Genomic DNA, 139,684 nt, shown 5'->3' with positions numbered 1-139,684 from the left:
CTAAACCTGTCTTATTATCTAATTGGTTTGCAGAGCTGATGACATTGTTCCATCTATCACATATCCCTGATTTTTAGTGCCCGTTGTTGGATAGATGCTGCAGATTCCAATTTTAAATCAGGAATTTCACTAATGTTTTTAATCTAAGATTTAGGATACACAACTACAAATTCAGTTTTTTAATAATAATAATAATAATATATTTTATTCGTACTCAGGTACAGTTAAATTATAAATACATACATAAATTACAAAAGATATAAATTAATATTATCATCATTTAATTTCAGTTTGTTGACAGACATCCACAGCCAAACATTTTTTTCTAATTTATGTATAGATTCTCAAGATGATTCGGTGTTAGAAATACCGAACGAATAAAATACAACTAAGTACCATCAGCTAAACCATGATTTTAAACATTTTGTCTTCGGTTAAGGGGTTCAAGTGGGAGCAGTTATAGCCAAAATAATAATGGGCCAAGAACTGATCCTTGGGGAACTCCAATGGACAATCAGACAGAGCTCGAGAGTGTTTCTCAGATTATTATTTGCTGACTCCTGTTTTGAAGGTAGGATTGAAGCCACAATAGCACATTTCTTGTTTCTAGTCTGTTTCTATTCATATTCTACACACTATCCAAAATTTACATATTTGACAACAAGTTAAGAAAGTTGTGGATAATTGAAATTTTGGCGTAATTGACGGATTCAAGATGACTGCACGCATTAAATAATGACTGCACGCATTAAATAATGACTGCAGATTTTATTTTGAAATAATCTACATTAGTATTTATTCAAACAGCCAATTGTGGCTATAATAATTACCGCATATATACTTAAACATGCATTATGCAAGAGCAAAATCTGCTTATTACAAGTCTTTCTTTAGGCCTGAAATGTTATCTAAAATACCAATTAGACATTAATTAACTTATCCAGACCATAATAAACTCTCGATGTCAAGACTGGCCTTCGATGTAGGCTGGATTAGATTCCTATATGCCGCTAACGGCCAAAGACAATTAAATCAGAAAAAAGTGGATAATCGAGACTATGCTGTTTATATTAATGATTTAAATAATGATAACCGAGACTATGCAAAAATTTCACCGGCTTCTTTCTCGGCTCATAGTGGATCAATTTGACTGAAATTTTCAGCAAATTACCTTTACACTATCTAGTTTTTAACTATTATAGCGAGAACTGTCATCTCTTTATCTTATCTCCCATAATGTATCTTTAACAGCCAAAAAAACAACCCCCCCCCCCCCAAAAAAAAAAAACAAAAAAAAAAAACAAACGTCAGTACGATTTCAAAATCAGAGAGGCACTTTAATCATATTATTCTAGAAAACGACTTACTATATGGATCAAACAGTTTGTTGACACATTAGTGATTAATACATCACAATTCCAAGACATTACAGTCTATACATCAGTATCTGGTGTGTCCACCGCGAGTGTCAATAACAGTAGCGCAGTGTCTGTACATGGAGTGGACCAGACGATTGGTGAACGCCATTGGCACCTGGAACCACACTCTCAGAAAAGCCTGGTGCAATTCATCGGCTGTGTTTGGTCTCGGTACGACTTTATTAAGTCTCCTCTGAATTTTATCTCAAAGATGTTCAATAAGTCCGGACTAAGGGTAGCCAGTGCATAACGTTGACACCTTTCTTCTGTAGAAAGTCCCGAGTAACTCTGGCGGTGTGAGCACGGGCGTTGTCATGCTGGAAAACGTTGTTTCGATGACGTCCGAAATGTGGTATGACGTGGGGTCTGAGAGCTTGATCGATGTAGCGCACTGCTGTGATGCCGCCTTCTCTCCGTGGACCAGGAATTTGGAAGACCACAAGACCCACTCTCTGGTTCAGGCCGATTCCCCCCCAAACCATTATGCTTGGACCTCCCCATGACACATTGGTCAAAATAACGCTGGCCACGTCGACGCTATATTCTGGTCCTGCCATCTGCAGTTGATACGCAATACCGACTCTCGTCTGTGAACAGAACAGTTCTCCATTGCCTGTGTCGCCAGTTCTGGTGTTGCCATGGGCAAACTGTAGACGTTCACGTCGATGCTGAGGGGTGAGGATCGGTCCACGGTAAAGGTCCACGGCTTCTCTCCGTATCGGTACTGATGTGTCTTCCGTTGTTCCCACTGTCCGACGTGCTGTCTCAGATGCCTGTGTGAAGGGATTCTGCACGTGTTGTCTTACAGCATTGCGGTCTTGTCGCCTTGTGGTAACCCTTGGTCTACCAGTTCGGGGGCGATCATCGGTGGTGTGGGTGGTCCGAAAGCGTTGCTGAAGCCTGTAAATGGTCCGAAAAGTGATTGGCAACGACTTGGGCAGTGTGGCCAGCGTCGAGTCTTCCAAGCGCCTGGTTGTAGTGTGAACAGTACGTTATAACGTTATAACGAATTAATATTTCGTTACAACGAATTAATATTTCGTTATAAAAAATTAATATTTCCTTATAACGAATTAATGTTTCGTTATAACGAATTAATATTTCCTTATAACGAATTAATAGCCTATCAATCATCAGCGATTTCTTGTTAATGTTAATGTTAGAGACATTGGTACCATAGAAGGACGGATCTGATCAATTTTCACTGCACTCACTACATCATCTGGAATGTGGGCCCATTTCAACCTGGCAACAGCTTGTTATACTACCACAAATTAGTGTGGGCGTTTATGTCGTCGCTCATGTCCACGATAGAGGCTATAGTTTGGTGTGAAGCATTGGGATTATTGTCGGACGAACCCTATCGATTTTCCTTTTCAGGAGATACGCCCCTATCCCCGAAAACCCTGTGAACGTGATAGAGAATTTCATTGAGGACCAAACCTATCTATTTTCAGTCCCCTCGTGGTTCCAAAAACCCTGTGAACGAGATAGACGATACGGTTTGATGCAGTTCTTTCCCAATTATGGTGATAAGAGAACGCGTGACCTGTCGTTTTCAGCATCCCACAACTTTGCTATACAGATTTACCTCCGCCCCCCCCCTTTCTTTCTTCCGTAGACCTTAACATATTTAATTTTAAAATTAGGTGTGAAGCATTTGGGCCATTTGCCGACGTATTAAATCGTTTTTCGTTTAAGCTAAATAATTAATTCGGTAATTAATTTGGGAAGAAACCAGGGGACCTGTCACGAGGTTAGACAGGCGATCATATTCCTTGTCACGGACATGCAGGGAATCGAACCCACGCCACTTGGCTCACTGACAGAAATAATGATCTAAAATGCACACGTTAGACCACCGAGACCCCCACCAACTTCCAAAAAAAGAACTATAAAACTAAATAAATACTGGTTTTTGTTAAATGGTGAAACACATAAACCGAGAACCTTAGGTGACTATTGGGGTATTTACCGTGACCGAACGCTATGCATTTCTACTTGATATATAAAAAAAATTTGCAAGACGAGGGATGTATCGAATCGCATGTTGTTTTATTTTGATCTCTAGTATATATGGCTGATTAAATCCTGAGTATCGATTACATTCGCTTTCGCTTTGTCGTCTCTGCTTTATTAAAATTCAAATACATCTATTGATGCGTAACATATCATGATATAAAGATATCATGTATTATTAATATTACAAAACATTGCTATCAATCAAGGGAAAGTTAACAAGTTTTATATACTTTATCATAAAATCTCAATAAGTTTCACAACCTTCAGCCTCATTAAACTTTAGCGACAAAAGATAACTGTGTACATGTCTGATAAAAAGGCAGTCATTTGATTGTAACTTGACAATTTCATGATATATTTTTACACATAGCCTTTGAAGCGGTTCGGTCGTACAATTTAATAATTTATATATTTTGCGTTCGTTTTATTGATATGTAAGATGATGCTGATTTCATATGATTTACGAATACACAAATACGTTGATATGAATATTTCATAACTTGTAACCCCGTGGGTTTTCTCCGGGTCCTCCCACTGCTAAAGACCCCTACGCGCAAGCGAATTATTGAAATAAACTTGAAATATATGTTAGTCTGTGTCGAGTGGACGTTAACCCCCCACCCCCTCCCTCTCTCTCTCTCTCACACATAACTTGTATATATTGTTGCGATGTATTATTTATTATCCCATGTCGACAAGTGAAGTAACTATATATCACAATTAACCATACAAGTCACTTAAGCAGAGAGAGAGAGAGAGAGAGAGAGAGAGGGGTTTAACGTCCACTCGACACAAACTAGGTTAATTCGGGACTAACACATGGTCCAATTTTCATTCCATAATTCGCTTGTGCGTATGGGTCTTTATCAGTGGGAGGGAACCGGAGGACCCGGAGAAAACCCACGAGGCTGGACAGGCGACCCTACTCCTTGTCACGTACAGCCGGGGATTTGAAACTTCGCTAGTTGACTCAATGACAGGCTTTATGATACAGCACGCACGTGCTAACCATTCGCCCCCCCCCCCCCGTGGAATAGAGAAGTATCACAACAACTAGTGTTGCCATAGTCCCAAAATTATGTAAAAATTATTTAACCAAAACATTTGCATGTCTGTATGTTTTGTACCGGCAACGGATAGTCCCTACCACTAATTTTGAGTGTCTGCTCGATTTTGTTGGATATCTTGGGGATAATTTAAAGGAAAATATATTGGTCGGTATAAACGCGAAGGCAATCAATTCAAGAAATCCTCTCTGCTGTGTCCAACATTATAGAATCAAACATTTTAAAGGAGCTAACTCGCTAATATTTGGGACCTAGAAATTGACACAAATGGGTCGCAACGCATATAATAATGTAATATGAGAGTATATAAACAGATTTACATTCAATCACTTCTGTTTTTAATGTAATTTCTAATCAGCTATGTTCGGCGAAATACGCCAGAAGTTTCAATCGAATGGCATTTTCTAGGGTCTGATCATTCCAGTCTGCACTCATAGTATTTATTGCGCATGCTCTCCAGAAAAGAATATGACGCCACCGTTTGACATGACTTGTGGAATATTTCTTGCTTCGTTCTTCGAGTCCCTTGTTACAAATGGAGCTGAAACGCATCATGGTACACGAATCGTGTACCAATGGTAAAATGTTTATTTTGTCTTAGATATTGGATATCAGAAGCCCATCTATTCCCGGTAAGATCACGACATCAATGTTGATTTAAATTGACAAATAATTCATGTTTTCACGACGATATTGAGTTAGAGACTTAGCTACTTTAAATGAAATTCGCAACAGTTCACCCTCACCTTTAATGTTTGATGAAACGACAGACTGCGTTATGCACAAGATGATGGTTTAGTCCAAGTTAGATTTTTGAAAATGATTGACTGTCTTCCTACATATGGAAATCAAGTTCGAGTAACACTTGACGCCACCCCTATTTCAAATTATGTGACCAATTATGTTATTGAAAACTATCTGGGATATAATAAACTAAGAGAGGACTTGGCACTGATGGGGCATCTTTAATGACTGGGTGAGACAATGGTGTCGCCAAAAAATTGTGATACATGCCCAATCAAACAATTCCCCAAAATGTGAAGCGATCGGAAGTCACTGCGTGGCACACAAACTAAATCGTGCCTCGGAACAGTTAGGCAGTTATATGACTTCTATGACAATAATGACGTAGTCTTTTACGTGCACGCCAATGTATACACGGGTCCCCGTTTTTTTGTCTCATCTAAACGACTAGACAGCTTTTCTTGTCAGGCCCTCCGTCCTGCATCACTGACAAGGGGGGGGGGGGGTGAGGGGAACAACGTCTGGAAATCCCGATAAACTTTCTCGGCCAATTCAGGGTCTTACCCACTGACGCACCGTGTCTCGCGGAAGACCACAGTGTTTGATAGAAGATAAATGAAATGAAATGAAATGGGGTTTAACGTTCTACTGTTCTGCTCCTATACTGGGCTAATGAAGAAGGGCATACGCCATACAGTATGCTATGAGGGAAATGTTCCCAGACATCGGCACTAAGGCCTACTCTTATATCGAAGTCCAACTGTCGAGAGATCTTTTACGTGCACGCCAATGTGTACACGGGACCTCGGTTGTTCGTCCCATCCGAACGACCAGACAGCTGTCCTTGTCAGGCCCTCCGTCCTGCATCACTGACAAAGGGAACCACGCCGGAAAATCTGGATGAACTTTCTCGGCCAATGCAGGGATGGAACACCCGACCTCCAGTCTTACCCACTTAGCCACCGTGATCCCCATTGCTAGCATATAAACCACATGAGCAAACTTATTATGTGTTCGTATTACACTATTTGCACATGGTGCTGATACGCACACGTGTAAATAACCATTTGCACACTACCTCCTAACATGATGTAAATTTACCCCCAGTGCAAATCTGCACACGTGTGTAATTCATTTCGCATGACACGATGTGCACACGTGTGTATTAGCACACCTATGTAAATTTGCATGATATGTATAAAGGTACAAACGAGCAGCAGAGACTCCATGAGTAACACCTGGCTTGCAAACTAGCAGGTCTTGGGTTCAATCCCAGTGTTGGCCGTGGACGTTCCCTGGGGATTTTCCGGCGTGATTTCTCATTGTTAGTAGTGCAAGACGAATGAACTGACCATGAACAGCGTTTGGATGGGACGATAACAGAGAGAGAGAGAGAGAGAGGGAGAGAGAGAGAGAGGTTAACGACCACTGGACACGAACTAGGTAATTTCGGGACTAACATATGGTTCAATTTTATTTCAATAATTTGCTTGCGCGTAGGGGTCTTTAGCAGTGGGAGGAAACCGGAGAACACGGAGAAAACCCACGAGATTGGACAGGCGACCCTACTCCTAGTCACGTACAACCGAGGAATCGAAACCACGCCATTTGACTCAATGACAGACCTAATGATACAACGCCCACGGGCTAACCATTCGGCCACCCACCCCAACCCACCACGATAACAGAGGTCTCGCGTGCAACTTGGCATGCAGTTAAAAAAATCCTTGACAGCTGGAATTCAATTGATGTCCGGATTCAGTTTTCCTCCTTGCACACTGTAGTGCATTTACACCTCTTCATTACCCCCTATGGTGCAAAATAGTAGGACGTTAAACCCCATTTCATTATCCCAGTTGGGGCAGAAAAATTAGACGTTTAAACTCATTTCATTCACTAGATACAACATGATTGACAAATATTGATTGGGAAAGATTATAGTTATATCACTGGCTGACTTATGAATATTAATTAGTATATTGGGCGTAGGTGATACTTTAAACTGGCTATAACAGATCAGTATTCTTAGATGAAGATATCTATTGAATCCAACATATAGTAGATATATAATTGGCTGAGTTATGAATATGAATTAGTATATTGATTATTTATTGGGCATCAATCGTAGTTTAACAGTCTTTTAAAGATCAGAATGCTTTTACAGGATATAAACTGCCAATAGTCGGGTCTCTCTCAACACGTTAACAGGTGTTCCTTAGAAACTTTGGATAATTTATTGAATAAGCTGAATTACTTGCAACATACTCAGGTAGGTAATATGAATGTATATGAAGTGATTTATATTCATTATTTTTTTTTTTAAAAAAATATTGTAATTTCTAATCAATTATGTTTAGTGAAATACGCGAAAAGTTCAAATTGGACGGCAGTGTTTTACGTCTACTAAGTCCATTCTACACGTTTTGTAATGATTATTTTCTTGTTTTTGAATTGACCATTACTAATTATGTCCGCATTGTCTTGTAGAATATACTTGTCGTCGTTCATTATAAATGGGGAGACGCGGTGCCTAAGTGAGTAAGACGCTGGCTTTTCGTTAAGTTTCGCTCTCTTGAGGCCCACGTGAAGTGACGTGATTCGAAGTTATTTGAAATAGATTTCTTATTTGGGGTTTAGAGCGAAGGCATTATACAGTATAGAATTATGCAGACCTAGTGATTTAAAATATATTAACTATATTATTACTTATCACAGGTAACTTTTAATGAAACCATAAATTGATATATTTGTATTAATATATCAACTGAAAAATATGCTTATATTTAAGATGTATGTAGACGAGTGTGTGGTAGTGTTTGTGTGTGTGTGTGTGTGTGTGTGTGGGGGGGGGGGGGGTATAGTTATATATTCAATTTTAAACTGTAAATATTCTGTGAAATTATTCTTATAGAATGAAAATAGAATTATGTATTTTGTATATTGTGTGAAAAAAAAAGAAAAAAAAAAGACGCTGGCTCGCTTGTCTAGAGATCGCGTGTTCGATCCCTGCATTGGCCGAGAAAGTTCATCGTGATTTTCCGGCATGGTTTCCTCTTGTCATTGGTGCAGGACCGAGGGTTGACAAGCACAGCTGTTAGTCGTTCGGATGGGATGGAAAACCGAGGTCCCGTGTATACATTGACATTGGCGTGAACGTAAAAGATCCCTTGGCAGTTTGAATTCCATGTAAGAGTCGGCCGTAGCGCTGCTGTCCGGGCAAAGTTTCTCTCATAACACACTGTATGTTGTGTGCCTACGTTCTTTAGCCCAGGCGGGTTGGATGGCCAATGGTTAGCACGTGCGTGCTGTATCATAAGGTCTGTCATTAAGTCAACTGGCATGTTTTCGAATCCCCAGTTGTACATGACAAGGAGTAGGGTCGCCTGTCCAGCCTCGTGGGTTTTCTCCGGGTCATCCGGTTTCCTCCCACTGCTAAAGACCCCTACGCGCAAGCGGATTATTGAAATAAAATTAAGCCATATGTTAGTCCCGAAATGACCTAGTGTGTGTCGAGTGGAGTTAAACCCCATTTCTCTCTCCCTCTTTCTTTAGCCCAGTCGGACGTTAAACCCCATTTTATTTCAGTTCATTTCTTCTTTTTTTTTAATATTGTGTATGTTTAATATGGTAACCAGTAGGTTTGACCGGTTACCATGGTAGTGTTGGATGCTACGGCTTCTGAAATACTAGTCCCAATAACCATTCAGCCAGGCAACAGTCAAGAAATGTTTACTTTTTCTAGAAATTCGATTCCGCTGTCCAATCAAACAGCATCGGATATTAATTAATTCACATATCTAACAATATCGCTCTACTATTCTAAAAAAATATCTTGGCTAGTTCTGGTTGCTACGGCCACTAAAATATAACTTTGGCAGTTGGAATTCGAAATAGAAGTAGACCATTATATTTGCCCGGGCAAATTTGCCCTCATATCACACCGTAAGGCATATGCCCGTCTTCATTAGACCAGTCGGAGCAGAACAGTAGGACGTTAAATCCCATTTCATTTCATTACAAATGGCGCCCGAAGCCATAGAGTACACGATTTGTGCACTGATTTTAAAGGGACAATAACACTCTTGCTGGCTTGACAGCTCCAGAAAATACAAAATAGCCTTATTCTAAGTACTAGATGTGTTAGTGTCCTACCTGTTGTGTAAATTATCCATTAAATCCTATTTTACTTGTCCAAAAGGTTCAAAAATATTTTTAAATCTAAGTCACATTTGAAAAGCTTTGCGTTAGGCTTTTCAAATCATTTAGTTGAATTTTTCCAATTTTTTATATTAGGTGTGTTAAGATGAAATTTTTATCATCAATTAATTGGAATATTGTAAAATAGTTCAATTTGTTGACCAGAATAAAGATTGGGACATATTATTCTGTTACAACAAGTGTGGTATTGAGCCTTTAAAATGGACCAATATTGAATTCCAATTATTATTTCGAATATTATAGACAGAGAGAGAGAGAGAGAGTTAGAGGATTTATCTCCTTTAATAATTCAGAAATGTTACCTCCACTATTAAATTTATAATTAAACATACATTATGACGTCACATTAATAATGACGTCATTGTATTAATCATATAGTCTGGTCGGGGTAGAAAATTTGTGGGAAGAAATTCCTACCCAAATGATTTCTTCATTTTCTGAAACAACTATGTCCCTAGTGATTCCAGAAAAATTTTCCCCGCCAATCGGAGTTGAGCAAATTTTTGTACAGCATTTTGAAATTTTGACCCCCTTGGTCAACATAATGAAACTGAAAACCATTTATAACTTCAAAAATATCAATTTTACAGCCTAGAAATATATTATCAACATAGGAAAGTGATACCAAGGAATCCAGAAATGACGTCAAAAGTAACGTACGATGTCACCGTGACGTCAGAATACAAAATGGCGGAACTATGACGTCACTGTGATGTCAAAATTCAAAATGGCGGAGACGTGTTGTGAATAAAGCAATAACAGCAAGCAAATAGACAAGAGGAATATTCTGGACACCATAAAATATTCATTCGGATCATTTGTTCTACCCCGTACCAAATTCATCTTCTAAATCAATGCTGATTTGTTCGCTATTGAGACAACCCTCCCCGTGGCATCCTCCACACGCTTCAACACATTTCAAACCATTCTGTGTACAAGAACATGACGAGCATTGGTGTTTCAACGATTTACATTTACACCAGATGAAATTCAGAACGTTGTCTGGTGCTGATGGAAGAACAGTCGCGATGGGAACGTATCTATTACCTATCACTTGCCAACCCCAATTCACAGGATCGACGCCATCGTCTAGTTCATCCCAAATTCTAACCTGAACATGAACGTGGTGAGCATGCTGCTCGGCCGCGGCAGCTGTTGGAGGAAGTCTATTGATTTGAATGGAAATTTTTTCAGCAATCATAGCTTTGTACCTTAGGTACCGGACTTTAGTCAGAGAAATCTCATTTTTGTGACCATACATTGACATTGCACAGAATAACCTTTCCCCAGCTTCAGATACTTCGGACTGGGAACTTCCAGGTGAAGCTATTGTCTTGCTAGCTTCCTGAAAGATGTCACTGTTCGTATGTTTAAGAAGTCCCAATTTACTGAATCCGAAACAACCAGATTTCCCTCGCCAAATTGTCGTATTTGGTTCATAGCCGTCGAACACGACGATTGGCGAGGGAAATCTTTTTTACAAATGACCGATAGTTTTCTAAGATGTTGGAGATATTCGTACCCTTATTCCACCTTACAAAAATTAGCAGACCTCCATCAATGACAGTTATTTCACTGGCGAGGGAAGTGTTCGAAACGGGTGAAACGTTCTTGAGCAAATGCTCAGCGAGATCGGACTTGGTTACATGTCGCATGAAAGCTCCTGCAAACAGTGAGGACGGGAAGGCACTCAACTCATATTTGAAGAACTGTTGAATATCTGTACCTGTGCGCTGTGCCACCGTAATACATCTTTGAAAAAGAACTTCTGGTTGCACTCGCACTGTCTTGCCTTGAACTTTAACACCTGGTACCTCGCCAATCGTCGTGTTCGACGTCTATGAACCAAATATTAAGGGTCATCAGCACGAGCGCCGAGCTGCTACGTCTAAGTATAGGAGCAGTGACATTTCTCTGAAATTGGACACCACAGTTATCTATAGTCAAGCCCAGTTTCTGGCCAACATTGAAAACAAAATCCGTCTAATCAATCAGGTAGTCAACGATCTTGAATTTTGACATCACAGTGACGTCATAGTTCCGCCATTTTTTGTTCTGACGTCACGGTGACGTCGTACGCAAAGCCGTGTATAGGGAAAGTTACGACAACTCATTTACAGGCGCCATTTTGGTGTCCCAACTATAACGCCATAAAAACTATGACGTCATGGCGTCATATAGCTTTACTTTACAAAACGTTTTATTTTTTTCTTGGTATAACGTTTTACGGGCTACAATTCATCCTAAACAATTTGCAAAAGAAACCAATGCAGTTTGGTTCAATGATAAATATGTCAGACGAAATCATACTCAAAATCGGCCAAAATGACATGATTAACAGAATTCAATTGGGTGTTCTTCAGGAATTTTCGGAGAGCGATATCTCGTAATCAGTGTATTTTAGTGGTGGGGGGGGGGGGGTGTAAATAATTTCTTTTTAAATTCTTCACACACAGAGTGGTTATGCAAGCGAAATGTGTGGAAAAATCGAATTTGACAAACATCAATAAAAAAAATGTATTTGTCATTTGGTGGCGGGCATTTCTTTCAATATGACTGCCAAATTTGGTAAAAGAATATCACTTTAAAAATTAAAAATAAAAATGAAAATAAAACAACATTAATTTGGTAATAAAAGGGCAGATATAATCTCAAAAATTTAATTTCGAGAAATCTTGATGGTAGAAATTCACAATGGCTGGCAAAATGAAATCCAAATTGGTGGAATTTTAATTAATCGTCATTTCTTTCCGCTGGGTATGACTTTATGTGGTATATTAATCCCGAAATGACATAGTTGCTCTTAAATGAATATATTGTTAACGCGCTTTAAACATCAAGATGCAATAGACTTGGTGTAGAAAATTTTAGGTACATTGAAATGTTGGCAGTAAAGATAATATCATAGTTTTTAGTTACACATTGTTAACCAACCGCCCATAGATCCTTTAATGATAATAAATCATATACTTTATTCAGCTCGACGCAATATTTAAAATGAATACATGCAGTTCGTTTAACTTGAATGTAGATATTATATCTATGTTGCATATATAGGACCTTTCCGTTGAATCATATCATAGAAGTATCTTATTTCATAGTTTTACGTATTTGTCGACATTATAAAGGTGTACTTGTTCTATTGTTCCATTTAGCCTATGCATTTTCTTGTTTCACTTGACTAAACAACTAAACAAAATTTTTTGTAGGAATGTATAGAGGCTTTTATAGATTGAACAAAAAGCTGATACATATTGAGATGTGTGGAACATGTTCGGGGCGATTTGTAACAAATCTCAGACACGATATATATTTGATACTAGTTGAGCATCAGAACAACATGATTATTTCATTGGAAATTGGGCGCAAATAGCCAAAAGAGTCGGATAAACTCTAAACCAACTGCGTCTCCTTCACTGGGCCCCTTCAATGTCTGTCTACCTGTGGAATAACATGTACATTATTTGTATCTGTTAAATTTGTGCGGTTTATATATTAGATTAATATTATTATTTACCCATGGGCGGGGAGTGATAACGTCTTACCCCAAACAAATTGCAAAAGAAACCAGAAAGTTTCGGAGAGCGATATCTCGTATATCAGTAATGTCACTGATGAAATATATGCCCGAGACACATGTCACGCTTTATTTAAATTTTACCGATTTTACACCGATTTTAAATTATTTATCCTTTAGTCAATTTAAAGAAATTTCTATTTTCGAAAAATTGATGATACAATTAATGATCGATGACAGAAAACTGACACACAATCCGGAATGACTCCAGACCAAAAATCATGGAATTTCAGGCATTTATTTTGCCGGCTAGAAGGCAAAAAGGTTGTATCTCCCAAATTACTATTTACATTTTCATTTTTCACTTTACCCGTCTGCACAAAAAATCTGATTTTTAAAAGCGTATGCAATTTAATAGCGCTTTTATTTGGTGTATCTTTTATTTCACTTTCTTACGAATTAGACTATTCTTATAACAATAATGTGCGCTTTCTGCATAATAATAATAATAATAATAGTTTGTTCAGCTATACTTTTCGTTTAAAAAATGTATTCTATGACATATATATATACATCCTTGTCGGGGGCAAAATAGATAGTGAGTAGGTACAAATACTTGGGACCCAAGATGGCGTCTTACTACACTTGAGGTCATATTTTCTTGACGTCATATAAAATTTCTGGCTTCACAGTTGTCGCAACTTTATCTATATACGGCTTTGGTCGTACGTTACTTTTGACGTCATTTCTGGATTCCTTGGTATCACTTTCCTATATGTTGATAATATATTTCTAGGCTGTAAAATTGGTATTTTTGAAGATATAAATGGTTTTCATTTTCATTATGTTGACCCAGGGGGTGAAAAGTTCAAAGTGCTGTAAAAAATTTTGCTCAACTCCGATCCGCGGGGAAAATTTTTCTGGAACACTAGGGACATAGTTGTTTCAGAAAGTGAAGAAATCATTTGGGTAGGAATTTCTTCCCACAAAGCTGGATTTGTCACCTTCTCCAACCAGCCTAATATTAAACATACATTATGCAAGAGCAAAATCTTCCTATTGCAGGTCTTTCTTTAGGCCTGAGATGTTATCTAAATTATTAATTAGACATTAATTAACCTATCCAGACCATAATCAACTCTCGATGTCAACGCTAGCCTGCGATAATTGTTGGATTATGATCTGATTTGCTGCATAACTTTCCTTCTCGATTTAACGATTAAATGGATAATCGAGACTATGATTTTTGTCGTACCGACTTTAGTAATGATGACCGAGGCTATGCGAAACTTTCGATCGCTTATTTCTCGGTTCATAGTGGATCAAATTGCCTTTACATTATCTAGTTGTTAACTATTATAGTGAGAACTGCCAGCTCTTTATCTAATCTCCCATAATGTATCTTTAAGCCTGAAATGTTATCTAAATTATTAATTAGACTTTTATTAACAAAACAAGACCATAATCGAATCTCGATGGCATCGGATACTCGAGATTTTAACTAGATTAAAACCGTTCGAAATTAAAAATTTAATTTAAAAATGGGAAAGTGAGGCTAAGTCTCGATTATGCCAGTGCCTTGGTTACCACTGTGCACACATCTTGTCAAAACTACAAACAAAGATAACTTGGCTGAGAATGAAGTAATTTGAATGAAATTTTCAATATTTTCTTTTTCTATCATCTATTTTTGAATTATTATAGCAAGAATGACCAACTCTTTATTGAACTCTTAACTAATGCAGTGGCGGCGCCAGCCGTCGGTGATTGGGGGGGGGGGGCAAAGCTGGGGCAAAATCCAAGGTTAAGGGGGGAAGATAAATAGATCTGCCCAGATACCGTTCGTCGCCTGATCACTAGTTTATCCGACTAGAGAACAAAATATCAAACGAACGGAATTGCGAACCTCAACGAATTCCTATTGTGAGCGCCAAAGTAGCGAGTCCATTGGGGATCTCACCAAGAACATTTTGAAAAATAGACTGTCGGAAATGCTCTACAACATGCAAGTTTATGACTGAGTGGGGATGTGGGATTTATTCACCGTAGAAGGTATTGATTACCGAAACGTATCACAAATACTTTTTTTTATTTTCTAAAATTATTGGTGGTGGGCAAACAGAGGGCAGAACTGATTAATCGGGGTGGGGGGGGGCAAATCCCCCCTCCCCCCTGGCGCCGCCACTGAACTAATGTATTATTAATCTTATTGCCAATTTTTTTAATTTATTTTCATAATCAGCTGATAACAGAGATGGAATTTTGGGTTAAATACACGGTGGCCATTGTCGTCCTATTATTTGTTTTACGGTGTCCTGTCTGTACTGCTATCTGTAAGTTTAAATATTTCTATATATTTAGTTTATACAGTGTATCCCGTGCTTTATCATCTTCAATAGTAGGCATGATCTCGCTTTAACTACGCACATCTTATCAAGGCCTTCTCGTAATAACCTGCATATTTCGGCATTAATTTGGACTGGGTATACGCCCAGCTTGTGAGCCTATCAGATTCCTGGATCGTCGCGAATACCAAGTCTCGCGCTTTCAAGCTAAAAATATATACCTGTGATAATCGAGTTGCAAAGTTCAAGGTTGGTTCAATGCCAAGGTTTTCGTGCAGGTCACTATGTCACAACCTCTAATTGGACGCTACTATACACGTGTCTGTAGATAACGTAGCTATAAGTTCGGGAATTGTGAAGTAATCTAGCAGTGTCCAGATGTTGTAAAACTCGCAGTCGTTGCTTCGGGAACATGGTGCTTTATATATGATGCACAGGAGTTTTATAGTTAGGGTTGAATCGCCAATCGATGTTAAGTTTACTGTGTCACCTAGCGTGGCACGGCTAGAGTTATGTCCATTTTTGTAACAAAATCATATGAAATGGGGTTTAACGTCCTACTTTGTGTGATGTTATACAAGCTTAAGCTTATGCTCGTCCTTATTAGACCAGTCGGTGCAGATGTGCAGAAAAGTAGGACTTCTTGTGGGGTATGCTCGTCTTAGCCCAGTCGGTCCATAAAAGTAGGACGTTATACCCTTATTTATCTCATTTCACGTCCTTTACCAATTTCTACTATCTCTACTAATACCAGTATCGTTATGAAAACTTACCTTGATGTCATGTGGGGTATGCCCAACTTCAGAAAACTAGGACGTGTATCCCTCTTTCATTTCATTTGTGGGCTAGGACACCGACACACAACCCAATAGTTGCGAGTTCGAACCAGACCCACACCTCCACAACAGGGATGTCGAGGGCGATAAGAATATACCCCAATTTCCCGGGTTCGAACCATCGACATTTGTTCAAATGAAACGAAAAATTGGGGTAGTAAAAGTATGGAAGGGTATCGCTGCCAATATTAAATGCTCTGCTACAATGTCTTTTCCATTGATTATATGTAAAACGTACACTGTACAAAGTCCTAATACCGGTAATGATAAAGTAACAATACCTCTAAGGCAAGTGTTAAATGTAAAACGTCAAATGACAAATGTTTTGTGGGAAAATGCTTTTTTTTTGACGAGTCTACATTTTACATTTCTCTCATTACATTTTACATTTGCTCTCTGCCACACTCCATTTGTCCTTCATGCATTCAACATAGCATGTTTCGTACAGCACCAACTTGCAAATGTAGGACATCACGTGACTTATTAACATATACGGAAACCTGGCACACTTTAGCTTCGTCTACACTAGGCTTGAAAAAGCCGGCTTTTTAAAAACCCGGTTTTTTCAAAACCCGGCTTTTTCAAGTGTAGCGTCTACACTGACTGAACGGAAAAAGACGATGAACACCGACCTTCGTTATTTGTGGAACTTCCGGTTTATTTATTACGCCATCGGCTTCAGTCAATTTTGCAGAGATAATAATATAATAATAATGATTACTTTGGTTACTTTGGTGCAATTATATATCCAGCTTATGGAATATAGCAGATCGCTGACAGACTTACGGAAGAGGGCGAGAAAACGACGTGCAAGACGATTGCGATTGTATATCCGTCGAAGACACTTTCGACTAACATCCTTCATGGCTATGATCGAGAGTTTACCTGATGGCAGAGCTGGGAGAATATGGAAATACCCTACTTCCTCGGATTTATGGGATAATTATATGAACAACTGGAAGCAATGCCAATGTTATGAATGTACGGAAGCTCGGGACGAATGACATCCGGGTACTTGAAAAAGCCGGCTTTTAGGAAAAAACCGGGATTTAAAAGGCTAGTGTAGACGGTGAATGCTGCTAGTGTAGACGTAGCTTATAAGAACAAGAATATTCACGACACTATATCAGGAAATCAGCCTAGCACACATTGTTGCAGAGCATTTAATATTGGCAGCGATACCCTTCCATATAAAAGATCCCCTGTCAAATTGGTAGTAACGGATACCCTTTCAAATGAAATGTGAAGACTACCATCGCTGAAAATATTTGATTTAATTATTTTATTTTTCAAAAAAAAAATGATTGCCGACTACAACCTTGCCTTGCACTAATGCTTTGAATTAGGGCTACAGTGATTATTTTTAAACATGCCTCCTTTTTATATTAGGGGCGCGCGTGCGCTTTGCCAAATGGCGTCGTCTCGATTCCCCGCTCGTATGTGCCAAGGCGAATGGTCGCCTGTCTAACCTCGTTGACTTTCTCCAGTTTCCTAGTTTGTTTTGAGTGGACGTTAAACCCTCACTCCTCTCCCTTTTGTCCGTGTAGCTCATCCAAATATAACTGGAAAGGTAACGTGTGACGACCTTTTGGAATTCTGGGCGGATGGTGTTCAATATATACATGCTAATGATAAGAAATGGGATGCTCTGTCGACCATCAACATACCTGGTGATACACAACTGATAGCAATCAAATGTGAGAATCCCTTTGACTGGGGTGGCATCAACGCTGTCTTTAGTAACGGGATTAAAACTGATACAAGCTGGAAATGTTCAGAAACAGAGGAAGACGATTGGAAAAGTATCGGGTAAGTCAAAATTATTTATCTCATTATTAACAAATTTTGCAGATATATATTTACATTAATTTGTTACAAAGGAATTTGGCATATGTATTCCTTATAGCCTAAGGGTGGAAACTATTTATTCTGGTGTATTTCGATCACGGATAATGACCAAGCACAACTAAAACCTAACGAACACAATAATTCGAGTTTTTTTGGTTTTTTAGCAATACTGTAAAGTCGTTTGAGCGTTCTGTACACCTGTTTTCGGTATCGCGTATCTGACATTGAAATGAGTCTAATCCAGTATTTTGTATTAAAATACAGTTTAGTTGGGATGGCCTGGTGGTCACATCTGGCTTGCGGTTGCGGTTTCGATCCCTGGTGTGAGCGTATGTGGCTTGGATATAGGGGCGCCTTCTCAACCTCGTGGGTTGACTCCGAGTACTCCGGTTTCCTGCTACAGGGGGATCACGGTGGCTAAGTGGGTAAGACGCTGGGTCGCTAGTCTGGAGGTAGGGTGTTCGATCCCTGCATTGGCCGAGGAAGATTTTCCGGCGTGGTTCACATATTCCTGAAGCAATAAGCCGAGAAACCCCTGTCTGGCCATTGCTGGATTGGCTTCTGATATCTGAGCTTTTGAGGGGTGTGTCTGTTCTTCCCGTTCAATCAAATCTATCCCAAGTACAGCAACATGACAACCCTTCGTGTAATCTGGGATCTTCCCTAAAACTTTAGACAGTGGTTAAAGGCATTAAAGTATTGTTCGTCTCCAAACAGTATTGTTTACATTGTATTCGTTTTGATAGCCTCGTTTGTCACACAACGTGAGTCATGACGTAATGTTATGTAAACATATTTGGTTCAATTTGGAGCCCTGTTTAAAGCGTAATGATATTGTTACGCAGTTAGCTATTGGTTGTTAATCGGACTATTTACCAGGCAGCTTCGCGTGAAGCCGTGTTTGCGTCATGTTCGCGCATTGTGCACGCATAAGTTATGAAATGGGCATTGAGACGCAATAGCACTACTTGTTTACGCATAGGCTAAATCCATGGTTTTTGCCAACGGCACACCTTGGAACACATGAACATAATAGCGGCACACCTGGCTAAATATATGAAAATTATTTGAATTTTGGAAAACAATCCCCCCCCCCAACCCCCAACAAAACCCAACCCAAAACACATTGCAAATCATAGACGGCATACATCCGTAGACAGTACACAGACTATAACCATAGATACATAGAATGGCTCAAACTAAATAAAGAAAAACACAGCTATTATGTCAGTAAATATTTAATTGGTTAAATTGGGATCACGTGGTTTTTCGAAATTTCTTAGTGTGCCGTTAAGAATTTCGCGCGGCACACTTGGGATGATCATGTGGTTGAGAATCCCAGGGCTAAATATTGTTCGCGCATTGTTCGCCGTAACGCATTCTCCTACAATGTCCCGCAGTGTCACGCACAACACGCATAGTTCCCACTGTCTTCCCGTATCGTCACGCATTGCCCTAACGACTTCGTGCATCGTGAATTGGTGGCCAGATCCATATCTCTCCCGCTCTCTTTTTTGCATATTTGTCTTATATCAATTACGATATTGCAGATTTAACGACACAACCTGGACAAATGCTTCAGTGCTACCATTTTGGATTTGGACGAATGAAAAATTAACTGGTGCGGGCACTATCTATTGTAGAAAGTCCTTCAATAGCACTAGAAGTATGTATACTTTGTGTACCATGTGAACTCCCCAAATAAGACGTGACACCAGGTGTTCCAGAAAGAAGAAGCACGCCATTTAAATATAAGCTAAACAGTACAGTACCTTGCTATATGACCCGGACACAGCCAGTCAAGTTGGTATAGATGTACTGACCTTTTTTGGAACACCTTATGTCACCAGGGATTTGATTTATTTATCGTATCGCCACAAATCTAGGTTTGAATTAGACACTATACCGTTTGAAACCCTTGGAAAGCAGTATTCAAATGGATCTGGTTTCTTAATTTGGCTCGTTTGTATTCAAATCGCCTGACTTTTGTATTGACTGCTAATGGTAAAGCCCAGTTCACACATAACGAAGACCTCGCTACACGCTTTAAAGGCGCACAGACATTCTATAGAGCGTAGCAAGGTCGTGGTGGAACGTGGAAAACCCCCTCAAGTGTAAAGGTGACTACGTTCTCTGAACGCGCAAAATCACAGACATTTTAATCTTTTTTTCGCGTTCCCATTACGCGTATACCACACCCAATTCATTCCCTTCTTCGCTCTTTCACGCTAACTCCACGGCTGGACGACGCACAGCCACGACCATACCGCGCTCAACTACGTTGCCGCTGAGATGGCGTTCCGATTACGTCCTTGTTATGTTGTTATAACGACCTCACCTAGACTGGCGGGTGTTTTGTATATAATGCCAGCGTCAGACCGGGATGGCGTCTTTACTGCGCTGCTGCGACCGTACAGTGACCAGAAAATGTACAAGGTCGCCGGCAAACGTGAACACAACGTGAGAAAATGTCCCAAAAAATGTCTTTAGGATCGTGTCCGAGAGTGGCAGGGACGAAAATCTGAGGTCACGCGTACACATTCGCGTGCGCGTAATAGATCCCTTGACAGTTGGAATTCGATATAAGAGTAGGCTGTAGTGCCGTTGTCCGGGCAAAATTTTCCTCATAGCACACTGTATGACGTATGCCCGTCTTCATTAGCCCAGTTCGGAGCAGAACAGTAGGACGTTAAACCCCATTTCATTTAAATTCTTTTGTATATAGTCTATATTTTATTTATGTAGCCCATCCAAACATAACTGGAAAGGCATACTGCTATGATGTAATGGAATTCTACGCGGATGGTGTTCCATATTCACATGTTAATGATAGCAAAAGGTATTACCCGTCAACCATCAACATATCAAGCAGTACTAAAGTTGTAGCCATCAAATGTAATAATATCAAAGAGGCGCATGGCCTTAACGTTGGCTTGAGTAACGGAGTTAGGACTGATACAAGCTGGAAATGTTCAGATGGCTATGAAGACGACTGGAACACTATCGGGTAAGTTGAAAAGTCGGCTAAAGTTCTATATAAAACAGGTCTCACGATATGGATAGCCACATCTTCAATAGAAGGCTTGATCTAGCTTTAACTGTGTACATCTCATCAAGCCCTTCAATAGAAGGCTTGATCTCGCTTTAACCCCGTACATCTCATCAAGCCCTTCAATAGAAGGCATGATCTCGTTTTAACTACGTACATCTTATCAAGCCCTTCACGTAATACCCTGCATATTTCGACACTAATTTCGATTTTGTAATGACCGAGCTTGAAGGCCTATCAAATTCCTCGATCATCGCAAATACCAAGTCCCGCGCTTTCCAGCTAAAATGTCTACCTGTGATAATCGAGTTCCAAAGTTCAAGGTTCGTCCAATGTCAAGGTTTCCTTCGTCATGAACCAGAGAGAGAGAGAAATGGGGTTTAACGTCCACTCGACACAACTAGGTCATTTCGGGACTAACGTATGGTTTAATTTTTTTTCAATAATTCGCTTGCGCATAGGGGTCTTTAGCAGTGGGAGAAACCCGTCTTCATTAACCAAGTTGGGGCAGAACAGTATGACATTAAACCCGGCCATTTGATTTCATTTTATTGAACGTATTTTTTAAAATATTTTATAGTTATCCTATCTCAATAACATTATTACAGTTTTAACGACACCCATTGGAATAACTCAAAACTTGTACAGCTTTCAACTATTGATTGGATTTGGGCGAATGAGAATGTAAGGCATAAGGGCACCATCTACTGTAGAAAATCAATATGTAAGTATATACTAGGGTGCCTCCCAAACCTCTAAGTAATATTCGATCTATATATATGGATATTGTTATACTTATTGTTCAACATAGTCCACCTTGACATCAATGCTCTTGTTTTATGTATTCTCCAGCATATTTATACCGTCCGACAACCCTTCAAACTCCTCCACAGCAGTGGTGACCTCCTCATCCTCCCTAAATCTGCGATCCCCGGGGACAGATTTGGGTTGTGGGAAGAGGGAGCTACATCTGGAGAATAGGCTGGGTGAGAGATGATCTGATTGTCTCTTCAAGCAAGGATCGATTTCCAAACATTGTCTTTTGCCTATCAATGTATGGATGGAAGTGCTCCGAAGTACCTGTGAGATTTCTTGAAAATGTCTGTCCCATTCTAGATTAGATAAAACTTTGTGTTCCACAGTAGAAATTAAAGTCGTTTTGGGGTCGAGCTTTTCAAGTCGCTGCATCTACAAAGAGGAATAAACCACCATTAAACCGCCACAGAAATCCATCACTCAGCCAATTTAAATCTGAATTCAAAACAAAACTATTTGGATTATATTGTCCGACACCATTGTATGATGCGCCATGGACACGTTTTATAGATTTAGCGTTAAATTAACATATTTTTTATTACTATTACAGTATCGGAAACAAGTACAGCAACCGCCACAGTAGTGGGACCAAGTTCCCCAACCGCCACAGTAGTAGAGCCATGTTCTCCAACCACCACAGTAGAGCTAAGTACTGCAACCACCACAGTAGTGGCGCCATGTTCTCCAACCACCACAGTAGAGCTAAGTACTGTAACCACCACAGTAGTGGAGCCATTGTCCCCAACCACCACAGTAGTGGAGCCATTGTCCCCAACCACCACAGTAGTAGAGCCATGTTCCCCAACCACCACAGTAGTGGAGCCATTGTCCCCAACCACCACAGTAGTAGAGCCATGTTCACCAACCACCACAGTAGTGATGCCATGTACAGAGACCGCTGACTTTCATCTTCAACCTTCGTCAACTGGGGTAGCTGTGTTAGGGTCTGACGGTGTTTTGAGATCGCGGGTATGTCGAGACGTTGTGGTGGTGACACCTGAATCTGAAATGAGGGAGGAAGTTGTCAGCAGCATCAACAAGGAATTAACCCTCGACAAAAGTAAAATGTCGTCTGTTATTAGAAAGAAAGCCAGTCAGAAAGATGAGAGGACCAGCTCAGCTGCTGTTGGTTATTTTGGGCTGATATTCGCTGTTCTGCCATTTGCCCTTATAATCATATCTGATATTCTAAAACTGGTACAACATTTGACAACACGCATGCGTGCACACTAGTGTCGGCTATAATTCGGAGACAATAAAATAAAAGGTCTCGAATATTTTGTGACGTTGATGCTCTTTTAGTTTTCAAGCACCTGTTTTATGGAATAATCTACCATTTAGTTTAAGATGTTGTACATCTCTATATTCTGTTAAAAAAACAACTTAAAACACATTTATTTAATTAGGCTTTTAACTGACTGTATACAATCGTTAACATGTCCATAACCTTGTAGTTTATGTATGATTTACATTGTCACTTTGTAAAGTGCCCCTGAACATGTTATATGAAAGGGCGCACTATAAATATGCCGTAATAATAATAATAATAATAATAATAATAGTGTCTCCAATGTTGGCACTGTGTTTTTAATTTCATAAATAGATAAATAGTTCATGGGATTTATCATTCATCCATTAATTGATTTAAATTAATGTTTACTGAGCATCGTTTATCTATCTATATAAATTGTTGTATCTGGCATTTACCAGATTTTGTTTTTATCTTATTATCTTAATGTATACAGTATATACCAGATTGTTTTACCACATGTTATACATTGTTCTTTTTCTTATTGTATCTAGTATTTACCACTTGTTATAAATTGTTTTTTTTTCTCATTGTATCTAGTATTTACCACGTGTTATAAATCGCATTTTTTTCTTATTGTATCTAGTATTTACCACGTGTTATAAATTGTTCTTATTTTATATTGTATCTAGTATTTACCACGTGTTAAAAATTATTCTTTTCGTATGATATTTAGTTTTTACCACATGTTATACATAGTTCTTTTTCTTATTATATGTAGTATTTACCACGTGTTATAAATGGTTCTTTTCTTATTGTATCTAGTATTTACCACGTGTTAAAAAAATATTCTTTTCGTATGATAGTTAGTATTTACCACATGTTATACATTGTTATTTTTCTTATTGTATGTAGTATTTACCACGTGTTATAAATTGTTTTTTTCCTTATTATATCTAGTATTTTACCATGTGTTATAAATTTCTTTAGTGACTGATATAAATGTATACAACCGGAATGACATTGGGGCCTGGGAAACATGACACAATATTATCTGTTTATGAGGCTAAATCTATTTGTTAAGGCCGGTTCAATTTTTGTCAAGGTAGCTGAGATGTAAATAAGGCTAGGGCACTTGATTGTTGGCGAGATTGTAGGATAATTTTAGGGTAAGCACAGGGGCTAGGTCAAGGGTTAGGGCTGGGATTAGCGCTATTCCTGTTTACATCTCGTGACTACCTATGACGAAGGGGTGGGTGGGGGTGGATGGCCGAATGGTTAGCACGTGCGCGATGTATCATAAGGCCTGTCATTGAGTCAACTGGCGTGGTTTCGAATTCCCGTGGGTTTTCTCTGGGTCCTCCGGTTTCCTGCCACTGCTAAAGACCCCTACGCGCAAGCAAATTATTGAAATAAAATTAAACCATATGTTAGTCCCGAAATGACCTAGTTTGTGTCGAGTGGACGTTAAACCCCATTTCTCTCTCTCTCTATCCTATGACGAAAAATTGAGCTGGCCTTGTCATTTAACACTAACCCTGTTTTTGATGACGAATCAAACAGTCTGATTATAATACAGATCTACATTTCGTTTCGTTTTTTTCCGTGATTACATAGGCGTGCACGTAAAAGATCCCTTGGAATTCGTTATAAGATTAAGCCGTAGTTCCGCTGTCCGGGCAAATTTCCCTCATAGCATAGCACACTGTATGTCGTATGCCTGTCTTCATTGACCCAGTCGGAAAAAAACAGTAAGACGTTAAACCCCATCTCATTTCATTGTCATTTTCAAAAGATCTTGGAAAAGTTTGATTTCGGTGCGCATCAAATTCGATGGGAAGCATTGGGACACTGAGCGGATCAGTCCTATTGATTTCCCCTATTTCTAGTACATATGGGCGTATCTTGCATGGTAACTGCTTGTTATCAGATGGGCTCTTTCTAGACATAACAATTAAGATCGTTGGAATGACATGCGGGGATAACTATTAGTCTGTGTCCTGGCACATGGATAAGCTAACCATTGACTTAGAATTAGTTTTATGTAATACATTTTAACCTGTCTGAATATATGGATTGGCTTGGGTCGATTCGGAGGATGATTTTAGAAAAAAGTTTTTTTTGTGAACTTTTAATTCTGTAGGCTACATTCTACAAGTTAACCATAGCTTTTAATGTCCTCAATCGGGAACCGTCTACACTCCTTTTACCTGAAATATTAAACATTCTGTACACACACATACATATATATATATCAAAGGATGTCTAAGGGAGAAAACCCCATTTGCAACATCGACTTGAGGTGGAAGTGCACGTAAAATACAACTAACACACATATATATCAAACACAAAGTTTGCTTGTTTGTTTGGAGACGAAATGGACAGAAATGTGTAAGGGGGATAACACCATTTGCAACATTGACTTGAGGAGGGAGTGAGTGGGTGTGGTGTGTTGAGGCGGGGTAGGGAGCATATCCAACTTTCGCAAGTTCTTTTTTAGGAATGTTAGAAAACTAGGGAAACACAAATTATGTGAAGGCGGACAAAAATTTAACGTTTTGTAAGGCGGGACTAAGCGGACTGGAGTCACCGTCACCACTACACGCAGGTTCCCTGTAGTAAAAATATCTGGCATGTTGAATAGTACAATTACTTAATTTAGTCACAGAATAAATCATTATGGTACTTCAAATTGTCGCCAAATCGAGGCGGGGTTAATCTATGAACACTGCCCTGTTAATTAGGAGATAAACACTTCCTGTTTGGCATTTAGAGGGGTGTTATTGTCCAATAGACATGTCCTGAGATTTTACATCAGAACGCGTCTTCTTGCAACGCTAATGCATCTTGGGTCCTAATGATCTCAGGACATGTCTATTGGACAATAACACCCCTCTAAAAGCCAAACAGGAAGTGTTTATCGACATTGTAACAAGCTATTTTAGGATTTTAAAAGAAATTACTAAAGCAGAGGGGGGTTATTGTCCAATAGACAGTGTCTAATTGACCAATCAAAACACAAGATTCACTCTTAAGCATGTTACAGTATAAATTAATTATATTAACGAAAATCGTTGTTGAGGACAATCACTTTCACATTGAAGGACGGACTACACATCCATGGCAAATAAAATATGAACCTATAAAATTGTATATGCTTTACTTGTTAACAGAATTGATTCATATTTGATATCATTTATCCCCGATGTTCAACTGTCCGAGGTGTGGTAGATAATGGATAGGGGTCGGTGGTGCGAGTTCAACAATTATGTTATAGGTTCCCACTGTTGTGCGATGCGTTACGATCTGATACGTTTGGATACGTTTGGATACGTTTAGATACAGTCAACACCATTGCTACAACTGACCTGGGGGGTTGGATGGCTGAATGGTTAGCGTGCGCGCGCTGTATCACAAAGTCTGTCATTGAGTCGACTGGCGTGGTTTCGAATCCCCGGTTGTACGTGACAAGGAGTAGGGTCGCCTGTCCAACCTCGTGGGTTTTCTCCGGGTCCTCCGGTTTCCTCCCACTGCTAAAGACCCCTATGCGCAAGCGAATTATTGGAATAAAATTAAACCATATGTTAGTCCCGAAATGACCTGGTGTGTGTCGAGTGGACGTTAAACCCCATTTCTCTCTCTCTACAACTGACCTCAATATGTGATAAGACCTTACACTGATAGGACCACCACGATCAAAACCACGATTTCAATCGTAGCACAAATCTAAAGTTTAACTGTCTGAGGTGTGGTATATAATGGATTGTTGGGGGGGGGGGGGGAGGTGTTTTACGACTTCAACAATTAGAAAAGAATATGATTCTATACACACCTGTGATCCTGTCAATAATTTCTTATCTGTAGTAATACCTGGTTCGTCTGACCCATCTGCATTAAAACCTGAGAATACAATATATCACAGAAAACCTCCAGCAATAAGAAATAAAAATAAACCAACATGTGTTGCACGCCAACATCGCATATGCCACAACTACGATACGCGTATCCAATGATTGCTTCAAATCCCCCCAAAAACATTTTAATCGCAAGAAACTACCCCACTTGTATATAACGTGACTTAAATGAGTGTGTGTTTGTGTGTGTGTGTGTGTGTGTGTGTGGGGGGGGTCCACATATGGCTTGTATTTCTCACTGTCCATTTGGAGAGAGAGAAATAGGGTTTAACGTCCACTCGACACAAACTAGGTCATTTCGGGACTAACATATAGTTCAATTTTTATTTCAATAATTCGCTTGCGCGTAGGGGTCTTTAGCAGTGGGAGGAAACCGAAGGACCCGGAGAAAACCAACACGGTTGGACAGTTGACCTTACTCTTTGTCACGTACAATGTTCATTTGGAATAACTAGCGAAGACAAATCACAGTGTCGTTTAAGTCTCTCACTATTCTCACAAACGCTAGCCATTCAATCAACTCACACGAAGCACTCCCTACGTCGCCCGAGCAGACAAAAAGCCGACAGATGTGTGTCTTAACTTTCCACATAAATTTGTCATACTATAATTGGAAATAAATCCTCTATAAATTATTTCGTGGGGATGCATCCTTTAAGACACATCTTGGTGGTGGCAAATTATCTAAGTGTATACCAGACTCGCCTTCGCTTCCCCTAAACCCGTGTAAACCAGTTCATATTTCAGTAAATAGAGAGGGTAGAATTATGAATTATGATTTTCTCAAGATATGAACTGTTGAAGGGAAAATAAACATAAATGTTTTACATATTTAATAAATAGTTATTCAGATGAAGTGTTAAACGTATAAAAAAAATTATTTTAAAATTTCTTTAATCATAAAAAGTCAACTGAGCGCAGGGTAGAATTATGATTTATGATATTATTACGTTTATCGATCAAATGGAGGGTTGAAGGGGAAATAAACATAGAAAGTCTACATAAAAGTTGACTTAATAAATAGTTATTCAGATATAGCGTTAAAAAATGGTCAACTGATCGGAGGCGCGGGGGGGGGGGGGTGCTAAAAATTGTCACTATTAAACTCAAAGAAACCAAAATAAGTTTTGAAAGTCGGCTTTTCCACCCCGTGTAAAGACGGCACATGTTTTGACCCATAAGAACTGTCGGTGAAAGCGGACAGGATACTTTCATTGCATTATATAAATATACATATACCACTAATTATTTTTAAAGTAGCTAAGTCTCTAACTCAATATCATCCAAAGTCTTCGACATTGAAAACACCAATTATTTGTCAATTTAAATCAACAATTTAAGACAAAATAAACATTTTAACATTAGTACACGAATCGTGTAAAGAGCCTTTCCACGCCATTTGTAACAAAAGAACTCGAAAAACGAGGCTAGACATATTCCACAAATCATGTCAAACGGTGACGCCATATTCTTATCTGGAGAGTATGCGCAATAAATACTATCGGTGTAGATTGACATTCGATTGAGACATATACATTCACATTACATTATTATATGCGTTGCGACCCATTTGTGTCGATTTCTAGGTTACAAATATTAGCGATTTAACTCCTTTAAATAATGTCATTACATACTCTGACTGATTTAAACTTATAAAATCGTAACTAATAATAATTAATCATAACTAACCTGGTTCCAATCTGAATACAGCATTGAAACATTTGTTTGCATAAAGTGCTTCAATGAATTTCTTATAACCCGTTTCACCACGGTTTAAAAGAATATCTAACATTTCCCTGGCGGCTGCTTTTTTACCATCTTGTCTCGTCGCTTCTCTCTGTATCTGTTCCACATCATCCTCATTGATGGCTTTATAATCAAGTAAACTACACATTACATTCCTATAATCTTTTTTAATTTCATCGGTAAGGAAAACATAATTGGCACGCATCTTGCTGTAAATGTCCTCGGGTGGTCTCCCCTTTTCCACGTTGACGTGTAGTGTTTCTGTAACCACCCCACTCTCCCAGAAACTATCAACGGGATTCCCATCCTTCGGTTCATGGACTTCTTTTAATTCTTTGTCTGTAATTAGACATAAATATTTGTTTTTACCTTTACAATGATTACTGTCACTATGATCGATGTCGTAATAATGTTATTAGTATGTGTCAAATTTCATCTGTAATATAATTTGTATAACAGAAGCAACAAGTCGCCATTTTTCATCTATGTACAGGGGCGGATCCAGGAATTTTTGCTGGTGAGCGGGTTTGTTAGGCTCATATTAAGGAAATTTGACAGTTGACAATGCATGATGTCATCATCGTCTTTAAATTATGTAGGCATACATACACATTAAACTTTTTAATGAGAGAAATCCAACACCCCGTTTGATGTCAACTTTTACAATGAATTAATAGGATCACGCTGTGATTCAATTTCATTGATGCAAAGCATTAATTGTGATATCACACATTTCTATATCATTATTTTGCGCTTTGAATGCGAATCCCATCTGACCATCTGATGATAAAGGGGAAAGCACACGACCGTTACACCTTTCCACATAAAGTGTTGTTTTACAATTTTTTGTATGTAGCTGAGCAGGGTGGGGTTTGGACCCCCCCCCCCCTTGACCCGCCCCTGGTGTATCTTGAAATTGTATGTAGATGACAAACTTGAACTGTAGGCTAATTATAAACTAATCCGATTCTAGCCTGAACAGTATTTGTTGTGAATTGGCATGTTATTTCTAAAAGGTAATTTTCTAATTCTAAAATCATTACTCACTTGATTTTAATCGTCTAACTGTTACGGAATATCTATGTTCCTCTAGTGCATCAATAAATTGTCCATAAGCTGCATCACCAGAATATAGAACAATATCCAACAGCTTAGCAGCAGCATCTGGTTTACTACCAGAAGCAGATCGTTCTTCTCTCTTTATTACTTCTACATCATCCTCATCGAAGACACACCTTTGAAACAGTGAATGAGCAAGACCAACAGGGTCATGTTTAATGTCGTCTATAAGATCGGTGTAATTAGCCACTATAGTGTTATATTGGTCACCAGGAAGTTTTCCAATTACACGTGGCATTTTGCTAGCGTTTTTCTAAAGTACTATATTGATCTGTCAACATCAATGTTAACTTCAGTTTTAAATATTTTCGTTTGACTCTTTCTTTTTCTTCGTTTCATTCTATACCTGACAAGTACAAAATACAACATGTAAAGATGACAAATATACGGTTAGATGAATATAAGATAGGGTGCCAGGCAACAAAACACATGCCTATAATATCTAAGTCGTCCGGAAATTCAATATAAATCTGTCGTATTGAATATTGAAGTAAACATAGAGTTGTTGTTTGTATTTATTGTGTAGTATCTTTGGCGAGCTCAAACCAGCCTATATATAAATAAGGGCAATAACTCTTTAAGTAAATTATTCTATATATAAACAAGGGCGATAACTCTTTAAGTAAATTATTCTATATATACATGTATAAACAAGTAATTGTTATTCATGCCAAAAATGGAAACAAAGAACATCAATTGAAAGGAGATCAGATGATGACTTTTGTTATTAAAGCATTCACACAATTTTATAGATGGAAATTAATAAAATTCGCCTGAGCACACAATATGTTCTAGTTCAACAGGTGCTGGTAAACATTTTCTGTACTCACCACATATAGATGAAATCAAATGAAATGGGGTTTAACGTCCTACTCCGACTGGGCTAGTGAAGGCGGGCATAAACCATACAATGTGCTATGAGGGAAATCTTGCCCGGACAGCGGCACTATGACCTATTCTTATATCGAATTCCAACTGCCAAGGGATTTTTACGTGCATGCCAATGTAATCAGGGAACCTCGGTTTTTCGTCCCACCCGAACGACTAGAGGCGGTCCTTGTCAGACCCCCCGTCCTGCATCACTGACATGTCATAGAACTGAATACAGGACACGTCAAACAAAACTTTACAGGCTTTTATTTCGCAGAAGATGACGCAAGTTCGGGGAATTTTACTATGAATTTATTACAGATACATCATTATTTACTTGTATAGTTGAATTTGACTACATATGCTTGCATTCGTATTTCTTGTGGCATATAGCAGATCATGACTCATGCTGCATTACACAATTGGTTCTTTGGGTTGTATTCCTAATTGTTTTCAAATTTGAGTGAAGTTTGTGTCACCTCAGACCCGGGACTGTGCAGCGCAGTGGACGCTTACGGCTAGCCCCCGGATCCATTCACTTTTTTGAATTGTCCGTCTGTTTGTGTTTTCCTGAGTATGATGTCCTGTCCGTGTATTTGTTTTTGTGTAAATCTTGTGTGGTGCAGTCCCCCTGCACTTACTATTAGAGAAAACAAATAATTAATCAACATTTCCCTATTATCTCTTTTATTTCTCATCAAACGACACAAATTCGGGGAATTTTACGATGAAAGTTCTCTTTAGATACATTATTTTGAGGAAGAAATTTATCAACATTCCCCCATTATCTCTTTTGTACGATCCTTAATTATATTTATCTATTCTGCTTCCTATGTGAAGTAATGTGTCCTACTGTAATGCTTACAACAGTGATTCTCAACCAGTGTGCCAGGGCACACGGGTGTGCCGCGAGATCTTCCTAAGTGTGCCGCGAAATTCAGAAAATGTGAAAAACCACGGTGATCCCAACTGAGTATTCACTGGTGTCTACTGATAAGTTCATAGCTATTAGTTTGAATCATTCTATGTGTCTATGACTAGTCGCTGTCTACGGCTGTATTCCGCCTGACTTACTATGTTTTTTTATTTTTCAAAATTCAAATATTTTTCATATATATTTAGCCAGGTGTGCCGCTATTTTTTTTATGTGTTCCAAGGTGTGCCTTTGACAAAACAGGTTGAGAACCACTGACTTACAACAGCAATCACGCGGCGATAATATCGCAAGTCTATTTTGTCGTATGACTGCGTTAATACTGTCGTGATGTCGTGTTGTCGTGTTATCCAAAGGACGAGATTTTACATGGTCACTATCAACCACCATAGTTTGTAGATGATCACGTGGCCGATCCATATAAGGCACATGTTCTACTTTGCGCACTGTCGGGTATGTAGGTCGATAATGTAATGAGTAAAATGTAAAGTAGCTTATTCAAAGTGGTTATTAGAATGTAAGAGCTTAATAATTGTACTGATTATTCTACCCATCTATGATTACTCGATATGATGTCAGCTTAGTCAATGGGCAAACTGGTGTCGTGCTCTAAAAGGTATGCATGCACAACCAGGATGCTATATGAGGCATTACCCAAATAGTACAAATTGCATCGGTTGAATGAGCTGATTCTCTGTACGAGACGAACCAACTGTTTGGCTCCCCTCGGAAATTTCCCAGGAAACACGGTTAAATATCTTTCACATGCACACCTGCGGATTTCGTCATAGGTCACGAGATGTAACAGGACTAGCGCTAACCCTGATCCTAACCCAAGACCCATCCTATCCCTTACCCTAACCTTACCCTAACCCACAATCCTCGGCAATAATCACGTGCTCTAACCCTGTTTACATCTCGTGACCTTGGGGTAATCAGCAGGTGTGCATGTGAAATATATCTAACGTAGGAAACACTTGTCTGAAATTCCTTTTCATAATGCGAACATTCATGCATACCAACTTGGTAAATCTGACAAACTCCCCTTTTCCTGACCCATTGAAATAAATCAACTTCAAACAAAGGACACATTTAATTATGTAACAGAAAAGGTCATTTATATGACGTACAAATTAAACAAAAAAGCAAAATATATTAGGACCGTTGAAGAGTTGAGTGTATCCTGGTAAAATGATCTAATAAACCAGGGAGCCACGGTGGCTAAGTGGGTAAGAGAGAGAGAGAGAGAGAGAGAGAGAGAAATGGGGTTTAACGTCCACTCGACACAAACTAGGTCATTTCGGGACTAACATAGGGTTTAATTTTATTTACATAATTCGCTTGCGCACAGGGGTCTTTAGCAGTGGGAGGAAACCGGAGGACCCGGAGAAAACCCACGAGGTTGGACAGGCGCCCCTACTCCTTGCCACGTACAACCGGGGATTCGAAACCACGCCAGTCGACTCAATGACAGACTGTATGATACAGCGCGCGCACGCTACCATTCAGCCATCCAACCCCCCAAGTGGGTAAGAAGCTTCTGGCTCGCTAGCCTGGAGGTCGCGGTTTCGCCCCCCGGTGTTGACCGAGAAAGTTCATTGGGATTGTCCCCTTGTCAGTGGTGCAGAACGGGGGGCCTGACAAGAACAGCTGTCTAGTGGTTCGGATGGTACGCAAAACCGAGGTCCCGTGTACGCATAAACGATCGATCCCCTGGCAGTTGGAATTTGATATAAGAGTAGGCCGTAGTGGCGCTGTCCAGGCAAAATTTCACTCATAGCACACTGTATGGCATATGCCCGTCTTCAATAGCCCAGTTCGGAGCAGAACAATACACGTTAAATCCCATTTCATTTCTAATAAACCAGGAAGTAAATCAATCAGATAAAACCCATATATATTATAGATCCAATATGCAGGTAATCGATACGAACTATAATTACATGTAGATTCAAAACGATCTCGATAAAAAATAGAGGAAGAGACGTAACCTAAATTAAAATAACTTACTGTGGCCTAAAATGTAAAACTACTATTCCACGTACTCATAAAATATGTCATTCTTTCTAAGAAATGACTGTGGTCATCGTTACTAAATATAAACACAATACGCGATGTGGGAACCACGGCAATCTATGGAAGACCAAATGGAACATTATTAATGAATTTTAAATCAATAGCCATTATTTTAAGCTAATGATTGTTGTTTCTACATTCTAATGTCAACAATCCAAGGACAAAATCAACATTTTGAACAAGAAACTGGGTTTCAATCTGTTCACAGAGTATTACAAAAGTCTTCTAATATCTCTGTAAAAGATTACTGCCTTCAACACATGACGTCATATCACGCAGCGGCAATCATTGGCTGAAAGGCGCGTGCATTGTTTAAATAAGACGTTACTGATTCGAGTAGAATGGCGCCTTTTACTCATTTTAATACCCATTTACAATATATAGGAAATAATACAAATACTTCAAACATAAAAAAATGTTTTAGAATTTAATTAGTCGGAGGACAAAAGTTAATATTCGAGACTCATTAAAGGGCCAATCCCGATAATATTTTGGGGTATAAAACTGCTTAAATTTGTGTTACAATTCCTTAAAATCCGTTACCTAAGGGCCGAGCAACTAACTCTATATTTGTGATACGTTTTTAAACAATTTAAACCCGCCAGTCTTCATCTGGAAATGGAGACCGGCGTCCCAAGCTGTATTATGCGATGTCTGGATAAAACCGGGCTTTTATTTTATAAAAATAATGTGTAGGTGAAATTTACGTTTCGTTATCATGTACGGCAGATGTGTCATTCACTGTATATACCTCAAAAGGAACGGGAATCGATTATCAGGTTAGTCAAAGAAAAAATTGACCCAAAATTTTAAAAAGGTTACGTGTCCGGATAAGGATTTTTGGCATTCACGTCCAAATGACTCAATATTTTGAGCTGAAATTTTGAGACAAGGTAAATACACCATTCCTCTATATTTTGGCACTTAAATTTCATACGTACTCAGACTTTTATTTTTGAGGCTCTGTTCAAATCGGGACATCCTTGGTGTCATCCTTATGAGTGATTGTCGCGGTCTAGCGAATATTCACTCCTGATCAGTGTGGCTGAGTTTATGTTTCATTTTCAGGAGTTTATAATTAGTAACATCACTTTATCATCAAATTTTAATATTGAAATTAAAAAATAATTACACGCCGAAGGAATTAAAGGTATTTTAAAACATTCCTAGAATATGAACTCTTATGAAAATATTTTCTACGTTTGAAAATATTTGAAATTAAAATCTTGAAATAAAAAGATCCAGAAAAATGCAATGTATTATGTCTTAAAATTATATTTATCAACTTTTTTCGTCTGCTTCATGTAGGGGGGGGGGGGGAGGGCGTGGGGAAACGTGACCGAATGGATACCGCGTTTGCGTTCCATCAAAAGGTCTGTCATTGCGTCAAGTGGCGTGGTTTCGATTCTCCGCTTGTACGTGACAAGGAGTAGGTCGCCTGTACAACCTCGTGGGTTTTCTCCGGGACCCCCAGTTTTTCTCTTACTGTTAAAGACCCTTAATTAATGAAATAAAATTAAACCATACATGTATGTTAGTCCCGAAATGACCTAGTTTGTGTCGAGTGGACGTTAAACCCCATCTCTCTCTGTCTTGATTTAGCACTGATTTAACTCCATATAATACTTTTATTCTTCTAAACATATAATGTTACAAGACTCCTTAGTTAATGACACCCTAGTTACCTTGTGTTGTCGGAGCCAGCCCTGGTCAGAGTTAGGCCCTCAGGCCTTAAAACTCGGGACCTGGTCCCAACTCGGTCTTTACTGACCCCCTGGTCATAACCAACCCCATGCTTCTCGCAGTGTTTCATTTGATTAGACCTAATACAATATAACACTGCTGTAATGGAAGCAAATTTCTGTTCCAAATTATGACTGGTCAATAGTCCGATTAACAACCAATAATTAACTGCGTACTTATATCATTCCTCTTTAAACGGAGCTCCAATATGTTTACATAACACCACGTCATGACTTACGAAATTTATAACGCCCAATTAACCAGTGCATAGCAGAATATTGCGGAAAAACTGCTACAATGTAAACAATACTTTCACCGTTTTTAATACCTTAAATCCAGGTCCAAAGTTTAAGGTTAAGACCCCAAATTAAACAAAGGGCTGTCATGTTACTGTACTTGGGATAGATTTGATTGAACGGGAAGAATATACACACTCCCTCAAAAGCTCAAATATCAGAAGCCATCCCAGCAATGGCCAGAGGGGGATTTCCCGGGCCATTGCTTCAGGAATATGAACTAACCCTCTCGTTGTTGTTGGTGTTGTTTATTACAGATTTAACGTTCAATAAAATAAAACCAAGTACGAACAATCCATGATATTATGGACAGGTTGATTTAATTAAATTATTTATACTTAAAGGACCTAAGTCCGTAACTCAAAATCCTCCAAAATCTTCGACATCGAAAACACGAATTATTGGTCAATTTAAATCAACATTGATGATGTAAACTTACCGGGAAAAGATGAGCTTCTGATATCCGATATTTAAGATAAAATAATTTTTTAACATTATTACACGAATCGTGTACCATAATGCGCTTCAGCCCCAGTTGTATTGAGAGACTCGAGGGACGAGGCTAGACACATTGCACCAAATCAAATGGAGTTATGTAGACTAGAATAACTAGACGCTAGAAATTTGCACTCGATTGAGATTGCTGACTTATTTCGCCGAACATAACTAATTTGAAATTGGAGTAAAAATGGAAACCATTAAATGTAAATCAGTTTATATACATTCATATTACAGTATTATATGCGTTGCGACCCACTTTTGTGAATTTCTAGGTCCCAAATGTTAGCGATTTAGCTCCTTTAAAGGATTGAATATGGGTAAAAATACCAAAAAAAAGTCCTTATATATATAAAAAAAAGTCACCTTAAACACACACTTATAAAATCGCTGTCGTGAGAAGAGAGGGTGGGTCATTTTCTTGTTAAAACAAGAGGTCCAGCTGACCCTCTCTATTAGAACTGGTCCCTTAACCTCTCGAGAACTGGTCAGATGTCCAACGCCAAAAGTAAATTAAAAATAGAATCGCCGAGTTTTAGCCAAGGTTTTTTGTAAAGTACAACGCGTAGAGAAGAAATATTTTCATGGCTACATTGATTGATGAATAAGTGAATGAATATTGTCACGTGAATGTCTGTTTTGGACGAATGTTTGCTGCCTACAGTGCACGAGCGATCCCGTGACTGAATTGTGTTCATTCACGTACTAGTGATTACAGATGCAAGAGGCTGACAAGCAGGTCAGTCTTTATTTTAAAGGCTCAATACCACTCTTGTTGTAACAGAATAATATGTCCCAATCTTTATTCTGGTCAACAACTTGTACTATTTTACAGTATTCCTATTAATTGATGATACAAATTTCATCTTAACACACCTAATTTAAAAAAATGGAAAAATTCAACTAAATGATTTGAAAAGCCTGACGTAAAGCTTTTCAAATGTGACTTGGATTTAAAAATATTTTTGAACCCTTTGGACAAGTAAAATATGATTTAATGGATAATTTACACAACAGATAGGACACTAACACATCTAGTACTTAGAATAAGGCTATTTTTTATTTTCTGGAGCTGTCAAGCCAGCAAGTGTGTTATTGTCCCTTTAATAAACACAAATATTTGAGGCTGTGGAGTGGACCACCCTACCATTTACCTAACATCCTTATTTAGACATTGTTTGTTTACTTCACGTGTTTATACTGTAAAGGACATGTGAAAATAAAGCTATACATCGATTCGCCATTCTTCTAACTTCGTATGGAACAGTTATGGTTCTTAATTGGAATTCTCTACCGCAAAGCAACAGATGATCAAGATCAATAATAATTTTCAAAAAAGGAATTAAAAACATTATTATTCAATGAAGCTTCCCCTTACCAGAACTGAAAACTTGTGTGAAAGCGCAATAGAAACTTTAACAGAGTGTTTTTGCGCTACATATATTCAGTGTTTATTTTTATTATTATTTTTATTATTATTATTGTCACGGGGTCGTTAGTTAAAACACGCCAAAAACATGTAGTTAATCACATAAATATTTGATCGTAAAGTGTTGTAATATTAGATAACTTCCATCATTTCTCTTTCTAATGTCGCTATCCTGTGTGTTCCATCTTCCATATCGGTCTCTACTTGTACAACCCTAGGAATCAAATAGAAAAACGTCTCTTCCAGAACATCAACAGATGACTTCAAGAAATAAAACTGACCAATATGTTCAGGTATAACCTACAAGAACAAGTAGATAAATCAGTTGTTTATACAGGATTGCTATTATAGTATATTTACTGGTGACGTAAGGCTATGAAACCAATAAGAACGTGTGCTCGAGAAAACCGTGCAGGAAGTGGTAAGGCTCAAGTTCGTGATTTCGTTCGTTTTTGTCTATGGGTTTATTAGTGCCGAAACATACGTATATAAAACGTTACACTGATTGATTCACCTAGAGCCACGATGGGTTAAATAACAAAACACAACCCTGTATTTTCACTTGCTTATTTATTACCAACTTTAATACTTAATAAATTGAAGCGAAAAGTCAACTTATTAAATTTTTGCGGTCATACAGTACACTCCCCGACAAATGTAACAATATTTGATTTAGTATAGGACCTTCTCGTCGCTCCATAATTATAGGACCCTCTCGTCGCTCCATAATTACAGGACCCTCTCATCGCTCCATTATTATAGGACCCTCTCGTCGCTCCATAATTATAGGACCCTCTCATCGCTCCATTATTATAGGACCCTCTCGTCGCTCCATTATTACAGGACCCTCTCATCGCTCCATAATTACAGGACCCTCTCATCGCTCCATTATTATAGGACCCTCTCGTCGCTCCATAATTATAGGACCCTCTCATCGCTCAATTATTATAGGACCCTCTCGTCGCTCCATAATTACAGGACCCTCTCATCGCTCCATTATTATAGGACCCTCTCATCGCTCCATTATTATAGGACCCTCTCGTCGCTCCATTATTATAGGACCCTCTCGTCGCTCCATAATTACAGGACCCTCTCATCGCTCCATTATTATAGGACCCTCTCGTCGCACCATAATTATAGGACCATATTTTCGCTCCATAATTACATGACCCTTTCGTCGCTCAATAATTATAGGACCCTCTCGTCGCTCCATCATTGCTGGAGACCACAACCTACCGTGTGTAAAATAACACACAATTTTTGCGGTGGTGAAGAGTGTTATGCCCGATAATGGTATATGCACACAATGGACTGCACAAATACATTTGATTAACGTTCAATTGGATTAGCCATGGTGCAAGCTGCAAACGGGTTAATGTGGTCCAATGTCACGGACGAAATTCATCTAAAATGAACCACCAGTGTCCAGCAGATTTTAAATAGGTTTGATTGCTTTTTGTTCAATAGGGAGTCAAGAAATTCGCATTCTGACGGCTTGGTTCGAACATTAATCCTTTCATGACCAATGGAAAAGCTCTAAATACGATAATACTTACACTGTCAGACCCCAATCTGTTAACAACGCGTTTGTACCCTGTGTCTGTTAAACAATCTTTGAATTTAAGGAATGCATCGGTACCGGAACTCCAGACTATCTCTAACATTAGTCGAGCGGCTTCGGCTCGATCTTTTTTTTCTGCGTCTCTTACTCTCTCAACATCATCTTTATCAAACACCCCGGCTTGCAATAAATGATCCAGCAAATATCTTGGTGTTAGTTCGTCAATAAGATAAACAAAATTACGCCTGATAATGTTCATATGTTCGTTGGGAATATTACCTCTCTGTTTCTGGTGAGCCATTGGTGAGTTATTTTTCAAACTTGTTACAATTTCTGGTTATTTGTCTTAAATCATATGCAGACGTTAGTAAGACGAAAATCAATTATCCGGTTCAATTTAGCACATTTCCAAATCAATTCAAACGTGTAAGGAGAAGTTCTACCCAGCAACTGCTCAATATCACCATGGGTATTTATGTTAGGCTTTTATCGATTGTCTGTCGTCTTCTGTAGCCCAGTCGGAAAAGAACAGTGGAACGCTAAACATAAAATACCCAACCAACACACTACGTAAATTTAACGTGATCATAACGTTGAGTCTAACACTTAGCAGCACCCTGAAATGACACTGCCAATCTTCATTGGCCCAGTTGGAGTAGAACAGTAGGATGTCAAACGCCATTTTTTTTTGTTTCATTCACTGATTATCGGCCGCTATTGTCTCAATTGAAATGATGATACTGTTTACAAAACGTATTTGGTAGTCGTGTTAACATTTAAGAAAGTATAGTGGACCTTGTAATCATACATACCATCTCTGACCTATATTAGCCCAACATGGTACCTGACATTATGTAGAGAGCCTCACTTGAACCCTATAGATTCACACAAATATCCGTATACACAACGACCGAATAACGCCACAGTACACCCCCCCCCCCGCAAAAAAAACAACAACTAAAAACAATAAAATAAATTTAATAAATAAAGAGAAGAAAAAAACCAAGCAAAACATGGACCCGCATCCGAATTACGTCACAGGATCTCCCCATCCCCAGCCGCTAAGATCCCTCGCCGAATTAAAACCAAGAAACCTCATCGACTCGCGCTGAAATACGCCACATTAAAACCAAGAAACGGCATGTAATCGCACCGAATAGCGTCACAGTAAAGCTAAACAAGAAGTTAACACGCGCCGAATAGCGCCACAGTAAAACCAAAAAACCGATGGATAACAAACCTTATAACCTAATGGGCACCGGTATACAACATAACTTTGCAATGTCATTAAAATGCCCCATGGAAGCGAAATGAAAAGTCTGTACCAACGGGGATAATAAAGACGGGCAAACGCCATGCCGTATGAAATGCAATCTGGTTAAAACACAGATCCTATTTCGTTTCGTTTTTATAGTTCAAAATTTCTGTTAACTTGTCTTCACTACACTTGGATCTGAAAGAGTTGTTATTTAACTCGTGTTCTGAATAGTGTCAGGGATAAGCCAATGAAACGGTCTGTTACGGCGATCTTTAGGCGTGTTTTTCACGGAACTGTGGGTAATCCACTAGTAACATCAATGCTGATTGGTTAATCGAATGTCTGACGTCATAGGTCGGTCTTTTGACCCCTGACGTGACCTATCGCTATAACTTGTCAGATCTTCATGTAGTGTAGGCCATCGAAAGTATAAAAAACGAAACGAAATATAGATCTGTATTTTAATCAGATTGTGTGAAATGAAGAACATTTTGCTTGAAAGCGGCACTAAATCGACAGCGAACCCGAGACTCCTTAGTTAACGAGCCAGGGAATTATGCACTGTGCTCCGGTGACTCACCGAATAATCAGTCACGTGAAATTAAACCCATAGACGTACCGAATAACCCGAGGGTGACACCATAATAACTCCATGGATCCAACAAATAACCTCATATACTTATAGTCACATCTTAATAACCGCACGTACCCAAAAGATAACCCAATAGTCACACCAAAATGACTCCATGAACCCAACAAATAATCCCATGGATAGTCACACCAAAATAACCCAATAGAAACACCAAATAAATGCATGGACACGTCCTAGAAATAGCTAAACGCTCTGAGATGTATTGCATATCCAATAAATGGTTTGTTTGTAAGAATTGTTATGCGCCAATATTTTCATGTAGACGTATATTGTCGTCGCCCTTGCGCGTCCGTCCGTCTACAATATGTTTGTGGACACTCTACAGGTCACAATTTTTTATCCGATTTGACGAAACTTGAAACCTACGTTTATGTCCCAAAGACCTCGTTTCCATTCGTTATTCGCGCATTTTTATCCGATTTATATAAACGTATTAATTTATCAAAGTTACACCATAATGACGGCTGAGTTCGAATGTCATGAACATTGGATAGAACATTGGATTGTACACCATGATATGTTTATATCTCAGAGATCTGGGGTCGTTACGGTACCGGGGGGGGGGGCGAATGGTTAGCACGTGCGCGCTGTATCATAAAGCCTGTCATTGAGTCAAACTGGCGTGGTTTCAAATTCCAGTTTCCTCCCACTGCCAAATAACCCTACGGGCAAGCGTATTATTGAAATAAAATTAAACCATATGTTAGTCCCGAAATGACCTAGTTTGTGCCGAATGGACGTTAAATCCCATTTCTCTCTCTCTCTCTCTGTTTCTATCTTTCTCTCTCTCTCTCTCTCTCTCCCTCTCTGTCTTTCTCGTATCGGTACCCGTGCGTATCGGATTGTAATTTCGCCCTTTGTTAGCTTGTTCTCTATCCATGTCTTGGAAACCATTCCCATTGTCATTGCATGGCAACATGCTGTGTATCTTAGACATCGTTGATTGCTAAGAATTCAAAGAAGGCTTGCTTTATTTATGTAGACTGGTAACGACAACAAACAAAAGTCATTTATTTGCTATGCATCACCGAGGGACATCTAACAACCCAGAAATAGTTGATCACTAACAATACAGTGACATAACGATCAATGGAAATGTTTACGGTGTATGCATGTTTTTTCGTTTGGGTGAGTAATACACTCCATTAACCTATAAAACAGTAAAAGTTGTATACAGGTTTATTAAATAATTTAATCTAACGAGATAAACAAAGACAATATTTTGACGAATACAGTTAGTCAATCAATACCCGTGGGGCATCCGAGCTACTTTCTAGTGGTGGTAGAGAAATGAAATGAAATGGGGTTTAACGTCCTACTGTTTTGCTCCGAACTGGGCTAATGAAGACGGACATACGCCATACAGTGTGCTATCGAATTCCAACTGTGCATTCCAATATATACACGGGACCTCGGTTTTTCGTCTCATCCGAATGACTAGACAGTTGTCCTTGTCAGGCCCTCCGTCCGCATCACTGACAAGGGGAAACCACGCCGGAAAATCTGGATGAACTTAGTGGTGGTAGAGGTTGTTTTTATATTTATTGTGGGGCATCCAAGTTACTTTAGAGTTAGAGGTGTACCCCCCCCCCACTCTTCTATCTTGTCTAAATTGTGGGTCAGTCGACACAAACTAGGTCATTTCGGGACTCACACATTGTTCAATTTTATTTCAATAGGAGTACTTAGCACTGGAAGGAAACTGAAGAACCCACAGAAAACCCACGAGGTTAGACAGGCGACCATACTTCATGTCACGTACAAGCGGGAGATCGAAATCACGCCACTTGATTCAAATCAATGATAGACATTGTGATCTAACCCGTACGCACTACGGCGATCATTGGCGACCATGGAGACCACAGCACGATATTTGGCATTTCCACCACGCTTATGGCGATCTTGACGCGCTCTGAGACCATTTTCCGTCGCCGTAGCAGCGCAATAAGGACGCCACCCAGGTCTGACGGGGGTATTAGCGAATGCATGAATGTAGTTTCATGGTTAATAACCATGGTAGATTATATACCAAACACAAGCCCATCCAAACGCTGAACTTTTTAATATTTTATTGCAATAAACAGATAATAAAATACAAATAGTACAAATAATAATTGTAAATGACATTGAGCAGATTATAAAAACTGGCAATATTTAAAACAAAATAACAAATTTAAAAAAATAAAAATTATATAGTGAAATATCGTGAAAATATCTAATTTGTTGGGATTTTCTTAAAATTCAAATTGAGTAATATTATTAAAATCTTCATAATAACCAATATTCAGTTTAAAAAGTGTAAATTTCTTTTCTTTTTTTTTTTTAAACCATATTTTTATTAAGGTTGACTGAATGGGATTGGGGAACAGGCTTAGCCTATGTAAAACCCCTCTCCCTAAATAATTTGTATATACATATATATTATTGATACAAAAAGGGTGTATATACATAGTTAAAAATGGCAAACACATACATATTATATAGATATAATAAAATAGATGAAAATGTACAGTAAGAATTTTTTAATAATAATCAGCGTTAGAGAGACTAGCCAAGATTATACATAAAAGAGAAGATAAAATATTATTTAATCGAGATAATATTAGAATCTGTTTGACATATCTATAAATTTATGGACCTGATTAAATATATTAGAATTAACATCAAGACTGTGGGCTGTAGAGCCGAATAAAAGACAGTTTATATTTTTAAAATCATGTTGTAATTTGTCTATGGTTTCTGTTCGTGCATTTGAATATAAGGAACATCGCAGGAGGTAATGATCGGGATCTTCAAATATATGATATACAATATTTAAAACAAACATTAACGTTTTAAATGCACGAGAAATGACTTCCTCATTAGAATTGAATTTACATTTAAATATAAAGCTCTTCTACTAATTTGTTATTTTTGATTGAAAATATTCAAAAGAAAAAATACACGTATTATACATGATTGATGTAGGTTTAAGGTATATCTTGGAATGTAATATATATATGGTGGACCGATTTTAATATATATGGTGGACGGATTGTAATATATATGGTGGACGGATTGTAAGGTATATGGTGGACCGATTGAAAGGTATATGGTGGACCGATTTTAATACATATGGTGGACGGATTGTAATATATATGGTGGACGGATTGTAAGGTATATGGTGGACCGATTGAAAGGTATATGGAGGACGGATTGTAAGGTATATGTCGAACGGAATGTAATATATATGGTGGACGGATTTTAATATATATGGTGGACGGATTGTAAGGTATATGGTGGACGGATTGTAAGGTATATGGTGGACGGATTGTAAGGTATATGGTGGACAGAATATAATATATATGTTTGACTGATTGGTCCAGCAATGCGATACATTAGACCCCACGTCATACCGCATTTCGCACGTCATCGAAACAACGTTTTCCGGCATGACAACGCCCGTGCCCACACCGCCAGAGTTACTCGGGACTTTCTACAGCAAAACGGTGTCAACGTTATGCACTGGCCAGCCCTTAGTCCGAACTTAAACCCGATTGAACATCTTTAGGATGAAATTCAGAGGAGACTTAATAACGTCATACCGAGACAAAACACAGCCGATGGATTGCGCCAGGCTTTTCCGAGAGTGTTCCAGGTGCCAAAGGCGTTCATCAATCATCTGGTCCACTTCATGTACAGACACCGCGCTGCAGTTATTGACACTTGCGGTGGACGCACCAGATACTGATGTATAGGCTGTGTACATTCTCTAAACCTTCTCTAATGTCTTGGAATTGTGATGAATTAATCACTAATGTGTCAACATACTGTTCACGAAAAATTGATTTGATCCATTTAGTTAGTCGTTTTCTAAAATGATATGATTAAAGTGCCTCTCTGATTTTGAAATCTTACTGACGTTTTTCTTTTGCTGTTTAATATATATATGGGAAGCGGAACGTAATATATATGGGAGACGGATTGCAAGGTATATGTTGAACGAAATGAAATATTGATGTATAGTGGGCGGATTATAAAGGCATACTGTGAACTTTTATAGTTGGGTTGGGGTTGTGCTTAATGCAACTAGAATAAGAGTCACATCAGTAGAACAGTGAATATTTATAACATTTGAAAACTATATTTAAAAATACATAATTAAGACCTAGCCGTTTTTGCTATACTAGTTCAAACATAGATAATGAAAAATAAATACATTAAAAATTTCATTCAAATTACTTTATTCTGTTCCAATATGTAGCGTAGGTAGTTTATTATCGTAGCAACGGCACTTGTCAACCGAAACTATGTATTCTCGATTACCAATTTTTCGTTAAATTAGGCGGATGTTTAAGTCCAATGTTCTAGAGAGTTAATTATAGGCTTGTAATGTGAGAAAGAGAGAGAGAAAGAGAGAGAGAGAGAGAGAGAGATGGGTTTAACGTCCACTAATTCATTTCGGGAATAACATGTGGTTTAATTTTATTTCAATAATTCGCTTTCAGTGGGAGGAAACCGGAGGACCCGGAGAACACCCAAGAGTTTGGACAGGCGACCCTACTCCTAGTCACGTACCACCGGGGATTCGAAATCACGCCAGTTGACTCAATGACAGGCCTTATGATACAGCACGCAAGTGCTAACCATTCGGCCAACCACCCTCCTACTTGTAATGTGACTGTCTAATCAATAATTTATATAAAATCTTAAGCGAAAATAAAAAAAAAACCTGTGATTGGCAGATTTAGCTCATATCTGTAATAACCATCTGGCTTGCTGCCTCTACTACCATACGTATCACACATATTAACCATAAAAATTGTAAACAAATATTAAAATAAATTGAGAAAATATAACATATTTAATATAAAAGATTCAACAGCTGATATTTTCGTTACTTAATAATAATTAAAAAAAATATTCAGCAGTTCATATTTTTCTATTACTTTCAGATCCGAATCCTAGAGTAACGGTATGTCTGAAATTATTATAGTAGGGTGAATTTGGACTCAATAGTAAATGTTTAATACGTCGTGCTAATCCGCACAGTATTCCTTAATTCAGTAAATTATATTTTAATGGATCTTAATCCACCTTAATTACCCACCATTTATATCTACTTCATATTGTCTTATATATTTCATTAATCACCTGTCTCCAGTATTCTTTGTTTTAAACTTTAAATTGAGCTTATAAATTATAATGAACGTCTACGGGCTATAGCGTTTAGTTACCAGGGTATATTGTTTGTAGATTTATAGGATTAATGCCCTAGGCGATGCATGGGGATATATAGACCCAAATGACAGAATTTGGAGGGAGGCTACACACGTGTCTTGGGAGATCAACTTAGATCACATACCTAAGGACAGACCTTATTTACCTGTATTTGGATATTTGGAGACATAAGTTGATGTCAATTTCAATATCCACATTGGAGCTTATTTACTATTAAGCATTGGACCAATAATTGTTATATTAATTGTCTGTTGTGATATTTGTTGATTACTGTTTACCAAAGAATATAGAGAACTATTAACAACCATCAACAATCTTGTCTTCATTTAATCAACAACGAAGATTCCAGAAAACACAAAAAGTGCACTTGTACATTATTTCACAGAAAATAAGTGAAACAATATTTGTGAATAAAAGAACGTGTAGTCTTTATTTAAAAGGGAGATATTTAAATCTTAAAAAGAAAAACGGGTCCTAAGTCGTAGGACAAATCCTGATTTTAAGGCGACTTAATTTCACATTAATTGACGGTACATGGTGTTGAAGGCCGTACGCCAAATTCCCTTTAATTTTTTGGATTTTTTTTTTGAATAAGCATGTTATTGCGTATGGTGCGGTCACCTTAAACGTTTATAGAACCCACGACATTTCCCTAGAATGAGGGTTCAGCTTTCTGGTTTACATCAAAACATACTTCCCCGTTTGCGATCTTGAATTCCGGCTGCTGTTGCTGTTCTTGCTTTTTCTTTAGACTGACCATATCACGTTGTAATGTTTTTACGTCAGCTTTCAGCATCTCGATATCACGGTGTCCTCGGCATAGCGGCGAAACCTAAAAAAAAATCACCAAAATAACAACCCAAAACCAAACGCAAATATACTATTCAAAAAAAGTAGGGGATATTTGATTTTGGGGGCATAATACTAAAATATGCAAATGACTACGAAAAAAGTCACTATAGAACCTAACAGAAGAAACATTTCCAGTTACATGTGACGCCCAAACGCACCAATAGCTACCGCATGGAATGCAGGTGATGCTTGGGATCATCATGGGGGTCCAACCCAAGATTTGCACGACTCTGACTTTGAATGTTACAGTCATTGTGGCATTGAATTCCAGGGTGGAAACATCAGTTTAATTGTTTTAGTGACCAGAAAACAAATTTTGATATGCGTCGGTTTACCCAAAATGAAAGGTTACGTGCCCTTGGCATGCTACAGATCGGCACAACACAGGCGGTTGTGGCGCGGACGATGAATGTTTCTCAGTCTGTCATAAGCAGGCTATGGTCCAGATACCGTGATACACAATCTGTACAGGACAGACCACGCTCAGGTCGACCAAGGGCGACAACTCAAGCCCAGGATCGATTTATCCGTACCTTGGCCTTGAGAAATCGTGTCATCACAGCAAATCAGATCAGCGCTGGTCTTCAAACAGACACTGGTGTGAGAGTGAGTGGCCAGACGATTCGGAATCGACTGCATAGGGGTCACCTTCGCGCCCGACGTCCTCGCGTGATCCCTTGTTTGAGAGATCATCACATTCAGGCAAGACGTCGTTGGTGTAGGGATCGTCAACACTGGGATAATCGACGCTGGAGCAATGTGATGTTTTCAGATGAGTCAAGGTTCACTGTTGATTTTTTGGACAGACGTAGGAGGGTGTGGCGTCGTCGAAACGAGCGCTTCCAAGACGTTAACGTCATCAGACATGATCGATTTGGGGGTGGTTCTGTTATGGTGTGGGGAGGCATCACTGTTGCTGGAAGAACGGCTTTACATGTTGTTGCAGGGCGTGTTACAGGCCAGTACTACCGGGACAACATCTTGGCAGTCCATGTTGTGCCGTTAGCACGACGTCACGGCCGCCGTTTCATCTTCCAGGATGACAACGCAAGATGTCACAGGGCCAGGATCGTTACAGGTTACCTCCAACAACAGAACATCACCACATTACCTTGGCCAGCACTGAGTCCCGACCTCTCCCCCATCGAGCATGTCTGGGACATGCTTGGACAGAGGTTACGTCAACGTCAACAACGTCCTGCCAATGTCCAAGAACTTTCTGCTGCTTTGCAACAGGAATGGGACAATCAGGACCAAAATGACCTTAGACGTCTCATTAGGAGTATGCCACGTCGGATCAATGCTTGTTTGGCAAACAGAGGAGGATTTACCCGTTACTGACTTGGTTGTGATGCTGTGGTAACTTTGCTGTTTGACCCCGGGTATCATTTTACCCTTATAATGGTCAGTCTGTGCCTTACTTAGTCTAACGATCATTTGGAATAAATCGATGAATGTGAACTTCATTTCATTTTGTCATTTGTTTCTTCGTCAGTTTCATTAGGTGACTTTAATAACACTTAAAAATCAAATATCCCCTACTTTTTTTGAATAGTATATATTAATAGTAAGTACAGAAGGACAAGACAAGTCTACGGACAACGGGGGGGGGGGGGGCAGTTTGTAAGAAGTTGGCTCGCTAACCGCGGTGGCTCAGTAAGTAAGGTGTTGGCATGCTAGCCTGCAGGTACCGTGTTCGATCCCGGCGTTAACAGAGAAAGTTCATTTGGATTTTCCGCCTTGGTTCGCATTTGTCAGTGGTGCAGGACAGAGGCTCGGGCAAGGAAAAACGTAAAGTCGTTTGGATGGGACTAAAAACCAAGGTCCAGTATACAGATTGGCGTGCAGGTAAAAGAACTTTTGATATAAGTATAAGCCGTAGTGCCACTGTCTGGGCAAAATTCCCCCATAGCACACTGCCTGGCGGAGGCGAATGATCGTCTAAATTGGTAATTTAAGGTAGTTATTTACACGTTCTTCCCAAAAAGAAAATGTCAACATTTCAATTTCGAACTTGAAATAGAATCATAACTAAGAATATTTATTTAATTATCCATTTAAAGAAATGCAGGTTATTTGTATTATTTATGTACATCATTATTATATATTATTATCATGGAGAAAACTAATAATATTCATTTACTATTTGTTCGATCGCTGCAATGGCCGAGAAAGTTCATCTGGATTTTCTGTCAAAAATGGTTTCTCCTTGTCAGTGGTGCAGGGCGGAGGGCCTGACAAGGACAGCTGTCTAATCGTTCGGATGGGACGAAAAACCGAGGTCTCGTGTACACATTGGCATGCACGTAAAAGATCCAATGGCAGTTGGAATTCGATATAAGAGTAGGCCTTAGTGCTGTTGTCCGGGCAAAGATTCCCTCATAGCACACTGTATGGCGTATGCCCGTTTTCATTAAACCCCATTTTATTTCATTTACTATTATTACTACTACTATTACTTACATTCGTCGATTGTAGTTTTGTTACAACGTTATCGTATTTACTTGACTTCAAACAATCCACAAACTTTATGTAGACATCATCTTCAGTTTTATTGTAAATAATTTCCATCATCTTCTCCATCCCCTCCCTTCTACTCTCCAACTTGTCAATCTCACCTTTTTCTTTATCAGTTAGAATCATATCTAACTTTTCATTAAACAGAATCTTTGGTGTTAATTCCCGAACCAAATAAGAATGATTCCTTCTCAGTATATCCAAATTATTCACTGGAAACTGTTCCTCATGCGAAGTAGACGCCATACTGAATATGCCACCACTTTTAACGATATTAAAGTGTATATACTTTATCACCCGTAATATCTTGTTTCACTTCACAAAAGCTTCTGATTCATTAGAATCAAAACAATAGTTTCAAATCAAGCTACCTGTTCCATTACTCAATTAATCATCATGGTGATGTCAATACGTCCCACAGCACATATGGTTCGTTTGCTTTCACCAGACAATTGTTGTTGTTAAATATACTATTCAAAAAAAGTAGGGGACATTTGATTTTTAAGTGTTATTAAAGTCACCTAATGAAACTGACGAAGAAACAAATGACAAAATGAAATGAAGTTCACATTCATCGATTTATTCCAAATGATCGTTAGACTAAGTAAAGCACAGACTGACCATTATAAGGGTAAAATGATACCCGGGGTCAAACAGCAAAGTTACCACAGCATCACAACCAAGTCAGTAACGGGTAAATCCTCCTCTGTTTGCCAAACAAGCATTGATCCGACGTGGCATACTCCTAATGAGACGTCTAAGGTCATTTTGGTCCAGATTGTCCCATTCCTGTTGCAACGCAGCAGCAAGTTCTTGGACATTGGCAGGACGTTGTTGACGTTGACGTAACCTCTGTCCAAGCATGTCCCAGACATGCTCGATGGGGGAGAGGTCGGGACTCAGTGCTGGCCAAGGTAATGTGGTGATGTTCTGTTGTTGGAGGTAACCTGTAACGATCCTGGCCCTGTGACATCTTGCGTTGTCATCCTGGAAGATGAAACGGCGGCCATGACGTCGTGCGAACGGCACAACATGGACTGCCAAGATGTTGTCCCGGTAGTACTGGCCTGTAACACGCCCTGCAACAACATGTAAAGCCGTTCTTCCAGCAACAGTGATGCCTCCCCACACCATAACAGAACCACCCCCAAATCGATCATGTCTGATGACGTTAACATCTTGGAAGCGCTCGTTTCGACGACGCCACACCCTCCTACGTCTGTCCAAAAAATCAACAGTGAACCTTGACTCATCTGAAAACATCACATTGCTCCAGCGTCGATTATCCCAGTGTTGACGATCCCTACACCAACGACGTCTTGCCTGAATGTGATGATCTCTCAAACAAGGGATCACGCGAGGACGTCGGGCGCGAAGGTGACCCCTATGCAGTCGATTCCGAATCGTCTGGCCACTCACTCTCACACCAGTGTCTGTTTGAAGACGAGCGCTGATCTGATTTGCTGTGATGACACGATTTCTCAAGGCCAAGGTACGGATAAATCGATCCTGGGCTTGAGTTGTCGCCCTTGGTCGACCTGAGCGTGGTCTGTCCTGTACAGATTGTGTATCACGGTATCTGGACCATAGCCTGCTTATGACAGACTGAGAAACATTCATCGTCCGCGCCACAACCGCCTGTGTTGTGCCGATCTGTAGCATGCCAAGGGCACGTAACCTTTCATTTTGGGTAAGCCGACGCATATCAAAATTTGTTTTCTGGTCACTAAAACAATTAAACTGATGTTTCCACCCTGGAATTCAATGCCACAATGACTGTAACATTCAAAGTCAGAGTCGTGCAAATCTTGGGTTGGACCCCCATGATGATCCCAAGCATCACCTGCATTCCATGCGGTAGCTATTGGTGCGTTTGGGCGTCACATGTAACTGGAAATGTTTCTTCTGTTAGGTTCTATAGTGACTTTTTTCGTAGTCATTTGCATATTTTAGTATTATGCCCCCAAAATCAAATATCCCCTACTTTTTTTGAATAGTATAGTTGTAGTTTACGTCCGCTTCCACCGAAGTGATATCGCAGACAATCACGCGTTATATATATATTTTTTTTAACTATTTAAAAAAAAACCGAATAGATTTCCGACATCGGTGTCGTGTGGGGTTGATGTTGAAGGATCGTAGCTGCACTCTGTGATATTGAAACTGCTTTCGTAGATCTTTAGTGATGGAATTCTAGGTTAAGTGAAATTCTTTTCATTTGATATTTCTAATGTTGTTGAGGATTTAGCTTCTCCCCCTCTTCTTCTTTTTGGAGCTTTAGGTTCAACTGGTGGAGTCTGGGTTACTGGTGGTTTACTTTCTGGGACTGTTGGCTTGCTGTCTTTGACGGTCTGTACTGTGGTTGGTGGGACTGTTGGAACTATTGGAGCTGTCTTTTTTTCCTTGTCTTTTCCATGGGCCCAGAGAGGGCACTCCCTTCGTGAATGGCCAAACTTCTCGCATCTAAAGCATGGAGAAGGTTGGCCTGGCGTGACTACTCGTACTCTTGCATCTCCGTAATGGGCTTTTAATATTATCAGTTGGGGTTTATCTTTAAATTTCTTATTCTGGATCTCTATTTCAACTTCGCTTACTCTTTTGTAAACATTGATGCCCGGTAGTTTTTGGCCTTGAAAAGTTCTTACATATCCGATGTCACCCATAATTTCTGAGAAGTAATTATCTGAGTAGGATACAGGGAAGTCGTAGACTGTGAGGGTGACTACTTTAGTAAAACGTTTGTGGATGGTCAAGATATCTTCCCACTTGCCGAACTTGCCAATCAGAAACTTCAAGATTCCCCTGTCGGTTAATCTCTCCGTGCTGCTGACCGCCACGTGGTAGATATGCGACTTGTTTCTTCTTCTGGCACTTGGTAGGTTTTAACTATCGGGTCCATGATGAATAGAATAGAATAGAATACTGGAAAACTGGATCACTGGATCACTGGAGCAGCAGATGTTAACAGGGCGAACAATAACGTGCCATTTATAACCGGGATTACCGGAAGTTGGCTAAAATCTGAGGGCCTTGTAACACTGGACGGGTCGCTGGATATAGAAAACCACAGTGTCATACATATATCAAGGTTATAGACCCCCTAGATGACACCATATTTGATCGTGACGGAGTTCGATTTTTGTGCTTATCGGACCGCAACTTCTTGGGTTCTGCCTCCTGTCCTTTACACAAAATGTGAAATATCTGTAAAGTGGGTAGAATTTTAGTCCGATTTAGATCAAACTTAAAATATTTATTAAAGGAGCTAAATCTTTAACTGTATATTGTGCATAATATTCATTACAGGAGCTAAATCTCTAACTGTATATTGTCCATAATATTCGAAATAAAAACAAATAATTGGAATTGAGTATTGCCATTGCAATCATAAGTGATGCTGTTATCCTGCCGTGAAAATATGGGATTCTAGTATCCAATATTTAAGCCACAATGGACATTTTATCAGTACTCGAGTCGTGTACTCTATTCTGTCGGGCGCCATTTGTAATAAACAAAGACAAATATATCCTACAAGACAATGTAGAAGAAATTAGTAATGGCTGATTCACAAACGACAAAATCATAATTAAAAAACGTGTGTAATGGACTTAGTAGATGGAAAAAAATGAAATGAAACGAAATGGGGTTTAACGTCCTACTGTTCTGCTCCTAAACTGGGCTAATGAAGACGGGCAAACACCAAACAGTGTGCTATGAGGGAAATTTTGCCCGGACTGCGGCACTATGGCCTACTCTTATATCGAATTCCAACTGCCAAGAGATCTTTTACGTGCACGCCAATATGTACACGGGACCTTGGTTTTCCGTCCACCCGAACGACTAGACAGCTGTCCTTGTCAGACCCCCCGTCCTGCATCACTGACAAGGGGAAATCACGCCGGAAAATCTGGATGAACTTCCTCGGTCAATTCAGGGATCGAACACCCGACCTCCCGGCTAGCGAGCCAGCGTCTTACCCATTTAGCCACGTGATCCCCGAGTAGATGGAAAAGACTGCCGTTCAATTTCGACTGTTCCGGTATTGCGCCGAATTTAACTGACTAGACCTTACAATATTATTTTTTTAAAAAATGAATATAAATAACTTTATATTCATTCATATCACATCAATATGTGCCTATAAACCAATTTGCGTTTTCGCCTATTTCAAGGTACAAAAGTACAGAGCCATGCGCCCTTTAAGTATCAAATTATATAAGAGTTGTGGTTAGTGCGAATCAAACCGTAACGTCCCGTGTTATAGCCCCGGTTTGGTGTGAACCATTGAGTACTTATGGGGATAAACCCCATCAGTTCTCAGCATCGCCCATCAACAACAGCATGCTATAGCAGGTTAAATTAACTGCGAATCCCAGTCCTAGGTTCTGTGTCCGATGGATTACGCCATCAGGAACAGTCTGTCAGAAAATGTTTACGGAAAATGAACTGAAAGATACAGTTCAATCAAAATGTGTAGAAATAATCTTAGAAGAGAAACGAAATTCGATTTCTGGGCGGAGAGAGAGAGAGAGAGAGGGGGAGAGAGAGATGGTGGTTGTAAATTGATCAAACAAGTTCATTAAATTTAATGAGATAAGCATAGTCAATGTTTTGACGATCACAGGTGGTCAATACCCATGGGGCATTCAAGCTACCTTAGATCTATGAGTCTTACTCTCATCTGCTCTATAAGAGTTCGATTTTGCATTTTATATATCATAGCTGCTTACATATGTTACAATGCATAAAAGAATAAAGTCATTCTCTCAAACCTCATTCAGCCAGACTCGCTGGGCGAGTCTGCTGATAGAAATTGCTACATCTTTTCCCTTCCAGAACCTGTCTGCGGATCGACTAGGCAAACAGATGGTAATCTCTCCGGAATCCAATGGAATCTGGCTAAAAAGTTTGCCACGATTTCTTTTATAGAACCTATAAACAACACGCACAAAACTAGTGTATTTATGACCCTGAACCTGTGCCACTACTAATATGATTGGTCCCTTAAACCAAATGATGCAATAGGTAAATTTCCAATCACATGTAATTTTGTTGACACACAAAACCAGCTATGTTTTGGCTCTAACACTCTTTTTATGTGTCCATCTGTCACTCACTCGCTAACTTGATTAAAGTACAAACATGCGAATCCACTAACTGGCCAGAGATATTAATTAATACAATATAATGCTATCATTAATTATAAGAGCAAACATTCTAGCAATATTAATCCACCTAGGGCTCTTTAGAAGTGGGAGAAAAGCCACGAGGTTGGACAGGCGGCCCTTCCCCTTGTCACATACAAGCGGGGAATCGAACCCACGCCACTTGACTCAATGACAGACCGTCTGATCCAAGGCGCACGCATTAAGCCCCCCCCCACCCCGATTTCTTGGTGGAAAAATCGCTTGGTAACAGATGGGGAAAATGTTGACCAATCGTTTTTACGGAAATACATAATTGAAATTCTTTAAGAGATGGGCCCGATAATTTAGAGTGAAATTGTCCAGCATCCATATGGTAGAACATGTCAATTGTTATAACACATGACACAATAATATCAAGTTACTTATTGATTTCAGCGACGTTGTTAATAATATATAGGTTTGATACTATTGGAATTATTCCACTTCAAATGCTGTACTCAGTTTGTTTAATGGGCCACCAGATATTCTATATAAATATTTAAAATAATTTTAAAACATATTCCGTAGTTTTCGTCCTCTTGACTGTGTAGATCGATTGAAATTTTAGATGTTTAAGAATCTTTAGAATGCATTTATAACAAATTGATGGAAATCGATTGACTTATTCTTGTCACTCTTAATGGATGACGTAATGGTCTATATAATTGTTCCTTTGGAAACCCAACTTACAATAAATACGGTGTCGTCGATCGATACAAAGTGAAAATGAAATGGAGTTAAGCGTCCTACTGTTCTGTACCGATGGGGCTAGTATTAAAGACGGACATTCGCCATACAGAGTGCGTCGATTGCAATTTTTCCCGCATAGCTATTTCGAATTCCAGCTGGCAAAGTGTGTTTCTACGTACACGGGACCTAGCACTACGCTCCACGTGCTATTTCGAGTTCCAGCTGTCAAATGTTCTTTCTGTACGTACACGGGACCTGGCACTACGGCCCACGTGCAATTTCGAATTCCAGCTGTCAAATGTTCTTTCTACGTACATGGGATCTGGTACTACGTCCTGTACACCACCCACAGGGAGGAAGGACACCCGAAAATCCCAATGAACTTTCTCGTCCAAAACCGGGATCGAACAGGCTAGCGTGCCAACGCCTTACTCACTGAGCCAGCGCGGTTTCCAATGCAAAGTAGTGTAATAATACTGATTTTGTTTTCGGTTTTTCAGTAAAATAAATTATTTTACTTCTCTTACTACAATAGTGGGGCCACTCGACATTATATTACAGGCCCGGGGCTGTACAGCTTAGTGGACGCTTAGGGCTGCACCCCGCCCCACTCACCCACCCGGATTCCATTCACTTAATTTGATATGTGTTGTTTGTTTCATTGGTTTTATTTCCGTGCAATGCGGTTCTCTTACACATATGATATTGTAACAAAACTTATTAATCATTGAATTAGATATATGAATCGCTCCACACTACTGATAATTCGAGTCTTGGTCCCAGCCACAGCAGTGGATGACTCTACTTCCTTTTAGCAGGTTTTGTTACAAAAATGTTACAGGGATGTAACTTCGATTAATCTCGTCCCAAAATATATTAAATTTAGCTTAACATACAATCTACGATTTTGACAAATTCAACGGCTACTTTTTGGCGTATTTAGGACTGTTTTTGTCCTAAATTACCAAGAATACCATGCAAGTTACATGACAGAAATTGTACACTCAAACCCTCATCCTCGATTTCACGCTTTCTGTTGGGCCTTTCATTCTGCTCAGTTTTCTGTTATTTTATTTATTTTGAGATCAACGACACATCATAGCCTCGAAGAAACCATACGAGAAGTGCCAATCTATAAAGACGACTGGGGGGGGGGGGGTTACAGAATACTCTACACAGAGCCCGAAGTATACTTTACGAACAGGGGCCATAGTCACAAAAGCTTAAACTAAGATATTGTGAGGATCCTGTCTTTCCATTGGTTAGGAATTCAAATAGTAGCTCTTAGCCAATGAAAGGCCAGCATTCTTCAAATATTTTATTTCTTCCCACAAATTGTTTTTTTTTTTACAAAATTGTTCCTGTTCTATTTGACCACATTCACCTTCAGAAGAGATAAAAACAAAAGATTTTCATTTGTTGGGGATACCGTGAGTAGGTTCAACTTTAATTTGTTGGGGATATCGTAAGTCAGTCCAGCTTTAATTTGTTGGGAATACCGTAAGTCAGTCCAGCTTTAATTTGTTGGGTATACCTTAAGTCAGTCCAGCTTTCATTTGGAGACGATACAGTAAGTCCACTCCGCTTTAATTTGCTGGTTATGCCATGAGTCAGTTCAGCTTTCATTTGCTGGGTATACCATACGGTTTCAAATGATAGACATAATATTCCATCGTGAACATAGCCTTAGGTGTCATATAATGGAAGGAGACGGGGTAGTCACTCATGGTATTCTGAAAATATATAAAAACATACTCTACGTCATATATTTTAAAATCATAAAAATAACATAAAAAAAAATATAAAAAATATCAAAAATATAGAAAATATTCTATGCCATTGTAGATCCTATAATATAATAAAAAATATAAAAAATATCAGATATATCAAAACATATCTGATACAACTTATCTACGTCATAGATCGAATAGGTTACAAAACACAAATATCCATTAAATATTATAAAACAGGGCCAAATAGACACAGCATTTTAAAAGTTCCATCGGAACATCTAAGTCCGCGGTGCTGATAAGAAACGGGTTGCCTCGTTATTCGGATGGGGCGACAATTGAGGTCGATATGTGTACAGACTTCAGTGCACATAAAAGAACACGTGACCATAGTGAATAATAGATAATAGTCGTATCTTAAGAGAGAGAGAGAGAGAGAGAGAGAGGGAGAGAGAGCGGGAGAGAGAGATGGGGTTTAATGTCAACTCGACACAAACTAAGTCATTTCAGAAATAACAGTTGGTTAAATTTTGCTTCAATAATTCGCTTGCGCGTAGGGGTATTTAGCAGTATGCGGGAACCGGAGAACCCGGAGAAAACCCGCCAGGTTGGACAGGCGAACCTACTCCTTGTCACTTACCAGCTTGGGCTCGACACCACGTCACTTCACTCAATGATGACAGACCTTATTATTTGAAACGCAGGCGTTAAACCATTTTGCCACACCCACCCCGGTCCACACTACACCACGGATTGTTCGTATTGTTATAAACAATGTAACAATGTTTAATGTCTCAGCCAACACATAATTGAACCCAGGAACACCAGGCTAGTGCGCTATCACCTTACTCACTGAGCCACCGTGATCTACTTTTAAAGGAGCTAAATCGCTAACATTTGGGACCTAGAAATTCACAAAAGTGGGTCGCAACGCATATAATACTGTAATAGGAATGTATATAAACTGATTTACATTTAATGGTTTCCGTTTTTACTCCAATTTCAAATCAGTTATGTTCGGCGAAATAAGTCAGCAATCTCAATCGAGTGCAAATTTCTAGCGTCTAGTTATTCTAGTCTACATAACTCCATTTGATTTGGTGCAATGTGTCTAGCCTCGTCCCTCGAGTCTCTCAATACAACTGGGACTGAAGCGCATTATGGTACACGATTCGTGTACCAATGTTAAAAAAATTATTTTATCTTAAATATCGGATATCAGAAGCTCATCTTTTCCCGGTAAGTTTACATCATCAATGTTGATTTAAATTGACCAATAATTCGTGTTTTCGATGTCGAATATTTTGGAGGATTTTGAGTTACGGACTTAGGTCCTTTAAATAAAGCCAATTGCCCGTCAAATATATAGCTACCAGAGTACCCACCATCCAACCTGAACAATAAACATAGATAAAAAAACCCAATCTGATTAAAACACAGATCCTATTTCGTTTCGTTTTCTTATCGTTCAAAATTTCGTTTTACTTTACTACACTAGGATCTGGAAGAGTTGTTATCATTGACGTGTTCTAAATGATGTGAGGGATTTGCCAATAAAACGGTCTGTTAGGGCGAACTTTAGGGGTGAGGTGCACGGAACTGTGGGTAAACCACTAGAAACATCAATGCTGATTGGTTAATCAAATGTCTGACGTCATAGGGTCAAAAGCTGTTCGTATGACCTCTGACACGCCCTCCCAAAGCAACTGGTCATATCTGGATGTATTGTAGGCCATCGAAAGTATTAAAAAACCGGGGGGGATCACGGTGGCTAAGTGGGTAAGGCGCTGGCTCGCTAGCCTGGAGGTCGGTGGTTCGATCCCTGCATTGGCCGAGAAAGTTCATCCAGATTGTCAGTGATGCAGGACGGAGGGGCTGACAAGGACAGCTGTCTAGTCGTTCGTCTAGTCGTTCGGGTGGGACGAAAAACCGAGGTCCCGTGTACACATTGGCGTGCACGTTAAAGATCCCTTGACATTTGGAATTCGATATAAGAGTAGGCCGTAGTGCCGCTGTCCGGGCAAAATTTCCCTCATAGCACACTGTATGGCGTATGCCCGTCTTCATTAGCCCAGTTCGGAGCAAAACAGTAGGACGTTAAACCCCATTTCATTTCCTTTCATTAAAAAACCGAAACGAAATAAAGATCTGTACTTTAATCAGATTGATAAAAACCGAAAATAAAAACAAAATCGTGGAATTGCTGATTTGATTTTTGTTTTTGTATTTACCTTTTTACCACCATATTTATCATATTCTAAATACCAAGACGGGAATATCCGGTGCAACATGTCACCCGGCTTACTATAATGAAATCTACTTCTGCCAAGATCATCATGAGAACTTCCGGTTTTAACTCGAAGCGCTTCCATACATTTTCCAAAATCTAAATCTTCGAATTTTCCCTCCTTTACACACGATTTGTTGCTGAATTTACCAAATCTTCTCAGGGCTTCTTTACTTAGAACATAACCAGCACCACCGCTATAATATCCTTGTTTGATGTATGGCTTGAACCAATGTCCATAATATACCGGAAGGCTGGAATTCTTCGTCGATAAAAAATATCGAAGATTTTCCACAATGACGTAAGTGTCGTCATCGGCTTTCATGAACCAATCAGCGTCATTAAAATGGTTGCGATAAATGTACGTGAACGCCATCATTGTTTTTTCGGTAAGATGTTCACGACCCTCAGAAACATTTAATCCAATGGCGGGAAAGTTGTCATCGGTCTTGGAACTGAAGTAAAGGACCTTGTTGCATCTCTTACCCCACGTTTTCTTCACCGCATCACATTTCCAATTTAAGGTTTTCGGTGACGTCATTATCCAGCATAAAACACGAACTTCTTTTTCCAGTTTCAAAGCTTCATTGGTCCCAACTGTAAAGAAATTAACCAGAGTTATATCCCCTTAGTCCTGACGAAGTGTAGTAAACATGGAAACAGATCGGGTGAGGAGAAAGAAAGAGTTCTTAGTAAGTCATGATCAAGAAGCTTTAATGGATTGGAGACGACATAATGTGATCACAAATGAATTCATTGACGTCATATTGGTTAACCCAAAACCTTATTAAAGATACATTATGGGAGATAAGATAAAGAGCTGACCTATCTCACTATAATAGTTAAAAACTAAATAATGTAAAGGGAATATGCTGGAAATTTCAGTCAAATTGATCCTATGTGAACCGAGAATTAAACGATTGAAATTTCGGCCTAGCCTCGATCATCATTTCAAAAGTCTGCCAATTCAGCTCTTGCATAATGTATGTTTAATTGTCTATGTTGAATAAATAAAACTCTATTTTTTGCCAGCAATACGCAAAAAAAAACCCAAAAAAACAAAACAAAACATCGAAGATCCAGAACTCAACATCCATTACCTGGTTGACGTAGAAATGTCACTGGTATATAGTCTTATTTTTCCAAGTACAATATTTAATAAAGGCCCCTTTTAGACACGATCAAAGTAATTTCGTTTACCCTGTGGGATAATTCCGTCCACCTGATTCCATTGCCACATAAAGTCTGTTTATCACAATTTTTTTTTCTACGCATATAGTCGTCGCCCTTGTTCGCCCTTCCGTCCGTCCGCCCGCCCGTCAACAGATTTAGTAATCTTCCTTCTTTACAAACATAATTGATGGGCGTATCGTAAAAAGAATTAGAAAGACACTGTTTTGGATTAACCAATATGGCGTCGATGACTTCACTAAAATGACGTCATGTGCACCAACGCCATTAACGTTTGCACTCGGCAAACCTCGGCAGATTCCGGTACCCTACATCTAACCTCGGCTGTATGATAGTAATTGATATGTACCCACGCCCATACATTTGCGATGCGGCTATCGGTTTACTTTAACAGGAAAACGTGCAGCTTTTACGAAAAAAGTCCCAAAATGGCGTTTTTTGTCGAGTGTATATAACTAAACGAGCAGATATATTGTCTCAAGGCTGCTGGTTTGATCAAATTCCCTGGTAATTCCCCAAACCCAATCCCAAACCGGACGTTTGTTGATATAATACACTCTCCACAGAAATCTCCATGGGCGCAGCCATTTTTCATCCGGGACCTTTAAAATAGTTCAAATATGGCGGAATTCGTCATACAGCCGAGATTAGATGCGTAGAATCTGTCGAGGTTTGCCGAATGTAACGTTTGGGGTCGAGACCGAGACAATAAGTAATATATTGATACTGCATGAGGACGCCAGTCCGAGTGTTATTTCAATAAATTACGCATGTCGTGATAGACACAATTGAACAACTTAAAATACAGAAACTATTTCGCACGTGTATTTCGGTGAAAACGCCACGCGAGTCCAATATTTAAATAATGTACGATTGGCATGTTACCCTTGAAATAGTGATACGTCAATATCAGAGGGTGACGTCATATCTGTATTTTAATACCCCATATGGTATGTATTTCTATTGATAATTCGAATGGTTGTGGGCAGACAATCAGCCAAATTTTTGATGGTCATATACTTGGCACAAGGGAAAGCATTCTCGGGCTTAAATTAAGAACTTAGTCAAAATTGTTCGCCTTATTTTAACTAAAATATAGCTCTTTAAAAAACATCAATAAGAAACTATTTGCAAAGTTTTGTGTTCCTGGATCAAAGATTTTTTCCATCAACAGTGATTGAAAGTTGAGTAAATTCTGAACTTAAGTCTGAGAATGCTTTGTGAAGTCGGGGCAAGGAAGAATTGATGACGTCACTAATGAATTGAAGTCTTATAATAGAACAGCTGTGTACTAAAGTTGTTTATAGCGTCAACGTCATTCTATCCCGGAAGTCATTCTATCCCGGAAGTCAATAACGCTAACGACCTGATTATGCACTATTTAAGTCTAGTGGAATTCTATTGGTCACAAAATCTTTGAAGACTCTTAATTTATTCACAAATCCATTTAATGTACATGTGTGAATATTTATTGGAGTTTGAATAGGTATTGGAGTCCGAATAGAATATTATAATAAATCGTTAACAACATCTGTGAACACGACAAAAGGTTTAGACGGCTGTATTCTCACCGCTCTATGTTAAAGTCGATTCTTTGTTTGAGTTATGTTTGATTGAAAAGTTGAATTATTTAAAGTAACGATACGCCATTTGCTTTTTTCGGACAATATCAATTTATGCATGTCTGAACTCGCGCTAATATCTATGGTTTAATGGTCCGAGAGCGAGACATTAAGTAATAAAAATTATAGTGATACTGCACCGTTAGCCGAGTGTTGTTTCAATATATTACGCAATGTCTTTATCTCGAGACCATTAAACAACTTAAAATACAGACACTATCCCGCACTCGCTTTTCGATGAAATACGTTAGACGAGTCCAATGTTTCATCTAGTATAGATAATGTACGGTTGGCAAGTGACAGTTTTATTTTGATCCAACACAATTAAAGATACATTATGGAAGATTAGATAAACAGCTGGCAGTTCTCACTAAAATAGTTAAAAAACTAGATAATGTAAAGGGAATTTGCTGAAAATTTCAGTCAAATTGATCCACTCTAAACCCAGATTTTAGCGATTGAATTTTCGGCCTTGCCTCGATCTTCATTACTAAAGTCGGTACGATAAAAAACATAGTCTCGATTATCCATTTCATGATTAAATCATGAATGAAAGTTGAGCAGCAAATCGTATCCTAATCCAGTAAATATCGCAGGTTAGCGATGACATCGGTAGTTGATTAAAGTCTGGATAAGTTAATTAATGGTCAATTAATAATTTAGATAACATCTCAGGCCTAAAGAAAGACCTGCAAGGGGCAGATTTAAATGGAGAATTTTCGGCTTTGTCGGAATTGATAAAAAGAAAAGGGGTTACTCTACGAACCTATTGGCTGGACAGTTGGTCCTTTAAATTTAGCCACGATGTCGTGGTTTATGGTCTCTGCTACTATGTTATTGATCGTGTTTTTTACAACAGCTGCACGTGGTGTTGATCGTACACTCAACTGAAAGTGAAAGTAAATAAAAATAATTTTAAACACAATGTTTTCGAAATGAAATGAAATGGGTTTTAACATGTTCTACTCCGACCGGGCTAATGAAGACGGGCATACGCCATACAGTGTGATTGAGGGAAATTCGGCTCGAACAGCCGCACTACGGCCTACTTTTATATCGAATTCCAACTGTCAAGGGATCTTTTACGTGCATACCAATGTATGGACTAATTCCATCTGCCAAATGTTGTATTATGTGCACACCAACGTGTACACGGGACCTCAGTTTTTCGTCGCATCCGTTGCCACTTCAAGAAGGAACCGCGCCGGAAAATCCCAACGAATTTTCTCGGTCAACACAGGGATGGAACACGCGACCTTCGGGTCAACGAACCAGCTCCGTTACTCACTGAGTCAAAGTTGCTCCTAGATCGGCAAATGTCTTGGATGGAAATAATTTCCATGAATAAAACTTATTGTACCACGACCCCCCCCCCCCCTCCCCCATTTGACTTTTCGGGCAGAAGGGTAAAGTGAAAAAAAAAATTAATATATCATCGCTGGTTGGCCAAATAAAGTGCCTGAAATCTAATGGATCACTAATTTTACTTTTTTTTTAAATTAAATACCACGAATTTGTACTGAATTGACTATGGATTAAAACATTTTGTCTCGAGCCATTTCGAGCCCCCCACCCCCTACTTATATTTATCGGGCGGTCCTTATGCCCATGTACGTACTAAACATTAGTTTAGAGTACCGATGACTGGTACAATTTAATAATAAAAACATTCAAACCGGAGAGGGAGAGGGAGAAATGGGGTTTAACGTCCACTCGACACAGACTAGGTCATTTCGGGATTAACATATGGTTTAATTTTATTTCAATAATTCGCTTGCGCGTAGGGGTCTTTAGCAGTGGGAGGAAACCGGAGGACCCGGAGAAAATCCACAAGGCTGGGCAGGCAACCCTACTCCTTGTCACGTACAACCGGGGATTCGAAACCACGTCAGTTGACTCAATGACAGGCCTTATGATACAGCGCGCACTTGCTAACCATTCGGCCACCCCCCCCCCCCCATTCAAACCGGTCAATGGTTCATAAGTTAATGGTGTACATGGTGGCGGTGCTTGAGACTTACCTGGTCAGGTATCATCCGGGGCATGATACTTGTCGTGGACTGTGAGAAATATATAATACTTAAACATATTCCTAGAGAGAGGCCGAGGATGAATATAAAATGGTTTATCTTCTTCTTGCTCATGGTGGTAGTGGTGTTTTGTAGGCCTCCGTATCTTATTGTCTGTAAAACACTGTATCTTATTGTCCGTATCTTGTCTTGAAAAACACCGTATCTTAATGTCTGTATCTTGTTTTGTAACAAACCATGTCTTATGGTCTGTATCTTGTTTTGTTAAACACTGTGTCTTTTTGTCTGTATCTTGTCTTATTGGCTGTATCTTGTTTTATAAAACACCGTATCTTATTGTCTGTATCTTGTTTTGTAACACACACCGTATCTTATTGTCTGTATTTTGTTTTATAAAACACCATGTCTTATTGTCTGTATCTTGTTTTATAAAACACCATGTTTTATGGTCTGTATCCTGTTTTGTAAAACACCTCGTCTTATTGTCTGTATCTTGTCTTATTGTCTGTATTTTGTTTTATAAAACACCTTGTCTTATTGTCTGTATCTTGTTTTGTAAAACACCTCGTCTTATTGTCTGTATCTTGTCTTATTGTCTGTATCTTGTTTTATAAAACACCGTGTCTTATGGTCTGTATCTTGTTTTGTAAAACACCTTGTCTTATTGGCTGTATCTTGTTTTATAAAACACCGTATCTTATTGTCTGTATCTTGTCTTATTGGCGGTATCGTGTCTTATTGTCTGTATCTTGTTTTATAAAACACCTTGTCTTTTTGTCTGTATCTTGTCTTGTAAAACACCTTGTCTTATTGTCTGTATCTTGTTTACAAAGCCCCGGAGGTTGATGTATTAAAAAACACCAAAGAGCACACTGGCCCAAGATTAGATTCAATTCCCTTTACCAGTCAAGCAATATTAAAGAATCGGTAACTGTAATGACCATGAGAATGTAATTGATCTTTGTTGGGTAGTGTCCATACTTTATTAGAGTTATCCACTAGAATCTCTATACATAATCTTTGAGGAAAGATTGGTAAACAGCAATATTCAATTATTAACAGCAATACTCCATGGAACAAGCCGTGCTGCATTAACAGTTCACAATATTATTAACTTTATAAAATCAAAATGTGCACATAATTCATATTTCTAAGTGTGACAATTTGTGATTTGAAAACTTTTATACGATATATTTATAAAGCATACACACTATATATATAATCCCTGCTCATTCAACGCATGATCCAGGGACTGGAGAGAAGGCATGCTTTAGATTCTATCCTTGGTGTACACCACGGTCTCAATCTGACCAGAATAATACACTCTTAAAGTACCGGTAGTTGAAACATGGTATAATAATATTCTATGTACTGAAGTACTCTATTTAAAAGGGACGACCCGTCGATGATAAGATTATTATGTCTCGGCCAGAATAAACTCTTAAATTAGTTGACAACATGGCATAAACTCTTCTTAAACATTATTCTATGAACTGTAATACTCTTAAATTAGTTGAAAACATGGTATAACTCTTCTGAAATATTATTCTCTAAACTGTAACATTTGAAAACATGGTATAAAATCTTCTGAAACATTATTCTTTAAACTGTAACATTTGAAAACATGGTCTATACTCCCCTGAAACATTATTCTAGGAATTGACAGAATGTCTCTTTTAATAAGCAGTTATTTTAATGTTATTGATTTAGTAATAAGTCGTTTATTAAATACAAGGTAGATAAGTATTTATTGATTTATTTCCGTACATACGGCATTAAACCATTTTGGACTGAGATGAGATGAAATGAGGTTTAACGTCCTACTGTTCTGCTCCTATACTGGGCTAATGAAGACGGGCATACGCCTTACAGTGTGCTATGAGGGAAATTTTGCCCGGGTAGCGGCACTATCGCCTACTCAAATTCCAACTGCCAGGGGATCTTTTACGTGCATTCCAATATATACACGGGACCTCGGTTTTTCGTCTCATCCAAAGGACTAGAGAGCTGTCCTAGTCAGGCCCTCCTTTCTGCACCACTGACAAGAGAGAGAGAGAGAGAAATGGGGTTTAACGTCCACTCGACACAAACTAGGTCATTTCGGGACTAACATATTGTTTAATTTTATTTACATAATTCGCTTGCGCGTAGGGATCTTTAGCAGTGGGAGGACACCGGAGGACCCGGAGAAAACCCACGAGGTTGGACAGGCGACCCTACTCCTTGCCACGTACAACCGGGGATTCGAAACCACGCCAGTCGACTCAATGACAGACTTTATGATACAGCGCGCTCACGCTAACCATTCAGCCATCCAACCCCCCCGCACCACTGACAAGGGGAAACCACGTCGGAAAATCTGGATGAACTTTCTCGGCCAATGCAAGGATCGAACACCCGACCTCCAGGCTAGCGAGCCAGCGTCTTAACCACCTAGCCACCGTGGCTCCCTTATTTTGGACTGACAGTCCTATAAGAGGTTTCAACTGTCATAATATCGCAATGGATTCTATAGCCCTAAAATCGAACAAAGCGTTTTTAACGTAATCAGAGTCCAGGGGAAGAACGTTCTAAGTCACATTTTTGTCTTTTCGCATAGAAGGCAAAACAGACTTTTGGACTAGAATGCTTGACGCGAACAGAACAACGAGTCGGTTTAATTACAACTTCAAAATGATGTTTAATACGAATCATAATTACCGGTACAACAACTGACTTCCACTTTTCAGCCAAATTAAGGTCAAATAAAGAGAAGGGCCTTGGTTCGATGTGACTGCGATCATGGTTTTCACCTGAAATTGATTGTTCCACAGAAAGCTTATATAATTTGCTACCAGATAGCGCCATTAACTGGGGTTCGTTGAAAAAGTGACTTAGAACGTTCTTCCCCGGGGCTCTGCAAATGATTGCTGGCCAACAAAGGCCGGAGATACTTCCCCGGTGCTTTTCAGATATAATTATTCAAATTAAGTAGGGCAGCTTGTACGCCGAAGTTAACAGCTATGATTTTAAATTTGAAAAATTTTTTTTTAGTTTTTTTATTCGATGCCACCTTGAAATGAATGACCGGGTATACGCCATGCAGTGTGCTATGAGGGACATTTTGCGGCGCTACAACCTACTCTTAATCGAATTCAAACAGTCATAGGTTCATTTACGTGCAGACCAACGTGTACACTCGACACAAACTAGGTCTTTAGCAGTGGAAGGAACCAGAGGACCCGAAGAAAACCCACGAGGTTAGACAGGCGCCCCTACTCCTTGTCACGTACAACCGGGAAATCTATTAGTTGAGAGTGGACGTCCACTCGACACAAACTAGGTCATTTCGGGGCTAACATATGGTCCAATTTTATTTCAATAGTTGGTTTGCGCGTAGGGGTCTTTAGCAGTGGAAGGAAACCGGAGGACCCGGAGAAAACCCACGAGGTTAGACGGGCGCCCCTACTTCTTGTCACGTACAACCAGGGAATCTATTGGCATAAAGATAGTTATAATAAGCACATGGTACAATTAATGTCCATATTTAATATGTCACAGATGTCACTCTGACGTAAAACGATTCAGAAATGTCCAACTTAATATAATATAGTTATTGCTATCTATAAGTACTATATAATTGTGTCAACAATATACTACGTGGATATATATGTACAAGCTGTCCTACTGTATTTTAATAAACAATTTATTTCATCTGATTTTACATATTTACAATGTCTTCCTTTTCATATTTCTCCGGGGAGCCACGGTGACTAAGTTGGTAAGACGCTGGCTCGCTAGTCTGGAGGTTGCGTGTTCGATCCCTGCATTAGCCGAGAACGTTCATCGGCATTTTCCGATGTGGTTTCCCCTTGACAGCCCCTCCGTCCTGCACCACTGACAAGGACAGCTATCTAGTCGTTCGGATAGGACGAAAATTCGAGGTTCCGTGTATACATTGGCGTACACGTAAAAGATGCTTGACAGTTCAGATTCGATATAATAGTAGGCCATAATTTCCCTCATCGCACACTGTATGGTGTATGCCCGTTTTCATTAGCCCAGTGGTAGCTGACCCCATTTCATTTCATTTTCACATTTCCCAGTACTAGCTAGGTCCTATACATCAGTCACCAAATCTTTACACGACACAGATACTATGTCTGGTATCTGACTGACATCAGACAAATTCGCACTCATATACTATATAACAGGAGAGAGAGCGAGAGAGAGCGAGAGAGAGAGAGCGGTGTTAACGCCCACTCGACGCAAACTATGTCATCTTGGGACTAACATATGGTTTATTTTTATTTCAATAATTCGCTTGCGCGTAGGGGTCTTTAGCAGTGGGAGGAAACCGGAGGACCCGGAGAAAACCCACGAGGTTGGACAGGCGACCCTACTCCTTGTCACGTACAACCGGGGATTCGAAACCACGCCAGTAGACTCAATGACAGACTTTATGATACAGAGCGCACGTGCTAACCATTCAGCCATCCAACCCCCTTTACCTTTACATGGTTTTTAGTATTTGAAAAGCTGTCATATTTTACTTGTAAGAAGTCGATATCTAAAAACGTAAGTTGAAGAAATAATAAAAAAAAGCTGTTACTGTGTCAAATAATCAGTTCATAAAATGAAATATCGGATATGTATAGCTTTATCCACGTATAGAAAACACCAATAGCTTACGTTGTTTTGTTTTTTTTTCTTCTTTTACGAAAATCAATTTTAGATTTACTATTTGAGCATCTGGCTTTCTTCTGTTTCTTTTTACTCTTTACAATGGGCACCGAGACCACAGTGTATTATCTTTAGAAGTGATTGGAGATTGGGCCATCGAGAAAAACACATTGGTATTTTTATTACAACGATCCTGTGTGCGAGAAATACATGAAGGCCCCTGAGGATGTGAACAATTTTTATTACAACGATCCTATACCAAGGTCCCAGAGGATGTGAACTATTTGAACAAAGTTTGAGTATTAATATTATGTGTTCATAAAATGACGGGAAAGTTTAAAGGGAATTAACAAAGTAGCATGATGCAAAGGATTGGTTTTGATTAATTGTTTGTTCGTAGAAAATCCATTCGATTTCTTACCAAGTGTCTGATAACGTTACAGAAAATAATGTTGCTACCGTTGAAAAATTTAAAAGTTATTCTTGGATTGTGTGTTGCAATATGTGTATTATTTATGTACATATCACAGAGAATGCAGGATGAAAAGATTCTCATCTTTAAAACGGTAAGTTGTCAGACCGGGTGGCGAACTTACTTCCTTACTGCGCCGCTACGGCGACGGAAAATGGTCTTAGAGGGCGTCAAGATCGCTCATGGTGGAAACGCCAGATATTGGGCTGTGGTCTTCATGGTCGTCAATGATCGCCGAGTCACGGAGTTTGTTTTGAGCATGTTCAATGGTTCTGCGACCTGACATGGAAAGCTGTGAGAAGGCGATTCTTTTCAAGTTTGTAATTTTTTGGGACATTTTCTCGCGTTGTGTTCACGTTTATCGACAACCTTGTGCCATACGGTCGCAGCAGTAAGGACGCCACTCCGTTCTGACGGGGTCATAAGCTTTTTTGGAATAAAATGTGAAAGATGTTTTCTTATGTGACAGATTTTCGTAGCTAACTGTCTTGTATGCATCTTAAAGGCTCAATACCACTCTTGTTGTAACTGAATAATATGTCCCAATCTTTATTCTGGTCAACAAATTGTACTATTTTACAATATTCCAATTAATTGGTGATACAAATTTCATCTTAACACACCTAATTTAAAAAATTGGAAAAAGTTAACTAAATGATTTGAAAAGCCTAACATAAACCTTTTTAAATGTGACTTGGATTTAAAAATATTTTAGAACCCTCTGGACAAGTAAGATAGGATTTAATGGATAATTTACACAACAGGTAGGACACTTAAACATCTAGTACTTAGAATAAGGCTATTATTTATTTTCTGTCAAGCCAGCAAGAGTGTTATTGTCCCTTTAAGTCGATCGGATAGAAGGAATAATCGACGTCTCGGGTACATATATTGGCCTGGACGTAAAAGAACCCTCGGCAGAGCGCATTCCATGTAAAAGTAGGCCGTAGCGCGGCTGTCCGGGCAAAATTTACCTCATAGGACACTGTATGGCATATGCCCGTCTTCATTAGCCTAGTCGAAGCAGAACAGTAGGACGTTAAACCCCATTTCAGTAATAGAACACTAGATATACTATAATAGTACAGCGGGGATGGGATGGGGGAGCACAACCCGCAAAACAAACCCAACAAACTGCATAGACATTGCAAGAAATATCAAATCAAGTGAATGGATCCGAGGGTCAGCCGTAAGCACCCACTGCGCTGTACAAGCTCGGGCCGGGGGCTGGATGGCCGAATGGTTAGCGTACGTGCGCTGTATCATAAGGTATGTCATTAAGTCAGATGGAATGGTTTCGATTGTACGTGACAAGGAGTAGGGTTTTCTGTCCAACCTCGTGGGTTTTCTCCGGGTCCTCTAGTTTCCTTCCACTGCCAAAGACCCCTACACACAAGCGAATTATTGAAATAAAATTGAACCATGTTAGTCCCGAAATGACCTAGTTTTTGTCGAGTGGACTTAAAACCCCAACTCTCTCTCTCTCTCTCTCTCTCTCTCTCTCTCTGCACCTGGTCCAGTATTATTACCGCCCAGAAGGAGATAATAAATCGGCCTATAAGAAGGCAAACAGCAATTCATCCGTTTTTACAGTATGCTAAATTTATGAAGCCCATCATGGGGACACAAAGGCTAACACGGAGCTTTTAGAGTCAGTCTACAAGACCCCAGCCCTAGCCCAGGGACAGTCGGGATAACTCCACAAAAAGAAAACCGAGCCCAAAACATTCGCATCATACCGTAAGATAAGCCCATTCTGGAAAATGGTGTTACAGTATCGGGTCTTTATGTTAGGTTCTTGACGACAACACGGGTTCAAAATTCATATATTACTTTTATTTCTTCTTTTAAACATACATACAGGTTCTTTGTCTGGTCGAGCGCTGTATCATACGGTCTGTCATTGAGTCAACTGGCGGGGTTTCGATTCCCCGGTTGTACGTGACAAGGAGTAGGGTCGCCTGTCCAACCTCGTAGGTTTTCTCCGGGTTCTCCGGTTTCCTCCCAATGCTAAAGACCCCTACGCGCTAGCGAATTATTAAAATAAATTGAACCACGTGTTAGTCCCGAAATGACCTAGTTTGTGTCGAGTGGACGTTAAACACCATTCTCTCTCTCTCTCTCTCTCTCTTTGTCTGGTAGTAGTCTTGAAACCAGCTCGGCTATCTGGCCTGGATTGAACACAAACGTTTTATCTGGTCTTATATATCACCGGGCCAGATCGATGTCCAGCCTTGAATTCAAGATACCACACGTGAAGTGATTGGTCAGTATTCAGTCTTGGGTGGGTTAATGCCCCCAACGAACATATAGTTGTTGACGACTCCGCTACGGACAAGTGTTATATATATTTCAGACTACATTATGACCAGAGGTTGCAGCTGGTTATATATAGGAAGACCACAGGGGAAAAACTGGTGATGTCCACATTTATGCTTTTGTTCGATTACTTCCCCTGATTTTACCCCTTGGTCCCTTCGATTTTCTCCATAAATATTGTATTGAACAACTGGACATGTCACTCTTTACAGAGGTTTTTTCAAAAGGCATAAAAGGGAAAAACTGGTGATGTCCAAACCAGGGTCAGTCAAATCAAATGCCCAAAATACACCATAGGAATGCTATGGGAGTGTGCACCAGCTTAATTAACGTTCTCACTAAATGCATGATTCTTCATAGAAACTTGCAATATTTAAAAAAAAACTCTTTGGAACTGAAGAAATGAGTTTTTAAACTGGAAATTTCCATTTACTCAAAAGTCAGAAAACGTGATATCGCCAGTTTTCCCCCTGGGGTCTTCATATAATATCAGGTTAAGCTTTCAGTACAGATTGCTTTACCATACAAAGGACCTTGCGTAACTCAGGTCAGCTGTGATGATTAATGGCTTCACTATCGACTTCCGCGTGGCTGTTAGTCGTGTCAAGCCAGTGCAATGTCGACCATCTGTGAGTCATCTGGTAAGATTGCTAATCGATTTTATGTATGGAGGGTGTTAAGTGATATTTCCTAAATATTGTCAGTTGTGTAACATTGGTCCTTTATGTCCATATGATGGGGGTCATAAATTTACCGAACGATAAAATGGGTTGTTGTTTACCCCTTCTAGTCCGATTTATTTCGTTATTATTATCCACTTCTGGACGGCAATAATATTGGAACGGGTGCATTTGTACATCTTATAAACTTTCACTAACAACGAACACAATAACCATTTTACTTTTGTCTGTCTATTCCGGCAAAATATTAGAATAACTTCCATCCGAAATATTGCCACTCAATATGAAATTAAAGTCGTAAAAACGAAAATCATTTTAAACATCTTTGTGTATATATAAAAAGGGGTGAAAAAAAGGGAGGAATTTGATAATTACCTTCCTGTAATGTTTGATTTTTGATTCTGCTGGAGCGTCACACCCATTACACACAATCAACAAATGTTTGATTTTTGGTTCTGCTGGGATGTCCCACCCATTACACCCAATCAACAAATGTTTTTTTTTATTCTGCTGGAGCGTCACACCCATTACACACAATCAACAAATGTTTGTTTTTTGGTTCTGCTGGGATGTCCCACCCATTACACCCAATCAACAAATTTTTTTTATATTCTGCTGGAGCGTCACACCCATTACACCCAATCAACAAATGTTGGATTTTTGGTTCTGCTGGGATGTCCCACCCATTACACCCAATCAACAAATGTTTTTTTTTATTCTGCTGGAGCGTCACACCCATTACACACAATCAACAAATGTTTGTTTTTTGGTTCTGCTGGGATGTCCCACCCATTACACCCAATCAACAAATTTTTTTTATATTCTGCTGGAGCGTCACACCCATTACACCCAATCAACAAATGTTGGATTTTTGGTTCTGCTGGGATGTCACACCCATTACATGTTTTTTTTTTCTGATTCTGCTGGAGCGTCACACCCATTACACCCAATCAACACACGTTTTATTTATGATTCGGTATGGGCGTCACATTAAGATTATTCAAGAAATGTTTTATTTGTTTTTCAGCCAAGATGGCTATCAATATATCGAGGCCCAGAGTTTAATAACAGCAGAGATGACAAAAATAAAACTGTTACAGCCATAGGTAAGCTAGTCCACAGATCTCTCAAGGTACCACGAGAAGTGTTATCGGATGTTCTAGACACAATAACCACCATCTGCCTTGCACCCGATACCCATCCCTTCTGAGAATTAAACTCAACTTTAATTCAGGCCAAACTTTATCAGATACGAAGCTCTATAAATTTATGTGGCATCTTCCTCTCAAAGAATTAAACCAAACCTTTATTAGGACAATCTTTGGCTATATCTATTCGTTAAGGCCAGCTCAATTTTTGTCAAGGTCGCTGAGATGTTAGAGCACGTGATTGTTGGCGAGATTGTAGGTTAGGGTAAACATTGGGGTTAGGTCCATGGTTCTGGTTATGAACTTTAGAATCAATAATTTGTAAAAATAACGATATTGTTTCAGCCATCATATTTCTCCACTCCTTGTCTTTAGACCCCATGTCCTGTTATTGTTACAATATTTCATAAACAATTTAATTTGCGTTTTAAACCAACTAATAACAAAGCTAATATTTTGACAATGAAGAAGCCAAATAAAATAATGTCGCAACGACAATATTGTTACATGCGTTATGGTAGGATTGTCCCTATTGAGTCCAGGGGCCTGTTTCACGAAATTTTAACTAAGATAAAATCCACATTTTAGTAATTTGATTGGATAATATTATATTGATTTTAGTGCTTAGCCAATCAAAATTGAAGTATCTACTAAAATGTGGATTTGATCTTTAGTTAAGATTTCGAGAAACAGGGCCCAGGATCTGGTACGTTCAGATACGTTTCGATACAATCAATAAGATTGTGACGACTGACCTCAATATATGCCAAGACCTGAGAGGATCACCACGATAACTCCGCGATTAAAATCACGATTTCAATCGTATTTCAACACGAATCGTGATAGCGGGAAATAAAATGTGGTTTAACATCCTACTGTTCTGCTCCGGACTGGGCTGATGAAGATGGGCATACGCCATACAGCGTGCTATGAGGGGAATTTTGCCCGACAGGGCACTACGGCCTACTCTTATATCGAATTCCAACTGTCAAGGGATCTTTTACGTGCACGCGTGTACACGGGACCTCGGTTTTTCGTCCCGTCCAAACGACTAGACAGTTGCCCGTTGTCCTTGTCTGGCCCTCTGTCCTGCATCACTGACAAGGGGGAACCACGCCGGAAAATCTGGATGAACTTTCTCGACCACTGAGGGGGATCGAACACCCGACCTCCAGGCTATTGAGCCAGCGTCTTAACCACCTAGCCACCGTGACCCCGTGGAAACCTAGCATTACACGTATACCGCGTTCATTATATAAACTATTTTATTACCGCTAGTGCGCCATCTGGTAAAAACGATTTCCTTTCAAGTACACGTAGCGCATAAATAATACTCCAAAATGTAATAATAATATTCAAATTGCATTACGCATGACAAAAGAGAATTCGATTTTAAAATATTATTTTGTCTTTATAGTCGTCGATATAACGCCTGTGCGTTCGATTATAAAGTCTATCATGGAATCAAGTACGGTGATTTTGATACACCCACTGGTACGTGACAAGGAGTAGGGCCACCTGTCTAACCTCGTAAGTTTTTTTCCGGGTCGTCCGGTTTTCTCCCACAGCTAAAGACAACTACGCGTAACCGAATTTTTGAAATAAAATTGAACCATATGTTAGTCCCGATATGACATAATTTGTGTTGAGTGGACGTTAAACCCCGGTCTGTCTCTCCTTTGACCATAACTTATGTTTCACCTGACTTTACACCAACGTTGCGTTTTCTTAAAATACAGATGTGACGCTATAGGGCTTTTTACGTTTCAATCGTACATTATCAGTGGTGTAGTGAGGGGAGGGGTGGGGGCTTCCCGGCGACAGCCCCCGCTTCCCGCCCCCTCATACCCAGTCCCAAAAAATTAAAAGCATAGTAGATTACATATTGTGCGTCGCTATCTGAAATAACCGTTCGATTCCATCATTCTTCGTCTCCGTTTTGGTCTTCTCCTAACTCTCACAAACCTGGTAGATTCTGTCCCATTTCTGGTCCTCCCATTTACACGGCCTGTCCAACCTCGTGGGTTTTCTCTGGGTCCTCCGGTTTCCTCCCACTGATAAAGACCCCTACGCGCAAGCGAATTATTGAAATAAAATTAAACCATATGTTAGTTGTGACAGTATTGGTACTTTATATCAAGTTCTGGATGACAAGACTAGTTTAACATCTTAAAATACTTTTATTCTCGGCTTCTTCTAACATATTATATACAAAACTTAAAGGCTCCATAACTAGCTTACATTAGTTGGCCGTTGTCCGGTCTTAACTCCAAACCAGCGTGGCCTGGAGTTAACTACCAGACGTCGCCTAGCCTCCGACTGCTCTCATGTCCTGCCTGGACCTCTCTGCCCTTTTCGTTTGTTAATCTGGGTTTATAAACCATTCCAGACAAAGGAATCTTATTAGACATCTGGCTAATGTATCATATATAGTTTAACATTCGATACATGCTAATCAGACAAAGAAAGTTTAAATAAAACATGCCAGCAAGTTAACGTTTACATAATCATTACATAATCACATAGACCAAGGACTCCAGGCATGTCGATAACGAACAGGTGTCAAGTTGGCAGGAAGCGTCTTTAACATCAGATGATCTGATTATGAAACATAGTCCCGAAATGACCTAGTCTGTGTCGAGTGGACGTTAAATCCCATGGATGGTCGAATAGTTAGCACGTATCATAAAGTCTGTCATTGACTCAGCTGGCGTGCTTTCGAATCCCCGGTTGTACGTGACAAGAAGTAGGTTGCCTGTCCAACCTCGTGGGTTTTCTACGGGTCCCCCGGTTTCCTCCCACTGCTAAAGACCTCTACGCGCAAGCGAATTATTGAAATAAAATTAAACTATATGTTAGTCCCGAATATACCTAGTTTGTGTCGAGTGGACGTTAAACCCCATTCCTCTCTCTCTCTCTCTTTCTCTCTCTCTCTCATTCACAAGAATTTGCTCCCAGCAATGACCTCAAATGCCAGGAATTTGACTTAAATTTTCAAAAGTACACGGTACATTATTTATACTTGATGAAATATTGATCTCGCGTGACGATTTCATCAGAGAGATTCAGATGCGTTCCGAGAACGATAACGATGAGAAGTCGTCGTCGATCGCGTAAGACGTGAGGCACTTTCACGGTTCAGATTTCATTAGTTCATCGTGAATAGACAAAAAAGTGCAATGTTTGAAAGTGTCGATTCGTTCTATCATTTCGCTTTTATTCGATCAGTCAAACAGTGTCTAGCAAAGGCTGGTATATATGAAAGCGATATGTTTCGGTATAATTATGAAAAAGATTGTCTAAAATAGAATTAAACAACCACAGAATTCACTTATGAATTCAGAGGATTCGAACCGGTTTCACGAGTTCGTCTGCCGCCGTGGGGGAAGCCCCCGACAACTGATGACGTAGCATGCAAAAAGGGAATCGCCTAGTTCTTAATCTTGGAGTGCATTTGAAGCTCTCTATTGAAATGCACGTGGGGGTGTTGTCTGTATTTTAAGTTAACGTCATTGTGCAATTAGGGAGGTGGGTTGCCGGTGGGGGATGGCCGAATGGTCGAATAGTTAGCACGTATCATAAAGTCTGTCATTGACTCAGCTGGCTGTACGTGGCAAGAAGTAGGTTGCCTGTCCATCCTCGTGGGTTTTCTACGGGTCCCCCGGTTTCCTCCCACTGCTAAAGACCTCTACGCGCAAGCGAATCATTGAAATAAATTTAAACTATATGTTAGTCACGAATATACCTAGTTTGTGTCGAGTGGACGTTAAACCCATCTCTCTCTCTCCCTCTCTCTCTCCCTCTCTCTCATTAGACCACGGCTATTTCACCTGCTATTTCACTGGGTAAGAGTACCTGATTGTTGCCGAGGATTGTGGGTTAGGGTAATGGTTAGGTCTTGGGTTAGGGTTGGTGCTAGCGCAGTTTACATCTCGTGACCTATGACGGAATCTGCAGGTGTACATGTTAAATAGATCTAGTTATTAGACCATTAAAGGGAAATAACTCTTGTATTTTCAGTTGAGGACATTGAAATGTTAAGCTTCTTGATCATGGCTTAATGGGGGTGCATGATTGTCAGTCCGGAACGTCCCGAATTGACAGAATTGCAATCAAGTGATACGGAATTCAGTCCTGTCACAGTACCGCCAGTCCCTCAACAGCTGAGGTGGTGTGAGTAGAAGCGTGACGTATTTTAAGTAACAAATATGTTTCAGCTGCCATGATTGGTTGAGATATTTTTTATGCAGTCGGCACATGGATTGTACTCCGAAATTCTCCTGTTCACTCGATTGACACTATTTTCGGAATTGAGAGAATTTAATTCTGGAACGTTCAATCGAGTATCCCTTATGTTGATTAATTTCTTTTCAGTTGGGGCCAATGGAGCTTTGAAACTGGAAAAGGAAGTTCGTGTTTTATGCTGGATAATGACGGCACCAAAAACTTTATATAAAAAATGTAAAGCGGTGAAGGAAACGTGGGGTAAGAGGTGCAACAAGGTCCTTTACTTCAGTTCCAAGACCGATGACGACTTTCCAGCCATTGGATTAAATGTTTCTGAGGGTCGTGAACATCTTACCGAAAAAACAATGATGGCGTTCACGTACATTTATCACAACCATTTTAATGACGCTGATTGGTTCATGAAAGCCGATGACGACACTTACGTCATTGTGGAAAATCTTCGATATTTTTTATCGACAAAGAATTCCAGCCTGCCGGTATATTATGGACATTGGTTCAATCAATTCCTCAAACAGGGATATTATAGCGGGGGTGCTGGTTATGTTCTAAGTAAAGAAGCCCTGAGACGATTTGGTAAATTCAGCAACAAATCCTGTGTAAAGGCAGGAAATTACGAAGATGTCGATTTTGGAAGATGTATGGATAAACTTGATGTCCTGACCGAAAGTTCTCATGACGACCAAGGTAGAAGCCGTTTCCATTGCTTCGATACTAAAACAATGTTAATGAGAGGCTTCCCTTCATGGTATTATCAATATGACAAATATGGCGCTAACAAGGTAAATACCACCATTTTGGGTTCTATGTTAAACATGCATTATGCAAGAGCTAAATCTGATTAATTTAGGCTTCAGATGTTATAGAAATTATAAATTAGATCTTTTTTTAAACAACAAGACCAAAATCAACTCTGTAGACCCACGGATGGCTCGGCTACAGCTCGGATTTAAATAGGATTTCACTAATTGATTAAATCAAATAAGGGGTAACCTGATGAAAATACGTCAGTTAGATCGAGGCTAAATGATAGAGTGTACTTAGCGAGGCCGCTGTAAAGCGTTTCCGTATGCCATTGAAAACTTTACTTGATAATCGAGATATGTAGGTGGAGTTAACGCCTGTCAATCAAATGATCGGCGAAGGTGAAGCTATGTTCAGACAAAAGTAATTTGACTGAATTTTTCAATATATTCTTCTTTCATCATCTACTTTTGAACTGTTATAGCAAGAATGGCCAACTCTCTATAAAAATCTCCCATAATGTATCTTTAAGGGACCCCTACACGTTCAATAATTCCGTCAATATTATTGACACAATATATTGACTCAATATATTGAATCAATAATATTGACAGGAATTGCCCACACACGATTCAATATTTCCATCAATAATTTCATCATTTTTTGGTCATTTTTCAAAATGGATGCCATGTTTACTCTTCCAAGGTTGACGATGGAATGAAAATATTGACGCAATTATTGACAGATTCTCTACACACGATCAATATTGTCATTCAATAAATTGACCGTCCGTCAATATATCGATGAACCATCAATAAAAATCAAAATGGTTTTGATCCGTCAATATATTGACGCAATGATGGTTATTGACAATATTTTACATCAGTATAGCCCACAATATATTGAGTCAATATATTGAGTCAATAATATTGACGGAATTATTGAATGTGTATGGGCCCCTTTAGTTCAGGATGGGTGGTGAGAGTTCTGGTAGCTATATGTTTTACAGCCTATGAGCAAATGATTGATTTATATAAATATGGATTACGGTGGTCCGGGACCAGGCCCGAGTTGGTTAACGCGTGTGACTTTCTTTTATGAGAAGGTCTCTCACTGAAGCAAATAAGCGTCGGAAGTGACGATGAGTAGAGTCGCCTGCCTAATTATTGAAATAAAATTTATCATATGTTAGTCCCGAAATGATCTCTCTCTCTCTCTCTCTCTCTCTCTCTCTCTCTCTCAAATGGCATTGAGTAATTAGAGTAAAACAAAAACACATGCTTATGGAAAGGAAAACAGCTGCTAGAGTGGGCGTTTACCCCCTCATCTCTCTCTCTCTCTCTCTCCCTCTCTCTCTCTCTCTCTCTCTCTCTCTCTTTTAATGGATTACCATTTCATATGTTTGTCATTGATGTTTTATTTTTGTTGTGTTTTTTTTCAGAACAATATGAGTGATTATGCCATCTCCTTTCATTACATTTCACCGTCAGATATGTACTTATTAGATTATTACGTTTACCATCTTAGACCATACGGTCTGTTTAAAACACAATCTGGTTAAAACACAGATCCTATTTCGTTTCGTTTTTATAGTTCAAAATTTCGTTTTACTTGTTTTACTACACTTGGATCTGGAAGAATTGTTATTTAAATCGTGTTCTGAATGGTGTGAGGGATAAGCCAATGAAACGGTCTGTTACGGCGAGCTTTAGGCGTGTTTTGCACGGAACTGTGGGTAATCCACTAGTAACATCAATGCTGATTAGTCTTTTGACCCCTGACATGACCTATGGCTATAACTTGTCAGATCTTCATGTAGTGTAGGCCATCGAAAGTATAAAAAACGAAACGAAATATAGATCTGTATTTTAATCAGATTGGTTTTGAAATAAATATTTTTTTAAGTCAGTCATAAACTCTGCTTGGAAGTGGCCGGGTTCTCGAAGAATTTTTAGAAGATCGTTCCACATTTTAGATGCTCTGACGGAGAAAGCATATTCACCAGAATGTTTATTATATTTAGGAATCCCCAATATGGTACGATCACTTGAAGAACGAATGTTGGATCGTGTTCTAGTTATAATATCCCTATTTCATTTTATTTGCAAAGTAACGCACCAGTTGACGCCGAATTTCTTGATCATATGATGAAGGGTAATTCAATATGTCTGTTAAACAGACACTATAGGTACCCTGTTTATTATGTATAACCGGTAGATATAGGTATCGTGTTTATTATGTATTACCTGTAGATACAGGTATCGTGTATATTATGTATAACCGGTAGATACAGGTATCGTGTAAATTATGTATTACCTGTAGATATAGGTATCATGTTTATTATGTATTACCGGTAGATACAGGTATCGTGTATATTATGTATTACCGGTAGATATAGGTATCATGTTTATTATGTATTACTTGTAGATATAGGTATCGTGTATATTATGTATTACCTGTAGATATAGGTATCATGTTTATTATGTATTACCTGTAGATATAGGTATCGTGTTTATTATGTATTACCTGTAGATATAGGTATCGTGTTTATTAAGTATTACCTGTAGATATAGGACTCCTGTTGATTTGCAGACCAGGTCGCACCGGAAGCATATAATTATTGTTAGAAACCCGAGAACACCTTGGGCGAATCCACCAAAGTACGACAGTTATGATAATTTGAACATGAAATGAAATGAAATGGGGTTTAACGGCCTCGTGTTCTGCACCGACTGGGCTTATTAAGACGTGCATACACCATACAGTGTGCTACGAGGGCAATTTTACCCGGACAGCGGCACTACAACGAACTTGTATATCGATTTCCAACTGTCTAGCGTTACTTGGGGGATCACGTGGTTAAGTGGGTAAGACGCTGGCTCGCTAGCCTGGAGGTCGGGTGTTCGATCGCTGCATTGGCCGAGAAAGTTCATTCAAATTTTCCGGCGTGGTTTCCCCTTGTCAGTGATGCAGGACGGCGGGCCTGACAAGGACAGCTGTCTAGTCGTTCGGATGGGACGAAAAACCGAGGTCCCGTGTACACATTGGCGTGCACATAAAAGAACCCTTGGCAGTTGGAATTCGATATAAGAGTAGCCCATAGCGCCGCTGCCCGGGCAAAATTTTCCTCATAGCACACTGTATGGCGTATGCCCGTCTTCATTAGCCCAGGTTAGGAGCAGAACAGTAGGACGTTAAACCCCATTTCATTTCAGTTGCTTTACTTGCACGCCAATCTGTACACGGGACCTCGGTATTTCGACCCGACTAAACGACTATATAAATTGAACATACTACCAGCCTAACCAAACACAATTTAAATAGGTTTATAGAGAAATTAATCCATGAAAGTATGTTAAGTTTGGTTTAAGACATGAATAGCTGATCAACCCCGTCATGAATAGGTTTATATAAAAATTAATCCATGTAGATATGTTAATTTTGGTTTAAGCCATGAATAGCTTATTAACTTTGTCATGGATAATATTGATTTGTTAAAACAGTGAGAAAGAATCTCGGCAGGTCTATATATTTATTGTTACATATTGATTTGAGAAATCAAAGGGAAAGAGTTCGTCTATTCCTAAAAGCCTGTGTATATATATAGAGAATTTCCTATTCGTCTTTTTTGATCCCCAAATAATATCAAAACAAGTCGATAAAGTAAAAAAAAAAATAAACGAGGCTTTGTCGAGTTTTTCTTTACTTTATCGACGAGTGTTGATATTTTTTGATATCAAAAAAGACGATTAGGAGATTTTATTTATCACCCAATCCCTTCTTACATGCACAAATAAATAAATATATTTCTTTGCTATAGATTTCACTTTTACTGAACTTGATTACATTACGGCGTAGTGATACATCAATTTTTTAACAGCAATTCAACCATTGCAATGTCCTTTATATTGACCAAGTGTTTCCATCAAGGTCAATTAAATAAAAATAGTTCCTTTTTATTAAGAAAGAAGTTACTTTTAATAAAAAATGAACTGTTCTTTTAAAATACAAAAAAGTACTTCCTTTTTGATTGACCAATCAAATTCATGTTAAGCAATATCTCCTAATGAGATATCGCAGTAGATTATGAAATTTATCACACAAGCGATATCTACTGTAGAATGTATTATTGGGTGATAAATAACATTATCATAGAAGCACGCAGACCAAAATAAGATATATGAAGGGAATTGAACAATTTCCGAACCGACATTCCTAATAGAGATCCAAATTTCACGATATTATAGTTTAGAGGGAATTCTCATATCGATACAATCACAAATAGAGTCTTTAATGTCTCCAGGTCTCACTCTGTTTTGTTTGTGGAGTGCCTAAATCTGACATATAAACTTGATTAATCCGACTGGATAATAATTCTAAAATCACGTCAAACCTGAATTAATTTACCGAACATCAAGACCTGAAAAGGGTTGATGCTCTTTCAGAAGAGTTCTATCATGGCTTGGGTTTCAGACAATTTGTATCGAAGAATCTCGGAAATGGATATCGGAGCTCCAAACAATCTTCGTTGTTATTCCAGCTATCCGGTTGACCCGGTTTCCAACATCCATACCCCTTCCACATCCAGATCATTGCCTCCCATAAAATATTGAGTTGCTGAAAAAAAATAACCATGTATGATTCTCACCTCCATGTATGATTAAATAGAAACAAAAAATACACACAACAAAAGCAAAAAATATGGATCGAACCCATTTGACAATAAAACAACATTACAGATACATGATGTCAGAGATAAATCGGCTTCAAATGTTATATAAATTATTAAATAGACATTTATTCACACGACAAGGCTATAATCAACTCTCTAGACCATCAGATGGCTGTGAAAGAGAGAGAGAGAGAGAGAGAGAGAGAGAGAGAGAGAGATGAAATCGTCACGCGAGATCAATATTTCACCACGTATAAATAATGTACCGTGTACTTTTGAAAATTTAAGTCAAATTCCTGGCATTTGATGTCATTGCTGGGAGCAAATTCTTGTGAATGGGAGAGAGAGAGAGAGAGAGAGAGAGAGAGAGAGATGGGGTTTAACGTCCACTCGACAAAAACTCGGTCATTTTGGGACTAACATATGGTTCAATTTTATTTCAATAATTCGCATGCGCGTAGGGGTCTTTAGCAGTGGGAGGAAACCGGAGGACCCAGTAAAAACCCACGAGGTTGGGCAGGCGACCCTACTCCTTGTCACGTACAACCGGGGAATCGAAACCCCGCCAGTTGACTCAATGACAGACCGTATGATACAGCGCGCGTGCTAACCATTCGGCCACCCAACCCCCCTGGCTGTGACAAAGTGCTCTATAAGAGAGAGGGGGTTTAATGTCCACTCGATGGTACTCTGGTGGTTCTAAATTGATAACATCGTGAATCATGTCTGTGGACGATCCTTTGCTTTCAGGTAACAATGGGCCCTAAAATGGCTTACATTTAGTGACCGGGCCTTATCCCTATTTCTCCTACTGGTGATCACGTCGGGTCATCTTATAGTAACTCTTATAGCTGAAAGACACGAATGAATTACAGCGGCCGATAACAAGAACTTATTTTCTATTACCCACCCCTCAAGTTCATATCTACAAGTCGCAATTTCTTCACACCAAATTCCCATGTCCGCATCGTAATCAACCTTCCGCCATCTTGTTCACACGTGGTTTTGGCTGTTGACCAATAATAATTTGTGGTGTATTCTTTCCAACAAAATCCATCTTTTAAGAAAGTAATGTAAGCTTGTGTAGTACATTTCTCTGTAATATAAAAACTCTATCATGATCGATTTTGAAAAGTCGACAAATTGAAAATAATATCAAAATAAGGTCATCGAGATGATCTCCGAAAATGAGAATAAGAAATGGTAACATAAGCGAGAAATCATATTTTGGGTGAAAGTGTTTGAATTAAAGACATGTTCGATCCCTGTATTGGCCGAGAAAGTTCATTGGAATATTCCTTGTCAGCGATGCAGGACGGATGGAACGAAAAACCGAGGTCCCGTGTATACACTGACGTGCACGTAAAAGATCCCTTGACAGTTGGAATTCGATATAAGAGTAGGCCGTAGTGCCGCTGCTCGAGCAAAATTTCCCTCATAGCACACTGTATAGCGTATGCCCGTCTTTATTATCCTAGTCGCAGCAGAACAAATATAAAATATAAACAGAGAGCCAGCACTAAGTGAAAAATTCATTTTTGACAAAACAAATTGTTAAATTCGTTATTTTGTTCTGGATAGTATTGATTGTCGATTTTCTGCCAGATCCGCATTATGGAAGACTTTTGGTACGTTGCTATGCAACTGCCCTACCTAGATACAAAAACAGTTGAATCCAGTTTTCTGCACATTTAATCGAGGTCGAAGTCTTGCTTTACCGGTCTATCAAGCTGATACATAAATAAAAACATTATGTAACATTAATACCGTAAACAACGTAACCAGATCAGGTCAAGGTTTCAACTCATGAATACTAATGTTTTATAATCTGTCTACTCATGCCTGTCCAACCTCGTGGGTTTTCTCCGGGTTCTCCGGTTTCCCCCATTGCTAAAGACCCCTACGCGCAAGCGAATTATAGAAATAAAATTGAACCATGTTATTCCCGAAATGACCTAGTTTCAACTCATGAATACTAATGTTTTATAATCTGTCTACTCATGCCTGTCCAACCTCGTGGGTTTTCTCCGGGTTCTCCGGTTTCCCCCATTGCTAAAGACCCCTACGCGCAAGCGAATTATAGAAATAAAATTGAACCATGTTATTCCCGAAATGACCTAGTTTGTGTCGATTGGACATTAAACCCTTTTTCCTCCTTTCTCTGGCGAAAGCGAATGAGTAGCACAAATAGATATTCTTGAAAAGGTGAACATACCCTCCTACAACTATATGAGGAGGTTATGCCTTGCAATTGGAAATGAAATGAAATGGGGTTTAACGTCCTACTGTTCTGCTCCTATGCTGGGCTCATGAAGACGGGCATACGCCATACAGTGTGCTATGAGGGGAATTTTTCCAAACATCGCTCAGTAACACAGTTCAATTAAACATACATAATGCAAGCTAAATCTATCTAACGCAGGTGTTTCTTTAGGCTTGAAATGTTATTTAAATTATTACTTGGACATTAATTATCTTATCCAGACCATAATCAACTCTCGATGGCATCGCTAGCCTGCGATCTTTAGTGGATTATGAGCCGATTTACTGCATAACTTTCCTTCACGATTTAAAGATTAAATGGATAATCGAGACTATGCTGTTTATCTTACTGACTTTACTAATGATGATCGAGGCTAGGCGGAAATTTCAATCGCTTAGTTCTCGGTTCACAGTTGTTCAATTTGAATGAAATTTTCAGCAAATTGCTTTTACATTATCTAGTTTTTAACTATTATAGTGAGAACTCCCAACTCGTTATCGAATCTCCCATAATGTATCTTTAATAAATGCCATTGAAACAATCAATTGCACAAGACTTTAAGTTACTTGGATGACTATAGCCGCGAGGAACTGTCCACACTCACCCAGGGAACGACTCGTCATACGGCAATGTCTAGAGGACTGGGGCCGCCAGGTAACAAACTGGTCGCTGGGCTGGATACAAATACTACCGAACAATAACGACTGAATATATATAATGAGCCGACATAGTAGATGAAGGATACCATGGTCGGTTTTAATATCCGGGCCGCTAGTCCGTTCACCTGCACTGAGTCCAGTGTTTAAAATTATAACCAACTTGCTAACCTATGAGTCCAGTGTTTAAATGGAGAGAAGCTACTTGTGTAGCACCAATTGATTCTGTAGTTGAAGAATTTAGAAAGTAACACTCGCCTTGGTGCTTCGAGAAAATGTCACAATTTGAGCTCTGGGAACAGATGCTAGCACATTCCAAAATACCGCTTACATGTAAAACGTCCGTGTAATTCATCTGTTTCATGGAAGTCAGACTAACTTTTGTAAAATATGTCATTTCTGTGGACATTATCACCGCTATGGACATCGATACCACTAAGAGACTCAACATGGTGGAACTGGATATCGCTAGATTAAAGGCGAGATCAAGATTTGGTCCAACCTTAGAAATGTTAGGGACAGCTACTAAAGTAATATTACTTCGTTCTTCGTTTATTCGGCTTAACGGTTAATAAGGGACTGGATATCGCTACGAAACAAAGATAATAAAAAAAAGATTTCAACATTGAGCAGTAAGTAGTAATTTTAGAGTCGGGTACTAATGTAAAATCTGAATCAAAAAATCTCATAGAAGACGGTTGGTGTACGGCTATTAAAAACACATCCAAATCACGGGTTAAAAATCTTTACGAAAGAAATATTCTAGACACGAATTCAAGACTGTGTTTAATGTTAATTGGTATATCATACCTCCTCACTCTAAAGCTCCGATCACACCAAACAAGCTCAAACAAGTTCGGGGGGTTGGGTGGCCGAATGGTTAGCAAGTGCGCGTTGTATCATAAGTTCTGTCATTGAGTCAACTGGCTGTTCGTGACAAGGAGTATGGTCGCCTGTCCTACCACGTAAGTTTTCTCCGGGTCCCCATGTTTCCTCCGGTTGCTAAAGACCCCTACGCGGAAAGGAAATGACCTAGTTTGTGTAGAGTGGACATTAAGCCCCAGTTCTATATCTCTCCGAACTGGGCTAATAAAGACGAGTATACGCCATACAGTGCGCTATGAGAGAAATTTTGCCCGGGCAGCGGCACTATGGTCTACTCTTATATCGAATTCAAACTGCCAAGAGATCTTTTACGTGCACGCCAATGTATACACGGGACCTCGGTTTTTCGACTAGACAGCTGTCTTTGTCAGGCCTTCCGCCCTGTACCACTGACAAGGGGAAACCACGTCGGAGTCCATTAACAGTCCTCAATACGTTCATCACGGCTCTACCCCGCCCACAGTCCGTTCATAGCAATTTCTGATTTGCCATTTTCGTCCGTAGTCAATTGAAACCCATTTGTAACTAGTTCTACCTCGTTCCCCATACGTCCACAACTGGTTCTAAATAGTTCTAACCAGTTGGTAACTCGCCCTCATCTCGTTCTTAGTGCGTTCGAACGAGCTCGCATTGCGTGTGCGATCATATCCTAACTCGGGGTCTATAAAACCCAGCGCGCCCTTGCCATTCCTCATTCCCTTTCAACGCTTCAAGTTGTCTCTTGTGTTTCATTGTGCCTCAAAAGAGAAGTGTCAGAAGGACTGCCCGTGGGAAAACAGTCACTAATACTGCCTGGAAATCCCCAAAATCTAGCTCGTCTGAGGGCCAGCCACATCAAGCCCACGTTGTTGAGCACCTTGAGCCAGTCCCTGGACCCCGACGAAGTACACACTGGTCCCCCGAGCATGAGGACGGCATGGTGGAATGGCTCAAGACAAATGAAGTACTCTATAACAGACAAACGTGAGGCCTAAAATTGATGCTCGATCACGTCATGTCGTAACACATCCCCAGTAGAATAGAAGTACGGCAATTCATAGTTCAGAAAGTCCATTCTTAGTACGTTTTAAGTACTTTGTCACTCCGTCTTATTGCAAGACGGGGAAAATTTTGAACGGGGCCAAAGTTTAATAGCACCTTCCCCTCCACGCTACCCAGAGCCTGTCCATAAAGTTCTTAAACAGATCGTAAATAGTTGTTACTACGTAAACGTCTTTCGAACACAGTTGGAACCCGTTTGCCAACAATTTTCAGAACGCAGTGAGGGCTAGTTTGGTGTGACGGGGGGCTTATACTGCATCACATCATCTGATAACGATTGGCTATGTTTCTATATTGTTAGCATTGACCATTGTTGACTCCAACAACTAATTAGTCCCGACGTACAATAAATAAATAAAAACTCTCAAATCATTCCTCAAAACGTTAATATTAACAAACGCCGCCAGCTACGTTAAATTGCTTTTATCACACGTATTTGCTTTCGTAGTTTTTCAGGCTCTCGTATTGTGAGAAAAAGTGCCAAGTAATGATTGTATTTAAAGGGGCTAAATCGCTAATATTTGGGACCTAGAAATTGACAAAAGTGGGTCGCAGCGCATATAATACTGTAATATGAATGTATATAAACTGATTTACATTCAATGGATTCCTTTTTTACTCAAATTTCAAATCAGTTATGTTCGGCGAAATAAGCCAGTAGTCTCAAGCGAGTGAAAATGTCTAGCGTCTGGTTATTCCAGTCTACATACGCCGTTTGATTTGGTGCAATGTGCCTAGCCTCGTCCCTCGAGTCTCTTGATACAACTGGGGCCGAAGCGCATTATGGTACACGATTTTGTCTTAAATATCGGATATCAAAAGCACATCTTTTTCATGTAACATCACAACATGAATGTTGATTTAATTTGACAAATAAATCGTGTTTTCAATGTTGAAGATTTGGGATGATATTGGGTTAGAGACTTAGCTACTTTAATTCAGTTTGTGATATATTTTTGCTGTTTTTGGTTGTTTTTTTTCTCATTGAATGTTAATTGACAATAATAAAATCGATAAAATACATAAAGTTGTATAATCATAATACGAGCTAACTGCAAGTTCCACTCAGTTTTTTCGTGTAGATTCTGAAATTAATTGAAATTAATGCAAAGGTTTTAAGAAATGAAATGAAATGGGGTTTAACGTCCTACTGTTCTGCTCTGACTGGGCTAATGAAGACGGGCATACGCCATACAGTGTGTGCTATGGGGGAAATTTTGCCCGGACAGCGGCACTACGGCCTACTCTTATATCGAATTCCAACTGTCAATGGATCTTTTACGTGCACGCCAATGTGTACACGGGACCTCGGTTTTTCGTCCCATCCGAACGACTACACAGCTGACCTTTTCAGGCCCTTCGTCCTGCATCACTGACAAGGGGGCACCACGCAGGAACTTTCTCGGCCAATGCAGGGATCGAACACTCGACCTCCAGGCTAGCGAACCAGCTTCTTACCCACTGTGATCCCTGTAGAGGTTTTTAAACAAATTCTAAACATCTAAATTAGCATAAGGTCATCGAGTAAGGAGAGAAGGTGAGTGTAGGTGCGTGCGTGTGCGTGTTAAACAGTGGTGTGCAGGGGTGGGGTGGGTAGCGATACGCACGCACGTGACAAAGGATGACATTTGCAATATGTAAAGACAGATGAAAAAAAGGATTCATTCAAATAAATAAGGCAGCTCGTACACGAAGGTTAACTTCAAATTTAAAAAAAATAATTTAAAAGTCACTCTTGGATTGGATGACCAATTCCTCCTCAATCTAGAACACCCCCCCCCCCCCCCCCGCCCCCCAAAAAATAAAAAAAAAAACAAAAAACAAACAAACAACTACCCCCCCCCCCCCCACACACACACACCGTGCATTAACCTTCGATTAATTCCATAATCGATCACGAAAAAGCAGCTTAAAATTGGAAATAGATCGTGGCGTGAATCGATAGCCTTGTGTATTTTATCGATTTTATGATTTTCCACGTCAACTAATATTCACGCAAATAAATAAATATAAACACATCAAAAGTGTTGTTGATCTTTGTTTCGTAGCGGCACCGGATTCGTCTTTTATAACTGTCAGGACGATATAAGAGGGCTACAGCGCCGTTGTCTGGACATCATTTCCTTCATAGCACATATGTCGTATGCTCGTCATCATTATCCCAGTAGGAGCCGAACAGTAGGGTGTTAAACCCCATTTAATTTCATTTCTAATAGAGATTGGTGATTTCGATACCAAGTCCCTTATCAACCGTTAAGCCGAACAAACGAAGGAACGAACGGGTATTACTTTAGTAGCTGTCCCTAACATTTCTACGGTTGGACTAAATCTTGATCTCGACTTTAATCTAGCGATATCCAGTTCCACCATGTTGAGTCTCTTAGTGGTATCGATGTCCATAGCGGTGATAATGTCCACAGAAATGACGTATTTTACTAAAGTTAGCCTGACTTCAACGAAGCTGATAAATTTCACGGCCGTTTTACATGTAAGCGGTATTTTGGAATGTGCTAGCATCTGTTCCCAGAGCTCAAATTGTGCAATTTTCAAGAAGCACCAAGACGAGTGTTACTTTCTAAATTCTTCAACTACAGAATCAATTGGTGCTATACAAGTAGCTTCTCTTCATATAAACACAGGACTCATAGGTAAGCATGTTGGTTATAATTTTATATATTATTAATTTCTGGTAGCAGGGCTTGTTGTTCTTAGTGTTTAACGTCCGCTTCTACCGAAGGTGGTATCGCAGACAAGTTGTCTTATTTTCGGTCGCCAGGGTCAGTAAAGGGATTGTTATGAGTGCGGGGACAATAGCGGACTGAGTCTTAAAACCGGCCATGGCATCCTTCACCTGCTCTGGCGACACATTTTTCTTTAATACCTAGCTCTCGGTCCCAGTTCACTGGACAGTGTCCATATGGCGAGCCCGCCCCTGGTTGAGGGTTTTAAGTAAGTGACTCTGTCTTGTACAATTCATTGTTTCAATGGCTTTTTCGGGAGCCACGGTGGCTAGGTGGTTGAGACGCTAAAATGAAGTGGGGTTTAACGTCCTACTGTTCTGCTCCTATACTGGGCTAATGAAGACGGGCATACGTCATACAGTGTGCTATGAGGGAAATTTTGCCCGGACAGCGGCACTATCGCCTACTCTTATATCGAATTCCAACTGCCAGGGGATCTTTTTCGTGCATTCCAATATATACACGGGACCTCGGTTTTTCGTCCCATCCGAACGACTAGACCGCTGTCCTTGTCAGGCCCTCTGTCCTGCATCACTGACAAGAGGTAACTACTCCGGAAAATCTGGATGAACTTTCTCGGCCAATGCAGGGATCGAACACCCGACCTCCAGGCTAGCGAGCCAGCGTCTTACCCACTTAGCCAGGTCATCTCCGAGATACTACAGATAAAACATTAAAATAATATAAGGCAATAGATACAGCTAAAACAATTAATTACGTATTTATATGTATCTAAAATATCTATAATTCAAATCATAAAATTGTTATATTTTAAATCATCGCCTCGTTGCAACAGGAACCGCAACTCGTCGCTGAACCAAACTGTTGTCCAGCGTTGCTGTGGCCATACCCATGTGTGTCTGAACCCATTTAAGTCGGATTTGACGGTGTCGGCGTGTCAAAACAACAGCTCTAACCCGGCTTCACGTAGGCGGTTACGAACTGTCTTGTCTGAGATCCTACGCCGTCCAGGAATTGTTGCTGCAGTAGAGGCCGCTGTGGTGATCCGTTCTTGCAAATGACGCAACCGGATGTGACAATTCTAAGCTGGTGTGGTCACTCTTGGTATTCCTGAGCATCGGCGGTCACTTGTTGAACCTCCCAACTCTTACATTACATGGCCGTTGTCCGGTCTTAACTCCAGACCTGCGTGGCCTGTCCTGGCCGAACCTGTCTGTCGATTTGTTTCTTAATCTGGGTTTATAAACCCTTCCAAACAAAGGATCTTATTAGGCATCTGGCTAATGTATCATATCAAGTTTAACATTCGATACATGCTAATCAGACAAAGAAAGTTTAAATAAAACATGCCAGCAAGTTAACGTTTACATAATCATTACATAATCACATAGACCAAGAACTCCAGGCATGTCGATAACGAACAGGTGTCAAGTTGGCAGGAAGCGTCTTTAACATCAGATAATCTGTGATTGTGTAACAGGTTTCAAAAATATTTTTAAATCCAAGTCACATTTGAAAAGCTTTACGTCAGGCTTTTGAAATCATTTAGTTGAGTTTTTAAATTTTTTTAAATTAGGTGTGTTAAGATGAAATTTGTATCATCAATTAATTGGAATATTGTAAAATAGTACAATTTGTTGACCAGAATAAAGATTGGACATATTATTCAGTTACAACAAGAGTGGTATTGATCCTTTAAAAGACCTTAGATTCGGGTTTCATGCGAAAAACGTGCAAAGTTGTAAACTCGTGTGTCAAACGAAAACAAATTTCGACAAAAAGTTGATCCAGTTACAATTAGTGACCCTACATTTAAAACCAAAAATGAATTTCTTTTATCCTTACATACTGACAGTACGATTTATGGAAACAACGATCCCCTTCAAATTAAAAAGGAGGGTTGGATGGCCGAATGGTTAGTACGTGCACGCTGTATCATAAGGTCTGTCTTTGAGTCAACTGACGTGATGTCCAACCTCGTGGGTTTTCTCCGGGTCCTCCGGTTTCCTCCCACTGCTAAAGAATATTGAAATAAAATTAAACCATACGTTAGCCCCGAAATGACCTAGTTTGTGTCGAGTGGACGTTAAACCCCATCTCTCTCTCTCTCTCTCTCTCAAATTAAAAAATGATGAAAAATCTGTTATGAGTTTCTTTCATTGAAGAGTATATTAAGAATATCTTTATCAATGTATCAGGTTACATGTTGGCGTACCATTATTTCAAATAATCATACCGGCAACTTTCCAATGTACATTATTTATACTAGTGACATATTGGACTCGCGTAACATATTTCACTGTAAAAGCACGTGTGACGTATCTGTATTTTAAGTCGTTTAATGGTGTCGAGCTTAAGACATTGCGTAATATATTGTTAAAACGCTCGGGCCTACGACCCCCTTGTTGTTACAATATATTACTTAATGTCTCGCTCTCGACCATTAAACAATACTTAAACCGAACAAACGACGGAACGAGAGGATCTTACTTTAGTAGCTGTCCCTAACATTTCTACGGTTGGACCAAATCTTGATCTCGACTTTAATCTAGCGATATCCAGTTCCACCATGTTGAGTCTCTTAGTGGTATCGATGTCAATAGCGGGGATAATGTCCACAGAAATGACATATTTTACAAAAGTTAGCCTGATTTCAACGAAGCTGATGAATTTAATCTGATGTATTTGGTATGACTTTTACTATATATTTTATATTTGGATATCGCTGAATTTAAAAATAAATTTCAAAGTAGCGGCCAAAATAATCGTCATATAAAGAGACTCAAACTAGGTCATTTCGGGACTAACAATTTTTATTTTCAATAATTCGCTTCCCGTAATGGTCTTTAGCAGTAGAAAGGAACCGGCGGACCCGAATAAAACCCAAGAGGTTGGGAAGGCGATCCTACTCATTGTTAGGCCCAAGCTTGGGAGCGAAACTACACCACTTGACTCAGTGGCAGACCTTATGATCTAAAGCGCGCGTATTAAACCACTCGAAATGAAATGAAATGAGGTTTAACGTCCTACTGTTCTGTTCCTATGCTGGGCTAATGAAGACGGGCATACGCCATACAGTGTGCTATGAGGGAAATTTGGCCGGGGCAGTGGCACTATCGCCTACTCTTATATCGAATTCCAACTGCCAAGGGATCTTTTACGTGCATTCCAATGCATACACGTGACCTCGGTTTTTCGTCTCATCCGAAGGACTAGACAGCTGTCCTTGTCAGGCCCTCCGTCCTGCATCACTGATAAGGGGGAACCACGCCGGAAAATCTGGATGAACTTTCTCGGCCATTGCAGGGATGGAACACCCGACCTCCAGGCTAGCGAGCCAGCGTCTAACCCACTAAGCCACGTGACCTCCCCCCACCCCCCCCCAAACCACTCGACTACCCGTTTTGGTTTTTTTTTTAAATTTTAAACATTTACTATTCTGGTCAATTTGGGATCTCGATTAATTAAATACTAAGATGGAAAGACAGGTCACACTAATCCGTGTCACATACAAGCGAGGAATCGAAACCACGCCACGTGACTCAATGCCAGATCTGTTGATATAAGGTACGCGCGTTAAACCACGTGACTATCGAATTTGATGGAGTTTTTATATTACAGAGAAATGTACCAACCAAGCTTACATTACTTTCTTAAAAGATGGATTTTGTTGGAAAGAATACACCACAAATTATTATTGGTCAACAGCCAAAACCACGTGTGAACAAGAAGGCGGAAGGTTGATTATAATGCGGACATGGGAATTTGGTATGAAGAAATTGCGACTTCCAGATATGAACTTGATCGGTGGGTAATAGAAAATAAGTTCTTGTTATTGCTGTAATTGATTCATGTATTTCAGCTAATGCCTGGTTCACAATGCGCCATACGTGCCACTATAGGTGGTCTACGGGGAAAGTTTAGCAAACCTGTGCGTAAGACGTACTTGCGTGAGTTGCGTGTGTTCGGTACCGTAGAAGATCACAGAATAGCCGTAGAGCCTTTTGGTCCTACACATACAAAAGTTTCACCCGGTTTCTTGCGACTGAACTGCGAGCTATCAAACACTACGTGCCAAAACACGTAGAGTGCAAGGTGATCACCAGTAGGATAAATAGTGGACGGTTGTAGGATCCATTGTTACCTGAAAGCAAGGGGTCTGAATCGTAGCCTGCGTCGACAACACACATGTAGTTCACAATGTTATCATTTCCGGCTTTTTAATGAAGAACCGCAAGAGTAACACGGGAGGCTCAGGACAGTATCCGCTACAATCGTTGCACGTGATCGGAATAATATCGTCGACCACACACGTGTTTCACGACGCTTTCAATAAACACGACGTGGTTTCCCCTTGTCAGTGGTGCAAAACGGAGGGCCTGACAAGGACAGCTGTCTAGTCCTTCGCATGAGACGAAAAACCGACGTCCCGTTTATACATTGAAATGCACGTAAAAGATCCCTTGGCAGTTGGAATTCGATATAAGAGTAGGCGATAGCGCCGCTGCCCGGGCAAAATTTCCCTCATAGCACACTGTATGGCGTATGCCCGTCTTCATTAGGCCAGTACAGGAGCAGAACAGTAGGACGTTAAACCCTATTTCATTTCATTTCATTTCATGAAAAATAAACATATTGAAAATTTCATTCAAATCACTTTTTTTCTGAACACAGTTATCAGTGTTTGAAGAGGTGGCGTAGATCGTTTATTATCGTAGCAACGGTATTTGGCAATCGAGACTATAAGTCTAGATTATCCATTTGTAAATTAAATTATTAAATGGCGATCCAATGTTTCAATCCAAATTTTATCTCGGCCATCGGATGATCTAGAGAGTTGATTATAGCCTTGTATAATATGTTAGTCCCAAAATGACCGAGTTTTTGTCGAGTGGACGTTAAACCCCATCTCTCTCTCTCTCTCTCTCTCTCTCTCTCTCTCTTTCACAGCCATCTGATGGTCTAGAGAGTTGATTATAGCCTTGTCGTGAGAATAAATGTCTATTTAATAATTTATATAACATTTGAAGCCGATTTATCTCTTACATCATGTATCTGTAATGTTGTTTTATTGTCAAATGGGGGGTTGAATGGCCGAATGGTTAGCATGCGCGCGCTGTATTATACGGTCATTCATTGAGTCAACTGGCGGGTTTCGATTCCCCGGTTGTACGTGACAAGGAGTAGGGTCGTCTGTCCAACCTCGTGGGTTTCCTCTGGGTCCTCCCGTTTCCCCCCACTGCTAAAGACCCCCTACGCGCAAGCGAATTATTGAAATAAAAAATTAAACCATATATGACCTAGTTTGTGTCGAGTGGACGTTAAAACCCATTTCTTTTTCTCTCTTTTTTATTATCAAATGGGTTTGATCCATATTTTTTTGTTTTGTTGTGTGTATTTTTGTTTCTATTTAATCATACATGGAGGTGAGAATCATACATGGTTATTTTTTCAGCAACTCAATATTTTATGGGAGGCAATGATGTGGATGTGGAAGGGGTATGGATGTGGAATGATGGATCGCGTGTGACCATGACGAGTGGATGGAATCCGGGTCAACCGGATAGTTGGAATAACATCGAACATTGTCTGACGCTCCTATATCCATCCACGAGATTATTCGATTCCAATTGTCAGCAAGCCAAGAAATTCATCTGTGAGATAGAACTTTTCTGAAAAGGTATCTACCCTTTCCAGGTCTTGGTATTTGGTAAAAAAAAATTAATTCAGGTTTGACGTGATTTTAGAATTATTATCCAGCCGGATTAATCAGGTTTATATGTCAGATTTAGGCACTCCACAAACAAAACAGGGTGAGACCTCGAGACATTAAAGACTCTATTTGTGATTGTATCGATATCAGAATTCCCTGTAAACTACAATATAGTGAAATTTGAATCTCTATTAGGAATGTCGGTTCGGAAATTGTTCAATTCCTTTCAAAATTCCACTGAACTATGCTGCTCCCTATGTAACAGACCCATTGCCATCTTGATTTACCGTGAACCAAATTGATGGAACTGTTTTTAAATCGATTTAATCCAAGCCGAGAGATTATCTAGCGTTGGAATTTTGATTTTTTTTTCTTAATTTGTTTGTCTGATCGGTTTTGTTTTGCGTGTAACGCGGGCCTCTCTACACCTACTACTGAACCAATGTTTCCGTGGGAGTGGGATTCATTGATGTAACTATTTACAAAATTATTGAGTTTTTATATTACTTTATTTGTTAGTGTTTTAATACATATTTAATGCAAATTGGTGTACCCGTTTTTAAATGGCCGAATGGTTAGCACGTGCGCGCTGTATCATAAGATCTGTCATTGAGTCAACTAGCGTGGTTTCGATTCCTCGGTCATACGTGGCAAGGAGTAGGGTCATCTGTCCATAGGGGTCTTTAGCAGTGGGAGGAAACCGGAGGACCCGGAGAAAACCCACGAGGTTGGACAGGCGACCCTACTCCTTGTCACGTACAATCGGGGATTCGAAACCACGCCAGTCGACTCAATGACAGACTTTATGATACAGCGCGCGCACGCTAACCATTCAGCCCCCCCCCCTCCCAAATTCATGAAATTAATTATATGATTGGTTACTTAAGTCTAATGATGTCATGGTAATTTTCCATTTTTTATCCTGTTATTCTCGCCCAGAATTGAAGCAAATTACCTGTTTTAATCAAGTATGTATCAACTTATCAATCATGTCGATGAAATATGTAATTTCTATAAATATGAACGACATAATATTAATACAATACTCAAATTCGCCTAAATAACTCAATATTATTACACAATTTTGAAAGTTTAAGAAAAATTCAAATTACGCACGGTTTCCTTAATATCTTAAATATTTTGTTGGACAATGTGCATATATTAAATCAATAAAAAAATAAACTAATTAATTCCCATCACAAACCTAAACATTTATTTAAATTAGCTACAGGGCCTTCGTTTAACAAGCAAAGGCACCCCTCTAAATGCGAAACAGGGGGTGTTTATCTCCTAATTGTATGACACTGGTCTAATTTTCCACTGCTGATCCATACGACCTGTTATCACGGGTGTGGGTGAGTTTGGGTCATATCTAGCTTGCGGTTGTTGTCTCGATCCCTGGTGTGAGTGTATGTGGCTTGGAGATAGAGGCGCCTTTCAACCTCTGAGTTTACTCTAGGTACAGGTGTGCTTCCACAGGAAAGACCCATGTGACTGCGCTAAGCATAATAAAATAAGTTAATGTATCTGCGATGTCACTCGGGATGAAGCGGACGTTAAACACTAGCTAAAAGAAGGCAAAAGGTAGCTCGGTTATTTCAAAATAATACATGACTGGGCTAATGAAGACAAGCATACGTCATATAGTGTGTCATGAGGGGAAATTTTGCCCGGGCAGCGGCACCATGGATCTTTTACGTGCACGCCAATGTGCACACAGGACCTCGGTTTTTCCTTGTCAGGCCCTCCGTCCTGCACCACTGATAAGGGGAAACCACGTCGGAAAATCCCGATGAACTTTCGCGGCCAATGCAGGGATCGAACACGCGACCTCCAGGCTAGCGAACCGGCGTCTTACTCACTTAGCCTCCGTGGCTCCCAGGGTTAAAACAGTAGGTAGCTCGGTAATGTATCCGCAATATAATACATATACTGTACATTGTATCACTAATCCTAGAGGAAGACTTCCGTTTTCGCTGGGGAATAAATCATATGCATAAAGATTAATACATACTACATGTATTCGACAGTCACGATTCTGAACAGTATCAATTGCAAACACAATCATTGATACGTGCTGGAAAAAAAAGATTAATTCTTTTGAAATTAATTCTTTTGATATTCGACTAATCCGCGAACGCGGACAACAACTATTCATCATTAATCCCTCTTAAGTGAATCCCGGTCCATAAATTCGTCTCAATGAATCTAAATATCCCAAGGTCTGCATCGCGTTGTATCGTTTATTATAATCCAAGTAGATTCTTTTACAATTTTACTTCTGCTAGACAACGAGCAGAAATACGTCAACAAAAACAAGGAGTTTAAATCAGATTATAATATCAAGGACAGGGGGACAACACTACACACAAACAAAACCAACAAGACAAACCTGTGGACAAGACATAACTACACCGGATAAAGTTGCAGACAGACAATTAATGGACAAAGAAACGATTTCGAAGCTCATCGGAGTAAATTATCAAATCTCTTACTAATGGACAAAGAAATGATTTCGAAGTTCATCTAAGTAAATAATCAAATCTCTCTCTCTCTCTCTCTCTCTCTCTCTGATCAATAACAATATCATACAAAGTATGAAACATTATCAGATGTTATTGTACTGTTGTAAGAACCCGAGATGATGCATTGCAAGTTAACCTTGCATGTATACAAATTAGCTAGCTAGATTTATGATTTCACCCATACAAAATTATGGTGGCTGTTAGCGGCCATTCAAATGAATCTAAATCGTCGCCTTGTGAAGAAGTCGACAAGTCGACAAGTCGACAGAATTGACCCGACAAGTCGACGAAATGAAGGCGACGATCGTCTGGTTATTTTGTCGTGTCGGCGGGTTGATTTTGTCGACTTGTCGACTTGTCGCCTTCGACTTATTCACAAGGTGACAAGTCGACGAAATACAATTATTTCGACTTGTCGTGCGGCGACTTGTCGCCTCGGAAGTCAAACTCGGGCTTGCGCATTTGCTGAATGGATAACTTACATGCGCACAGATTAACTTATAACATCTCAAAGCTTTACCAATTTTGGGGCACGGGAAATTCTTCACATAAAGCAGCAGCCACAAGATTGAACTTTGGCCTTTTCTATGGGTTCTACGAATGTAAAACAGTACATCGGACAATATCGAATGTAAATTATAACTTTGTATAGCTTAGAAAAACTGATATTGGCGCTTATTTTAGGAAAAGTGCCTCAATTAATCAAAAACAGTCCCATGTATCTCGGAAATCAGTTAGATGACAGAACGCTGCATTCTATGTAGAGAAAATTGGTAAATGATTCCTTACACATCTATCGAATTAAGGGTGGTAAAATTTTAATTTTGTTTTTGCTCTTTAAATTACTAGCATTATAATAACTATGGCTTTGACTAATTATTGGTTTCAAATTATAGAGAAGTCATATCTCACGCAATTAAATTGAATGAGTGATCGGTTGACACATAAACAGATTGTGTCGAGTGGACGTTAAATCCCATTTCTCCCTCTCTATCAGCAGACTCTTTCTTTACTTTATTGTAATCTATACCTATAACCTATGTATCCAGTGCTTGACATAAAATGCAGAAACGAACTGTTGCATTGTTATTCCTAGTAGATAACGGCTGAGATAAAAAATATATACACAACGTGAGTCCTAGCCAGGCTATTCAAATACGTGTAACAAAGTACTCTGTAACTTTTATCAAATTGAACCCCCAGCTGTTTTGATAATATATATGATATTGACCTTTCAGCTCTGTATGCACTTTTCTTAAGTCACGATTGTCTGTGTTGTAATTAAACATGTAATTAATTCAATATGTCATTTACGAGCTGCACATGATCTGTGTGCAACACTCGGCAGGACTTCAAAGGGAATGTACTAATGGTCAGTGCGTCATACCATGACCCGTTAATGACTTCAAAGGAAATACGCAGTGCAGTTGCAGATACCATAATCTGATAAATAAACAATACTCTATATGATGATCACTCTTAACCATTTTCTCTAATTATCGTACGCTATATAAACTGGAGTTTGCTGACAGGCAGACGACCGTAGCAGAGCAGAGGCGCAGACGAAAGACCGGCGTATGTACTCGCCCGAGTTCAGCCGCTGCCTTGGCAGAGGGGCGGAATGATGGATTTAATATTGTTATATGTGTTCCTGTCGTAGTCTAGTTCCTGTATTGGTTTGTATGTTGATGTGTTATATTCTGTTCCGATGTAAATAAACCCTATATCTACTAAACTGATCTCTGTTACCACTAAAATAGTGTGGGGATCACGTGGCTAAGTGGGTAAGGCGCTGGCTCGCTAGCCTGGAGGTCGGGTGTTCGATCCCTGCATTGGCCGAGAAAGTTCATCCAGAAAGTTCATCCAGATTTTCCGGCGTGGTTTCCCCTTGTCAGTGATGCAGGACGGAGGGCCTGACAAGGACAGCTGTCTAGTCATTCGGATGAGACGAAAAACCGAGGTCCCGTGTATACATTGGAATGCACGTAAAAGATCCCTTGTCAGTTGGAATTCGATATAAGAGTAGGCGATAGTGCCGCTGCCCGGGCAAAATTTCTCTCATAGCACACTGTATGGCGTATGCCCGTCTTCATTAGCCCAGGTTAGGAGCAGAACAGTAGGACGTTAAACCCCATTTCATTTCATTTCACTAAAATAGTGTTACATACGTTTCAGAAGCGGGTATGCGTCACATGTCGGCCGTGGGGAGTTTTTCCGTGTACTTTCCACATCTAACTAGCGACGCATAGCACTGCATAGTGCTACACTATTTGCTTGTCTCGCTTCAGCCATTTTCCACGAAAGCAAGTTATGGGATAGGGGTATCCCCCCCTTCCAACAAAAAAAAAAAGACACATAGGCCTACATACAAAATATATGTGATGAAATACCCCGTAAAGACCAGTTAACACCCCTGACCATATCTTCAAATGAAATATTGATCCCCAAAAACATTAGTTCAGATACCAAATTTACTATATTATGACGAAGCGGCACAGAGCTATGCCTATTCGTAAATTTAGGTTTTCGATCGCAGGTTGTGGGGTAGACTTAAAGTTGATAACATTTATCCACTTAGCCACAACTAAGCTACATGCGGTGGCCATTCTTTTCCCGCTCTCGTCACGGAAGTAAACATAGACTAGATTAACCAGACACTCTGATTCTAATAACGATATGAGTAGGAGTTGAGGGTCTTATGCATATAGTAGAATATAACAGTACACCTGAAAATGGTGCAAGTGACCATTTGTCACCATTGGGTGTATCTACAAATGACAGAATGATTTGCTATTTTATACTCATTCAAATATGTCGGTTCTCGGCCGTATGTGTTTAGAGTAGGGGTACCCCCGAAAATGGCGCAAGGGAGCATCGGACAAGTATGAAAACTATTTCACGTGAAAGGTTGTTTCCGACAACTCGAGGAAAGGTGTCGGTTTCATTTGTTTCTATTAGAAATTGACGACTTAATGTTTGTCTGAAGTTTTACGTTAATAAACGTAGCATTTTTCCTCCAAATTTGGGACTTTCCGGTATTACCATGTCATACAGTACAACCAAAGTTACCAGACACCGTCAAAAAACATTTACTTGCAATTGTATGGGGATTGTTGGCCTCTTTTTTTTCATAAATTGACTGGTGTTTTAAAAGACCTGACAATTGCCTTCAAAATGCGGGACATTCCCAGTTTGGTAGACATTTAGAATGTAATTCAGCATACCCAACAATTCCATAAACCACCAAATTTCCTTTCTTGCTGGTTTTTTTTTAGGGGTTTGATCCCCTTTTTGTTATAAATTGACCAATCTAGCCCACTTGCTAGCCGATACTTGGTAATCAATGTAACATCAGAGTACTCTCCCTTGAACCTTTTAAAGGAGACGCCGATTGCAAGCTTTCATAAATTTTGTCGTGTACCTTTGTTTTGCACAATGTTTTGTCGATTAAACTAGAGAGACAGACTAAAGAAGACTCAGGGCGTACTCGATTGAAGTTCCGGAATTGAATTCTCTCAATCCCAAAAATAGTGACAATCGAGTGAAAATGGGTACTTCGGGCATGCGTCGACTGGATATATAAATATCTCATCCAACCATGCAGCCGAAACCTGTTCGTCGTGTTTAATTACGTAACAATTCTACTCACACCACCTCCGTCGTCGGAACTGACAGAACTGTGACAGGACCGAATTCCGCGTCGCTTGATTGTAATTCTATCAATTCGGGACGTTCCGGACTGTGAATCGAGCATCACCAAGGATACGCCATGCGGGACATTTTACAAGTACAAGGATTAGAGTTCGGGTTTTCTTACGACCTGATCTTTTGTGCGCTAACCAATCTACCGATTTTATTATTATTATTATTATTTATTATTACAGCATATTCAAATAACATGTTCAGGGACACTTTACAAAGTGACAATATAATCATAAATAAACAACAAGATTATGGACATGCTAACGGTTGAATACAGAGTCACTTAAAAGCCTGATTAAATAAAAGTGTTTTAAGTTATTTTTGTTAAAAAGAATATAGAGATGTACAACATCTTAAACTAAATGGTAGATTATTCCATAAAACAGGTGCTTGATAACTAAAAGAGTGCAGACCATAAAAGACTAGTTGAACAGTTTTGGGCTTTAAAAATAGTTCATCTGATATACGTAATGTTCGGCCAGGTGTATAAAGTTCTAAAATATCTGAGAGGTAAACAGGGGCTAAATTATTTAAAAGTAAAGTAATAAAATCGATATTTAACAGGCAACCAGTGTAAAGTATATACAACAGGAGTTATGTGGTCGCATTTCTTAGTTAAAGTCTAGCTACTGTATTCTGTACTTTTTGTAGTGTATCTATAGGCTTAAGGGTAAACCAACTAAAAGTGAATTAAAGTTATCTAATCGAGAAGTGTCCAGAGAATTAACAAGTGACTTAGTGGCCTCTGCAGTTACAAATTTACGTATTTTACCTACCTTTCTGATATTAAAATAGTACAATTTACTTGAGCTCCCATAAGCATAAAACTATTACGAGCAGAACAAGATGGAAATATATCACAATTACCAATTACAACAATTTTACTTAATTGATGCCTTGAGCCTAATAACAAATATTCAGTTTTATCTTACGGGGAGGGGTGAAAATATTCGCAAAACTTCATTGGTTACTGTAGGTCCCGTTTGTATTGGATGGACGCAATATATCTAAAATTAGAGATATTGTATGATATTCTATTCAATATTTGTAAAGCGGTCGTATATGAAAGAGATATAACATCCTGTGTTAAGTTGGGTTTACCGTTTGTGTTTCACTGGTGCATAGGACAGGCCAAAGGGTATAAAGATGAATCACGTGAGTTGTATTATATTAAAAATATTAATAATTGACAATATTTTCCCTTAAAATTATAAATGGTGATGCTCACCGGCAAAATGCACTTTCACAACCAAGCTGTTGTTTTTGAATGTAGACACCCCCTTTTATAAGTCGTTGTCCCTGCCCTGCCATTATCTACAGTAGGACGTATTAGAGAGCTCGTATATAGGACCGTGTGTATGAGTCATTGGGGCATACAATTCATACTTATATTAACTATTAATGTATGTTCTGACGGCAGGTGCGTGCGGTTGAATTTAAAAGTCGGCTGTCCGTTGTGTAGTGCCTCGCCCCACCATAGCCCAGCCCAGTCCCGCAAATAAACCCATTAACAACACACGACCCGCTTACTTTACGTGCAGGATAACGCAGGAGATTGAAGTTATGCTGGGGAAAGAGGGTTTATTCTGAAGTCTTTCTTCCCCAGCATAACCGAAGTCAAGGACTTTATCTTGCTTATAAAACCGTCTATGTTTACATGTACGCAAAATGAGAATATCATAGGATTCCTATAAGAAAAACCTTAGATCATGTTTTCTTACGGAAACAAGCCTACCCTAAAAGAATCACCTGTTACAGGTTTAAAGAAAAACTTTCAGAAGAATAACCCCAAATTCCCCTGTATATATCCAAAGTCGCCCCCGACATTCAAACCTCAAATTATTCAGGGCATAGAATATACGCCAAAGATCAAAGAGATTTATCGCTACAGGTTTATAAGCCTGACGAAATGCGCAGTAGCCATTTGTTTATAAAGTGTCTGTTGAGACAGCGAGAGGATATCCCGTCACGCGTCCCTGCTTATTGTAAGCCGGTTAACAACACAATAATACGAAGCTCTCCTTTATAATGTTTATTTGTGTACCGAAGGATATATTATTATGTAGTATTATATATGGAACATAAAATGTTGTTTTACGATTTATTAAAGTGAGAGCCACGGTGGCTATGTGAGTAAAACGCTGAATCATTGGTTCTATCCCAGTCGCGGGTTTTATCCCAGTTGTGGCCGAGAAAGTTAATCGGGTTTTACCGGCGTGGGTTTCCCTTGTCAGTGGTGTAGGGCAGAAGGCATCACAAGGACAGATGTCTAGTCGTTCGGATGGAACCAAAAACTTAGATCTCACATGCTCATTGGCGTGGATGTAAAACATCGCTTGGCAGTTGAAATTCGATATAAAAGTAGGCAATAGCGCCGCTGTCCGGGCAAAATTTCCCCTCATAGCACACTGAATTAGCCCAGTCGGAACAGAACGGTAGGACGTTAAACCCCATTTCATTGTATTTCTTTTGTATTGACCATTTCGTTTCTTTAAGAGAGAGAGCAATGGGGTTTAACGTCCACTCGACACAAACTAGGTCATTTCGGGACTAACATATGGTTTAATTTTATTTCAATATTTCGCTTGCGCGTAGGGGTCTTTAGCAGTGGGAGGAAACCGGAGAAAACCCACGAGGTTGGACAGGCGACCCTACTCCTTGTCACGTACAACCGGGGATTCGAAACCACGCCAGTCGACTAAATGACAGACATTATGATACAGCGCGCGCACGCTAACCATTCAGCCATCCAACCCCCCATCGTTTCTTTAAAGATATTTAATTTTTTTGTTACAGATAATAACATGTTTAGTGCTTTTCGTGTGTCCATCTCTAATTTATTCTGTCATCGTTACGTCACCATCGGGTAAAATTGAGGGAAAAATTATACAGCATAATGGAACGGATGTTCTTCAGTTTCTCGGAGTTCCGTACGCCAGACCTCCAATAGGTGACTTGATGCTTGAAAAAACACAACCAGTTGAACCATGGCAAAATACTCTTAATGCGACGGCTTTTGGGGCGGCATGTCATCAACGAATCGCCTCCTACGATACGGAGGGACCACACAACAGAAAAATGAGTCACGATTGCCTTTTGCTGAACATCTTTGTGCCCAAAAATATCACCACGAGCCATTCACGAGCGGTTATGATTTTCATCCATGGTGGAAGTTTTATGCACGGCACCGCAAATGCTTGGGACGGATCTCTTCTGGCTATTACTGGTGACGTCATAGTTGTCTCGATAAACTATCGACTCGATGTGTATGGGTTTATGTCGACCGGAGATGGCGTCATACCTGGTAATTACGGGTTATGGGATCAACGTCAAGCCATTTTGTGGGTAAAAGCAAATATCGCATCATTTGGCGGAGATGGGTCTAAGATAACAATATTTGGTGAAAGTGCCGGATCCTACAGTATAGGCATGCATATGATTTCACCACATAACGTGGGGTTATTTCAGCGCGTTATAAGTGAGAGTGGTATAGCCGTATCGCCTATAGCGTTGACCTTTGACGCCATTAGTTATGCAAGGTCGGTTAGTGACAGTTTGAACTGTACGAACGTCACGGGTGGGTGGAACACCGGTTACTTCAAGAACTGCTTGAAAACTAGAAACATTACGGATGTCCTAGAAGCATCGCTACAAGCGGGGGATGCTGGGATGTTGGCGTACAGAAGAGTTATTGCACCCGTTGTGGATAGCGATTTTATTGTTGCAAACCCGGTTATCTCCCTTGCCAGAAATGATGTACCTTTTAGAAATGTGGACCTAATGGTGGGTACTAACAGTGCCGAGGGTGGTTTGATTATAGGACCTTTAAAACAATACCAGCAACAATACAATTTTAGCATAGATAATGGAATTCCTAGAAACATATTTCGCGACCACATCGCCACAGCTGTCGTTCGTGATTATTTCAAGAATGAGAAGAACGTGTTGGACAAACTAATGGAAGTATACTCGGAGGACGGAATATCTGACGAAACTCAAGCTCGGAAAGCTGTGGACATGTACGGCGATTTTATACTACAAGCCCCATCAATTGAAATTTTGCAATATCATTCTAAGATGGCGACGTCTAGGAAGACGTATGAATATTATTTTACCCATGTTCCAGAAAACCAGAACCTGCCTGCCTGGTTCCAGGGAGCAAATCACGCTGATGAGCTATCCTTTGTTTTTGGCCCCACTTTAACTTCCGTCAATATATCAACGACAGAAATCAAAGTCTCTGAAGTTATACAAAGATACTGGACGAACTTTGCTAAATATGGGTAAGACTTTTATTATTTATTCCGTTTCCTACAATACAAATTTATCACCCAATAATACATTCTACAGTATTGTGTGATATATTTCATAATCTACTTTTTTATTTTCAAAGAACAGTTCATTCCTTATTAAAAGTAACTTTTTTTTTATTAAAAATGAACTATTGTTATTCAATTGACCTTGATGGAAACACTGGGTCAATATGAAGGACTTTGCAATGGTTGAATTGCTGGCAAAAAATGATGTATCACTACGCCGTAATGTTCAATAAAAGTGAAATCTACAGCAAAGAACTATATTTATCTATTTGTGCATGTAAGAAGGGATTGCGTGATAAATAAAATCTCCTACTCGTCTTTTTTGATATCGGCAGAACCTCGTTTTTTGTTACTTTATCAACTTGTGTTGATATTTTTTGATATCAAAAAAGACGAGTAGGAGATTCTTTATATAATAACTAACCTTGGCAGTTGTAATTCGTTATAAAAGTAGTAGCACACTGTACGGCAATCTGATTAAAACACAAATCTATATTTCGTTTCGTTTTTTTATACTTTCGATGACCTACACTATATGAAGATTTGACAAGTTACAGCGATAGGTCACGTCAGAAGTCAAAAGACCGACTTATGACCCTATGACGTCAGACATTTGATTAACCAATCAGCATTGATGTTACTAGTGGATTACCCACAGTTCCGTGAAAAACACGCCTAAAGCTCACCGTAACAGACCGTTTCATTGGCTTATCCCTGACACCATTCAGAACACGGGTTAAATAACAACTCTTCCAGATCCAAGTGTAGTAAAGACAAGTAAAACGAAATTTTGAACTATAAAAACGAAACGAAATAGGATCTGTGTTTTAACCAGATTGACTGTATGGCATATTCCTATCTTCATTATCCCGGTTGGTGCAGAAATATAGGACGTTAAACCCCATTCCATTCACTCATTCACTTTTTCATTAATTTCAGAGGGGGGTTGGAAGGCCGAATGGTTAGCACGCGCGACCTGTATCATACGGTCTGTCATTGAGTCAACTGGCGGGCCTCGATTCCCCGGTTGTACGTGACAAGAAGTAGGGTCGCCTGTCCAACCTCGTGGGTTTTCTCTGGGTCCTCCGGTTTCCTCCCACTGCTAAAGACCCGTACGCGAAGGCGAATGATTGAAATAAAACTGAACCATGTGTTAGTCCGGATATGACCTAGTTTGTGTCGAATGGACGTTAAACCCCATTTCTCTCTCATTAATTTCAGGAATCCAAACGGTGAAAGTGGAACCAAATGGCCGAGCTTTAACACAACAACCAGACACTACATGGATTTAAACATACAACCAACTACCGGTCAACATCTGTTAAAAGACAGAGTTAATCTCTGGTTGGATGAAATACCATCGTTATTAAAACCAACTTCATCCTCTTCAACTATTCATTATAATACCATGGCAACCACCTTGGTTCTTTTAGTGATGTCTCTGCTCAACGGACGTTAAGCATCCTATCTCCAATACTAGATGTTTAAAAAATAGATATATATTTATAATTTCATTTCATTTCACCCTGACTGCATTTATATTGAACGCAACTTTTGTAAGGGAATTTTACCACTGGAATTTGATTTGACAGAGTTACCTATTCTCATATAGCCAAGTAGAGCGACATTTTTTTTTATATTCGGATTAATGCATATATTTCTAAACTATACATTTTACAAGTTGTTGTATTGCAATGTGCTTACTTTCAGGAAAACCACCAATAAAAGGTTTCTATAACAATATTTGGGTTATTAATTTGCATATTAATTAAAAACGTAACACTTATCTGCAGATATTCATTCACATCTCTTGCAAAAGAAAATACACAAAATATATGAATACTTTACTTCGATGAGATTGCATTATGTCAACATGGATGTTGACTCGATAAGCTGGAGGTCACGTGTTCGACCTGTGTTTATCGGGATCTTCCGACGTGGTTCCCCTTTGTCAGTGTGGTGCAGGAAATCCCGGTAGCGGACAACGTATAGTCGTTCGAATAGTCTGAAAAACCTAGGTCCCGTTTTCACAATGGCATGTACAAACCTTGACAAATGGAATTCGATATAAGAGTACGGCGTAATTACTTTGAAATTGCCCTCACGGCACTCTTGTATTGCGCATGTCTATCTCCATTAGCCCAGTCGGCGCAGAACAGTAGGACGTTAAAACTTCATTTCATTTCATTTCATTTCTTTCTAGTCTGAACCGCTTAGTCAATAGTAACCATAATATTTAAAATTAAAAACACAAATGGAAATTTAATATTTGTCTATTTCAATCAATATTAATGTTGTTACCTTACCGTGACATTATGGGATCCTAATATCCAAACAACATTTATAATCAGTATACGAAGGGACAGATCATGGCGAGAGCAACGAAGCGATTTGTTAACAAAAATATATATATATTTTTTTTTATATATTGTAGAAAACAACAATGGAGACCGATTTCCCCAAAATCGTTCCCTTTTTTCGATGGGTTTTGAAATTATTGGGTATTAATTCTTTTTGCAAACAAATGTTGTCCGATTTTAATAACCGTTAGAGAAAAGAATCTTGAATCAATTCTCCGAGTATAGTTCTGAAGAAACAAATTCTGCACTATTCGAAAATATGATATGCAACAACTTCATTCAGATTACAAATCTAGATCGACACTAAATGCTTAGAACTAAGTATATAACTTCCCGCTCGGGATATACTCCACAGACCACCATTGCATGTCTAAATTTCAAAACATTTCTCTGGGTAGGATCCCCGGATCCCCTCATCCCGGGAGTTAACTTGTCACTGGGGCCCGGCGACCTGATGATCCGTCACTGAGTATACGACGTCGTATACTTTATGGACAAAAATATTTTCGGTGGCATTTGTAATGAACAAAGGAAAGCACATATTTCACAAGACAACGCTGGAGTAAATATGACTGATTATCAAACGACAGAATAATTAAAAAAAACTGTAAAATGGACTAAGCAATTTAGTTCACCTATTTCACCGAGCATAATTGATTAGAAATTAAAAAAATAAATGTTTTATGAACTCGAATGTAAATCACTTTATATACACTCATATTACATTAGTGTGTGCTTTTCAGACCCATTTTTGCCTATTTTAGTTTCCTATGCGCCCTTTAAACACCAGCGATTAACCAATATGATTAAAACAGAGACCCTATTTCGTTTCGTTATTTAAAGTTCAAAATTTCGTTTTACTTGTCTTAACTACACTAGGATCTTGAAGAGTTGTTATATTACCGGCGTTCTGGTTGAAGTTAGAGATTAGCCAATGAAACGGTCTGTTACGGGGACTTCTTGGCGTGCGATGCATGGAACTGTGGGTAAACCACCGGTTAGATCTTCATGTAGTGTAGGCCATTGAAAGTACAAAAAAAAACTAGACAAAATGTAGATCTGTATCTTATCAGATCGACAAGTAGTCGATTTACTTTACATACAAATACGAAAGGTTGAATGGCAACACTCCCCTAAAAGAGTAGCTAATGCTGGACATGAGGATCTGTGTAGATGCTAGACCAAAGGCAGATTTAAAAATGGATTGTTCCTGTCCGTACTTATTAAGCTGCAATATGTAATTAATGAAACTACGGATCTACCCCCACCTCTGGAATTCACGATAGCCTTAGAAATGAAGTGAGGATAGAGCGGTATTGATGTTATATTGCAGCGTGATTTGTGTTGGCGGATGGAGATTACAAACAGTCATACTTTCAGCTCGTTTTCCCACCTGATAATCTTAAACCTTTAACCACGATTTAAATATTATTATACATTCATCATGGCTTGTACAATTGAATGGCGGGGGGGGGGGGTTGCCGAATGGTTAGCACATGCGCACTGTATCATAAAGCCTTTCAAGCCTGTCATTGAGTCAACTGGCGTGGTTTCGAATCCCCGATTGTACGTGACAAGGAGTAGGGTAGCCTGTCCAACCTCGTGGGTTTTCTCCGGGTCCTCCGGTTTCCTCCCACTGCTAAAGACCCCTACGCGCAAGCGAATTATTGAAATAAAATTAAACCATATGTTAGTCCCGAAATGACCTAGTTTGTGTAGAGTGGACGTTAAACCCCATTTCTCTCTCTCACACAATTGAATGGCAAAAATATTCATTTGTATAAGGCCTTGGTTCATAAGCCTACATTACTGGCTTCACAGTGCATTCATTATACTGTATTAAAATACAGATGTGACGCCACCCTTTGATGTACGGGCAACTTGTCAATCGTACATTATTTATACTAGTGAAATATTGGACTCGCGTGTCGTATTTCACTGTAAAATCACGTGCGGAGTGTCTGTATTTTAAGTCGTTTAATGATCTCGAGCCTAAGACATTGCGTAATATATTGTAAAAACACTCTGGCCTACGACCCTCTTGTTGTTACAGTATATTACTTAATGTCTCGTTCTTGACCATTAAACAATACATACTTCTGCATGTCATCCGTCCACCGGGCGTAATCGTTTACCACCGGACTTGAAAGAAATGGTACGTATGTAAACTAGGAGGTGCTTTTGCAGGATTGTTCAAATGGTGCTGCCTGATCCAATAGAGATGAGAGAGTTCGGAAGATTTATAAGTTAAAAGGTAAACCCTGTGGTATAAACCAGCAGTTGCCTCCCGCTATCGCAGACAAATTGCAAACAAAGTGGTCACAACACTAAGTTAGTACGTGACAAATTATTATATCGATTTCTCCGAAACTGATTGATAGACTTCAACAAAATCTAGCATGTATCCTCATTTGGCACCGTAAAGAGAAGGCACCGGTAACTATAATTCATGGTGGATGTAAAACCTATATTTCCAGGAGAGGACTCCCTTTAGTTTAGTTAAAATGCATTTGTTTAAGTGCACGAGGGCATCTCGAGGCCCCACAATTTTGACCTATAGATAAGTTTTAATATTACAACAAGACTTTGTTTAGATCACAAGAGAGAGAGAGAGAGAGAGAGAGAGAGAGAGATGGGGTTGAACGTCCACTCGACACAAACTAGGTCATTTCGGGACTAACACACGGTTCATTTGTATTTCAAAAATTCGCATGCGCGTAGGGGTCTTTAGCAGTGGGAGGAAACCGGAGGACACGGAGAAAGCCCCCGAGGTTGGACTGGCGACCCTACTCCTTGTCACATACAACCGGGGAATCAAAACCCCGCTAGTTGACTCAATGACAGACCTTATGATACAGCGCGCACGTGCTAACCATTCGGCCCCCCCCCCAGATCATAATAGTCTCTTTATGGTGTTTATTTAAACATATATTATGCAAGAGCTAAATCTGCCCATTTCATGTGTTTCTTTAGGCCTGAAATGTTATCTAAATTATTTAATTAGACATTAATTAACTTATCCACACCATAATCAACTCTTGATGTCATCGCTAGCCTGGGATATTTACTGGATTAGGATCCGATTTGCTGCTCAACCTTCATTCATAATTTAATCATGAAATGGAGAATCGAGAATATATTTTTTTTTTAGCGTACCGACTTTAGTAATGATGATCGAGGCTACGTCCAAAATTCAATCGCTAAATTCTCTGTTCAGAGTTGATCAATTTGACTGAAATTTTCAGCAAATCCCTTTAACATTATCTGGTTTTTAACCGTTATAGCAAGAACTGTCAGCTCTTTATCTAATCTCCCATAATGTAAATGAAATGAAATGAAATAGGGTTTAACAAACTACTGTTCTGCTCCTATACTGGGCTAATGAAGACGGGCATACGCCATACAGTGTGCTATGAGGGAAATTTTGCCCGGGCAGCGGCACTATCGCCTACTCTTATATCGAATTCCAACTGCCAAGGGATCTTTTACGTGCATTTCAATGTATACAAGGGACCTCGGTTTTTCGTATCATCCGAAGGACTAGACAGCTGTCCTTGTCAGGCCCTCCGTTCTGCACCACTGACAAGGGGAAACCACAACGGAAAACCCCGATGAACTTTCTCGGCCAATGCAGGGATCGAACATCCAACCTCCAGACTAGCGAGCCAGCGTCTTACCCACCTAGCCACCCTCCCATAATGTATCTTTAATCATAAGAATCTTAGTTTATTAAATGAATTAGAGTTTATAACTGCCTATTATGCTGCATTAACCAACCTAATAAAGATAGTCGCATATTCATAAAAAGTTTCACTTCGTGCAGAGATGCATGTACTTGTATTCACAATGTCAATAAAAACGTCGCACCAACAACCACGATGGTGAACATGGTGCTACAAGTTGTTGTTGGAGATGATGAAAACGGATCAGCGAAATATGGTAGTTCATTCATCCAGAGATTAACTCTGTCTTTCAACAGATGTTGACCAGAAGTTGGTTGTATGTTTAAATCCATGTAGTGTCTGGTTGTTGTGTTAAAGCTCGGCCAATTGTTTCCACTTTCACCGTTTGGATTCCTGAAATTAACGTAAACGGTTAATGCATGAATGAAAAGGCTTGGGGTCCTACAATAAAATAAAACCACAAAAAACGTTGATAACAGTTCAGAGGTGATTTCCGCTGCTTCATAACAAACAATTCAACAGGGGACGGATTGCAGCTGCTTCAGAACAAACTGTGACAAGCCTGCACGGGAAATGACAGGAAAAACGTTTAAGGTCAACAATATGTGATTTCGTTTTTAGACTGATTAATGTTAGCTGCTTCAGAACAAAACAAGCCTGCAGGAAAGGACATGAAAAACGTTTAAAATCAACAAAATGTGATTTATGTTAGACTGATTAATGCAGGAGAAAATTATATCTGGCCAGTAGCTTTTCCGCCGAGAAATTACCCCGGATTGTCCAGGGTTGTCTCCCCTTGTCAGTTGTGCATAGCGGAGTGCCTGTCATGGGGCAGTGTCTAACCGTTCCGGTGGGACGAAAAACCGAGGTACAAAATAGACGTTGACGTATGCGTAATAGAACCATTGACATTTGCAATTGGAAATAAGAATAGGCCGTTATGCCACTGTCCGGGTAAAATGTCCCTACAGCATATCGGTGTTAAATAGCCCGGAATACTGTGAAAACAAGGAGCGCCATTTTTATTCCTGGATGGTCTCTTTTTAATCCGATTGAATCCAACGGAAATTTTTTTATCCCGGTTTGGATTCAATTGGATTAAAAATAGTCCCTCAAACGATTTTACCGAAGATTAAAAATGCCGTTAACTTCGTGTACAGAGGGTGTCGAATGTTGAAAAATGTTCAATTCATCATATGAGTTTGTGAATACGGAACGGAATTACACCACTTAACTTTCAAAATGTTGCAGGTTGCAAGAGGATTAAAATCACTAAAATAACGGCGAGCGGCTTTAAACATACATTATGCAAGAGCTAAATCGGCCTATTACAGTCTTTCTTTAGGCCTGAAATGTTATCTAAATTATTAATTAGACATTAATTAACTTATCCAGGCCATAATCAACTCTCGATGGCGTCGGATTTCTCCGATATTAGAACAGTTCAGCCATATTTTGATTTAAGCTAAAAATGGAGACGCGAGATGGTTGAAATTATTGCACACGTCTTGTCAAACCTTCAAAGGCTAATGGAGTAATTTGAATGAAATTTTCAAATTATTCATTTCAAATAATCTATTTTCGAACTATTATAGCAAGAATGGCTAGTTCTTTATCTAAATCTTACACAATGTATCTTTAATTTAATATTCTTACCCATATTTAGCAAAGTTAGTCCAATATCTTCTTACGTATTCAGAAAACTGAATTTCTGACGTTGACACATTTTTATAGCTTAGAGTTGGACCAAAAACAAATGTTAGTTCATCACCGTGATTTGCTCCCTGGAACCAAGCATACATCTCCCGATGTTCTGCAACGTGTGTGAAATAATATTCAAAGGTGTTTTTCGAGGTGGTCATGTTGGAATGGTATTGTAGTGTTTCAACGGAAGGGGCCTGTAGTATAAAATCACCATACATATCCACAGCTTGCCGAGCTTGGTCGATATCAGAGATTCCAACAGTGGAATACACTTCCATAATTTTATCCAAAGCCCATTTCCAACCGAAATAATAATCTCGAACTATGGCCGTGGCGATGTGATCTCGAAAAATGTTTCTTGGAATTCCGTTGGCTAAATGAAAATTGTACTCTTTCTCATACGCCATCAAAGGTCTCAAGAGTAGTCCCCTTCAGCGCTGTTAGTTCCTACCATTAAATCAACATTTTTAAATGGGACATCGTCCCTGTCAAGGGACTGTAATGGGGTTCCTACAAGAAAATCTCCATCAACCACGGGGCCAATAACCCTTCTGTACACCAAGAAACCAAAGTTTGCAGCATTTAACGAAGCATGTAAAACATCACTGATTGTTCTATTTTTAAAACAATTCTTGAAAAAACTAGGATTCCATCCAACCGTTGCGTTTGTGCAATTCAAACTATTGCTGACCGATTTCGCGTAACTCAAGGCATCGTACGTTAATCCTATAGGTGACACGGCTATACCACTTTCACTTATAACGCGCTGAAATAACCCCGCGTTGTGTGGTGAAATCATGTGCATGCCTATACTGTAGGATCCGGCACTTTCACCAAATATTGTTATCTTAGACCCATCTCCACCAAATGATGCGATATTTGCTTTTACCCACAAAATGGCTTGACGTTGATCCCATAACCCGTAATTACCCGGTATGACGTCATCTCCGGTTGACATAAACCCAAATACATCGAGTCGATAGTTAATCGAGACTATAATAACGTCACCAGTAATAGCCAGAAGAGATCCGTCGAAACTATTCCCGGTGCCGTGCATGTAACTTCCGCCGTGAATAAATAACATTACCGCCCTGGGAGAGTTGGTGGTGATCTTTTTAGGCACGAAAATATTCAACAAGAGACAGTCGAGGCTCATTTTCCTTTTATCTACTCCTTTGTCCCAGGAGACGATTCGTTGATGGCACGCCGCTCCGAAAGCCGTCGCATTAAGTGTATTTTGCCAAGTTTCAACTGGTTGTGTTTTTTCAAGCATCAAGTCACCTATTGGTGGCCTGGCGTACGGAACACCGAGAAACTGAAGAACATCCGTTCCATTATGCTGTACAATCCTTCCCTCTATTTTACCCGACGGTGTCGTTACGAGGACAGAATAAATTACAGATGGACACACGAAAATCAGCAAAATTCTAATTATCTGTAACAAAATAAATTAAACAACTTTAAAGAAAAAGAATTAAAATAAAAAAAATCAATGTAAAAGGACAAATTTAAAAAAAACTCAACTCAACATATGGTTCAGTTTTATTTCATTAATTCACATGCGCGTAGGGACCTTTAGCAGTGGGAGGAAACCGGAGAACCCAGAGAAAACCACGAGGTTGGACATGCGGCCCTACTTTGTCACGTACGAGCGGGGATCATAACCACGCTAATTGAGGCATCCCGCACGCGTTACCCCCCCCCCTCTCACACACACACACACACACACACACCTACCCCACACCCCCCCCCCCCCACACACACACACATAACTACTAAATAGACAAAACGCAAAGAAACATAGGTTGCCATTAAGATGGTATCGTTGTGATCTCCCACTATGTTGAATTATGACCGATTTGAAAACCATTGGACAATGTTTATAATAGGACCTATATATAAACCGAGAGAGAGAGAGAAGGAGAGAGAGAGGTATGGTTTAACGTACACTCGATACAAACTAGGTCATTTCGGGACTAACGCTTAGTTCAATTTTATTTCAATAATTCTTTAGCAGTGGGAGGAAACCGGAGGACCCGGAGAAAACCCACGAGGTTGGACAGGCGACCCTACTCCTTGTCACGTACAACCGGGGAATCGAAACGCCGCTAGTTGACTCAATGACAGGCCGTATGATACAGCGCGCGGGTGCTAACCATTCGGCCATCCAACTCCCCTATATATAAACCAACTTGTGAGTGGGTCCAATCAGCATTGAATATTTATTTATGAACACCATAATTCTTTAACCACTCACATTGCCTGTATGACAGGTGCAGTAAATAACGAAGTGAAATGAAACAGGATCTTACGTTATACTTTTCTGCACCGACATACAGTGTGCTATAAGGGAAATTTTGCCCAGGCAGTGGCGCTACGGCCTACTCTTATTTCGATTTCCAGCTGTCGGTGGTTCTTTACGTGCACACCAATGTGTACACAGGACCTCGGATGTTCGTCCCAACGACTATAGGCCTCCGTCCTACAAGGGGAACCATGTCGGAAAATCTCGATGAATTTTCTGGGCCAACGCAGCGATCAAACACAAGACCTCCGGGTTAGACAGCCAACGTCTTACTCACTGAGCCACCGTGGCACCCCAGTAAATACCGAATGTAACTGAAATGAGAACGTCACAAAATAAAAAGCCTGTGTATTATTTCTATTAGTATTTTTCAACTGGCTGGGTTTTGAATCCCCGGTTGTACGTGATAAGGAGTAGGGTCACCTGTCCAACCTGTGGGTTTTCTCCGGGTCCTCCGGTTTCATCCCACTGCCAAAGACCTCTACGCGCAAGCGAATGATTAAAATGAAATTGAACCATGTGTTAGTCCCGAAATGACATAGTTTGTGTGGAGTGGACGTTAAACCCTATCTCTCTCTCTCTCTCTCTCTCTCTCTTTCCCTCTCTCTATTAGTATTTAGCATATAGCCAACTTACATGGTTCATATTTCTACTGCTCCGTTGTGACTCAATCCACGTTCTGCATTAAACTAACAATCACACCAAGATAATCCCGCTGTTATCTTCAATGATCAAACATAGTTTAGATAGTGTGTTATATTTATATTACAACGTGAATACACCAACCGTTATCTCAATAGCATTCGGTCATTTAAAGCAGCGTAGCAACTAAAGATAACATTCCTTTATTGTTTAGTTTTAGATATTGCAACTGATAATATTGATTTGTAATGTTACAAAACACTTAAAATATATTTAAATAGTCTTTATTATCTTAGAATTAAATTATTTTTTCAATGGAAACAAGTTCACATAAAACCGCCATTTTTGTTTTCAAATTCGCAAATGACCCTTTTTAGACAAGGGATGCGAAAAATCGTTAAACTGACAACGCTTACTGGAACATTAAATCGATATACCAGGGTTTAATTTACACCACAATCGTGCCATAAAAGAATACACTTAATGCGACGAGTAAAAGCAAATGAATACCATATTTGGTTGATCGGAAGAGGGGGGGGGGGGCGTGACGTCTACCTGACACAAACTATGTCATTTCGGGACAAACATATGATTCAATTTTATTTCAAGAAATCGCTTGTGCGTAGGAGTCTTTAGGAGTCGGGGGAAGCCGAAGGACCCGGAGAAAACCCACGAAGCTGGAAAGCCTACCTTACTCCTGGTCGCGTACAAACGACTAATCGAAACTACGCCACTTGACTCAATGACAGACCTTATGATGCAACGCGCACGCGTTAACCATTCGAATACACTTATTGGACAGACGTAAGTATTATGGACCTCTCCTAAAATGAATCATTCGCAGTTTGAATCCGGAAATGCCACGATAATTGCAAAATTTCCCCAATAACACACTACATGGCGTAGGTCGGTAAACCCCATTTCATATCGTGTCGAAAGACTAAACCGAAGTTGGTGTTTTTTACTTAATTTAGTTTCATTTATTGTTTTCTGTGTGTCTAGACAACTGAATTTATGTGGAATTGTGAGAGGTTTAACAAAAGATGCAGTGTTATCGAAACAAAACAACATGGCGGAAAACTTAATTTATTCTTCTTTCTTTCAAATATATTTCCTCATCACCATAATTAACTAAAACATAAATTTGAGATATCGGCGACACTACCGAACAGTTGAGATATCAGCAACACTACCGAACAGCTGAGATATCGACAACATTACCAGACAGCTGAGATATCAGCAAGACTACCCAATAGCTGAGATATCGTCGACACTACCGAAGAGCAGAGATATCGGCAACGCTGAGATGTAGGCGACACCTCCCAGCAGCTGAGATATCGACAACACCTGTTAACAGCTGAGATATTGGCGACGCTACCGAACAGCTGAGATATTGGCAACACTTCCAAACAGCTGAGATATCGGCGACACTACTAAACAGTTGAGATATCGACGACACTACCGAACAGCTGAGATATTGGCAACACTTCCCAACAGCTGAGATATCGGCGACACTACTAAACAGTTGAGATATCGACGACACTACCGAACAGCTGAGATATCGACAACACATCCCAACAGCTGAGATATTGGCAACACAACCGAATAGCTGAATTTTAATCAAGATAATACGCGTACCATAATGATATTACATTAAATACACTGATAGCTACACACCAATCGTTATTAAAATATAATTAAAGGCTCAATACCACTCTTGTTGTAACTGAATAATATGTCCCGACCTTTATTCTGGTCAACAAATTGTACTATTTTACAATATTCCAATTAATTGATGATACAAATTTCATCTTAACACACCTAATTTAAAAAAATGGGAAAATTCAACTAAATGATTTGAAAAGCCTGACGTAAAGCTTTTCAAATGTGACTTGGATTTAAAAATATTTTTGAACCCTTTGGACAAGTACAATAGGATTTAATGGATAACTTACACAACAGGTCGGACACTAACACATCTAGTACTTAGAATAAGTCTATTTTTTTATTTTCTGGAGCTGTCAAGCCAGCCAGAGTGTTATTGTCCCTTTAAACCAAAAGAATAAATCGCTCAATAAGTTAACTAATAAAACGAAACACGTGTTGACTGTCTCGCAGTGTCGCCTGAAGTGACACCAACGTGTCAATGCACGCACATAAACGACGCGAAACCAATAAGCCACCTTTAAAAATTTCGGAAACACTCTGAGAAAATAGGTTCCTCTGATTCAAAATGAAAACTATCTTGAGAGTCTTGCTCCATCCGCTAATTTCTTGCATCACCTAAAACCGCAACGATGAGAAAATAATTTTCCTCTTATTTCATTTGTACTAAACTAAGATCAAAGAAGTGATGTCATTTTAAATCAACAAGGCATGGGCCGATTAATTATCATCAAATATGTTCTGGGGGACTTCACAAACAAAATGGTTTTCACTTTCACACGGTTGATCGTTAAATTTGTGGTAAAATGGATTGCTGTGAGTGGGAGTATTGCGCATTTCCAGACAATTTTCCTCTCTGTCCCCATTTGGCTCACCGGGGTGCCAGAAGTTATTAACGTCTGTGCCGTCAGCCCACCTCCAGTCATCTTCATCGTGTTCATCTGTCGCTCCTATCCATAAGAAATCTAAAGGGAAACAATTGACAATTACCACAGGCCATATCATAAACAGAAACAATTGATAATTTCCACAGCAAGCCGTATCATAAACATAATCGACATAAACTGAAAACATTGACAATTACCACCGAATTGCAAGTCATATCATAAAATGCATAGCATTGACAATTTAGTCTGGAGAGAGAGAGAGAGATTGAGAGAGAGAGAGAGGGGGATTAACGCCCACAAACTAGGTCATTTCAGGACTAACACATGGTTTAATTATATTTCAATAATTAGCTTGCGCGTAGGGGTCTTTAGCAGTGGGAGGAAACCGGAGGACCCGGAGAAGACCCACGAGGTTGGACAGGTGACCCTACTCCTTGTCACGTACAACAGACATTGCAAACAATAAAAAACAAATATCAAATCGTGCGAATAATCGGGTGGCCAGCCCTAAGCGTCCACTGCGCTGTACACCCCTGGCAGGCGCGGATACAATTTGCGATGGCGAACAATTTGCGGGAAAGGAGAACAAAAATACTTAAAAATTGTAGTGATCCCAGTCGTAATTTACTCCGAAACGAGCCGGGCTCGGCACTCCAAAGTGGGGGCAGCACGCACCCCCACCCCTTTCTGAAAATCCTGGATCCGCCCCTGCCTGGTCTGTAATATACAGGCTTTAGTCACAATAATAAACAAAACAATAGAAATATGATTTTTTTTTTTGGGGGGGGGGGAATCAGTAGAACTCTAAACTTCTCAGTACTTACATTCTTCACCTTGGTTATAGTTAGATTCTACAAATTCTCTTTTTGATTCCTTATTTAAGATCAACAGGTGTCCGCCATTTTCGCGACATATTTCTCTGGCATCGGTCCACTTATGTGGTGTCTTATAAAACTTTACACAGAATCGACCATCGTTCACGAATGTATAGTCACTTGGACAGGGACCTGTAACAAGAAATGAATTTCTTAAAATGGAATAAATTCATGTAAAACTGTCATTAAATATATCTATTGTATATTCCAAAAGTTATTTGAAAATATTCTCAAAACTATTTCCACTCTATTTCTGAACTTAATGTCATCCAAATTATAAAACTATTTCCATCCAACACAATCCTACTTATAAAATTATTAAGCATATCTTTAGGTGTCAATGGAAGAATAAATTAGGCTGGATGGAATGAATGAATGAAATGTTGATTTCAATGCCACGTCAGCACCAACCGGGCTATATTGCGCCGGACATATGATGTATAAACTAAATATAATCACAAAGAATATTTATGTATAAATAAATAAATATCACACAGACTATGAAATATCCCGGTTGGTGCCGAAGGGTAGGACGTTATTCCAGTTTGCATTTCACTGATGTTAATGGGGTTAACACCCTAATAAAGGGTGAAAGGGAGAAATCGGGTTTAACGTCCACATGACACAAACTATGCCTTTTCGTGGCTAACATGGTTCAATATTTCGTTTGCGCGTAGGGGTATTTAGCAGTGGGAGGAAACAAGAGGACTAGGAGAACCCAAACCGGGTAGGACAGGTGAGCCTACTCTGTGTCACGTACAAGCGGGGAATCGAAACCATGCCATTTTATTCGGGTTTAACGTCCACAAGACACAAACTATGCTTTTTCGTGGCTAACATGGTTCAATATTTCGTTTGCGCGTAGGGTTATTTAGCAGTGGGAGGAAACCAGAGGACCCAGAGAAACCCAACCGGGTTTGACAGGCGAGCCTACTCCTTGTCACGTACAACCGGGGATTCGAAACCACGCCAGTTGACTCAATGACAGACATTGTTATCTTACGCGAATGCGTTAAACCACTCGGCCACCCAACTCTCAAAATAAACGGAATGAATAGAGTACCAAGGTTTAATCATAATAATCACCAATCACAACAAAATCCACTTAAATGAGACGTGGTACGAGGTGTTCTATAAAGAGTAAGAAACTTTAGGAACTCCTTAAATGAGAAATGGTGTCAGATGTTCTAGAAAGAGTAAATGAGACGTGGTACGAGGTGTTCTATAAAGAGTAAGCAACTTTAGGAACTCCTTAAATGAGAAATGGTGTCAGATGTTCTAGAAAGAGTAAACATACTATATGAACTCATCAATTGAGAAGTGGCATCAGATCAGTGGCATACTATGTGAACTTCTCAAATGAGAAATGGTAAAAGTTGTTCTAAAAAGGGTAAACATACTATATAGAGTAAGCGTTCTAGGTGAACTCCTCAAATGAGTAGTGGTATGTAGTGTTCTATATAGAGTAAGCGTACTAGGTGAACTCAACAAATGAGTAGTGGTATGTAGTGTTCTATATAGAGTAAGCGTTCTAGGTGAACTCCTCAAATGAGTAGTGGTATGTAGTGTTCTATATAGAGTAAGCGTACTAGGTGAACTCAACAAATGAGTAGTGGTATGTAGTGTTCTATATAGAGTAAGCGTACTAGGTGAACTCAACAAATGAGTAGTGGTATGTAGTGTTCTATATAGAGTAAGCGTACTAGGTGAACTCAACAAATGAGTAGGGGTATGTGGTGTTCTATATAGAGTAAGCGTACTAGGTGAACTCAACAAATGAGTAGGGGTATGTGGTGTTCTATATAGCGTAAGCGTACTAGTTGAACTCAACAAATGAGTAGGGGTATCGGGTGTTCTACATACAGTAGGCGTACTAGGTGAACTACTCAAATGAGAATAGTATGAGGTGTTCTAGATAGAGTAAGCATACTATGTGAACTTCTCGAATGTGAAATGGTATCAGGTCTTCTACAAAGAATACTATGTGAACTCCCCAAATGGTATTGTGTTCTAGAAAGAGTAAGAATACTGTGAACTCCTCAAATGAGAAATGTTGTCAAGTATTCTAGAAAGACTAAGCATTTATTTACTATAAGAAACAGATTTATTCATAATGTAAAAAAAATATGATTGAATTATATGTAACTAGCGAATGACCCAGCGCTGCACAGGTTAAAAGTAGTATAAGTCCGAAACCGGAAGCGGTAGTCCCACGCCAATAGGCTTATGTTACTCCGCACTCGGCAAACCTCAGCAGATTCCTCTAGCCTCTGCTGTATGACGAAGTCCGCCATTTAAACTACTTTCAAGTTCCCGGATTACCAACGGCGTTACCCATGACGACGCCTTTGAAGAATGTTTTATCACAAAATATTTAAAAGTCTAGAGCTAGTTTTCTTTCAAGTTTATCCGATATGCTTCAAACAAGGATAACTTTGCACTGAAAATTCTACACACGCTTCGAATGACATTATTTTGATAACTTCTTTTTAAAAGCGGCAAGTGTTCCTAATAAGTAAACCGGTGCCGCATCGCAATGGTATAGGCGTAGGTACATATCACTTACCGTCATACAGCCGGGACTAGATGTAGTGTAACACCCCTGAATAGACAGACAGACACAAATATTAGTATCTAAACCCATGGAAATCAGCAAACACAATGTACGCTGGTTTATTTCCAATGGGGTACTCTGTAGAGTAACGGATACTACCGAGTTATTACTCTGCGGTCCAAGCTACCCCTATACAGCCCTGAATAGACAGACAGACAAACGACAGTAACAAATATTAGTATAGAAAACCCATGGAAACCAGCAAACACAATGTACGCTGGTTTATTTCCAATTGGTTAACGAACTTACGGGAATAGGTCCAGAAGAATACCAGTCCATCTGAAGGTTCCGAGGTATCGCCGAGAGACGCATACTGGTTGTAGATGTAACACTCGCGTTGATAGGTCTGATACCCGTACGATACACACGCATCGCTATTATTCTTGGCTAGATCCATACACTGCTTCGTACACTCCTTCACTGTCATGTTATAATAAGTAACAGACGGTGACGTAAATTTTATATTGTTCACCGTGCTGTCAGTTACAAAACTTCCACAGTTATCGCCCTTTGTTTCAAAAACGAACATAAGTAATGTAACTACCAAAAATAACCTCGCCATCTTGGGAAATATATGGCTATCAAAACTGCGAGAACGTGTTTTATATTGCAGTAAGAAATGAGCAGAGCAATTGTTCTTAAATGGATGATTTATACATTTCCACCAATGACCAGCGATTACACGAATGGTTTCGAATTACGGCTGACGTTTTCCTCCGCCTTGTTCTACAGTATATCCAAGAAATGGCTAGTGTCCTGTCCTCCCGCTGTATTCAACAGTATCTATGTATTGTAAATTGATCTTCAAGGGTTAAAGGGACAAGAATAAAAGTCAATAGTAACGGATATTGTTTAATATTATAACAAACATTTTTTTTATTGATTCAATAATAAGTCAATAATATATGCAAATAAAACCGATACGGCAATCCTGCGGACACAACAAACTAAACAGGCATTGCAAGTAGATATCAAATTAAGTGAATGGACCCAGGGGCAACCGTATTAGAGTGTTTAAATTTTAAATAATAATATTATTTGGAACATGTTGGATATATTTATTTTTCTTCTTGGGAGTAGCTTCCCTTTAATGAGTATATATTTAACTGCGTGAACTCAGTCTTTTAAACAAAACGGAATATTTATATAATAACGATCGGGGTATTAGTCGTTTAAATTTTAAATAATAACATTATTTTGAGCATGTTGGATATATTTATTTTTCTTCTTGGGAGTGGTTTCCCTTTAATGAGTATATATTTAAAGGAATGCTGCACTCATCAGAAAACAAATAAAAACATGGTCACTAGTTAAAACATTATTAAAACAATATATCCAGAAAAAATCAGTGATATTCATTGACGATTTATGTTTTTATTGCCATTTATTAAATGAAACTGTTCAAATGATGCGCGAGTCGCCATTTTGAGCGATCACATGACCAGGAATCGGTTCATGGCGTGCGTACACGGCTGGTAAACAAGTCAATCAGCTGTTCTAAAAACATGGCGGAATACTTCTCGGATTCGTCCTCAAATGCTGAAATTATTTGCGATATTCAAACGTTAAATGGGGGAATCCAGCCTTACAGGTTCGAGCCAACAGGAAAGAGTAATGCAGAGCTCAGTGATAGTGATGTCGGCGGGAATAATGCGGAAGAACGGGGCAACGAGGACGGAGAAGATGAAGGCCCTCACAACCACGCCATAGATTTTGAGGCACGGCTCGATCAACAGGCTAGCGATTGGTGTGTATGCGATCGCTGCATTTCCATGAATAACCCAGTGATGAACTTCTGTTGTCATGAACTGAATGCACTTGAGGGGAGAATATACACAGAAGACCTGGATTGCACAGCGAATTCGACATGGTTGTACTGCAGAAACCTATTCTTAGGACTGCACTGGTTGCAATGAAAGACGTGAAACGAGGTAGTCTCGTAGAACCCATCAGTGAGAGGTAAGAAGATACAACTTCATTCATTAGGCCTACCACTCAAGCCAAGGCATGAAAGACCAGACTCCGAGACAAGTCCATTAGTCACCACCAACCCAGTCAAGGTGGAGGTCAGTGTCAACGACGACAGTGAATTGAAGAAGGAAAACCATGTTTTAGACACACATGACATGTGCATGTAATTGTAATCATGTATCATGTAGTTTTATATTTTCACTGATGAAACACATGAACATAAAATAGATACATACATCATATTTCTTTCAAAACATTTTTACCAATTTCTTTTTCCCTTTTCAGAACCTTCCGATTGGCTGCATACCGTCAATTCACCTGGTAGACACACGATCGGCTCGGAAAACGTGTGCGGAAGGTTATCCCCTCATGTGTTGTCGATAAAATCAGAGCGACTTACCCAGAGCCCAGCGGAGAATATACAGGATTTAGAGACGCTGATGAGACTGACACTGTGTACCCAGACTAGCATTGCCCAGCTGCGACAAATGTCCATTAGTACATGTACATTTATAAAGACTGTTATTAAGGCTCAAGAACAGATTTTTCCAATAGTGATTTTCAACATGAAAGATGTTAGTTTTGAAAATGAATTTCTGATATAATCTAGACTTTTTGGCACTAACTTTTTGGTAAACTCATTTCAATATAACATTTGTACATAGTTACCAAAATATAATGATTTTCAAATACAAATAAGTCCATGCAGCTCTTTTATATGGTTGTTTTTCTGAAACGAGTGTTCTGGAGGGTCGCAGTGATCACAACACTTTTCTCTGGCTTTTCACCTTTAGCCATATTTCAATTCACCTCGGGAAGGACAGCATGCGACTTTTCCAGGCCATGTGTTCGCATGAGGACTACATCCCTAACCATATCCTCCCTATAGCTGTGGTCCTTCTCAACCTTGACTACCTTTGCAACCCATTTGGAACTGTTTGTGAAAGACTTCGGGTTGACCACATGATATCTTGGCTGATCAGATTTGGTTGTGGCCTGCTGGTGACCAGCGCCATAATTCTGATCGATGGCTGCCAACTGGGTGCGACAAACCATGCCCTCATATGAAAAATGCTGCCTCTTAGGGGCATACTTCAATATCAAGGAGTGGTACACCTCAAGATGTCCAGTGTGGCAAAAGAGGGCACAGTACTTCAGGTCAGCTTGAATGACTTTGTCTTTCACAACCTTTACAAGTACATCATGGGCAGCAGAACCAACTGTAAGCCACGCCTTCCCCGACCTTTCCTCATCACTGAGAGGAGCATGCTGACAGGCATGAAAAAGCTCCTTGTGCGTAGTAAGGGCTGGCTTGCCTCGTCAGATACTGCCAGAGTAGTCATGCGAGCTGGAGCATGTTTCCTTCCCACCACATTTTCTGTTGCTGCATACGTGTGGTCCTTGGCAATGGCAGAAAGCAACTGATCCATATCAGTCTGGATGGATTTATCTGTGTAATAAATAAACAAATCATTTTGGGGAAATATGATAAAAAAGTTTTATGAATGGCATAATGTAAAACCATAACAAGTCTGGAAAGATTGTACGGCCTGTGACATTGTCGTTTTGGGCCAGGGATGAGATTCCGACAGCAGGGCCTATTACATTGCCACTAGTGCCAGGAGGTCCCGAGTTTATTACTGAATGCATGAATTGACAAATTATGAACTTGAATTGTCCATGACAACGGACAACCATCTTATTGACAAGCCATCCAGTTACCAGTAAAAAAACATAAGCTGTTGGTCCAGTTTATAATGAAGATAATGTGTTTTCTTACCACTGTTTGACATTGGATTTGCATGTCTACAACATTTACAATGTTTCTCGTCATCCCCTGCAAGGGCGGGAGCAGGCAGGGCAGTATCTTGAAGACCTTCTCCAGTACTAGTCGATTCGAATTCAATCGTCTGGTCAAGAATACCACTTGTGTTGCAGTCGTCAGACAACGGTTCACCAGGTCTGTCTTCATCAGCAGGCGAAAGTACATTTTGCAAGAACTGAAAGAAAAATGTAAAACGAAATCAGTTCAGTTGTTATTAAATCAAAGAAATTGAGGTTATCATTAAAGGGCTAATCCCGATATTTTTTTGAGAATAAAACTGCTTAATTTTGTATTAAAATCTCTTAAATTCCTTTAGCTAAGGACCGAGCAACTAACTCAATATTTGTGATACGTTTTCAAACAACTTAAACCCGTCAATCTTCATCTGGAAATGTATTATGCGGTGTCTGCATAAAACTAGACTTATATTTTATAATAATAATGTGTAGGTGAAATTTACCTTTCGTTATCAAGTAGAGCACATGGGTCATTCACTATATAGACCTCTCAAGGAACGGGAATCGATTATCAGGTCACCCAACAAAAAAACTGACCCGAAATCTTAAAAGGGTTACGTGTCCGGATAAGCAGTTTTGACGTTCACGTCCAAACGTCTCAATATTTTGAGCTGAAATTTATGAGAGAAGGTAAATACACCATTCCTCTATATTTTGGGCGCATAAATTTCATACGTACTCCGACTTTTATTTTTGAGACTCTTTTGAAATCGGGATAGTCCCTTTAAGAAATTACGCTGTTATTTAGATCTTACCAAGCCTGGCATGCACCGTTTACATGATGTTAGCCTACACTAACGTTACTACCAGTATACAAGTAATACAAGTAGGCCTACATATGCATCAGGGTTGCAATGCACCTACCTTATTTTTGCTCCTTGATGCCTGCCTTTGCCTCCTCCGTTTTGCACTGGCAGACGGAGATTTTTCGAGGGGTCGAAATGAAGGGGGTGTCTCGGGGTCAGCAAATACTGAAGGCACAGCTTCATCCTTCAGGAGGAGTCTATTTGCACAGCCAGCGTGATACTGCGCCCAGTTATCGTAATCATCTCTTACAAAATGCTCACTACAAACTCGAGCTTGGGCATCCTTCGGATCGGGACGGGCGCATTTCGCTAGCCACTGCCTTCGAATGTGCTTCTTTTTGACATTGGTCGGTAGTTTGTGGAAATGTGCATTCCGAGGATTATTCCTATCCGATGTGGTACAGTGTTTCGCAATACAATACGGCATTTTTTATCATAAACTTTCATAACTTTATACACGCGACTGAATGGAACTTCGAACAATAACAAAATGGAGTAAGCACAACTGACGTCACTGGTCGTAAAAAAGGTCATGTGACTGGCGTGGTTTTGGCCAAAATGGCGGCTCCCATAACTTTTAGAAAAAATCTTCGATTAAATAGCTAAAACTCACTCATAACAAAGTCAGATTTTTGTCAGTTTTTCAGGATACATTTATTTCGATCTGTTGCATCAAATTATCTGAACTTGAAATTGAGTTTAATGAGCAGAGCATTCCTTTAACTATGTGAACCCATCTTTAAACAAAACGGAATATTTATATAATAATTTGATCGGGATATTAGCTGTTTAAATTTTAAATAATAACATTATTTTGAACATGTTGGATATATTTATATTTCTTCTTGGGAGCAGCTTCCCATTAATGAGTATATATTTAACTGCGTGAACTCGTTTTTTTAAACAAAACGGAATATTTATATAATAATTTGATCGGGGTATTAGCTGTTTAAATTTTAAATAATAACATTATTTTGAATATGTTGGATATTATTTAGTTTTCTTCTTGGGAGTGGTTTCCCCTTAATGAGTATTATTGGGATGCTCGATTCACAGTCCGGAACGTCTCGAATTGACAGAATTGCAATCGAGTGACGCGGAATTCAGTCATGTCACAGTTCTGTCAGTCCCGACGACGGAGGTGGTGTGAGTAGAATTGTGACGTAATTAAACACTACGAACGGGTTTCGACGCATTTGTTGTTTATCCGAAGTACTCATTTTCACTATTTTTGGGATTGAGAGAATTCACTTCCGGAACGTTCAATCGAGTACGCCTATAGTTAACTACCACTCGGCAAACCTCGGCAGATTCCGGTAGCCTACATCTAGCCTCGGCTGTATGACAGTAAGTGATATGTACCTACGCCTATACATTTGCGATGCGGCACCGGTTTACTTATAAGGGAAACTTGCCCGCGTTTAGAAAGAAGTTCTCAAAATTGCGTCGTTCGAAGAGTGTGTAGAATTTTCAGTGCACATTTGTCCTTGTCTAAAGAAAATCGGATAAACTTGAAAGGAAAAAAGCTTCAAACTTTGAAAATTTTGTAAGATAAAACATTCTTCAAATACGTCGTCATCAATGACGTCATTGACAACGCCATTGTAATCCGGGAACTTGAAAGTAGTTCTAATGGCGGACTTTGTCATACAGCCGAGATTAGATGTAGGGTACTGGAAGCGTTGAGGTTTGCCGAGTGAGTTAACTACGTGAACCCATCTTTAAACAAAACGAAATATTTATACGATAATGATCGGTGTATTAATTGAAAATAAAGGTAAAGAGAAATCAATTACGATGAATTATAGAGAAGCTTATCTAACGTTGTGTATATGTACATAGTAACAAGCTATCCAATATTTTATTGAATATACCTACGTGGGTTCGTGTCGACAAAGCGGCAGTCTTTGATGTTTCTTTACCCCGTTTCCAGGCACTTTGACACTGTTAGTGAGGATATGTTACGAACCATGGGTTATATCCAGTACCGGATCTAAGGTTGGGAGGGAGCGGGTGCAAAATTAACTGCCATTACGACCAAGAATATTAATAATCTTAATTTTCACTGTAATAAATGTTCATTCGGAGGCAAACTCTAATGTGGCTAAATCTATTTGTTAAGGCCAGCTCCATTTTTGCCAAGGTCGCTGAGATGTATATAAGTTTAGGGCACGTGTTTGTTGGCGAGATTGTGTGGGTTAGGGTAAGCATTGGGGCTAGTTCTAGGGTTAGCGCTAGCCATGTTTACATCTAGTGACCTATGACGAAAAATTGAGCTGTCCTTATCATTTAGCACTAACACTGGTGTTCTACATGCTGTAGCCCATTCCCTAAATTTCGTTCAGACACCCCGCCCTCTTTACGGCACAGCAAGTCTTACCCACTTAGCCACCATGGCTCCTCAAATTTAAAAAAAAAATAAGACTAAAAGCCAGTTAAGTAAATTATTATTTACGATATAAAGTACACATCCTCCTTCTAAGTGATATTTTTCTTAGGTATTTACCGATGTAAGATAAATATTGGCCGATATATAGATCGACCCATTGTGATAAGTCTCTATTTATGTTCTCTGTGCCACTCGGTCGCAGAAAAGAAAGTAAACATTAATCTATGTTTAAGAAGTAATGTCGATATCAATTGAGATATTGTTATAGCTATCGGGGGGGGGGGGGGCGTGCGCGCTGTATCATGGCGGGGTTTCAATTTCCCGGTTGTACGTGACAAGGAGTAGGGTCGCCTGTCCAACCTCGTTGGTTTTCTACGGACCCTCCAGTTTGCTCCCACTGCTAAAGACTCGCTCTTTAGTTGTCTGTGTGTGGGGGTGGTGTGTGTGGTGGTATGTGTGGTGGTGGTATGTATGTGTGTGGTGGTGGTGGTATGTGTGGTGGGGGTGGTGGTGGGCAGGGAATCCCAATTTATGAAAGTGTTGTGTTAATGTATAGCTAATATTAAAATAGAACCATTTTCGCCATCTTTAATAATTCTCCATCTATATCATCCAGCCAGAACATATTTGAAATTGAGCCAGTTAAGAAACTTCTGGTACAATTAGGATTATCCTCGAACCACCAGCCACCACCAAGCCTCTTAGCGCATTGATTGCTCCCGGTGTAATCCACATCATACGTAGAGAAGGGGTTCCCACTTAAATTCAGACTTCCGGTCAATGAATCACCACAATAATCGTGATTGGGATTGGGACTGGGCTTGGTGGAACTAGAAGTAAAGCTGTAACCAGATGATTTATTTCCTATCTGAAATCCCCCATAGTAGAGCACACACTGACTCCAGTCGGCTCTAAACAAAGTGACCTGTAATTTGTACGTATACGATCTACTATACATGACAGCAATTAAACTGTTGAATCCAATCCAATAATTCTCGATGATGTTTCCAAAACCTTGTTCGTATTCTGTCATGGAGCGATTGAAGTTGACATCGCTACACACATTTTTTCGACGTAGTAGTTCCATACTTCCAGCATGTTCCAACAAACACTTGACTTCAAACGGTTGTTCAGCCATCGATGGTTTTATATACGTGAGGATGTCTATTGGATATTCCTGTTGAAGGCATCTTTACAATCTGCAAGGCAAACATATCTGATGTCCAAAACAAGTATACACACTAAAAGTATGACAAAGTTTTGTTTAGATTAAAAACATTTGATAAAGCATTACTGAGTTTGGCTCTTGCGTCCAAACTCAACATTTCTAAGCAAATTATTTTCGGTCTGATTATCACGACATTTTAACTAAGCCGTCATTAGGGTGTACCCGTTAAATATTTGAACGATTTTTAATATTAAATAACCATTGTGATTGTGTGATACAATCAGGGTCAATAATCCATGAAGTTACGGTCCGATACATGGCAATATCGAAAGGAACCGAAAGCTTTGGGAGATAAACCTGCATTTCAAGTTTCGTAAAATTGGATAAATATTGTGACCTGTGGAGTACCCACAAACAAAATGTGAACGGACGGATGTCCAGACATCCAGACGCACAGGGGCGACAACAACATACGTCATATGATTCACTGAGAAATGAATATAACATCAAATTGAGCTTAAACTTTGATAATATCTAAGCTATCCGTTAAATACCAAACATCTAAAGAATTGACTTGAATGCTTGAACACCACCGCGAATGTATTTATTTGCTAGATTTCTAGGGTAACACTATGTTATAAATATTATTGTTCATTATTACAGTAAGATATACTATGCTAAAATTAGTTCTTATATTACCATGGACAACGCTGTGGCAGTCTGAACCATAGAATCCCATCGGACATGTAGTAGTGTTAACTCCATCCCTTCCAATATTCTACAAATAAAATATAAAGCTAGACCAACCACATATCTATAACGGGCATTCCTATGCCGTATGAACTTCATATGACGTAGCACCCCCCCCCCCTCCTTAACTCCTTCCATGAGAAAATAAACGACGTTCCAAAAATCACCGTCATGAATTCGTATCACCTGAAATTTGATCGGGTAATAAACAAACAAACATCCGTAAGGCTATAACATATATTACATGTGATGTCACTTTCTAACTACATTTGATTTGGATTAGACAAAGGTGCAATTTGTTTTGACATATTTTAAACACCACCTAGTAGAGTGACTATAGTTATAATACAAAGTACAATACAAAGGTTCCTGGACTACAATACTAACCGGTAATCACACCTACAACTAGTACTACAATACTAACCTTCCTGTAACAGGTACAACTAGTAGAATCACCTGATAGAATACAATCAGTACCATGTTGATCTAATTTACATGTTGAATCTGAGGAACAAAACGCAAATCTTCGACATTCAAGATTCTCACCACAAGTATTACCACAATCTAATTTGGAACGAGCAGTAGTTGATAATAGAACACCTTCCTCACAAATGTCTGAAATACTTTTTGTTTCCGAAAAGTTAGAAGATGGATGAGCCTGGACTACATATGTCGTCGAAACGATGGTTAAATATAAAAGTTGCATCATATTTTACGATTCAGTTTTGGAAATGTATTACACTAATGACATTGGAGCAGGCGGATGAACGACTAGTCCTGTTCTTAACACGTACCAAGACAAAATGTGGAAAGTATTAATGATTTGTGTTTCTCCATTCCCGATTGAACATTGTATATACGAAAGCAATATTTTAAACAAAAGACTGTTTTGTCTATATACCATAACTATGTCAATATTTCATGCATTAAATCAACATTTTAATCAAAAAATGTTCATTGTCAGCGTTTTATTGGAAATCGTCTTATATCATTAAATATTGGAATGGGAAAAGAAGCTAATATATAGATTTATTAAAGTATTAAAAATGTTATTTGAATTTGAAATACGTGTACACCTTTCATACAGACTCTTGATTAAAAATTTGGTTTCGAATCCCCGGTTGTACGTGACAAGGAGTAGGATCGCCTGTCCAATCTCGTGGGTTTTCTCCGGGTCCTCCGGTTTCCTCCCACTGCTAAAGACCCTACGCGCAAGCGAATTATTGAAATAAAATTAAACCATATGTTAGTCCCGAAATGACCTAGTTTGTGTCGAGTGGACGTTCAACCCAAGTTCCTTCTCTTTCTAGATAAGAAATCAAAGTAGACTTTTCCACCGACTTTAACAATCAAGGGCCATAATTCAGGAAGTTAAAATCCGATATGCGCGAATTTCGCAAGGACCCAAGATCTGTGAGTTATAAATATGAATTTCAAGTTACATCAAAATCGGATCAAAATTATGACCTCTAGAGAGCGCACAAGCTATACCATATTTTTACACCATTTGCGTACGAGGAACGGCCATTTTGTTCCGATTTTCACGAAATGTGAACTCAAGCGTTATTACAGTGTAACGCCCACTAATGGTGATATATTCAAACGGTTTTTTTCTCCATAATTGTGACCTCTAGGGGGACCACCAGCTAAAAACGCGATTTTTCGTACAATCAGGGGCCACAATTTATTCAAGACGTTACGATCCGTTGTGCGCAAATATCGAAAGGAACCAAGATCTTTGGGTGATAAACATGTATTTCAATTTCATCAAAATCAGATGAAAATTGTGACCTCCAGTGTGTCCACAAGCTAAATACTTACATTTCAAATTTCAACAAAATTAGATAAAAATTGTGACCTCTATAGGGTCCACAAGCTAAAAACGTGATTTTTCGTACAATCGGGGGCCATAATCCATGAAGTTAAAGGCCGATTCATGCCAATATCGAAAGGAACCGAGATCTTTGGGGGATAGACCTATATTTCAAGTTTCGTCAAAATCGGATAAAAATTGTGACCTGTAGAGTGTCCACAAACAAATTGAGGGCGGACAGGGGCGACGACAGTATACGACCATATGAAAATGTGGGCGTATAAAAAAATATCACAAAAACGTATAATTAAAACCAAATATATCAAAACCTTTACATATATAAATATTTAAAATATAATATATGATAGACTATATACAATTAAAAGTTTGAATAAAAATGTATCTCTTTTAAGAATGTCAGAACTTTACTATATATCTCCGGGTGGGAAAACAACTAACGTACTGACTGGCAACGGTAATATTTTGAGATGATTGCACTCAATAAAAATGATCCTTTGGGAGGAAAATCATCGTTACATGTACACGTTGGTGTGGACGCAAAAGAGCCCTTGACAATTGGAATTTGAAATAAGTGCTAACAGCCAGTTGGTGCAGAAGAGTAGGACGTTAAACCCCATTTCATATTTTAATCAAATGTAATAGTGCCCATCTGAAGTACATCGTATTGGATTTCAGACGATCTGCAGGGTTGATCAATACCATCATGTGTTTATAAATTTATAGTTTTAATTTCTGTACCTATACATGACGCACGACAATCTGGTTTAAAAAAATAATGTCAATATATACGATTAGCCCCCTTTGTCATATAATCCATAGTTGGTAGATATACGTAGATATATTCAATAAAATATTTAATCTCTTACATGAATTTTATTTAGCTTCATTATTAATGAATACCCCGATCAATAAAGATACATTATGGGAGATTAGATAAAGAGCTGGTAGTTCCCACTATAATAGTTAAAAACTAGATAATGTAAAGAGAATTTGCTGAAGATTTCAGTCAAATTGATCCACCCTGAACCCAGTATTTAGCTATTGAAATTTGGGCCTAGCCTCGGTCATCTTTACTAAAGTCTGTACGATAAAAGAAAACATAGTCTCGATTATCCATTTTTAGATTTAATCAGAAGCAGCAGACCGGGTTCTAATCCAGTAAATATCGCAGGCTAGCGATGCCATCGAGAGTTGATTATGGTCTGGATAAGTTAATTAATGTCTAATTAATAATTTAGATAACATTTCAGGCCTAAAGAAAGACCTGCAATTGGCAGATTTCGCTCTTGCATATTGTTTAATAGGCAAACATTCCTTTAAAATGGCTTCACGTTGTTGCATATAATAAAGGGAAGGTCAATATACATTTTTATACTCATTAAAGGGACGGCACTTAAAAAAGAGGGAATGAAAAGGGATGGTGGGGGTGGGCTAACACATTTAAACTACCCCGAAATTGTTAACAAGGAAATGTGATATGTACCTACGCCTATACATTTGCGATGCGGCACCGGTTTACTTATAAGGGAAACTTGCCCGCGTTTAGAAAGAAGTTCTCAAAATTGCGTCGTTCGAAGAGTGTGTAGAATTTTCAGTGCAAATTTGTCCTTGTCTAAAGAAAATCGGATAAACTTGAAAGAAAAAAAGCTTCAAACTTTGAAAATTTTGTAAGATAAAACATTCTTCAAATACGTCGTCATCAATGACGTCATTGGTCGTCATGGACAACGCCATTGTAATCCGGGAACTTGAAAGTAGTTCTAATGGCGGACTTTGTCATACAGCCGAGATTAGATGTAGGGTACTGGAATCCGTTGAGGTTTGCCGAGTGAGTTAACTACGTGAACCCATCTTTAAACAAAACGAAATATTTATACGATAATGATCGGTGTATTAATTGAAAATAAAGGTAAAGAGAAATCAATTACGATGAATTATAGAGAAGCTTATCTAACGTTGTGTATATGTACATAGTAACAAGCTATCCAATATTTTATTGAATATACCTACTTGGGTTCGTGTCGACAAAGCGGCAGTCTTTGATGTTTCTTTACCCCGTTAACTGCCATTACGACCAAGAATATTAATAATCTTAATTTTCACTGTAATAAATGTTCATTCGGAGGCAAACTCTAATGTGGCTAAATCTATTTGTTAAGGCCAGCTCCATTTTTGCCAAGGTCGCTGAGATGTATATAAGTTTAGGGCACGTGTTTGTTGGCGAGATTGTGTAGGTTAGGGTAAGCATTGGGGCTAGTTCTAGGGTTAGCGCTAGCCATGTTTACATCTAGTGACCTATGACGAAAAATTGAGCTGTCCTTATCATTTAGCACTAACACTGGTGTTCTACATGCTGTAGCCCATTCCCTAAATTTCGTTCAGACACCCCGCCCTCTTTACGGCACAGCAAGTCTTACCCACTTAGCCACCATGGCTCCTCAAATTTAAAAAAAATAAGACTAAAAGCCAGTTAAGTAAATTATTATTTACGATATAAAGTACACATCCTCCTTCTAAGTGATATAAGATAAATATTGGCAGATATATAGATCGACCCAATGTGATAAGTCTCTATTTATGTTCTCTGTGCCACTCGGTCGCAGAAAAGAAAGTAAACATTAATCTATGTTTAAGAAGTAATGTCGATATCAATTGAGATATTGTTATAGCTATCGGGGGGGGGGGGGGGGGTAGGGCGTGCGCACTGTATCATAAGATTTGTCATTGAGCCAACTGGCGGGGTTTCAATTTCCCGGTTGTACGTGACAAGGAGTAGGGTCGCCTGTCCAACCTCGTTGGTTTTCTACGGACCCTCGAGTTTGCTCCCACTGCTAAAGACTCGCTCTTTAGTTGTCTGTGTGTGTGTCGTGGGGGTGGTGTGGGGCAGGGAATCCCAATTTATGAAAGTGTTGTGTTAATGTATAGCTAATATTAAAATAGAACCATTATCGCCATCTTTAATAATTCTCCATCTATATCATCCAGCCAGAACATATTTGAAATTGAGCCAGTTAAGAAACTTCTGGTACAATTAGGATTATCCTCGAACCACCAGCCACCACCAAGCCTCTTAGCGCATTGATTGCTCCCGGTGTAATCCACATCATACGTAGAGAAGGGGTTCCCACTTAAATTCAGACTTCCGGTCAATGAATCACCACAATAATCGTGATTGGGACTGGGCGTGGTGGAACTAGAAGTAAAGCTGTAACCAGATGATTTATTTTCTATCTGAAATCCCCCATAGTAGAGCACACACGGACTCCAGTCGGCTCTAGACAAAATGACCTGTAATTTGTACGTATACGATCTACTATACATGACAGCAATTAAACTGTTGAATCCAATCCAATAATTCTCGATGATGTTTCCAAAACCTTGTTCGTATTCTGTCATGGAGCGATTGAAGTTGACATCGCTACACACATGTTTTCGACGTAGTAGTTCCATACTTCCAGCATGTTTCAACAAACACTTGACTTCAAACGGTTGTTCAGCCATCGATGGTTTTATATACGTGAGGATGTCTTTGAGTTCAAAGTTCGACTGGATATTCCTGTTGAAGGCATCTTTACAATCTGCAAGGCAAACATATCTGATGTCCAAAAGAAAGTATACACACTAAAAGTATGACAAAGTTTTGTTTAGATTAAAAACATTTGATAAAGCATTACTGAGTTTGGCTCTTGCGTCCAAACTCAACATTTCTAAGTAAATTATTTTCGGTCTGATTATCACGAAATTTTAACTAAGCCGTCATTAGGGTGTACCCGTTAAATATTTGAACGGTTTTTAATATTAAATAACCATTGTGATTGTGTGATACAATCAGGGGCAATAATCCATGAAGTTACGGTCCGATACATGGCAATATCGAAAGGAACCGAAAGCTTTGGGAGATAAACCTGTATTTCAAGTTTCGTAAAATTGGATAAATATTGTGACCTGTGGAGTACCCACACACAAAATGTGAACGGACGGATGTCCAGACATCCAGACGCACAGGGGCGACAACAACATAAGTCATATGATTCACTGAGAAATGAATATAACATCAAATTGAGCTTAAACTTTGATAATATCTAAGCTATCCGTTAAATACCCAACATCTAAAGAATTGACTTGAATGCTTGATCACCACCGCGAATGTATTTATTTGCTAGATTTCTAGGGTAACACTATGTTATAAATATTATTGTTCATTATTACAGTAAGCTTTTCTATGCTAAAATTAGTTCTTATATTACCATGGACAACGCTGTGGCAGTCTGAACCATAGAATCCCATCGGACATGTAGTAGTGTTAACTCCATCCCTTCCAATATTCTACAAATAAAATATAAAGCTAGACCATCCACATATCTATAACGGGCATTCCCATGCCGCATGAACTTCATATGACGTAGCACCCCCCCCCCCTCCTTAACTCCTTCCATGAGAAAATAAACGACGTTCCAAAAATCACCGTCATGAATTCGTATCACCTGAAATTTGATCGGGTAATAAACAAACAAACATCCGTAAGGCTATAACATATATTACATGTGATGTCACTTTCTAACTACATTTGATTTGGATTAGACAAAGGTGCAATTTGTTTTGACATATTCTAAACACCACCTAGTAGAGTGACTATAGTTATAATACAAAGTACAATACAAAGGTTCCTGCACTACAATACTAACCGGTAATCACACCTACAACTAGTACTACAAGACTAACCTTCCTGTAACAGGTACAACTAGTAGAATCACCTGATAGAATACAATCAGTACCATGTTGATATAATTTACATGTTGAATCTGAGGAACAAAACGCAAATCTTCGACATTCAAGATTCTCACCACAGGTATTACCACAATCTAATTTGGAACGAGCAGTAGTTGATAAT

At 39.4% G+C, this 139,684-nt stretch overlaps 4 protein-coding genes and 2 long non-coding RNA genes across 8 annotated transcripts; 2 read left to right on the top strand and 4 right to left on the bottom strand.

Annotated features, from left to right (window-relative positions):
* Positions 1–22,728: 22,728 nt before the first annotated feature.
* LOC126824121 (uncharacterized) lies at positions 22,729–33,836 on the bottom strand. 3 transcript variants are annotated; one of them, XR_007681473.2, is made up of 6 exons: positions 33,723–33,836; positions 29,837–30,254; positions 28,733–29,128; positions 26,962–27,029; positions 25,189–25,339; positions 22,729–22,883 (listed from the first exon to the last, which is right to left on the bottom strand). It is a non-coding gene; the product is annotated as an uncharacterized LOC126824121 (long non-coding RNA). The 3 variants fall into 3 exon arrangements; XR_007681474.2 differs by having other exon boundaries at positions 22,869–22,883; positions 25,181–25,339; XR_007681472.2 differs by lacking the exon at positions 22,729–22,883 and having other exon boundaries at positions 23,310–25,339.
* Positions 33,837–56,994: 23,158 nt separating this feature from the next.
* LOC126824083 (glycoprotein-N-acetylgalactosamine 3-beta-galactosyltransferase 1) lies at positions 56,995–65,879 on the bottom strand. Its single transcript, XM_056102069.1, has 4 exons — positions 64,542–65,879; positions 63,287–63,407; positions 59,652–60,304; positions 56,995–57,423 (listed from the first exon to the last, which is right to left on the bottom strand). The coding sequence occupies exons 1-4, from the start codon at positions 64,662–64,664 to the stop codon at positions 57,313–57,315; spliced, it is 1,008 nt and encodes a 335-aa protein (XP_055958044.1). The 5' UTR covers positions 64,665–65,879; the 3' UTR covers positions 56,995–57,312.
* Positions 65,880–69,310: 3,431 nt separating this feature from the next.
* On the top strand, positions 69,311–83,011 carry LOC126824091 (glycoprotein-N-acetylgalactosamine 3-beta-galactosyltransferase 1). The gene is made up of 4 exons (XM_050553278.2): positions 69,311–69,778; positions 73,711–73,789; positions 78,206–78,858; positions 80,262–83,011. The coding sequence occupies exons 1-4, from the start codon at positions 69,662–69,664 to the stop codon at positions 80,379–80,381; spliced, it is 969 nt and encodes a 322-aa protein (XP_050409235.1). The 5' UTR covers positions 69,311–69,661; the 3' UTR covers positions 80,382–83,011.
* On the bottom strand, positions 82,984–103,894 carry LOC126824141 (uncharacterized). Its single transcript, XR_007681498.2, has 3 exons — positions 103,756–103,894; positions 84,403–84,588; positions 82,984–83,437 (listed from the first exon to the last, which is right to left on the bottom strand). It is a non-coding gene; the product is annotated as an uncharacterized LOC126824141 (long non-coding RNA).
* A 91-nt stretch (positions 103,895–103,985) lies between these two features.
* Positions 103,986–109,041, top strand: LOC126824031 (acetylcholinesterase). The gene is made up of 3 exons (XM_050553175.2): positions 103,986–104,134; positions 105,776–107,262; positions 108,520–109,041. The coding sequence occupies exons 1-3, from the start codon at positions 104,126–104,128 to the stop codon at positions 108,755–108,757; spliced, it is 1,734 nt and encodes a 577-aa protein (XP_050409132.2). The 5' UTR covers positions 103,986–104,125; the 3' UTR covers positions 108,758–109,041.
* A 6,268-nt stretch (positions 109,042–115,309) lies between these two features.
* On the bottom strand, positions 115,310–118,022 carry LOC126824033 (neuroligin-4, Y-linked). The gene is made up of 2 exons (XM_050553176.2): positions 117,987–118,022; positions 115,310–116,480 (listed from the first exon to the last, which is right to left on the bottom strand). Exons 1-2 carry the CDS (start codon positions 117,993–117,995, stop codon positions 115,461–115,463), a joined length of 1,029 nt encoding a protein of 342 aa, XP_050409133.2. The 5' UTR covers positions 117,996–118,022; the 3' UTR covers positions 115,310–115,460.
* Between the last annotated feature and the right edge of the window lie 21,662 nt (positions 118,023–139,684).

The sequence above is a fragment of the Patella vulgata genome, chromosome 6 (genome assembly GCF_932274485.2).
Source record: "Patella vulgata chromosome 6, xgPatVulg1.2, whole genome shotgun sequence".
Taxonomy (NCBI): Eukaryota; Metazoa; Mollusca; class Gastropoda; family Patellidae; genus Patella; species Patella vulgata.
Note: the sequence above shows the minus strand (reverse complement) of the source record. Positions and strands in the feature narration are given on the sequence as shown.

Excerpts from the sequence above, each read along its gene's own strand:
- LOC126824083 (XM_056102069.1), bottom strand. The coding sequence starts at position 64,664 with ATGAGCAAGAAGAAGATAAACCATTTTATATTCATCCTCGGCCTCTCT. Across the intron at positions 63,408-64,541 it reads CCCGGATGATACCTGACCAG|TTGAGTGTACGATCAACACC; the intron begins GTAAGTCTCAAG and ends TTTCACTTTCAG. Across the intron at positions 60,305-63,286 it reads ACCAACTGTCCAGCCAATAG|TTGGGACCAATGAAGCTTTG; the intron begins GTTCGTAGAGTA and ends ATTTCTTTACAG.
- LOC126824091 (XM_050553278.2), top strand. The coding sequence starts at position 69,662 with ATGTTGCTACCGTTGAAAAATTTAAAAGTTATTCTTGGATTGTGTGTT. Across the intron at positions 69,779-73,710 it reads AGATTCTCATCTTTAAAACG|CCAAGATGGCTATCAATATA; the intron begins GTAAGTTGTCAG and ends TTTGTTTTTCAG. Across the intron at positions 73,790-78,205 it reads TAAAACTGTTACAGCCATAG|TTGGGGCCAATGGAGCTTTG; the intron begins GTAAGCTAGTCC and ends ATTTCTTTTCAG.
- LOC126824031 (XM_050553175.2), top strand. Across the intron at positions 107,263-108,519 it reads ACGAACTTTGCTAAATATGG|GAATCCAAACGGTGAAAGTG; the intron begins GTAAGACTTTTA and ends CATTAATTTCAG.